At 66.0% G+C, this 121767-nt stretch overlaps 1 protein-coding gene and 2 long non-coding RNA genes across 3 annotated transcripts; 1 reads left to right on the forward strand and 2 right to left on the reverse strand.

The window, feature by feature from the left end:
- Positions 1-18900: 18900 nt before the first annotated feature.
- LOC122235107 lies at positions 18901-20611 on the reverse strand. The gene is made up of 3 exons (XR_006213236.1): positions 20487-20611; positions 19886-19970; positions 18901-19392 (listed from the first exon to the last, which is right to left on the reverse strand). It is a non-coding gene; the product is annotated as an uncharacterized LOC122235107 (long non-coding RNA).
- A 22326-nt stretch (positions 20612-42937) lies between these two features.
- Positions 42938-109391, forward strand: ADGRB1 (adhesion G protein-coupled receptor B1). The gene is made up of 30 exons (XM_042973196.1): positions 42938-43727; positions 53160-53321; positions 54609-54719; positions 55162-55326; positions 55950-56114; positions 56601-56765; positions 57043-57207; positions 57407-57508; positions 58744-58850; positions 59063-59257; positions 59403-59471; positions 60153-60261; positions 61399-61542; positions 62044-62119; positions 62241-62343; positions 63138-63181; positions 78271-78412; positions 85338-85441; positions 87470-87572; positions 88232-88382; positions 89106-89175; positions 90610-90676; positions 92712-92797; positions 98771-98942; positions 101960-102055; positions 103626-103665; positions 105896-106578; positions 107759-107794; positions 107973-108077; positions 108577-109391. The coding sequence occupies exons 1-30, from the start codon at positions 42938-42940 to the stop codon at positions 108772-108774; spliced, it is 4725 nt and encodes a 1574-aa protein (XP_042829130.1). The 3' UTR covers positions 108775-109391.
- On the reverse strand, positions 54171-55205 carry LOC122234963. The gene is made up of 2 exons (XR_006212977.1): positions 54859-55205; positions 54171-54750 (listed from the first exon to the last, which is right to left on the reverse strand). It is a non-coding gene; the product is annotated as an uncharacterized LOC122234963 (long non-coding RNA).
- Positions 109392-121767: the final 12376 nt, after the last annotated feature.

A 121767-nucleotide genomic window follows, 5' to 3' on the forward strand; every position in this document is an offset into this window, starting at 1 on the left:
TCTCCGTCACTCATTCATTCAACAATCTCTGCTTCCAATGTCAAGGCAACATGCCAGGCCCTGGGGATACCCTACGATTAGATTCAGTTGCTAAGGACAGAAAGCCCCAATAACGTCGGCTGAGACAAAATCGGTGTTTGCTTCTAATGTTGCACACTCGAGTCCAGGCAGGCAATAGGGCTGCAGAGGTGACCTCATGGTCACCAGGACCCCAGATTCCTTTAATCTGGTTGCTCCCGTGACCCTCAGATAAGATCTTCTGCCTTGCGGCCGTCATGTCTGCTCTCCAGCCTGCAGGAAGAACGGGACCCTGGAGAGGCGTATAGGCACGCTCCCACCCCGGTCCTGCCCTTGTGAGGACACCTCCCCGATCCCCACCCCCTTGGCCAGAGCCGGGTCCCTTGTAGCGGCACGGGAGGCTAGGAAGTGGCTTCATCCTGGGGCCTCGGTTCCCAGCTGCCCTCGGAGCCCTTGTGCCTAATACGAGGGGGGGGTGGCTTCCCTAGCAGTCGCCGTCAGGACACGGCCTCTGACACGGTGCTCACAGTCTGGCAGCCACAAATGGGCCCTGGGAACCTGAGCGGTGGCCATGCGGGAGCAGAACGGGGGTCTTGGGGAGCAAGAGGCCCCCCCCAACAAAGAGGCTGGCACAGGGAAGCCTTGAGGGGTAGCGATTCCGGGAGGGGGCTGCGGGTATCCTGAGGTAGGCGAGGAGCCTGGGGACGTCCCCGTAGGGCTGTCACACGCTCCTCTGTGCCCACGTCCTGACCCCTGCAGCCACCGCTGACTCCAGAACCCCTGCCCTCCACCACCGCTTCTGCTGCACATCCCCCAGGTGGGAGGGGCACACGGGGCCGCGTCACCCCGGCCACAGCAGACACACGGACTATGGACGAGGCCCTGCCACTCCCTCTCCTCACGGTCGGTGGCACACAGCTCAGCCTTCTCACGCCGGCACCTGTTTGTGCGATAGACCCCGGCCCCCGTAGGGTGGCACCAGGGACCTTGGCCCGACACCCAGGTGGCCAGCGACAGCTCATGGTGAGAAGGAGTGAGCAGGAGGTAAGCACGGGAGGGGGTAGGAGAGGCACCGTGGCCGGGACACTTCTGACGCTCATCTCTGTCCCCCTGGAAGCGGCACAGTTCCCAGCCTCCCTGGCGGTGCGGTGGCTCCCGGTGGCCCCCAGACACGGGACCCTGAGCAGAGGCAGGGCTCAGCCTCTCCGGGCCTCATGCTGACGCACCGGCCACAGGAAGGAGAGGACGGGCAATTGGCTTTCTTAGGGGGTGACTGATTTCGGGGCAACAAAGGTTGGGTTGCAGGAGGTGGACAGAGGCAAGGGCACCGCCCTCTGCAGGACCCGGGCTTTCACCTTTCTGAGCCCAGGCCGCACCCGCGGGTTTGGGGGCAGGTGCATCAGGCCGCCACCATCTCCCAGGGACTCGGTAAGCACAGCAGTTTCATCAGAGAGAGTGGGGGGCTTGAAAATCGGGGGCAAGAGAAGTAGGTGGCAGGGGTGTGCAAGCCTCGGGGGGGAGCCCCCCTCCACTTTGCATGGGGGGCCCTCCCCCAGACTGGGCTTCGGGCTCCTGGGGCGGGGGGGGGGGGCTCAGGGGGAGTTCTCTCAGGGCAAAGCTGGAACGACAGGCCTGGCCGCAAAACTTCCCACGAGTGAGGGGCAGAGGCCCGGGGACCCTCACACCGGAACTAACCTACCTACAGCCTGCAACCCGCTGTGGTTTCTTCCGAGGTGCTCTGCAAACACGACACGTTGTCCTCCTGGTAACGAGTATCCGTTTAGGGGCAGGTGGGGTCCACCTCCCCACCCCCCCCCGCCCCCCCCCCTCCCGCCGCTGCCCTTCTTCTCCCTCCGGCTGAGCCGCCAGCCCACCGGCCACAGCCAACCAGCAGCCCCAGCCTCCCGCCGGCCCCGTGGCGCCTTCCCTGGGGTGTGTGGCTCGACCCCTGGTTCCACCACGTGCCTGCCAGGTGGGCCGCAGTCAGACACCTGCCCCGAGCCGGCCGCCTCCTCACGCGTGCGAGCGGCACAGACCACAGTGTTTCCAACTCTGTGGCGTTAACGGAAGGCTTGAGGGGGTCGGTGCCAGGGAAGCTTTCAGGAGCCCTCAGCCCAGCACCTGGCCCCCTGGCCTTTGGCACATGAGAACATGCGGATGGCACCCTCAGAGCATCTCAGAGGAGCAGAGGGGACAGACAGGACCGGAGAATCCCCTGCTGAGCCATAAGGTCATCGTTAGGTTGTGTGAGGAAACAGCACGCCATTCCCAGGGTGTCGGAAAGGTTTCCCGGAGAAGGGGCATTTGGGCTGGGTGCTGAAGGGTGAGTAGGAGCTTGTCAGGCAGGAACAGCGTGAGTCTAACATGGGTGCTGAAGAAGGCTGCCGCATCCACCTCCCGTGTCCGTTTCTGCCCAAACTCCCATTTCAAACATAGCGCTCGGGGGTTGCCCCAGCCCCCACCTCCCTTCCCCCCTTCCGGGCACCACAAACACAGTCCCAGACACTCACGGAGCAAAGAATTGACTTCGGTATGCTCCCCCCCACCCCACCCCAGGAGCCCGAGCCCCCAGCCCCCACCGTTGTTGCGCAGAAACATGGTAATGAGATGCTAATGAGCGAAGGTGAAAATCACAGAGAATAGCAGTTTGCAAAATCACAACGCTTTGTGCCTCCGGAGGCTCCCCCCCCACCTCCCCGCCACAAGCATGCCACCAAACCTCACGACAGCGCCGTGTGTGTGGGCAGAAAGCACCCACGAGCCCCACTTCTTGGGGTTGTTGACGGGGTCATGCGCCTGGTCTGATCTGGGGGAGGGTGGGGGGTGTGCCTCTCCTGGACCACCCGTCACACCGGGGTCACATCCAAGCTCCCTGCCTGGCGTCCCGGACCCTTCCGGACGCCGCCCCGAGCCCACGACCGCCACCTCTGCCCGCACCCCTGGTCTCCACCCAGCCTGGTTCCTCTGCCTGGAAGGTGACTTCCTCCGGCCTGCGAGGCTACCCTCCCCACACTCTCGCCTCTGCTCCTCGGCCTGCGTGTGGGGCCTCCTCCAAGCTTACCCCTCCCCCGGCACCGACAGCACCGTCTGCCCCCGCGAACCGTCAGCCACTTGTCGGCAGCGACTGGCACATGGCTGCTTTTCTTGGTGTTTGTCGAACGAATAACCAAGTGAGGGAATGAATGATGGGCTTCGTGTGGCTGAGCTGAAGGGGTCTTGGAGATGATCTGGACTATTCCAAGGGAGGCTGAGGCCCAGAGGGAGGATGCGGCCTCCCAAGGCCTTGGCCCTGAGCTCCTGGCCCCCAGGCAAGCTCATCCTCTCCCAGCTGTGGTGGCAGGACAGGTCCTCGGAGCTGGGGACCCTGCCTTCGCCCCACTGTCTCTCCCACACCCCTGGGGCCTCACTGCTGCCCACGCTCCATCAGTGCCCTCCCAGCCAGAGCCCCTAGCTGTCCCTCCTCTGTCCCGGATACCTGCCCCTTGGCCAGGCTGCGGGCTCTGACGAACAGCAGGCCGAGGGGACTTGACGTACCACAAGGGGCTTCTGCTCTGGGGCTGACGGGCCCTGCGCTCCTTCACCTCCAGACCTCGTGGGGCCTGAGTGGGCACCAGGGTGGACAGCATCTCTGACCCCCTGGAGGTCGTGGAGGCCGAGAGAAAGGTGACCTGGGCTGGACCCAGGTGAGCCGCTCCCTCGGCCCCTCCGCAGGGAAAGGGCTGGAGCACACGGGGCTGCAGCCACCTGCCGTTGACCACCAGGGTCCCAAATGGGTCCGTCCAAAGCAAGTGCAGGGGGTCTCTGGGCCCTGCGCAGGCAGGGGTGGGGCCTCGGGAGGAAGGGAGCCTCCATTTTGAAGATCCTAGTGTGGGTTGATGGGGCTCACGGTGGCCGGGAAGGGGGCTGCGGGCAGGACTCCGGGCCGAGGGGCTGGCCGGGCAGAGCCGGGCGGGGCTCCCAGCAGCGGCAGCGCTGTGATGACCACAGCCGGGGGATCCGAGCTCCCCTGGGCCACTGGGCACCACTCTGTTCCACGGCCCAGCCACGCCCCGTGAGATGTGGCTCCCGGAGGCACCCCGGAGCCTTGTCCCGGTTCAGACCTGGCTGCTGCTTTTCCTTGCTCTGTGACTCTGAGAGCAAGTCCCTCCGGTCCCTCTGCCTCTCTGAGCCTCAGTTCCTCCCGGGGCAATGGGTGCCTGGGACCAGCCACGTGGCTGGGACGTACGCAGAGCCCGGCACGCAGCTCTTTGTATTTCGCACCCTAACTGGAAGAAAGGGGAGTGCTGGGCCGTCCAAGACGGAGCGGAGAGGAGGTCTGTCCTCGAGAGCCTCACGCACCTGTCCCCGCCCCGTCCCTGGCCATGCAGTGTACTGCCGCTGGCCTCCCCTGGTGACCGTGGGCCAGTGCCGGGCTGGGAGGTGTTGGGCGCATTGCCCGTGTTCGGTGATCACTGTTGTATTTATAGGGCTTGATGGGGATAAAAATAAAGTGAGCGCAGTCTTGGGAGTTACCGCAGAGCACAGCACAGTGTGGTCTCGCCGTTCCTGCTTGGAGGCGGGGCCTGCAGGGGACAGGCAGGAGCGCAGGGTGACGAGCGGACGTGTTGGTGGATGTCAGTGGGCTCACGTGAACGACTTGAAGCAGGGTTCGCGCCGCTCCTGCCCTCTGCTTCTCCCACCCAGGCCTCCGTGGGGCCAAAGCCTGTGTCAGTGCATATCAGCCTGGGACCAGGGTCTGGGTCAGCCTATGACCAGGGTCAGGGTTCAGGGTGTGACCAGGGTCGTGTCCCAGAGTTTGACCAGGGTCAGGGCTCAGTGTGTGACCAGGGTCAGAATGTGCTAAGGGTTGGGGTTTAGCATGTGTCCTGATCTCCAGGCAGGACCAGTACTCAAGTCCCATCTGGGAACCTATGTATACTTGAAAGTGTCCCCATCAGGCATCCTGTGGTCTGGATCCCTCTGCATCACAGACTGTCCTGAGTGCTTCGTGGCAGGGACAGTGCTCCACAGATGATGGGAATCCTGTGGCCCCTCCCTGTCTAGGTCTCCCCATCCCTGTCCTCCAAAGAGGGCAGTCCCCCCCCCCAGCTACATCCCACCCCCCACTGGAGCCTTCTCACCCGGGAGACCCTCGCCTCACGTGGGGAAGCCTCAGAAGCAGGTGCTTTGCCACCAAGCCTGTCCCCTTCCCTGGCCGTACAGCCTGCGGTGGCCTCCGTGGACACCCCAGATTCCCCTTCAGGCCAAGGGAGCCGGCTCCCCGCCGCTCGTGTGCCGCCTCCGTCTGTGGGACTGACCCTGGCTGACCGGCGTTCACTCGCTCGCCGTCCGTGGGGCAGCCCACACCCAGGACTGGCTGATGTGCGCTGCAGAGGCCCGCACCCTTGTCCCTGCTTGGGACAGCTCCTCAGGGCCATCCCTGCTCCTGTCAGCCAGCTGAGGCCTCGGGGACGCGGCAGCCTCTCCCTCCCTCCCCCCTGCCACATGTTCCCGGCAGCTTTCCCTAGGAAAGTCCCAGCAGGCAAATCTCAGTCTCAGGGTCTGCGTCCTGGCTGAATCGCTCTTTCCTGTGGACCCCGTTCCTGATGCTCGCCGCTCCCAGTCAGGCCCTCCCTCCCAGCCTTTTCTGCTGTGAAGGCACCAGCTTCTGTGCCGTAGGCGGGAGCTCGTCTGAGAGCTGAGGAGCAAGATGGGGTGTGTGTGGGACCCCCCGCGCTCCTAGATCCACCCGGGCCTGAAGCAGTATCCTGCCAGGAACGTATGGGAGTTTATTGGGTTTTCTTTCCCTCTGAGTTCGGAGCCCCACCGGCCTGGCCGTGAAGCTCTGTGAGTCGGGAGACACCTTGCCGGTGGGGAGGCTGGGGACGCTGAAGGGCCGCCAGGTGCGCTGAGGATACTGGACGTGGCCCAGGGCCGTGCGAGCCACCAGAAGCTCAGGACACCAGCTGCTGTGTCCCCGAAGGTCATCTCCGGCCATCACAGCCCACCACCGCTGGCTCCAGGGGGCAGCGCCGGGGTCCCTGTCCCCCGGGGAGGGGCAGGGGTGGCCCCTCCGTCAGCTGACCCGGGCCCCACAACGAGGCCCTGCACAAGGGGCCGTGGCCACTGCAACTTGGGCCCCCCCCCCGCCCCCGCCGGGTGGAGGAGCATCCCAGGAGAAGCCAGGTCGGCTCGGGCAGAGAGCGGCACCAGGCCCGGTGTCATCTGGGCCGTACCCAGCCCACCAGCACGTCAGCTCGCCGTGGAGGGGACTCCTGCCTGCCTCGCTCCCGTGCAGGCCCCCCCCCCCAGCACCACGCCTGCCATCTACCCCCCAAAGCTGCTGGCCAACACAGACATCCCTCTGTTGGCAGAAACCAGGGTGCCCGGTAGCCGACCCCGAGCTCTCCCTCCCTCAGCCCTGCCTGCCCCCCGCTCCCTTGTGGGCCAACGGCTCTCTCTGCCTTGGGTCCCTGGGTGCCCCTTTGCCCAGCCACCCAGGCAGAGTCTTCTGGAACCTGCAGTCCATGAAGTGGATATGAGACACGGGGAGGCGGAGGCTCTGAGAAGGGGAGTGGCTAACAGCCCTAAGACAGAGGGACAGACCTCTCTGCTGCCCCACTGCCGGGGACCTGCCAGGTCTCAGGCCACTGAGGGGCCTGGGCCTGATTCCAGGGGCCAGGCCCCTGCCAGCCCTCGGCGTCCGGCTGCAGGGGGGTGGTGGGGGACGGTGGGAGGGCTGGTGAGGACAGCCCAGCCACCTCGGCTGTGGAGAGGTGTGCCCGCGGCTCTGAGCGGTGTTGGCCACACTCGGGGGTGAGAACAGGTTGGGAGGTGCAGAAGGGGCAGGCCGCCTTGAAACGGGGTCAAGGAGGCGTGGGCGTTTGCGGGCCAGAGGGCAGCGAGGGCGGGGGGCTGGGGCAGCAGAGGCAGGAGGCCTCCCGTGGGCGCCCAGGCAGGGAGGCCGCTCAGGCCGAGCTGTGCGGGTGTGGTGGGCCGGCCACCCCCCGGGCCGTCCCCGGGACACCTCTCTCACGGACACTCTGCTCTCCCGGCCCTGCCCCTGCTCCAGGGGTTCATCTCACCCACTGTCCAGCAGCCTTGTGGGGCCTCTCTGGGCCTCCATTTTGGGGCTGGGAGATCTCAGCAGACCACCTTCCACCCTTCCCCTGGGCACAGGGGCCCCACCCACAGAGCCACACTAGGCCGTCGGAAGGGTCTCTGGGGGGCTGGGCTGCCCCGGAAAACGTCGTGAAATGCCCATGGCTCTGCAGGATGGGCCCTCGGGGTCCTGGACCCGGCCACCCTCCCAGGCCCTCCCCGGTGACCCCCTCCCCAAACCTGGTGGGAGAGTCTGGTGCCCTGACTGGAGCTTTTGATTCCCAGAAATGCTCCACACCAACAGCGGGACCACCTGAAGCTGTGCTGCTTCCGTCCTGAAATCCAAAGTCGCTCCTTCCAAGGGGAGGCCGGCGAGGACTCGCTGTGCCCGCCCCCCACCCCCGCTCGCCCCGCCCCCACCCCAGTCCTGGCTTTGGCAGGTCCTCCCGCCCCCATCCCCACGGCCAGACCCCCCTCCAGTCTTCCAGCGCCCTTCTGTGAGCCCTGACCTCCCCTCCCCCCGCCCTCTCCACTAGCACCCGGGCTCACCTGCTGGGCCCCCCGCGAGGACCCAAGGCAGCCTGGCCTTTCTGGGGCCTGTCGCACTTGTCCCTCGTGCATCCTCCCCCGCGTCCCGGGTCCCCACGAACCCCAGCACAGGTGTGCGCTCCCGCCCTTCACACGGCAGAGGGGACGCGGCCCCTGGCCTCGCTGGTGTCCGGACCCTTCGCACACTGCTTCCCGTCCTGGAGGGGCTCCAGCCGGTCAGCATCCCCCACCCGTCAGAGCGCAAGCTCCCTGCGTAGAGTGGGAGGACGGGCCCCTCCCACTCGTGTCCCCAGGCCCCCACCCGCAGACCCCTCGGAGCTGGCCACTGGCCTCTGCCGGGACGGTCCCGCCCGGCACGTTCTTCCTGTCCGCCTCCCAGACTGACCACGTGGCTGCAGCCCTGCCTTGTGAGGCCCCTGGGCCGGGCTGCCTGGGTCTGCTGCCCACGTGGCCCCTGCCTGGGCTGTGCAGAAACCTTGGCTTCTCTGTGGTTGCGTGTGAGACATCTTCACAGGACGGCTGAGGGATGGCAGGAGTCAGAGCGTAAGGCTCACGGCAGGGCGGCCCCTGGCCAGGACCCCATGCTGGGACCTCAGCTCCCTGCTGCCCTCCTCTGTCACCCCCCCGCGGACAGTGAAGGGGTGTCACTGGCGGGCCCGGGCCCTGGCGGGGTGGCCAGAGTCCAGAGGGGGCTCACAGTTGCCAGGGGACTGGAAGGCTAGCCCGGTGCCCGCGCCCCTGTGGGCTTTGGGCCGGCGTCCCATCCAGTCCCCGCATGCCTGACTCGGCCACTGCCCGATGTCGGGATGGGCTGCACCAGAAGGCAGGTGGTGGCGGGGGGGGGGGGGGGTGCCCGACGTCGGGTGGGTCTGAACGTTCACAGCAAGTTCACATCTCCGCCTGGCCGCCACCCCTGACCCCTGCCATCACCGCGGGGTCACCAGCACCTCCATCGCCACCACCCTCGGTGCCACGGGGCCACCCGTGTCCCTTCTGCTGCACCACGTCACCGTGCAATCCCCGCCCGTTCCACACCCGCTGGGGGGCCCGCCGCCATGTCACGGGCTCCTCGGCCCCCGGAGGCTGCACTTGGTCTCACAGATGCTTGGCTTTCCCGCCCAACTGATGACGGGAAAGGATGAGAAGCTTGGGGACAAACATCTATCGGACCACGGGCCGCATCCAGCGAGAAGATAAAGGTTTTTCTGAAGGGTCAGGGAGGGACGTTTAGTCTGAGCAGTGCAGGGAGAGAACATTTCACTTTATGAGAGAGTCAAAGAATCTTCGGGCCAGACAAGAACCCATACCCATCTGAACTCAGGAATGATCCGGGAGCAGTGCGCAGGCCGCATGGTCAGTGACGGCTTCGGAGGGTGAAGGCCCACCCACGGCCTGCCCTGTCATTAGGCCTGGTTAGCTTTGCCCCCACCTTCCACACACGGGGTGATGCCTTGGCTTGACAGGTCAGGCTTAGACAGGAGGGTCTGTGACTCCTCACTGTTGGAAAGGCAGACGGTGACTCGGGGGAACCCCCACCCCCTTGTGCCTTCTCCTCCCACTTGGAAATAGGTAGGCACCCCCGGGGTTGAGACCGTGGGGAGAAGGGGGTCTGTGTTAAAAGTACCTGGGGTTCAGGTTCTCGGTGGGACAGAGAACTCACTGCCCCCTCCCACCGAACGTGGCTACGACACCCAGACAGAGCGCAGGGAACAGCCGTATCAGCACTCTGGAAAGTCAGCGTCAGCCGGTGACTGCAACTCGAAGGAACCCTCGGGTCACCCCTCTGGTGTCCTCAAGTCCATGGTGGGTGTTGGTGTCCAGCCAGAGCTCAGAGCAAACCCCTCCAGTTCTGGTTCCCAGAACAACAAAGAGGACTCCTATCACGGAGAGTGGGAGACATTCCTTGCTTGATTTTCCTTCTCTGCTGTCCCCACACCCGGCCCCAGGAGCACCTGCGGTGGCTGGCACAGCAGCAGTGGGTCTGCGGGCACCCGGCGTGAATTCAAGAGGAGAAGAGTCCCTCTCGGATCAGGACCTGTGCCCCCAAGAACGTGAGACGGACCCACGCTTTTCCAATCTGTCCTCATCCAACGTGGCCCCAGATGTAGGCACAGCGGCAGGAAGTGAACGCAGAGCGTCCTAATGAGAATCCCCACCTTTTGACCGGAAGACAAAAGGGAGGGTCCCAGGAAAGGGCAGATACCCGGGGAACACAGAGAAGGGGCCGGGGAAAGTAACTGCGTATAGTCCTTTCTGATTGGTGAGGACAAACCCAAGCCGAACATGCGTGGCCCCTAAACGGTGCACCACCCACGGTGAGAGGCGGCCGCGGGGCGGACACAGCCAGTCCCACAGCGGCCACGGAGGCCCGCATGGGGCAGATGGGAACAGCACCGACAGCCTGTCCACACTGACTGGTAGGAGGAACCGCGACCCCTGAAGGCCGGTTGGAGCTTGCAGCCTGCACGCAGCTGGCCTGTTGCCTCCGCGAGTGAAAGTGTCTACACCTTCACACGACTTAGAGCAGAGCCAGAGCCTTCTAATACAATCTTCAGAGTTTCCAGGACATGATCCAAACGGCTTGGCAAATGAAGACATGGGAGAATCACAACTTGCGTTCCGTACGGCACAAAACAACAAACAGAAGCCAACTCAAGATAACACAGATGTGAAGATTAGCAAACAAAGACGGAAAAGCTGCTATCATAAAAAGTATTTCAATAGGTAAGAGCAAACACTCTAGAAACAAGCAGAAATACAGAAAGGCTCACCAAAAAGAAAGAGAGAGAGAGAGAGGGAGAGAGCACATATAAAGAGGAACCAGAAGGAAACATGGGAAGTGAAAGAGACAACCAAAATAAACGTACTCGTGGTTTAAGTTCAAAGCTGAACAGACGGGACGGAACAACCAGGGGCACAAACAGCACAGGAACAGAAACAGAACCTCCGGGACCTAATGTTCACGAACGTGGGGTCCCGGAGGGAGATGGGGAGGAGGATGATGCAGAAAAAAAATGTGAAGAAAGAGTGACTGACATTTTCCCACATTTAGTAAAATGCACACACCTACAGATCCAAGGTCAACAAACCAAAACGTTCATCCTTGGGCGCATCAGATTCAAACGAACAACTAGCGATAGAGGACAAGCCCTCGAAGGGGGACAGAGAAGCATCACAGATCGCTTATGAGAAAAGTCATCCGAAGGCTTTGGATGCCTCGTGGGAAACCGTGGCGTCCAAAGGTGAGTGAGGCAATGCGTTCAGAGCTGGGGTCCAGAGTTCTGTGTCCAGCTAAACTATCCTTCGGGATCAGAGGACAAAAAGAGATGCTCCCAGAGGCAGGAAACCCACGGGACCTGTGCCAGTCCCCATGAGCCTGTCATGGTCCTGAAATAAAGAGTTAAGGAAAAGGGCGAAAGAAGAGACACCCCACCCAAGAGGGCGTTGGGTGATAAGAAAGCACGCGCACAACATCGTCAGTCCCCAGGGAAATGCCGACCCAGACCCTACGGGTTTCCACCTCACACCCTTTAGAGCAGCTGAACTAGAGGTGCCAGTGAGAGAGTGGGCGACAGGGATTCTCGCTGCCGGCCCTGCCGGCGGGAGCATGCACGGACCCCTGCTCTGCACAACAGCTTGGTGGCTGCTGCCCGAGCTGCACACAGGTGTGCACGGGCCCCGACGGCCTTCTGGCAAGAGGGTGTCCGCCCGAGGCATTTACCCACGTGCAACAAACAGCCCACAAGCGTGCACGGCGTCTTTGTCTGTGCGAGCCCCGAGTTGAAAACCGACTAGCAGGCTTCCGTGCAGGACGGCAAAGCCACCTGGGGCAGCCCCACGCCCCGGAAGAGTCCCCAGCCGGAAGGGAAACAAGCTGCTCGTCGACCCAACGACGCAGCTGCATCTCAGGTCCGAGAAGCCAGCCCCCGGGGGCTGTGAGCCTCACGAGCCCACCCACAGGACGTCCTGGAAAGGACGCGACGATTACGACAGAGGTCACAGGAGTGGTGGCCAGAGGCTGGGGTTGCGGTAGGCGCGACGGCAGACACCCGTCTTTTCTCCTCCCTGCCTCTTTGAGCAGGTCCGTACCCGAAGTCAAATGTCTAGAGGGTTGGCAAGTGTGGAGCGAACCAATTCACGCTTGGCCGGGGGGCCCCCTCCCCCCACCCCACGCAGCCGCCTCTGGGGCTGCCCGCCCGCCTGCCCGGGCCGTCTCCTTCTGGCTTGGTTCCCAGCACCGCTGCCCCCTGTGTGCCCAGCGTTGGCGACTCTCGGCCCCGCCAAGTGTGTGTGGTGATGGCGTCGTTCCGTACCCAGACTGTGATGGCAGATTCGCAAATACAGAAACATGTCAAAACTCCTAGAATTCCACGGGTTGATCTATTATCTTTAATTGTTGAGGATAAAGCCTCAACCCCAGGGACACAAGGCTTTGGGACCACTCCTGGTGGGAGCATATGGGGTGCAGGTGGCCGCGCCCTGGCTGGGCCCCCACGTCCTTCTCGAGGTGACATCATGGCCAAGGGTGACGCTTGGCCCCAAGCGTCTCCTCCGCCCCCTCTCTATTTGCACCTGTGGCCTCCCGTCCTCCGCCTCCCTCCTCCTCTCTCTGGGTGTTCTGCCTCCCCCAGGGGCTCTCCAAGGGCGGGGGACCCCCTCCTCGTCAGACTGGCTGCTCTCCAAGCAGACTGGGCTTCCCTGGGCGCCTCGAGTGTTCTGGCCTCTGCCGGTGGAGACGCTGGCCCCACGCGACAGGCACAGACGCCCAGCCCCAGGGCAGCCCAGGTGCAGGAGGGACCAGGATTTGAAAGCAGGACGGGCCGAAGCCAGCAGCCACCCTCCCGGCACACAGCTGACCTCTGTTGCTTCTGCCTCGTCCTCAGGTCGGGTCCGCACCACCTCTGCCCACCGTCAAAGGGCATCGTGGAGCCTGGGCAGCCGCCGTGCTGGGCGGGGGCAGGAAACCCGCGCAGAAAGCCCGAGAGGCCTCCGCGCGGCCCCCAGTGTGGGGGATGCCGGGGTGGGGGCTCGGCACCTGAGGGCCTCTGGGGTGGGGGCCCGGACTTGGGCGCCTGCCTGCCAACCGGCCCTCCGGTAGCCGTCAGAGTCGGCTGTGCTGAGAACCTCCTGCCAAGCAGGGGAGGGCTTGTGAGCTAAGCACATGACACGCGGGCTCCCCGGACGGCCCGGGAGGACAGCCCTCATGGCTCTGAGGATCCGGGTGAGGCGAGGAGGGCAGGAAGCAGGCAGCAGGGGCGGGTGGGGAGGGTGGGGAGGCCGGGAGCCCAGGGCCCTCTCTGCCGGTCACACGCCACCTCCAGCCCGTTGTCACCGGCCGGGCACGGGCACTCGCTTCTCCGCTCTCCGGGCGGCAGGCCCCCCATCTCCTCGGCCGCACAGCGCACCTCCGCGTGGCCGCTGTAGGGCGGCCGCTGGATCGTGTACCCCACTGCCACCCGTGGGGTCCTCTCTGCCTTGGCCTGCCCGGCCCTGCCTTCTCCCTGCCCGAAGCGTTGGAAGGAAGCCCGTCCTCAGCTCTGTCTGGCTCTCTCCCGTGTCCCTTGCTGCCGCTGCCTTGCTCTAAGACTTGTGTCCCCACCAGGGTGTGGGTGACCTAGGGGAAGCACAGTGTCTGACTCGCCCGCTGCCCCGTCTGCTGCCTTGGAGCAAGGCGCCACTCTGCTTGCCCGTGGGCACTGAGTCCCAGCTGCCAGCTGAGCCTGGATGCCAGGCCCTGTGCTGGGATGTCCCGGGGCAGGGGGCTCCCAGGAGGTGGTGTCTGTAGCCATTTGGCCGGGGCCCCATTACCTCCTGCCCCTCTTCCACAAGAATGGAAGCCTGGGTGTCTTGCTGGGTGAGAATCTGCCCGAATAAACGCCTCACTCCCCAGCCTGCCTTGCAGCGTGGTCTGAGTTCTGACCAACAGAATACGTGGGAAGCTGGAGCCCCGATCGCACTTGACCTGAAACCCACAAAGTTCAGACTTCTCGTTTACGTGAACCAATCCATCCCCGTTATGGTTTAGGCAGGCCCGGGTGGCATTTTCTGTCACAGGCCAATGAAGCTTCCCAAAAGCTACTGTGGGGGACACATGTGCCGTGAGAGAGGCATACGGCTCAGTCCTCCTATGCGAGGAGAGTCCTGACGAGGGAAAGAAGCCTGGGGAACACGCAGAAGGCTTCTTGTAGGAGGAGGAGCCCTGGAGGGAGGGGGAAAGAACATTCCATACGGGGGTCGGGGGGTTAGGGCATAGGGACTGGCCACACTCCGGCCAGTCCCACAGACAGGGAGAAGCCACGGCCCCCAGCCGCAGCCATTCTAGGGCCAAGAGCCTGGCCACCCGCGGTTGCCAAGCCCCGGACACTTTGCCAGTCTCCACTTGGCCCAATTTAAAATTCACAGGTAGCTCCCCACACCTTCCTCCGAGCTGTGAAAAGCACAGCATGACCTTTACACAATCTGGGAGGTTTATTTCACACGCCACCCGGATTTTTCGAGGCCACGGGGATTTGCCACTCCATTCTCCGCCGGCCACGGGCACGTGTCAGGCATGCGCACACACGTGTGACAAGCACAGGTACCTGTGCCCTCATACTGTGGGGCCTGCACACCCCTCGTGTGTTCATACGTGTCCACGCGTGCGGGCTAGCCACGTTTGTGCTCTGCCCTCACACCTGCATCCACGCCCAAGCGTGAGTGTGGGGTGCGCACGTGTGTGGTGTGAGTGTGCGTGTGCATGTCCGTGTGCACTCCTGTGTGTACATGATGCGTGTGCGCACACCCATGTGCACACACACACACACGTGTTGCACACAGAGGCACCTGCTAACACACACATTCCCCCTCCAGATTCAGCAGTGACGGAGGCCCTGGGGGCGGGGAGAGCCAGGTGAGCTGGGGCCCAGTCACACCTGAGGGGCGCCCCCACCACTAACTCTCCGGCCCCCACTGTGGCAGAGCTAAGGCTCTCCGATCAGACGGGGACACGGCTACGGCCACGGGCAGAGGCCCGGGAATCCAGCTCTGTGTCCTCTGCTCCGTACGACATCAGAGCTCGGGCCAGAGCCCCCTTTACAGGTAACTCATGTGTGAAATGGGCGTCCCCTTCCCTCCCGGGCCTCTGAGGAAGGCAGAAAGGGACGGGGCTAGGGGGTATGCAGAAAGCCTCGGGTCGGGAGGGCCGCGGTCCCCCCTTGCCTGGTCCTGGGGAACCGCCCGCTCCCTGGATTTCTAAAACGAGGCTCCAGAGGTGCCGAGTTGGTGTGTCAGAGCCCCAGAGTCACCCTGATGTGGCCGCTGCTCCCCAGGTCCCAGGGGACCTCGGCGAGAGCCGGCAGGGGCTGGGGGGTGCCGTGAGCCAAGCCCCTCCCCTGGCAGGAAACCGGCCTCCGCTCCTGGTCCAGACGGTCCGACCCTGGGGCGCTGCGGGGGGGGGGGGGGGGGGGCTGTGCGGCTAAGGGTGAGGGAGAGTCTCCAGCACCGTCTGATCGGCTCTGGGCTCCAAGGGCCTGTCTGTCTGACTCCTGTTCCGACCCGGGGAGGGGGGACGGGGAGAGAAGTCCTTGCGTCTTTGCTCCTTCACGCACTGGGAAGCGGCCTCCCCACCTTCTCGGGGTTTGGGGAACAGCTGTCCTTCACACCCTCTAAATATGGGCCCTAAGGAGGTCAGCCCAGGAGGGACAAGTCCCACAGCCGTGGCCCCGTTTGTGACCCACATCGCCTGCCTGTCCCACCCTGGACTGTGCCGTGCACACTGGCGTGTGGCTCTGGGGGTGTGGGTGGGAGTGGATGTGTGCCAAGGCCATCACCTCCTTATACACACACACACACACACACACACACACACACACACGCTCCCAGCAAGCCGTCTCCATAGACACCATTGGGGGGCGTGCCCCAGGCCCGCGCCCGCCCCCCACTCCCCATCCTAGGAGTGGGACTCTGGGCCAGCCGGGGTGGGAGCTGGACAGGCAGCCCCTTCACGTGGGGACCCGGCCGGCACCCACTCCATTGCCCGCGTTACCCCAACCCCACCAGGGACACTGCCCACCTGCCGTGTTCCCACCCACCTCTGGCCCTTGGGGACTATTCTGTCTGCAGGACATGACCTCAAGGAACACAGGCAGCAGAGCAGTAGGGTGGTGACTCTTGGGGGCCCGGCTGGGCTCTGAGCTGGCCCCACCCGGCAGAAGGTACTAGGTGCCCCCACCACTGGTCTGACATCAGCATCATCCCGGCCCCCCAGAAGCCACCTAAACCATCAGCACCGCCACGTCCCTGTCCCCTTAATGCTGCGTCATCCTCCTCTGACCAGTGCTCCACCCCGCCAGCCCAGCGCCGCCACCAGCGTCCTCAGTGCTGTGATGTCACACATCACGGCAGCAGGGCGGGGGGCACACGGCGCGGGTCTGTGGCCAACCCTGCCTTCTCCAGACACACCCCAGACACCACTGTGGCCCGGCCGCCACCCGCCACGCACCCTCCCTGCACCACCGTGGGCTCTCCCTGTGCCAGGCACCAGGTGACCCCCCCCACCACGGCCGCGGTGCCCCCCAGGCCTGCGCCGCCCCTGGCCCCGGGCCCACCTTGCTGGCCGCCGCTCCCCTCCGCTAACTCCCTGAACCAGCACTGAGGGAACCCTCCGGGCTGCGTTTCGGTTCTGTTGCCTGTTTGTTTTTTCTCCTGCGCGCCTCACTCTTTTTTCTCCTCTAAATTGGCACGGCGTGGGGATTCGCGATTCACCCTCCTGGTTCCCATTCCACACGCTCTCCTCTCCGCTGCCTTAATTATCTAATTTGTAATATTTCGTCTCCCCGCCCTTTCATCTCTCTCCGAACACCCCGACCGGTTAAAATAAATATGTATTTTTAATTTTGAGGCGCCTAATTTAATCTGGCAGGCAACGCTCTGCCACTCGCTGGCACACAGCTCTGGCTGAGTCACACTCCAGGCCACCGGGCGCACCAGCCTCCCGCCCGTCCTGCCAGCGGTGTGCGGGGAGAGCCCCGGGAGGAGGCCCGGCGCGGCCAGGCGCTTCCCCGGCCCCAGCGGCGTCCGTTCCCGCAGAGGGCCCACCGCACGCCACCGCGGAACCCCGCAGGAAGCTCCTGGCTGCGAGCATCGGCATCGGGGGCCCAAACCCTCAGCCGGAGCCGGGGTGGTGGGGGGCTCTCCAGGGGCCCGTCAGGTACTAAGGGAGGGCTTGCCCGCAGGTGAGCGGTGGAGCCCCCCAGCCAGGTGCATGTTGCTCCTTCCTGGTACCGCTTTCCAACCCTTCATCCCCTTTGCCAGGCTCCTCTCAGACCACCCGGAGGCCGTTGTCACCTCCCTGGAGACCCCCGACCGCTCCCACAACCCCATCCTTGCCGCCGAACTAGAATCTGCTGTTCTGCTCTCTCTCCTGCCCGCAGCGCTCCAGGCCGGGCCAGGCCCCAGAGGTAAGGCCTGCACCTGCCAGTCCCCGGGTCCTTGAGCCAAGGGTGCCGGGGCACAGGAGGCAAGAGCCCGCCCGTGTCCCCTGGCCCCACCTGGGGAGACCCCGGGCCTCCACTCGCCCAGAGATCTCCTGCAGCCCATTGACCGGAAGCGACCGTCACGTGCCTAAAGTACTGTGCACCTTGCTCCCAAGTGAAGTCCGGCAGGCTTGTCCATTCATCCGTCCACGCGGCCTCCGGCTCATTCGCTTACCCAAGTGTGTGTCTGGCTGGCCGGGAGGACATTCTGAGTCCAGGGATTCAGAAGGAGGTGTGTTGGGGGATGGGGTTCTGGCGTCCGGAAGGCTCAGTGTTGCTCAGGGCTGGAGACCACGGGAGCGAAGACCGCCGCCAGGCCTCAGGGTCTCTGGTCCGGGCTTGGCTGCCACCCCCACTGGTGCTCACGGCGGAGGCCTGAACCCGGCCTTCCTGCCCCTCCAGGGCCGCTGGGCGGGACATCTGCCAGCACTCCTGCCTGGAATGGGACTCACCGACCTGACCCAGCCTCCCCGCCCCGGGTCCCGGGTCCCTTTCCCCGTCAGTCTCCAAGGCCAGGGGGGATACATGAGGGACGGGGACAGACACCAGGAGACCGCAAGATGCTCATCCTCGGCCCCCAGGCGGGACCAGCACCCCCGACGAGCATCCATGATGGACAGCAAGATGTGCCCGCCCTTTGACCTGTGAGCGTGTTTCCAGGCCCCCCCCCCCCCGCCCCGCACCTAAGAGGTCACCAGGAGGACGTTCCGTGCAGCCTGATGTGGAGGGAGCCCGCGAGCCTTCCTGCACGTGCTGGCCACTGCTCGGGTGTGGTGGACACGACACCTCCTCTACTGTGGGCGATGCCCCGGGGGCTCTGGGCTTGGGGCCGGGACAGGAGAACGGGTGGAAGATTGTGGCCTGTCCCTGACGGGGCATCAGAGTGTGGAAGAGGACGCACGGAGCTGTGCCGTGGGCATGGCTCCGTGTCACAGAGAACGACGCCGGCTCCTGGGGGGGAGGGTCCAGGCGACCCCCACCTGGGGCCCCTGCAGAGGCTCAGGTGGCATTGAAGGCCAAGAGGGGCGGGGCAGGGTGAGCACGATCCAGGGTCCAGGAGGACAGGTGCTCGGACCGGCTCCGCCCTGCCCGGCTGTGTGATCTGGGTCCTGCGTGCTGCTTGTGTGTGTACGGGAGCGTGTGTGATTACGTGGGTGTCAGTGGCTGTCGGTGTCCACAGGTTCTGTGTGTGTGTGTGTGTGTGTGTGCGCGCACGTGCCTGCACACCCGGGACTAGACCAGGTGGTGGGATCCACAGCCCAGCAGGGAACATGGGGCAGACGGGGCCCCGGAGGCCCTGCAGAACCGGGCTCTGGTGCGAGGGCAGACGGGGGCAGTAGCAGGTGCCCGGGACGTGGCGGTGGGCAGGGGCAGGGGCAGGGGCAGGGGCAGGGGCAGGAGGGAGGCAACGGAGCAAGAGGGCTCTTCGGGGTCTGTGGGACTCTTCCCCTTGCCTTCCTATCTTCACATCTGGACTCATTTAGGCCTCCACTCATCAGACACTGGTCAAGTAAGGAAGCCCCTCAGCCCTCCCCTCAGCTCAGCGTGGGATACATGCAGAAATCAGGACGCACCAGGCCACGCCACCCGAGCGCTGGGAGACGGAGGCACAGCCGCAAAGGGGCCGCCTGGGAGAACAGGATGTAGGGAGAGCATTGAGAGGGAGCCCACCCCCTCCCAGTGCTGCACACTGGAAAAGGGGACAGTGGACCAACCAGAGGCAGAGGACACAGGCATTGAATAAGCCGGCCACTGGCGTCGGAGGCATTGAGGAAAGGGCCACACAGATCCTTGCTCTTGGCTCCCTGAGTCCTTCCAAACCGGGCAGACCCATGATCTTCCCCCATTAGGTTCGTGGCAGAGGACTAAATAAGTCAAATGGGGATGGGCGGAGGGTAGAGAAGAGCAGAGGGGATTGGCGCTCTCAGATCCTTGCCAAGTTACTCACTTGCCATGCGACCTTGCACAATTGACTTGCTATCTCTGAGCCTCCGTTTCCCCACCTCTAGGGAGGAAATTATGCCCCCTGCCCTCACTACCTTTCGATGTTGTTTTGACAGCGAAATAACTGGAAATCGTTGAAGGTGTCACGTGACCTCTAAAGTATCACCATGTGAAGTTCAGTCCCGGTCATGCTCCCCTCTCCTCCGGCCACCAGCAACCACACGTTGACGGGTCTCGGGAGAACCACGGTTCCAGACGCCAAGGCCGGGAGCTACACGAATGGCTCCACCTTTGAGTAGAACGCAAACAACATACAAATGAGCACAGAACTGCCTCCGCTCCTTTGGGAGATCCCAGCCTGGCGCGGGGTGGGCTGCTGCCTGCCTCTGTTCAGGATGCGGGGAGGGGCGGGGCTGTGGGAGGCAGAGGAAGGCAGGCCCCAGACACCAGCTCCAGACTGGGCCCTCAGGGGGCACCGCTCTTGCCAAGGGTCCGCTCCACCAAATACGAACGCGTGTTTACAGGCCGCCCCTCACGGCCTCCGGTGCCGGCGTCCGTCCCCCATGGGCCCCGGCCCCTCCTCTCCTCCCCTCCCTTCCTCCAACTTTCCCCGGCACCTGGGCAGGCCTTGGATCCCGTCTCCCCCAATGGCAGTGGAGCTTCAGGGACGGACAAACAAGAGGTGACCCCCCCAAGCTCCACCCCACCGTCCCACCAGTCCCACAACAGCGACTCCATATGCAGAGGGATTTGGGGACACTGAGGCGGCTGGTCACACTCACCTCAGGGAAAGGCAGGAGTCCTCCCCCAGGATGACATGGTCCAAAGGGAGGGGGTGTCCCAGACAGAGGACATATCCGGAAGGGGCTTAGAGAGCAAGGAAGAACCTGGCTCAGAAAGGGAGAGAGGCAGGGCAGGCGGGGTGGAGGGGCGGGGCAGGTGAGGTGGGAGGGGTGGGGCAGGTGGGATGGGGGGGCACGTGGGATGGAGGGGCGGGGCAGGCGGGGTGGAGGGGCGGGGCACGTGGGATGGAGGGGTGGGGCAGGCGGGGTGGAGGGGCGGGGCAGGCGGGGTGGAGGGGCGGGGCAGGGGTGGAGGGGCGGGGCAGGGGATGGAGGGGCGGGGCAGGGGGGATGGAGAGGAGGGGCACGTGGGATGGAGGGGTGGGGCAGGTGGGGTGGAGGGGCGGGGCAGGGGCGATGGAGGGGCGGGGCAGGGGGGATGGAGGGGCGGTGCAGGCGGGGTGGACAGGGACATGCTCAGGATGAGGCTGGAGGGACAGCCAGGTGGACCAGGACAGGCCTCGGCCCGGCCTGGGTTGGGGCTTCTTTGGCAGGAAACAGCCCGTTCAGGCTTCGATGCCCATGACAGACGTGGTCACACCTGCCTTCGGAAGGGTCTCAGCTGCCGGTGGTAACTCCAGAGTCCGGCTTAACAGCCCTGATGTTTGACCCAACTCTCTCTCTCTCTCTCTTTCTCTTGCTTTCTTTTCTTTCTTTCTGTTTTTATTTGAGAGACAGAGAGAGCATGAGAGTGGGGGAGAGGGGCAGAGGAAGAGAGAGGGAGAGAGAGAGAGAGAGAGAGAGAGAGAGTCTCCAGGAGGCTCCAGGCTCAGCACGGAGGCCACGACCCTGGGATCATGACCTGAGCTGAAATCGAGTCAGGTTCCCAACCGACTGAGCCCCCCCAGGCTTCCAAGACCCAACTGCCACTAAACCCACAGGAACAGTGAGGCCCAGGCGGGGAAGGCCCGGCCCACGGCCACGCGTCCCGGCTCAGGTCCCGCCTGTGTGCCCTTTGGCCCGCCCCGGGGCAGAGGGCCCCTCCTGTGCGTGGGCAGGCGGGCTCGTCCTGCACACAGATGGATCCACGGCCCTCCCACGCTGCCTGCGAGCTGGCCCCCAGCCCTGTCCCCTGCTGCGGTACACTTAGGTGCGGGCGCCCCAGGCCCAGGCCCCGCGCTGCGCTCAGGGGCCCTCCCTGCGGCGGCTGACACGGGAGGAAAGAAGCCAGGGCGGCCCCCACGTCATCACCTGAGCCCCAAGCGGGGCTCCCCCCAACCGTCGCCCTGGTGACAGCCTAGCCGGCTGGAAGAGCCTGGACTCTGCCTGTGGGGAGGGAGGCCCGCGGAGGCGGCCTCACCGGCCCCGAGCCAGCGCTGCCCGTCTGCCGGGCGGCCCCAGGCCCTGGAAACCCTGCTCTGGGGTCTAGGTGGGGAGGGATGCGGGGGAGGGGCGGTCTGCATCACATCCTATCTCGTTCTCCTCTTTGCTGTCAGTCTGCTTGGGAGGGGCCGGCTGTCCTGAGGCAGTGCCTGTGTCCTTGCTGGGGCCTGCCCTCAGCCCCGTGTCCGCTCTGGGAGTGTGCGGGGAGGACAAGGTGGAGGGACCCCGTCCCCGCCCCCAGGCGGATGCCAGGCCCATGGCCCACACACGCGCACGCGCACGCGCACACAGACACAGGCTCACGGGTGCCTCCGTGCCCCTCACGCTCCCCGCTCCCTGGCGTGCGCGCCCTGGTCTCCTTCCCCCTCCTTGGGGCGGCTGCATCCCGGGAGGGTCTCTGTCACACGGTCACAAGGGACCCAGGCCCTTCCGTCCGTGGCCTGCCAGCCCCAGATCTTGCCTGGCGTCATCTTTATGAAGCAGGGGGAAAGTCCGGGGGTCCTTGAGGGCCCGACCCCATGGGCTGGCGCTCCATCGGCCGGAGCCCGTCACGTGTCACAGTTCAGGGAGGGGCGCTAGGAAGTAAGGCACCTTATGGGGGTGTTGCCGTTACGCGGTGGGGCACGTCAGTGTCCCCGTCGAGTGTGCACTGCGGGGACCCATCCAGCACACAGGATCGCCCAGCGGAGGCCCTGCTGGGACAGGGCAGGCAGGGAGAAATGACCTCCAGGCTGATGGGGATGGGCTGGGAGGCTCGGGGCAAGAGTGGGGGTCGAGCTTCTGACCTAGGCCCAGCCCGTATTCTCCCCCCGGGCGGATCTCAGACTTCTGGGCTATGAGGACCCACGGGACCCACCCCCGGCATGTCAACCCCATCAACCCCCGAGTGTCCACGGCCACCCTTTGGGAAACCTTGGTGTGGAGTTATGTATCTACTGCCCTCTGTGCTCAGAGCCAGGGCTCAGTCTGCCGTCGGGAATGAGGATCAGTATGTCTGTGCACCCACCTCCCAGGCTGGGCTGCGTCCTGGGGTGCCCGGACCAGACCCCACCCCAGGGACGGCTGGAGACGGTGAGACCTCCCGGTGGGGCCAGGGGTCTGGGACATCGGGGCCTGGAGTGTGGGGTGTGGGGAGGCCCAGGTCACGTCCGCGTCTCTGTGCTGAGTGTGCAGAGGCTGTGAATGTGGGGGAGAGTGCCATCTTAGTGGGGGCCGGGCGGGCACCGGGTGGCCGAGGGAGACCTTGGCCTGCCCCCAAGAGGAGCGAGGCGGCTGGTTCGCAGTCCGTGCCGCCGGGAGCCTGCTGTGTGCTGACTGTGCAGAAGCCACCTGCGGCTCCCTGATCCCGCTGGTCGTCCGTTCGGATGCTCACGGCACTGTTTATTAAACGCTTGGTCTCCACCACTGAAGGTGTCCCAGGGCTTGCCTGGTATCCTGCATTCACCGGGGCTCGCCAGGCCCAGAGAGAGGGCCTGGAGGGGAAGCTGAGGCAGCTGTGTGCTCAGGCCCTAATGTCTACCCAGCCTCTGCTTTGGGGGCCGTCCAGGGGGGTGAGGGATGGGCCTGCTGAGGGTGGGAGCAGGGCACCAGGCCCACAAGAGGGGCTTGATGAAAACGGGGCAATGACTGCAGGTGATGCTTGACCCCAGGATGTGAGCGGGGTATTAGAGGGTCAGGACTCAGTCTGTCATGATGGATCACTGATCAGTGTATGTCTGGGATCCAGGCTCAGTCAGTGATCAGGGATCAGTGTGTGCTCAGAGTCTGGGCTCAGTCTGTGATCAGGGATATGGGCCAGGGCCAGGCCTCAGTCAGGTGGCTGTGAGGGCTGGAAACAGCACTTGGGAAGCACCCAGAGCCGTTCCTAGCTGGGGGCCATTCATTCCCTCTCCCGCCCCTTGTACCCGTCAATCTGAAGACCCCCTTTGAAGAATAAGTCTTTGACTCTGGGCCCCACCCTGGTCAGAGTGAGAGCTTCAGGGTCAGTCCTAGCCCCTGGCTGTGTGATCTGGGGCAGCTCGCATCACCTCTCTGAGCTTCCGTTTTTCCGGCTTTGGAATGGCCCCGTGAGGGCAGAAGGAGACAGCGCAGCTGCTGAGGAAATTCCAGGGGACTGTCTTCCCAGGCGTCACCATTTGCAGGGGCTTCAACGGCCCCAGGGCTTCCCCAGCTGGCCTCCGGCCCCAGGCGCCCCACAGCAGCCCCGCGGGGGCCACCACACCTCTCCCTGACCTGCATTTCCTCTGCCCAGCCCCCCCCTGCCCCCCCCCCGGGGGTGTTAGGAAAACCCGACAATTGCACTCGGTTCTCACTGAGAGTTGTGAGAACCAGTGGTTGAAAATAGCCTGGAACTACCTGGCCTCCCTCCACCCCCACCCCCGGGAGGGCAGGGGCAGGCAAGGGTGCCCAAGGAGTGGGCAGGGCCACTCGGGTTACATAAGCCTGCCCGTGGCACCCCACCCCCACCCCTGCGCTTCTCCAGAGAGGCCCTGGGGACACGGGCACTCGCGAGCAGGGGCGTCCCCGCAGCCAGGCCCCTCGTCCGGGCCTGGACCAGGGAGAGCCGGTTGGCCCAGCAGGCTCTCCAGGGGCTGAGGGCTGTGTGCACAAAGTCCTTCAGAGCACTTGGTCCTGAGTGTCCTCCTCCCTCCTGTCTGTGGGGACTCGCTGTGTGGCCGTGGCCGGAGCCTTCCCCTCTCTGAGGCTTTCCTGTAGAACACAGGGAAATAATGCCGCCCGGCCCAGACAAGAGCAGATGTGGCCACAGACGTGAGCTCAGCAAAGTGGACTGGCCGCTCTCCTCGCTTCCCCAACCCTGCTCTGTCCCTTGTCCCCACCCGGCCTGTGGGGCCAGGTCTCAGGGCACGTGTCTCACTTCTGAGCGCCCACACCACGGTGCCCCGCAGGTCTGACACCGTCCGTGGAAGCGCCTAGCTGACGGGGCCATAGTCTCTCCAGGCCCGGCGTCCCCCCCCGAGTGACCCCGCGGTCTGTGAGGTGAGACACTGCCCCAGGATCTCTGTGTGGGGCAGGCCTGGCCTTCTCCCGGGCCTCACACAGACACGGTGAGAGGGATCGGACGGAGGGCCGGGCACAGGCCGCAGCACGAGGGCTGGAGACCAGCCGTGGGGAGAACTTCCAAGGGGCAGGCACTCTCCCCTCCTGTGTTCCTGCCCTGCCAGCCCTGGGCTCCAGCACGTAGCTGGGCCCACGGGGCCAGGGGCTGTGCTGAGCGTGTGTCCACGGTGGGTCCCCGAATCGCCTCTATGGTGCTGGAGTGGGGCGAGGCCGGGGGCCGTCATCCACAACAGTCACGCCCGCTGACCCAGAGGGGCTGGAACAAGGGGGTCCTGGACTGAGTCAGTGCAGGGGAGGTGGGAGCGGGGCCATAGCGGGGCCCTGGCCCGGAAGTGGGGCACCAAAGAGCGGGAGAAGGGGGGGAACGGGCTCGGTCCTCCACTGGTATCCCGGGCTGTGCCAGGGCTCCTTAAGCAATTTGCTCATTTGAGCCTGACAAAGACCGTGCAGGTGGGTGCTGTTATCACCCCCAATTTACAGACAGGCAGGCACAGAGGGGTAAGTAACTCGCCTGAGGTCACACAGCTAGAAAATGGAGCGGTTGGGACAGAACCCTGCAGTCTGGCGGCAGCGACTACATCGGCTCGCGGAGGATGTACCACGTCAGTCTTCCCAGGACCCACGGATGATTACCTGTCAGCCCAGGTCTGGGCCGGCCCGGGATGTAGAGCCTTTCTGTAGTGGGAGGTCTGGCCACTGTCCTCCTCTGGGCCCAGGCAAGAGGAGGGTCCAGGGAGGGTCCCAGAGTAGTATCTGTCCCGTGCCTGGAACACAGGAAGGGGCCTTGCCTCCTGAGAGGGAGGGAGGGCTTCCAGGAGGAGGGGTCTCCTGAGCCTCATACTTTTTTCTTTTTTTAATGTTTATTTATTTGAGGGAGAGAGAGGGAGGGAGGGGCAGAGAGAAAGGGGTACAGAGAATAACAAAGCGGGGCTCCATGAAAGCCTGATGCGAGGCTCGAACTCACAAACCTGAGATCATGACCCGAAAGCAAGTGGGATATTCAACCGACCGAGCCCCCGGGAACCCCCTGAGCCTCATTCTCGAGAATCTGGGCCTTCCCAGGGAGGTGGGAGCCCCTTTCTCCCCAGCTGCTCCTCTACTTGCCCCCCCCCCCCAATTTGGCAACCTGAAAGGACTGAGGGCCCAGCTGGGAGTGAGAAGGGGCGGGGGTGCCCGAGGGCACAGGGCGGGGCCATTTCTGCGGAGCAGCAGCCCCACAGGCCACGTCTGTCCCGACTGGGAGGCTAATTGGGCCTTGTTGCTTCCACAATTAATTATCGTGCCTGTGAATCAGCTAATTGCTCACCGAGCTCAGCCCCCACCCCTCACCCTCTGCCTCAGGCTCGGGAAGTTCACGAGTAGCTGGAGAGGGACCGAGGGATGCCCTGGGAGGGAAATCCTGTGCTGTCCCCTCCTCCCCTGCCACCAAGTGACCTCACTCCACCTCTGTCCCAGCGGGCAGGGTGGAGGGACCATGGACCAGAGCCAGTGAGCTTCGGTCTAGACCACCCCCTCCCCCCCCCCGCAGAAGGGCCTCAAACAAACCCCCTTCCTGAGCCCTTACTTCTCCCTCTGAGACCAGGATGGTCTCCGGTAAACGCGGTTGGAAATGGACAGGCCCCGAAGATGTGTTTCCTGTGGTTCCACGCTGGTTCCTCCCAGCCCTGCAACAATCCGTTCTCCATCCCTCAGGGATGCCGTACAGGGCAGGCTCAGCCTTGCTGCTCAGGAGCCGGATGCGTAAACCTGACGAGGAAACGGGCCCAGAGAGTGACCAGGGTGAGGGCCCAGAGCGTGCCCAAGGTCAGGGGCCAGTGTGTGCCCAGGGTCAGGGCTCAGAATGTGACAGGGTCAGTGATCAGTGAGTTCAGAGTCATTTAGGAGTCTCAGCTGAGTCAATGGCTGTGGTCAGGGACTGGTTTATGACCGTGAAGAGGGCTTTTTAGGTGCCAAGTGTCATATCCCCCTCGGGCTGTATGAGGAGGTTCTGGAAGCCGGCTTCCAGCTGGATGAGGTAACGCCAGCCGAGGACCATCTATTCAACCTGCCCTGTCCACCCAGGGTTTCGTCCAGCTGTGGCCGGGCCCCCAGTGTTAGGTGCAAGTGGCGAGGGTCGAAGGTCTGGGAAGAGGTTGCTGGATGTAAATTGGTAGCAAATTTCTGGTAACGTGGCCATCAGTTCAGAGCTCTAGAGTCTGGGAGTGTCTGGGCTCTGAGAAAAGACCATTATGCACCAACAGAGAAACTGAGGCTGCCGTGGGTTGAATGTGACCCTGTTTATTTCAGGTCATTGAGCTGACAGCCGGGGGGGGGGGGGGGGGGCGGGGGACGATCGACAATGGGCAGAATTACCTACATCTGATCCTCAGGCTCCAAGCTGACTGTTGTCCCTCCTCGGGGAGGAGCATGAGGGGTACAGGTCCTCTCTGCCTCCAGGTGGGCACACTATCTGGATCCTGGATCGGGAACTGGAACAAGGGGTCAATTTTCTAAAAGGGGCAGGTCAGGGAAGGAGGCAAGGAGTCCCCGTGCGAGGAGGGGGGTTGGCATGGCCCTGCGAAGCCCCCGTCTAAGGGGACACCACCTTGCCCTGGGAGCCGGGACCAGGCCCCGAAGCAGAGGAGTGGGGGACGGCTGCCCCTCCCCCCTCAGCAGGGAGAAGGGCTGGTGGGCACAGCGGCCCCTGAAATCCTGACTCAGAGCCGCCAGCACCCTCGGCTCTGCCTCATGGCCTAATAGCAGAGGCCCCCTGGTGGCCGTGGGCTGCTAGTGCACGAGGACGCGGAGGCCAGGCCGCTGCAGGGGAACTGGCCATGCGAAGGCTGGGCGGGCGCTGCTCTGGGGGGCCCCGGAGGTAGCCCCCCCCCCAGCACCACCTCCATGTCTTCCCCCAGTTCAAGGGTTTGGGGAGTAAGGCTCTCTCCCTCGGGAGGGAAGGCAAGAGACAGACTGCCCGGAGGTTGTACCGGGAAGGGCCCTCCGCTGCCTTGTGCTCTTTGTCTCCGCAGCCCTCCCAACCAGCCCCTTAGAGAGACCAGGGGAGGTTTAGGCCCCAGGCTGGCCTTGCAGGAGGGACTGGTTTGGACAGAGCTCCACCCCTGGAGGGCGCTCCATCTGGGCGCCCAAGCCATCTTGAATTGCCTTCCCCTGCCCCTCCCCACCAAGGGCTGGCGCTTGTGATGGGGGTGCTGACGGTGACCAGTGATGGTGTTGACCGTGACGGTGCTACAGTGGCACTGGCCGGGGGGGTCGTGGTGATGGTCACGAGGAGCACAGTACGGGGCTGGATGCCAACCTACAGGTCGAGAACAGCGAGGACTGTGAGTTAATGTTTGGTGGTGACGATGACGACACCCCGATTCGGTGTCCCGCTGAGTCTGCTGAGAAAAGCAGACAGCTGCACCAGAGAGTGGGCCTGGACGGCAGAAGCACAAGTGGTAAAGTGCTGAGATGGTAAGGTGTGTAAAGTGTTGAGTATTCAAGCAGAGTCAAAGAGGATCTTGCATTCAGAGTGGACCACAAGTTGCGTAAAAAGAGCAAGGAGCTGGGGGGCAGTAGCATCCCAGCAGAGAAGAATCTGGAAGTAGTTTCCCTGAGGTCATTCCTCCAAGACTCTGGATTTCATTCTAGAGAGGCCCCCTGTGGGTAACTGGCTACAGGTCCCCGGAGAAGAGGGGTTACGGGCACTTTAAGGTGGAAGATAAAGCAGCTAAAGGGGCCACTGCCCTCAGTTTGTGGAAAACAGAATCCAAATATAGACCCAGGACGTCCCCACTGTCACCAGGTCCAAGGAGGATGGGCGTGGGGTGAGAACGGCGAGGGGCGAGTGAGGGCAGCCACGCTGGCTCTATGGTGGCCTGCTTCCAGACCCGCCGCCTCTGGCTCTTCTCCAAGGCCCCTCCCTCAGTGTCTCTAGGAGTCCCCTGAGCACACACTGGACAGACCCAACCTGGACGGTACCAGTCGGCCCTCCCCCGCTCTGATGCTCTGGACGGGGCCCAGAGTCCGTGCTTCCGACTTCCACCTTCTGCCCATAACTCCTTTCTCCTTCCGTTCAACCGACCACCCGCTCTCATCCGCCTCCCCATGCGTCCTCCCCGCCAACCCTCACGGGCCACCCACCTCTTCAGCCCTGCACGCACACCACGCCACACCACGCCGTGCTTCTGATTATGCGCCTATCTCTCAGTCCGCACTCTCCTGCCTCTTTCCTCCATGCACCCGCCCTCCACCCTTCCACTCCACATCCTGCCCGCCTCTCCAGGCTTCAGGTCCATCCACCCTCCCACACACCTCCTTCCTCTACACCCCCTTACCTCATCCTTCCTTCCATGTGCCTGTACTGTCTATGCACAAGCCCCTACAGCTTCCCTCCACCTATATGTCCTCTGTCCATCCGCCCATCCACTCACCCATCCAACCGTTGAACCATCCGTCCATCCATCATCCACCCACCCACACGTCCATTCCCTTACCTTACACCCACCCACCCACCCTCTCACCCCTCCATCCACCCACCTACCCAGTCATGCATTCATTCACTTACCCTACCCCCACCCATCCATCCACCCATTCATCCATCCATCCACCCATCCATCTATCCATCCATCCATCCATCCACTTACCCGCCCAGCCATCCACCCACCCATCATCCATCCATCCATCCATCCATCCACCCACCAACCAGGCGGTGACTAGCCACTCCTCGGCTCCTGGAAGAGACAGAGAGCAGAGACCCAACTCTTGGCGTTCCTTCTGCCTGGGGCAGGAGCTGGGCTTTCCTCGGTGTGCGCGCGTGTGTGCATTTTATCCGTACCCCCCCCCTTATCTCTCTCCCCTCCCCCACACCCCGCCCCCCGCTCGCGCTCCCCTCTAATGTGTGATCTGGAAGCTCTATAAAGCCTGATGTAATCCGTAATGCAGTCTCTGGCTCCCGATTCGGGATCCAGTTTCAGAGAGCAGGAGATTGGGGAGCGCCGGCAGCCCGGTGGGGGGAAGCGGCTCGCCTCTCTCCTCCTCCTTCTCCCCGTCCTCGGCCTCCTCCTCCTCCTCCCCTCGCCGCCCCGCCCCCGGCTCGGCTCGGCTCGCCCCCCCCTCAGGAAGGGGAAAAAAGGCGAGAAGAGCGGGGCAGGCGAGAGGAGCGGAGCGGCGGCGGCCGGAGAGGGAGCGGCGGGCGCAGGCGGCGGCGGCGGCGGGCGCGGCGTTGGCGGCGGCCCCGGCGGAGCGAGCGCGGAGCCGGCGAGCCGGGAGCACAGGCGGCCGCGCCGCGTCCTGGCCGGGCCCGGGCCCGCGCGCCCCGCATCGCCTGCAGCCCGGGCATCCGGACCCCCCGGCGCCCGGGGGCTCCAGCAGGCGGGGGGGGAGGGGAGGGGGCCTGCGTGCGCCGGCGGGGGCACCCCGGGGTGCGTCCGGCTAGGCCTGGAGCGGGCCGGGGGCGGCGGCGGCAGGAGGAGCCCCCCCCCCCCTCGGGTCGGGCGCCCGGCTCGGCCGCCGGCGACGCGGGGCGCTCCTGGGGATTTGCAACTCGCCGGATCAAGTCTTCGCCGGCGGTGCCGCTGCTGCTGGGGAAGGTAAGGAAGACTCCGGCCGGGGACCGGGGGCCGGGGGCCGGGGGCCGGGGGCGCGGCGAGGGTGGGAGGGGGTCGGGGGAGGGGCGGGCGCCCGGACTTCCTAACTTCGCCGTTTGGGGCTTCGCAGCTCCGAGGTTTGCGCTCGGAGCTCGGGACTTTGGACGCCCCCCCCCCCCCAGCCCCCTGCCTCCTCCAGCGGCAGCCAGGGAATCTGGCAGGTCTCTGCGTGCCCGCACCCGGCGGGCTGAGGAGGGGGCGACCCTGGACGTAGTAGAGGCTCCTTGGCTTCGCTCACCTCCCCCCAGTCCACACACGCAGCCTGGCCAGCCTGGCAGGCTGGGCTGGGGAAGGCACCCCTCCCCGTCACATGCACAGACCCGGGGCAGGCTGGAGAAGGCGTTCCCGTTGTGTCCCCGACACAGACAGATGCTGGCAGGGGTCTTGGGGACCCAGATGTGACCCCTAAGGCCACACATAGACCCAGGTAGGTTGAGGAGAGACACCCCCGTGTGTCCCTCCTTCCCTTCACCACCCTCAGAGCCCCCTACAGACAGTGTAGGGGCCCGAGGTGTCCTCCCCCCACGCAGAGCCCCCGGGGCTGCCGCGAGAAGCCTCCAGGCTCCCCCTCAGCCCTCACCCTTAGACCGGTACTGGCTTTGGAGACCCCTGGAGGCTCTCTCCCCGCATCCCAAAGCGGCGGAGGACTACCCTAGTGCCCCCCACCACCCCACCACCTCGCCCCCCCCCCAACACACACAAACGACCTGGCTCTTTCCGTTCTCGTCTTCTTTTCCACTCGCTCGGACAGGCCGCGCGGATAAGCCGCTTCGAACTTTGGGTCTGCCCTGCGCCCTCTCCCTGCGAGGCAGCGAGGCGAGGCACCCGGCACTCCTCGGTCGGTCCCCATCCCCAGCGAACAGAGGCCGCCGGCCCTCCGCCGCGGCTGCTCTCTCTGGGAGCCGCGCGTAGCTGCCTCGAGGAATGAGCATTGCCCCCTCCTGGGGAGGTTGGGGGCGCCGGGCCCAGCCAGACACCCTCTCCTGGGTCCCTGTGGCCCCCTGGGCCGGGCAACCCGCGACTCGGGCCTGCCTGGGAGGGGGCGACGAAGATGAGAATCGCCGGGAGCCAGGCGGCCGGGAGGCCGAGTCCGAGGCTGCGGCTCTGAGCCCGGGTCCCTCCGCCGAGCCCCAGCGACTCCTGCTGGGTCACTTCCCAGGCAGCTCAGAGAGAGAGCCCAGCCTGGCAGCCAGGCCCCGGCCCGCTGGGCACCTTACCCTTCCCACTTTTATTTTGGGCTTCCAAGTTTCTTGGAGCGCGAGGACCCGGGCTGGGACCTGACGAGCCCTAACCCACCCCACCCTAGCACCCTTCCCCGCGGCGCGCTCCCCATCACGCCCGGTTCCCCCGGGTCCGGGGCAGGGGTTCCTTAGCTGCAACTCGGGAGGAGTTGAAAGGCGTGAAGGCGCGTGGGAGGGCAGGGGGCGCGCACCCCCGCCCCAGAAGAGCCCCTCGGCGGACGTGTTGGGGAGGTGGCCCGGAGGTCTGCTCTCCCACCCCACCCTCGTGACCCAAGGAGACCGTTGGTGCCCTCCCCCACAGACACAAACACACACCCCCTCTGAGCAGCGGCCGCGCGGGCGGTGGAGTGGGGGGGGGGGGAACCGGAGCCTGGGGTCCCTTGTCGCATCCGGGAGGTGATATATGGTTTTTGGGGTCTGGAGCAGCGGCCATGGCGTCTCCTAGAACCCTGAAGACTTCCATTCCCCGGCGACCCCCGCAGCCGAGGAGGCGGCGAAGGAGGTCGAGGGAGGGAGCCGCTCCCTCCCCGACCGCGGGCGATGGAGAAACTCTGCGCCCGGACGCCGGGTGCCGCCGGGTCCGGCTTTGAGTACCCGAGCAAGGTCACGCCGCCGAAGGAGGGGGCGGGGGCTCTGGGCGCGCCCCCGCCCGCGCAGAGTCGCAGCTCAGGGAGGGGACGTGGGCCGCCCGCCGAGTCACCCGAGCACCCGCCACCCGCGCCCGGTCCCTGGAGGCGGACGTTGCGCGCATTCGGGGATCCCGGAGCGCCCCGCGCCGAGCCCGCCGCCTTCCTCCCCGGCTCGCTCGCTGCTCCTCCGCGCTGCTTTCAGACTTGTTGCGCGTGCATCTGGGGGCGGGGGACGGCCCGCGAGCCGCGGAGCCCGGGCGGCCGGGGGGCCGAGCCCGAGGCCGGCGGGAATGCGCCCCGGCGGCGCGCGGCTCCGCGGGCGGGCACGGCGCTGGGGGCTCGAGCGGGGCGTTCTCTGCCTCGCATCCCGGAGAAGGGCGCTTGTCCCCGCCGCGCTCCCGCGCGGGGGCGGACACCGGGCGGTTCGCTGCCCTCGGCCTCACGCCGCACTCCGCCGACCCCGGGCGGGGAGGGGACACGGCTAAGTTGCCGAGCCCTCCAAGTCCCTTCCCCTGTCCGCGGGCCCCGGCCCGCCGCGGGCCTCGGCGGCCGCGTCCGTGCAATGGGAGCGAGGATTGTGCTCTCGGAGCCTTCCAGCCGAGGCCCCCGGTGCTCGTCCCGCGATCCGACGCGCCGGGCCCCGCAGCGTGCTGGGGCTGCGGCGTCCGGGCCGGCCGGGTCCCGAGGCAGCGGGGCGCCTGCGGACACTCGGCTGCGAGGCCTCGCCGGCAGGCGGCCCCGGCAGGCCCCGGGCGAGCGGCCGCGCGCGGGCCGACTCGCGCGGCGCCTTCGTCCCCTGGCCGGCCCCGCCTCCCGGAGCGGGTCCGGGGACCCGAGCCCGCCCCGTGGGGACAAACTCGCGGCCGGGGCCCGGGCGGCCGGCGCGGGGCTGCGGTGGCGGTGGCAGAGGGCGGCGCGCTGCCCCGGACGGCCGGGAGAGGGCGCCCGCGCCCGCCCGGCGGCCTGCCCGCCCCTTCCGTCTCCTCCGCGCCCGCCCGCGCCCGCCCCATCCTGGGCAGCCCCCGGCCGCCCCGCCCTCCCGCCGGGCGCCCCGCCGCCCGCCCGCCCGCCCGCCGGGGCCGCTCGCTGGCGTCTCGGGCCGGCCCCGTCACCTGGCTCTTCCCGGCTCGCCCGGCCCCCGTGCCCCGGCGCACGGTGCGCGGCCACGGGCGAGCGTGTTTGTGTCCATGTGCGCCGTGCACGCTGCCCGCATGTGTGTGCAGGCATGCAAGCTGTCACATCTGTGTGCGTGGCGCGGTGCGGGTCTGCCGTGAATGTGAGCCCGGATGGCAGTGTTGAAGTGAGCCGCGTTTTACCCTTGGGCGGGCGCCGGGTCGGCTCCGTGCGCAAGAGCTGGGCCGGAGACTAAAGCTCTGTCGTGAAGACCCCGCACCTGGAGGGGTTCGGTAACCCCATTTGTGCCGGCGAACCCACACTCCCATTGTCCTCTGGAACCCTCCCGCCTCCGGCCTCCCTGGCTGCAGCTGCGCCACAGGGCAGAGCCGTGGTTGCTGGGTAAACACGCGTGGCCCGGGGGCCCTCGTGCACACATACACTAAACGTGTGGGTGCCCGCGTGTGTACCCTTGCACTGGGGGTGCAGTGAGGGCCGTGAGGAGGGCACGGTCCCCCCCCCCCTCCGCAGGATGAGGGCTGACGGGAATCTGGGAGTGAAAAGGCTCTGACAAGCTCTGTGAATCAGCTCTAGACGGTGGAGGATAAGGAGAAGCCTGCAGGCGTCCAGATGTGGGGCTCCCACGGAGGCTGCTGCAAGGAAGCGACGGGCTAATGGGGACCCACAGAAGGGGTGGGTGGGTGGTGGTGAAGGGGAGGGAACAGCCACGCAAAGGCCCTGTGGCAGGCGACAGGACAGCTGCGAGGAACGGACGGGACTTGGAAAGGAGGGTGAATGGCAGGACAGGGGCTGCAGGGGGAGGCGGGCCAGACCTGAGCCCTGGAGGCCTTGGGCCGTGTCCCGGGAGCTGGGGGAGTACCGAGGGGATCTTAAATAGGGGTGGTGACTTGGCCCGACCAACGGCGGGGGGCCCCTGCGGGCAGCGGGGTTACAGGAGGCAGAACACGCCTATTCACGCCAGGTGCCCATAGCTGCACTGCAGACCGCAGCCATGGTGACAAAATGCCCACCTCCCTGACCCACCCGAGACCCCCCACGTCATCGTCAGGGTGCACGGATCCCATAAAGACAAGCACACAGAACGCCCTGGACTCTGGGCCCCACTGTGTTGCTCGACTGTGGGGAAAAGGTTTCAGTCGCCGGGGATGGAGCCTGAGTCCCTCCCCGCAGGGGACAGGTCTTGGCAAGGAGCCCCTAAGACCCGCCGAGGGAGCTGAATGCAGACCCCTGGGCTCGGGTCTTCTGACACCAGGTGCTAAGGAGCCTCCCTGCCTCGGTGTGCTCAGCTGGGGGGGGGGCGGGGGGACGCAGTCCTGCTCGCAGGGGGAGGCAGAGACGAGCTCAGGGACAAAGTGTGCTACGGGGGCACATCTGTCCCGCTCCGGCCCCACCTCCCCTGTCCCCCTTCTCCGTAGGGACCCTTGCCTCGTAATTAAAGAAGCACCAAGGGCTAGGGAGCAAATAGGAGTCTCCGTCTTGCCCCCAAACGCAGGTCCTCTGCCCCGAGTGACCCCGTTGGTGACTCCCTGTTGTCTTTCCAGAACGCTCTGTGCTTCGGCAGGACAACTGCATATGTCTTGCATGGGCAAGTGGAAGTGTTCAGTGTACATCATGGGCACCCGGCTCACCCGCCATGCCCCGGCACCCCGCCCCCTACGCCCCCACACCCCCACTCCCAGTTATCACCTTTGGCACCTCCATTATCTTTGTGCTGGTCCTGCCGCCTGTCTTCCAGCCCGTCGATCTCTGTGGCCCCAGCAACCACCAGAAGGCAGGAGAGGCTCCAGGGCAGGCACCGGAGTTGAGCCCCAGCCCAGGCAGTTTTGGGGGGCTGGCTGCCAATTTTGGGGTGCTGTCTCCGGGCTGAAGGTCTCTAAGGCGGAGACGCCGAGGGCTGGTGGGCAGGGCCACCCAGGGATGGCCTGGTCTCATCACTGACCTCCACCCAGATGGGGGGGGCTGTGGAGAGAGCACCAGGCCCCACCCTCTGAAGCCTGTGCCGCCGTCCACCCCCACCCCCACCCCCCTTTAAGGCTTGAGCGTGCAAGGGAGTTGATGGCCCCAACCTCCCTCCTGTGTGGCAAGGTGACTTTGGAGCAGCCGCTTCTCTGAGACTTGGTGACTCAGGGCTGGGAGCCTTGCCGCCATGTGCCCCAGAGAGCCTAGAACTGCAGAAGGCAGGGCAGCCTCGGGGCTGTCGAGGGCAGGACTTGGTACGGACCTGATCCGGCTGGGGGGTGACATCTGGTGCCCCGGGAAAGGCATGTGACCAGGGCTGCAAGACCTGAATGGAAAGGAGAGGGAATCAGCAGGCAGGAGAGCGCGTCTTCCCCCGCCCCTGCCCCTGCTCCCAGCTGGACCCGCCCCTGGGCCCCACCTCACACGTGGCGCCTCCAGAAGCCCTTTGTGGACAGCAGCACGTCCACTCGCACACCCACGCCTGCACACGCACACACACCTGCACGCGGTCCACTCACACCACACGCACACGCTCCCTCACCCGCACCAAGCCCCCCCCCCACTTGTCCTCGGACACGCACTCCCTCCTACACCGTGTGCACACGTAGGTACGCTCCCGCCCTGCACCCACACCCGCTCCTCAGCACCCGGCCTGTCCATCCGTGGGCCCCACCGTCCTGCTCCGGGCCGGGGCGGGGGGGGCACCGCATCTGCTTGCTCCCGCCTCCCTCCAGAGCTGGGGGACCGTGGGCAGAGGTTGTGACCTTGAGCCCCGGCCCCACCCTCGCTGGCCGTCCTTCTCCTCAGCTGCCCCCCACAGAGGGGAGAGGTCACCCCGTGGGTGTCGGGGGAGGCCCCGGGTGCAGCCTCCAGCTGGGGGAGCCTTTGCTCCTCTGAGCACTGGGACGGGACGGTCAGCCTTGCCGCCCCAGCTGTGCTTCTGGAGCAGGTACAGGGACTTTGGGAGCCGGAGGACCTCGATTCCACGAAGCAGGTGCGGGCTAAGTGCCGGTCGCTGCTCGCCCCCTGCCCCCCCCACCCTCGCAAATGGTCAGGAACTCTGCTGACGCCACCCAGTCGGGCCGCCCGCGATGCCCTGGAGCCTCAGCACAGAGTAGCCCCAGGGCCTAGGTGTGCCCCCGGGCCCCTTCCTGACCCCCTCTTCCGACCTTCCTGCTGTCCCCTTGCCCTCTCCCATGCGACCTTGGGCAGGTGACCTCGGACGAGCCCCTCCCTCTGGAGACCCGGGGAGCACAGATCCCGGTGTGGGGTGTGGATCGGGGCATCACTCACGGGCCCGCAGCCCGGTGGCCAGGGCAGCCTCGGGGCTCAGCGGCTCCCCCCGGGGCGCCAAGCCGGCCGACCCTGAGAGGAGAGCACAGTCAGCCACCCCCTCCTCGTGAGAGTCCCCCACCCCCACCCTGGGACCTATGCCGTCGCGTCCCCGCTTAGGGCCGTCTCCGGGAGAGGCTGGCTGTGTGCACGCACATGCTACTGCACGCTTGCGCCTGCGTGCCTGGGTGCGTGCGCGCTCGGGGTGCAGGACACGCCCACTCTGGGGAGGGCCCGGCAGGCGGCAGGCGCCGGTGACGCCCTCGAGGGCAGGCCGCTTAGGAGTCCTGGAGGACCAGTGCTCCCCAGGCCAGGGCCGGGCCAGGAACGGGGGCGGAGCTCCTGGCGCCCGGCGGCGCAGCTTCGAGGCCTGCGAGGGCTTTGGGGTGATGGGATTCTGGGCAAGAGGAGGCGTGACAAGGCCCGTCAGGGAACTGGCCCCCAGCTCCAGGCCCCAGCTCCTGAGCTACCGTCCGTGCGGGGAGTCCGCCAGCCTCCCTTGTGAAATAAGGGTGAAGACCGCCTCGCCCTCGTGGGGCTGCGGGGCGGGGGCTGCGGCCGAGCCACACAGGCCCCCCCCCTCCCAGCCCCCAGCAGCGGCCCTTCGGGTGGCGGGGGGGCCTTTCTCTCTTCTCTTGGACGGACTCCCCGCCATGGCACCTGTGCCCAGGCAGGGGCGCAAGGGAAGGGGGCTTCCCGAGGGGCCGGGCCAGAAGGCGTGGTGATGCGGTGGGCCTCTCGGGGCCGCCCCCCCCCCCCCGCGGCCCTGTGGTGGCGCCTCCCTGCTCTGCCTCTACCTCTCTGCTGCGTGCGGTGTGACCTGGGGGCTCCTCGGGGCAGGCGTGGGACTCCCCGCAGGTGAGCGGAGGGGTTCAGGGGAGCCCGGTCCGCACAGGCTGGGAGCACGAACACAAGGTGACTGTGGGGTGGGGAGCCACGTTCTCACGCCCCACCTGCGTCTGTGCTCACTGACAAAGGCCCCTCGTCCTGGGTTGTCCTGGATCTATGCCCCCCCCCCACTCCCAGAGCCCACGCGGCCCCCTGGGGCCCAGGCTGCCTCCCATAGGGGTCCCTGGGCTCCCTGGGCAGGGAGGGCAGGCTGCGTGGGCAGGGGCGGTTGCGCGTCCCCGGACGGCCTCATCCGCTTGCTCTCCCGGCCCCTGCCCGCCAGCCAGCCCCTGGGCTGTCCTCGGTGCTGAGGGCGCCCACCCCACCCCTCCCCCAGCGCAGCCTTTTCCCAGGACACACAGGCAGGCACTGTTCAGGGGGCCGGGCAGGACAACAGAGTGCCTTTTGTGGCTGGCATCTGGGGATGCCATTGGCGGCCTGGGGTGGGTGGGGAGGGGATGTGGAGGCAGGGCCCGGGGTGGGTCTGCGTGTGTGCACCGGGCCTTGCGGGGGAGGGCGCTGAGCCTGGGGAGGAGGGTCGGACAGACTGGAGTGGGGCTGGAGAATCACAGCGCCTGAGGGAGCGGGGAAACCAAGGCACCCAGGGCATCTGATGTCGGGGCGGGGGCACCCTGGCCTGCACGTCAGGGAGACATCTGGGACGGTGTGGCAGGTGGGCGCAGGATCCTCGGCTGACGGTGACCCTGTGAGCCTCACGGGGGGCTTGGTTCTGCTCCTACCTCATGACGGGGCCGTGACATCCAACAAGGGGTTCCCGTGGAGCTTAGGCCAGTCCCAGCCTGTGGTCGGGACTCAGGAACTGGCGGTCACTCTTAGGGGTCCTCCTCGGCTGACCCCCAGCTTCCCGTCCCCGCCCGGCTCGCTCTCAGTCCCTCACCCACACGGTCACCCACCTCCCGTCCCAGCAGCCTCCACCCTGCGACCCTGCTCAGACACCCACAGGGCTCCCTGGCCCCCATCCCGAGGCCAGCCCCCAGGCCTCTGGGAGGCCTTGCGACGATGGGCCAGGGCTGAGGCGGGCCTCAGGGTGAGGGCTGGACACCGGGAGGAACTTTCTGGCAGCAAGGGCAGTTTGGTTAGTTTCCCCCACGCAGGAACCAGGGGGGCTTGGGCGTGAGTCGTCGCTGTCCCTGGGAGCCCGAGGGGGGCAGTGGGCAACAAAAGCCTCAGTGACCCAGGCCGGGATCGGAGGACAAGTGGCCTGTGTCTGGGGAGGAGACAGTGCCCTGGGAGAGACTGTGAGCGTTCACGGAAAGGAGTGACCTGTGGCCACACGAGAGCCCATCGCTGGGGATGGCCAGAGACCCCCAGCGCCTCACTTTTGGCCAGCAGAGGCCCGGGTGCCAGGTGAGGCTGGGGTGGGGGCCTGAGCCAGCCCGGGGACACACAGTGGGAGGTGCTGCCAGAGACACCGGCCGTCCACCCCACCCGGCCCTCCTTCTCAGAGGCCCTTGGGCCCCCCGGGGCTCTGGCCCGGCCACGGGGCGCTCCCTAAACGGTCCCCTCCGGGCAAGCCCTCCCGTCCCAGCTCTGGTGTCCACCCCACGGCCCCTCACGTCCCAGTGAGCACACACCGAGCCCGGCTCTCTTCTTGCCGTGTGTCCTTGTGCAAGCACACGCGTGCGCACGGTCGCGCGTGTGCTCACAAATACGGGGAAACATCTGCGCGCAGGTGCACGTGTAGCCACGCATGTTCACACATGCACACGTGTGTGCACGCATCCGCCCCTCATCTCAGTGAGGGCCCCACCGCCCATCGCACACTTGCCCAACCTGGAAGTCTGGTCGTCTCTGAAACCCTGGCTCCAACCCCTGCCGCTCCCCCCCCACCCCGCCGCTCCCCCCCCCCTCCCCCCCCCCCCCCCCCCCCCGCCCAGATCCCACACAGGCCACATCCTCCGCTCTCCCTGCCTGCACCCGCCCGCAGCGGTCAGAGGGACCCGGGAATGAAGTCAGATCAGGCCCTGCCCCCACTCGTCCCAGGACCCCTCCCAGACGCTGTCCCCTCCCTCCAGGACCCCACCCCGAGTGCCAGGTCCCCCCCTCCTGCCGTATGCCCCCACCCTGTCTCAGCACCAACTGCCCCGGCCTGGGAGGGACTTGACCTGTCCTCCACCGTGGCTATGTGACCTGGGGCCTGACACCAGCGTGCCCCAAGCCTGCCCGGGTCTCTGCCTGCCTGCGCCTGCCTTGGTGCAAGGAGCCTCGGAGGGGAGGGGCCTCTGAGCCATTTATCCGAGGCCTCGTTGGGGGTCAGGTAGGTAGTTAATGAGGATAAGGGAGCCTCGTCTGGCCAGAAAGGCCTTGTGAGCCGCCTGGGGACGGGGCGTGGAGAGGCAGGGGGACAGCGCGCACTGGCAGGGGCAGGGGCCATCCACAATGGCAGCCCGGGCCTCCTGCCCAGCTCTGCCCTGCGACGCGGCCGGGAGAAGCGAGGCCAGGCCGGTGTCCTCATAGCCGGCACAGCCCTCTGGCTGGCAGGGCCTTTCCCGACGCCCGGGGCGTGGATGGAGCAGTTCGAGTCGGAGATGTTCTAGAAGACGCCTCCTGCTTCCCACCTGGCCCGGGCTCCCTGACGGCCCTGGGGGTCCCCCCCTTTGGAGCCCCAGAGCTCCACAGCAGCCCTGTTCGAGAACCCCATGGGTGAACACTTCCAGGCCATCTTCCAGCCCTGGCAGTCCGTTGAAGGCCCGCTTCGGGGCCTCAGTCTCGGGGCGCCGCCGCCTGAAAGGGCTCTGAGCTCTGCCCTGACCTGCCCTCACCGCACACTCACCCCTGCACTTGCCACCCCAGTGTCCAGGCCGGAAGTGTCCCCTCCACATCCCATACCCCAGCTGGCCACTGGGGCCTCTCTGCCCTATCTCCTGAGCATCTTCCCCCTCCCTCCCCACGACCACCCCCTGCCCCACCGTGCCTCCCCCCGAGGCCCACTCCCCCCACCATGGGCCGCCCGGGCTGCCCTCGTTAGGGACCCTTCTGATTGGAGCGCTGTCCTGCTTCTGACCCAGCTGCCACCTCTGTCCTGCCACGCGGGGCGCTGCAGGGGGGCCTCCGCCCCCAGCAGGTGCTCTGGTTGTGGAGTGAGCCAGTGACCAGGAGGGCTGGCCGGGAGACATGCCAGGAGGACCTCAGCGTGGCCTGGGACGGGAGCAGGCTTAGGTCCAGTTCTGCCCGCCCCAGGGCAGTGCTGGGCGGTGCAGAGGGCACCAGCTCTGACTGGCAGACTTGGGTTTGGATCCTGGCTCTGGCGTTCAGCACCTACCAGCCCCCACCAAGACACGGCTCCTCTGTGGTCCCAAATACGCCATCTGCAAAATGGAGCCCTAACAGGTGCCCCTGGGGTTGCTGCTGTACAGATGCGACGGCCTGGCACAGGACGGGGCTCACCAGAATGCCGAGTCCTCCTGGAGGCGCGGAAGGCGGGGGCCGTGCTCTCCCCCGCAGCCCCACGGCTGACCGTTCTCCAGAGGGGCTGGCTGAGGCCCTGGAGAACTTCTCGTGCCCGGCACAGGCCCTCAGTTGTTGGTGCTTGTGTACGTCACCTCCTGTACCTGCTCCTGGCCCCCCAGGTCCCCCAGAACCAGCCCCTCTTCCGAGCGTCCCCCCTTCCCTCTCCACCACCGTCCCCTGCACCAGCCTGCCTCCCTTACCTCCCCCCGAGGCCCCGAGGGAGTGTCCGGGCTGGAGAGGGGACACAGGTGATGTGGGCCCTCACGTGGGTCATTTCAGACCACGCAGGCCCCCTGGGGGTAGTGATGGGGCGCAGCAAGGTGAGCATTAAGCTGGGATCAGTGCCGACATTGTTCTGGGACTGGGGCTAAGTCCCCTGGACCCTCTGGGCATTAGGGAGAGTCTGTCCCAGGGCCGGGGACTGGCTTCCACATTAGGTCCCAGCCCGGGACTTGGGTGGGGGGGTGCAAGTGGGGCTCAGATGAGGTTTTGGAACACACGGCCTGCTCAGCCCTGCCCACAGGTGCCAGGATGAGAAGTTTGGGAATTCCCTCCTCAGGGCACCTGAATGTCTGCCACTAAAGAGCCCTGGGGGGCCGGGTTTGGCCCAGCTTCCCCCTGGTGACCCAGAACCTCACTCTCGCCTCCTCTCCCCTCCTCCTCCTTGCCTCCTGCCCCAAACATGGGTAAACCCCCAGGTCTAGATCTTACTCTCTTGCTGAGACAGTGAGGCTTCTCCCCCATTATACAGATGAGGAAACTGAGGCTAGGGGGTGAGGACTGCCTGAGGCTACATAGCCATGAAGGGGCTGCCAGTCCTCTCAGGGCCCAAGGCCACCTGTGCCCAGCTCCCTGATCCACCAAGAGCCCACGCAGGAAGGACGCTGGGCAGCAGGAAGTGGCGAGTCCCTGGGGGCAGGCGGCCGTCATGTGCAAGGTCTGCATAGTGGAGGCCACGGGCACCAGGAGGCCCAGCAGCTGGCGGGTGGGGGGGGGGGGGGGTTGGGGGGGGGCTGCTGTCTTCCTCACCCACCGGCTCAGCGGCTGCATGGGGCCGGCGCCTGGCCCAGCTAGGAGCCCAGGGATGGTTGGGGAAAGTGAGGCCCGGAAGCAGAAGGAACCCACCGGGGTCCACATGGTGGCAGGTCCAACAGGGGCATCGTCCTTTTCTGAGCCCTGGGTGGCTCCGCTGTGTCCCTGCTCCAATGGGCTGGCAGCTGCGTCCCCTTCCCCCAGGAGTGAGGGGGCGACACACAGCCGGCACCTTCTCTCCCAGAGCAGGGGAGGGGACCCACCGGCACAAGGCTGGGGCCGTGAAGGGGTTCAGGTGTGGGTTTTCCCGCCTCTCACTGTGACCTCCTGCGAGCCACTTACCCTCTCAGCCCCGGTGTCCTCATCGTGAAGTGGAGGGGTGGGTCACAGTGCCGGCCTCACAAAGAAGGGGTGAGGGAAGGGGTTAGCGTAGGCCGAGGCCTGGATGTGTGCGGTTCTGGGTGACTCCATGCCCAGCCCTGCCTTCCTAGAGCCGCGGGCCCAGGGGCCAGTGGGTCCCAGAGGGGGAGGAAGACTGCCTGAGAGGCGGCAGTGACCCCCATCACACTGTCACAGGGTCTGCACTCCCACTGCCGGGAGATGGCCGGAATGACCTCTCCCCTTCCCCTTCTGTGATGATTGCACTCTCCTCCCTGACTGGCAGGGACTGGGGAGGAGGAAGGGCACAGAGAGAGGAGACCGATGAGGGAGACGGCCAGGAGAGAGCGCCCAGCCCCCCACCACAGGGCCAGGGAGAGACACAGAGGCCCAGGGGCCGAGTGGCCGCCGTGGCCATGATGACGTGAGCAAGCAGGCAGCCCCGGGACCCGCAGGGGCCAGTCTGAGCCGGGCGGGCCCGGCCCAGGCCTCCGGGGCCCCGGGCCCCGGCGGGGGGCTGCCCACCGCTCCCTGCTCAGGCCAGGTGGAGGAGGAGGCCACCGTCCCCCTGCAGGTGGACACGTTGGCGGGTTGCAGGCACGGCCCCCCAGTGCCCAGAGTCCCAGCCTCCCCGGGGCAGGGGACGGGGTGGGGGTGGGGGGGGGGGCTTGGCCTCACACGGTCCCTCTTCTCCTCTTCTTCCAGCTGCTGCTGAGGGCCCCAGGCCAGCGTCGGGGCCCTGAACCTTAGGTCGTCCGGAGCCTTCTCCCGCCCCCGCTCGGAGCCCCCGCCCCCGGCTCCCGCCAGCCCAGCCCCGCCGTCGCCGGACCCTGGCATGTCAAGGCCTGGCCTGCGCCTGCCTGCCCAGCCCGCGGAACCCCGGCGGCCCCGCGAGCTAGGATGAGGGGCCAGGCCGCCGCCCCGGGGCCCCTCCGGACCCTCTGCCCGTCGCTGCTGCTGCTGCTGCTGCTGCTGCTGGGGCGCTGGGCGCGGGCGGCCGCGGGGGCGGACGCGGGGCCCGGGGCCGAGCCGTGCGCCACGCTGGTGCAGGGCAAGTTCTTCGGGTACTTCCAGGCGGCCGCCGTGTTCCCGGCCAACGCCTCGCGCTGCTCCTGGACCCTGCGCAACCCGGACCCGCGGCGCTACACGCTCTACATGAAGGTGGCCAAGGCGCCCGCGCCCTGCGGCGGCCCCGGCCGCGTCCGCACCTACCAGTTCGACTCCTTCCTGGAGTCCACCCGCACCTACCTGGGCGTGGAGAGCTTCGACGAGGTGCTGCAGCTCTGCGACCCCTCGGCGCCCCTGGCCTTCCTGCAGGCCAGCAAGCAGTTCCTGCAGATGCTGCGCCAGCAGCCGCCCCGCGAGCCGGGCCCCGGGCTGCCGGCCGCGCCCCAGAGCCCCGGCGACGACTTCTCCGTGGAGTACCTGGTCGTGGGCAACCGCAGCCCCAGCCGGGCCGCCTGCCAGATGCTGTGCCGCTGGCTGGACGCCTGTCTGGCCGGCAGCCGCAGCTCCCACCCCTGCGGCATCATGCAGACCCCCTGTGCCTGCCTGGCCGGCGACACCGGCGACCCTGCCTCTGGCTCCCTGACCCCCCGAGGGGACGTCTGCCTGAGGGACGGCGTGGCCGGTGGCCCCGAGAACTGCCTCACCAGCCTGACCCAGGATCGGGGCGGGGACGGCGTGCCAGGTGAGTGGCCGGGTGGGAGAGGGCTGGCCCTCTGGGCAGAGGGCGGTGGGAGAGGGTCCTCTCTGCGGGGGGCTGCCCCGGCCACCTGCCCCTGGGCAGCCCCCTCCCCCCCCGGGGAAGCCAAGCGCTGAGGGCAGGCGACCTGAGGTGTTCGCCACGGGCCCCGGAGGCGCGTGCTGAGCGTCAGTGAAGGACCGAACCGAACCGCGGATGAAGGAGCTTTAACTCCTGGCTGGGGGAGGGGCCTCCCGTTGTGGCAGGCAGACGACGCTATTGGGCCAGTAGGCCCGTGGCCGGGGTCTGCGGGGGCCCCTCGGGCTGCGGGCCGCGTGGAGAACTGGGCCGGGTGGGCCCTTTGGAGTTGCGGCCAGGGGACGAGGTTTGGGGATCGCGTGCGTTTCGGCGGCACAGATCATTCACCCAGCAGCTGGTTACCGCGCTCGCAAGGTGTCCAGGCGCCAGGGACACGCCGTGACAAAAAACAACCACAAAGACCCGCTGTTGTGAGGCTGCGGCCGGGGGGAGGGGAAGGTGCCAGGCAGCAACAGGGGAGGGCGTCTTGGGAAACGGCGCAGGGGAAGGGTCCCCGGGGGGGTGGGGCCTCTGTTTCGCCTGGAGGTCAGGGTCACCTGCACCAGGGGACCGTGTTCAAGATTCTGGGAGGGGTGCACGTGAGCGCCGTGGGGGTGGGAAGGGCAGTGAAGGCCCAGGACGGGCAGGGCAGAGGCCGGAAGTGGATGGTGCTGGGGTGCCCGGCACAGCTGTCGGGGCGTCCTGTGTGACTGTCGGCCCTCGGAGAGATGGGGCCCGAGCGGAGGACGTGGCGAGGCGGACGGAGGTGGGTGGGGCTCGGTGGGCAGTGGGCAGGAGGTCAGTCCTGTGTGCGCTTGGTGGTCGAGAACCCCTGGCAGGCTGCCCGGGGTTTCCTGGGCGCCCCTGGGAGGCTGGAGCAGCCGGGGGCAGCCCACCTCAGACCTCGGGGCTGCCAGCGGAATCCAGGTGCTGGGCGTCCAGGGACCAGGCCTGGCTGGGTGTTCCACGCTGGGTGGGTCACTGCGGGGCCGGGTGACGTTCTCTGGGGCTCTTAGCCAACGAGGTCAACGCCCTACTCGGAACAGAGTCTTTAAAGGCAGAAAAGAGGCCCCAAGGGGTTACAGGGGAAGCCAGTTACCCTGGAACACGGTTCCAATCATGGTCCCGGCTGTAGATTCCAGAAACCTCCGTGAAGCCGTGAGCATAACTGGAGAGGAGCAGGGGAAGGGGGCAGGCCAGCGCCTCTCCAGTGGCCTCAGGAGGAGGCAGGCACAGCCCCCGGGGGCAGGGGCAGACGGGGTGTTCAGGAATCCGGCAGAAAGCCGGATAGGGTAGGAGTCTGGAAGGCCTGATCCGTGGGCTGGGCAAATGTAGGTCGCTGTGACCTTGGCTTGGGCAGCTTCTGAGGCGTGGCAGGATGGGAGTGGTCCTCAGGGGACCCGGAGGAGCGGAGCGGCCGGGCAGCGGCTGGTTTGGGAGGTGGGAGGACCAGCGAGGGCCGGGTCACCCCCCGCGGCCATTTCCCCCCTGAAGGACTGCCGTGCCACATGGGGTATGACGGCCCCAGGGCCCGGCACCTGTGCAAAAGAGCTGGTCTCTGTTAGCATCGAGGGGCTTGAAGCAGAAGAGTGACACAGGCTGATGGTCCTAGGCTGTAAATGCAGAAGAGCGTTGGAACTGGGCAGGGGGAGCCGGGGATGGGGAGGCAGCCGGGCTGGCACCCAGGAGGGAGCTGACGCTGGCCTGGGTGGGGCAGGGCAGCAGCAGGGTGGGAGGAGGCCGGTCCGGGGGGGGGGGATTGGAGCAGGATTTGGGGAAGGAGGTGGCTAGATACCCCACCCCCACCCCCCCAGATTCCCAGCTAGGAATGAGGACATCAGCCGGGTTGGGGAAGCACTGGGTGGAGACACAGTGGGGAGGAAGATCCAGAGGTCAGAGTGGACTTCAGCGTGGGATGCCCGGGGGTCTCCCAGGTGGGGCTGCATCTGAGTGGGGCACTCTGGGGCCTGGAGCGCAGGGCCGGGTCAGCCTGACCCGAGCACACTGTGAGTCCTGGGCCACTCCCAGCAGCTGTCAGCCCCTCAGGCCCCTTGTCTTTAAAACGGAAACAGCAAAACTAATCCTTCCTGGATGGCACGAGGAGTGACACCTAGGTGCAAGTGCGTCTGAGCCAAAACGACGGCAGCGATGCGGCCGGGGCCTCGGGTTCATCACGAGGTGGGAGGCAGAGGGCTCGGGGGCAAAGAGGCAGACAGGAGGAGGAGGGCGCTTGGGGCGGGGGCGGGGGGGGGGCTTGCACACAGATTCCGGGAAAGGGAACGTTGGGAGGTGGTGCTCAGAGGACGGTAGGAAGGTGTGAGTGCACGCGTGTGTTTTGCGCCGGGCTCTGCGCAGGGCCCATTTCAGCGCTTTTGACAAAGCTCAGCGCGGGGGGCTGCGTGGCAGGGGCTGGCGGTCTTGTGGAAGGCGATGTGGACTGTGTGTGGGCTGGGACTGCCTGCCACGTGGACGGGGCGGCGGGGGGCTCCTCTGCACTGGGCAAGGTGGGCCAGACGGTGGTCACCCGGGCCCAGAGATAGCTCGGACCCCAGTGCCTGTCCCCGGATCCAGAGGGCCCTGATACTTCTGGGACCTTGGGAGTAAAAATCATCTTAGTAGTGTTAACAGCAGCCACGTCTTGAGGGTTTCCTCTGTGCCGGGAGCATCCACATATTAACGAGGTTGCTCCCTCTAGCAGCCGGTCAGATAGGCCCACCAAAGCACCCTCCTGCCCCAGGGCCTTTGCACTGGCTGTCCCCTCTGCCCGGAACACTCTTCCCCAGATCCCCTCGGGGCTCCCTCCCTCAAGTCCTTGCTCAGACATCACCTTCTCAACAAACCCTGACCGTGCTGTGTAAAATGGCAGCAGCCGGAGACCCCTTTCCGCCCCCATACACTGTGTCCCTTTCTCTGTCCACAGCGCACTGAGAATTTCCTCTATTTGTTAGGTCCGCGCCCCCTTCTCTGTCCCTGCCGGGTTGTAAGCACCACAAGGGCAGGGTGTGTGCCGTGGTCACCCACGTAACCCCCGGCACGTGGAACAGCACCGGGCACGCAGCAGGCACCTGATGAGCGCTGGCGAATTGGAATAAGGCACAGAGATGTTGAGGCAGCAGCCAGGGTCACACGGCTTGGAAGGGGTAGGCTGACGTCAGAGCCGGCTTATGGCTTCCTGGTGGTCCGCCCGGGGGCTTCGCCCACAATAATCTCTTCCGGGAGGGCCGCGTGCGCACGTGTGGGGGCGCTTGGACCAGGAGGTACAGCGATCACTCAAGGCCTGCGGCCGAGCTGGGCAGGTGCCAGACCCCGGATCTCGTCTGCTGAGCCTGGTGCCCAGGGAGCTTCGCCCCCTCACGCTGGCCAGGGGAGGCTGGGACAGGCACGTCCTCTCCATCTGCACCCCAAGAAGGCGGTGCACGGCTGAGCTGCGAGCGAGCAGGCGGCCTGGCCAGCCCGTGGCCCATTTTCAGCCCTCCCCCAGCCTGGCCTGTCCAAACACCACATGGCCACGTCACGCCTCCGACCCAGTGAGCGTTCCTCAGGCCAGAGCGACTGTCCCCTCTCCTCCCTGCCGCCGGCCGGCTGCCCGCCTGGCCACCCCTTTCCGGGGTCTCTCAGGCAGGGCCGGCTCCCGTGTCCCGTGCCCCCGTCTCTTTCCCGTAGTCTCTCTCTGCGCTTTTCCACCTCTGGTGAGATGGGGCCGTTTCTCTCAAGGGCTGTTTTAAATATTCATGTTTTAATTAAAGAATTTTATTGCAGAAGCGACATGTAAGATAATGAAAGAGTGGCATCCTGGGGGCTGGGAGCAAGCGTGTGTGTGTGTGTGTCCGTGTCCCTGTGTGTGTCCCTGTGTTCGCGTGTGTGTGCGCCCCGCCTCCGTGTGCCCGCGCAGGCCGGGGCTGCCGGGCTGGAACGGGAGTGGGGTCCAGGCGTGCAGGTCCGGGGCCGTGTGCGGGCGCCGGAAGACTGAGGAGCCAGACCCGCCCGAGGCCACGCGGCCCTGCCTCCAGGCCTGTCACGCTCAGCTGGGGTGGCCCCTGCCGTGGCACACACGACCCCTGCAGGGCGCGGGAGTTGTCCCAACCCTCAGTTCGGTCCGCCCCAACTTCCCTTGGGAAGAAGCGTCTGGAGCCCCTCTCTGGGGTCCACAGGCTACAGAAGGAGGCTGGGTGTGGGATTCGGGTGCAAGAATGGGGTCTCCAGATGTCTCTGGAGGTCGGGGGGTGGCAGGGACAGTGCACAAGGGCCAGTTGATAAAACTCCGGGAAAACCAGGTTTCAGGCCCCGCCGTAGACAATGCCCATTCCAGATGGAACAGCAGGACGAGCCCCCCTGAGGCCAGAGCCCCCCCCCCATGCTCCCCCCACGCTCCCCAGGCCCAGGATGCCAGGGATGGGATGCCTAGCGGTACGGCCCTGCTTGGGTCCCATGTCCCGGAAAGATGGCGAGACGGGGGTCAGTCGGACTCGGGAGTGTGTCCAGGCCACGCAGCGCCAAAGGGCAGAGCTGGGGCTCGGCCACCAGGCTTTTCACAGGACACCCTCCCCGGGACAGGGGACGCCTGCCTGACCGCGAGAGGGAAGCAACGAGAAAGCATGTAACCCTGCAGCTGCGGCCAAGCCGGCCACCTAGGCAAGCCTCAGCTTCCCTTCTGTGATCCGGGTTGAGACGAACCGGGTCTGTGCGAGGCTAAAGGAGGTGGTGCCTCTAGCGCACGTGCTTGGAGGAGCCCTCCTGTCCTTACCCGGGGAGTGGCCCGTGGGCACGGCTCTCAGCCCCGTCCTGAGGCCTGACGGCACCTGCCGCAGTGCGGTGGGCTGCTGGCCCCTCGGGCCCTCGCAGGGGGAGCTGTGGGCCCCACTGGAGGATCAGTTCAGTGTCGGGCCGTGTGCGGTGAGGGGCCGGTGGACGGGGGTTGGGTTGGGGAGGGGCATCAGAGAGATGTCTTGTCCCCCGTGGTCCCCATTTGCACATCCACGCGAGGGTCGGAGAGGAGGAGCCTGGGTGCCCCTGGATGGGCCCTAACTTGGTGGGGGGGGGGGCAGGGGCCTCCCAGGGAGCTGGACTGCGCGGTGGGCCCCTGGGGAGCCCTGCAGGTGCCATTGCCTGGGGCTGACCCCACGTGCCGGACTGGGGAGCCCTCTGCTGGAGGAGACGGGAAGTACACGGGCCGCCTGCCTGGGGAACCCGGAAGTCGGCGCGGCCCAGCTGGGGGAGCGCCCCCATCCCCAGCCGAGACTGGGGAGACCACAGCCTCCAGGCTGGGGCACCGGGGTGGGAAGGAGGCCGGGAGCCCCCTCGCCGGCCCTCTCTCCTGGGTGGCCAGGCTGCCTGGCGGCCATTAATTGGCCCCATTCATCCTTTAATGAGATGGAAATGAGGCTTTGAGACAGAGGGGCATTGAGTGGGGAAGAATGGGGGCTTCTTTCCGCGCCTGGAGGGGCAGCCCACCCCCCCAGCTTTGCCCACTCCTCCGCTGCCCCTGGAAGCCCACTCAGCCCAGGAACGCCGTGGCCACCCAGCGCTGAGGGGCCAGGAGTGCTTGCACGGGGACTCCTGTCGCGGACGTGTTCGCTCAACAAACATCATCAGCCGTGTGTGGGGACCCACGTTAAAAATAAAAATGACAACAAAAATAGCAGCTTCCATGTCCTGAGTGTTCATTAGCGGTGAGGGTATGGCCAAGGTTGGGGACCAGTGTGTGACGGGGACCAGGTCTCAAACGTGATGGGGGAGCAGGGATCCTGTGCCCGGGATCACAAGTTAATCTGTCATGAGGATCAAGGCTCAGTGTGTGATCAGGGCCAGGAATCAGTGTGGGACCAGGATCAGAGCTAGATCTGGGGCCAGTCTGTCCTCTGAGCCGGTGGCCCCCCCTCCCCAGCCTCTCCCGGTGCACCCCCTCCTCCTCACCCCCTCTCCCCCCATCCTCACCACCTGGGTCACCAAGGTAACCAGCCCTGAAATAGTGGGTGCTTTGGCAGCTGAGGCCTAACCTGAGTCTATCCTGAAAGACTGAGCTCTGCAGCAGTTGCCATGGGAACCGAGTGGCATCCTCCAATTAGCCTGGCTTGGACACCCTCTCTCTCCCACCCACTGCCAGTTTCCACGTCACTCAGGCTTCCTTGTGGGGGCTGGGCTGGGGCAGCCAGGAGGGACAGGCAGGACACGCCCCCTGACCCTGAGACCAGGCCCGGCCCCCTGAACTCCAGCGCTCTCTGTTCCTTTGGGTCCGCGGTTCGGGACGGGATGGCTTCAGCAGGTGACAGCACTGAGGCCTGGAGCCTTGGGTTGGGGCTCGTGGTCAGTCCTGGCAGGCGGCCTTCATCTGGAGGCACAGGGGGGCTTTTGGAGGCTGATTATGGGCTCAGTTCCGGCCCCTCTCCTGGTCCAGGGAGGTAGCTTGGCCTCCTCGTCCGGCCCGCCCAGCGGCGGGGGCGTGAGGCTGCCGAGACCCCCGCGTGCGGGCCAGATGTCCGGTCAGCCTCCGCTGTCCGACCTGAGCCGCTCACCCGCGTGCCTGCGGAGGCCATGCTGGGGGCTCCCCACCCCTCTCCCAGGGCCCCCCAGCCCCACCTCTCTGGAGTCCTCACAGGAGATTTGCAGTTTGAGAGGAAGTGGCATTGAGGTACTATCCTCCGTATTTATGGTTCTTACCCAGCACTTGAGACCCTGGCTCCGTCCACGTTCCGAGGCTCAGGCTCCCTCCAGGCAGACCCTCCGGCGGTGGCCTCGCCCTAGCCCCCCCGGCAGCCCAGACCGTCCCTCTTTGACCCTCAGTTTCCTCCGCCGTAAATGGGCTGCAAGTTGCCTCCCAGCTGGGCTGGGATTCAAGGCTCCTTGTGCTGAGGCACCTGTCATAGACAGAGCCCACGGGGCAGGGGAGGGGCAGAGGCAGGGGCAGAGTTCCCCACCCAGGAGGTCCGTCCCCTGGGGGGAACTGGCCACAGTAGCTGGGGGAAGAGCAACCTTTCTTGCAGGGTCCAACAGCCTGGCTCAATTCCCATTTGTCTCTTCCTCGCTGGGGGGGTTGCTGGGGGCGCGGGCACCTCTCCACTTCTGCCGGGCCTTGGTTTTCGCATATGAACAATGAGACCCACGAAGTGTCCCTTGTGGGAATTCAGTGACCGATGAGAGCATCTGTCCCAGACCCCAAGAAGGGGCTCAAACCAGGCCCCTCTGCCCCCTAGGGCAAGGCACCACGAAAAACGCAGCCCTGCACCCACCGTGTGGCCCTGGAGAGCGACTTCCTAGGCCCCCCCCCCCCACAGCACATCTGGGAGCCCCGTGTTACGGTGTATAAGCCCCAGCGAGCAGGGTCCGTGCCTGCCCGCTGAGGGGCAGTGGCTAAGGTCTGAGCCAGCCCCTCGGGCTCGGTCCCTGTGGTCTGGATGCATTAGCTGACCTGCTTTCCCCTTCCATCCAGCACCGACATGCCCGCGTGCCCTGGAGGACAAGAGGCTTAACCGCTGTGTGCCCTTGGCAGGTGTGGCCTGCCTCTCTGGGCCCAGGGGGACGCGGTGCCCTCGGCCTGTGCCTCCCATGTGTTTGCCCCTGGCTCCCCCTGCTGGTCGGTTCCCATTCCAGGCACACAGACCACGAGGAGGTGGCCGGCACCTTAAAAGTGGCCGTCTAGGGAACGGATCGGCACCCGACAAGTTTGCTACAAATCAAAGTGGGTTCTCAGTCAACTCTGACCCCAGCGTCTGCCCACTCCCTCCCTCTCTGAGCCCTTGTGGGCCATTTAGCCCCCCTACTGTCCTCAGATGAGATGCATGAGGCCAGGGTGGGATGGACTGGACCATCCCGGGGTCAGCCGGGAGGGGGGCGGCGGGGCACCGCATAAACCTGGTCTTTCCACTCCCGCCCCGCCCTGAGCCCCTGTTCTGGGGCCCGTCCTCTGGGGTCTCCCGCAGGCCTCATTCTCTCCCCATGTGGCAGGGCCTACTTCCCTAAGCCACAGATAAAACCAGACTCCAAGAGGCACCTGGGGCCCTTCTGACAGGCCAAGTGTGACCTGCCCTTGGCCAGCCCGACTGCCCTGCTCTAGCCTCAGGCAAGCAGGCAGGGTGGGGTGGGGTGGGGCAGCGGCCCAGCCCGAGTGCAGGTTCCGGTGCTGGGCTTTGGCAATGTCCTCTCCCTGGCCACTTCGTAAGTGGGTGTGAGGTCAGGGTGCCCGCCCACAGGAGGTGCTTGGGGAAGCTGGTTACCCTTATTGAGCGTGCTCTGATCCTGCTTCGCTGAGGGTGAGGGGGCCCTGGCGCCCCTGAAGACAAACGAGATGGCGGTGGCCACAGTCCAGTGCAGTGGGGGCGTCTGGGCCCCTTAAGCATGGCCTTTGGACAGAAGCAGCCCCCTCCTCAGCCCATCAATGCAGCCTCCACACTCCGCCCGCCCCTCGGCGGCCCCCAGTGCTTGGAGGCTCTCCTGCCCAGTGCCCTTAGCGCACTAGGGCCACCAGGGGGCTCAGCCCCGCAGGGAAATGAGGTCCTGAGTTTTGTGGGGGACAGGGCGAAGACGAAGGAGGCTCATGACAGAGGCTGAAAGGGGGCGGCTGGGGTCGGAGCAGGGGGTAGCTGGAGGGGTGTGGAGGGCTTTGTCCCCAGGGTCCCTCAGCAGCCAGAGGCCAGCCAGGTCAGGTCTGGGGGAGCCTTGCCCCAGTGCGGCCACCAGCTATGGGACATTGGTCTCCTCTGGTGTCCCTGCGCGGGGTGAGGGAAAGAGCACACAGGTCGTGGCCAGGGGTGGGGGCCTCAGGGAACACTGTACTAAGGACCATGGGGAGGGATCCAACAGGGCTTGAAGGTGTGTGTCCAGGAAGGAGGGCCCCTGCTGCCCTAGGGCCTATCACCAGAAGCTTATAAGGCAGCCATTGGGGTGGCAGGGGTGTCATTCATTCATTCATTCATTCTTCAGACACCCCTGGGGCTCCAGCTCTGTGTCCAGCCCCTACATTGGGGACCTGGGTTCAAAGCCAGTAGAGACCCTGGCACAGGTACCTGAACACAGAGAGCTGGAGAGCAGAGGCCTGGCACCCCAGAGGGACACCAGGCCCCCAAGGCCATCCCCCCAGAGCAGACCCTTACCCCAGCACCTCTGCCCCTCCTTGTCCCTGCCTGCCTCTGCTTCACAGGCCATGATGGCCTGTCTAGGCCTGGACTCGCCTCCTAGCCCTGCCTCCACAGCCGGGGACTTGCTGGCTTCATACCTGCGGGTGGTCCGTGCTGGGGGAGGGCAGGGGGTGGTGGCCTGTGCCCAAGGTTCCCGCCCAGCAGACACTCCCAGAGGTCACTCCCTGAAAGACACCCCAGCCCTTTGTCCCACCCCTGGCCCTGACCCCCGCCCTCTGATTCCTCCCAGGTGGTTGGAAGCTGTGGTCCCTTTGGGGCGAGTGCACGCGGGACTGCGGGGGAGGCCTGCAGACGCGGACGCGCACCTGCCTGCCGGCTCCCGGCACCGAGGGCGGTGGCTGCGAGGGGGTGCTGGAGGAGGGCCGTCTGTGCAACCGCAAGGCCTGCGGCCGTGAGTGCGCGGACGCGCGGGCGGGTTGGGCTGGGTAGGCCGGGTGGAGGGAGGGGGCCCGCGGGGGGAGCAGGTGAGGGAGGAGACCGGGGCGGGGCCAGGTGAGAGAAGGGAGGGCCCCGGGGCGGGGCCCGGGGAGGGAGGGAGCCGGGGGCGGGGCTAGGAGAGAGGAAGGTGGGGGGCCGGGGCGGGGCCAGGGCAGGGGAGGGGGGGACTCGGGGCGTGGCCAGGGGAGAAACCCGTGGAGGAGGGAGGAGCCCGGGGCGGGGCCAGGAGTAGGGAGGGAGTGGGTCCGGGGCGGGGCCAGGGGACGGACGCGCGGGGTGGGGGGTGCCTGGGGAGGATCCCGGGAAGGAGGGAGGAGTCCGGGGCGGGGCCAAGGGAGGGGAGGGTGGAGACCGGGGCGGGGTGGGACCAGGTAGCGGAAACCCCCAGGGCAAGGTCGGGTGGGGGTGGGGCCTTGGCCTGAAAGAGGAGGGGCGGGGCCAGGAAGGTGGAGCCTAGCCAGGGGCGGGGCCGAGGCCCGGAGCAGGCAGGGCCAGGACCAGGGAGCTAAAGGCCCAGGAGGAGGGGTGGGACCTGCCCCGCCCCACCCCGCCCCACCCCGCCCGGAGTTAGGAGGGAACTGGGTGGAGATTTCTTCGGATCCGAGCGGATTGGGAATTTTGGGGTGTTCCGGGAGGGCTGATTGTGGGGTTGCCCCTTTCTCCCCCACCCGAGGAGCCCTGGCCAGACCTGCTGGCCCCAGCCTTATCCTGACTCCAGAATGAATTTCTGTAATAAGGCTCTAATGTCTTTATGCATATTTTAGTCGCTTCCATAACGTTAAATCAAGTTATAATGAGACTGTCATTTTTCGGGTGGTTTATTCCCTGACGAAACTTTCCTGGAGAGAGGAGCTCATCTCAAGAACCTGGGGAGGGCTCTGGGGTGTCGGGAGGCCAGGCCACGGGAGACAGGGGCGCTGGTGGGACGCTGAGCAGGAGAGGGCAGCAGCCGCTGGGACTAGCAGTCCTGCAGGTGGACCCCAGGGGGAAGAGAGGGACGGGGTACAGGAAGGGGGAGAGGGGAGCCACAGGAAGGGGTCTCATGGTGACCAAACAGGGGCTGGTGTCAGGCCGGGGTTTCCTGGCTCTAGCTTTCCCAGCTGTCCAGTGGAGCCAAATAGCCCTGGTGTGGCAAGCCTGGCCAGGGACTGAAGGCCACAGGGCCCAGGGCGCCTCTCTCGCATTCTGGGGTCGGTGCTGCAGGCTGTGGCCTGGACACTGACCCGAGCCGCTCCTGCAGCAGCGGGTGGCACCAGCTCCCGGAGCCAGTCCCTGCGGTCCACGGATGCCCGGCGGCGCGAGGAGCTGGGGGATGAGCTGCAGCACTTCGGGTTCCCGTCCCCACAGACAGGTGAGCCGCGGGATGGGCCGTTTTAGTTGGACTAAGACACCGTAAAGTGGGGAAGGTTGGTTTCGGGGACTGGGTCTTTGGGCAGATACTGTACGTTATTAGTTGCTGCTAATTCTAAGTAATAACGTTGACAACTGACCATTAGGCCAACCTCTTGGGTGCCAGGCCCTTGTCGGCTTTCGGAGATTGGTGTGAGGCGAAGGGGTCTGTTTGGGGCTGGATCCCGCGGACCCAGAGAGGGCACGAGCCGCCCCCAGGGGTTTTCAGCCTTTTAGGGGACACGGCGAGTCCCGCAGGTCAGCCCGGGTTGGAATCCCAGGGCCTTAGGAGCCTGGCTGCGGTGCCCGCTGCCCAGCGCGGCGGCCCTGCTCCTGGGGGTCTGAGCGCAGCCTCAGCACAGAGGCAGCCGCAGGCCTGCGAGGATGTCGGTCTGGGCCCGCAGGCGACCCCGCGGCCGAGGAGTGGTCCCCGTGGAGCGTGTGCTCCAGCACCTGCGGCGAGGGCTGGCAGACCCGCACGCGCTTCTGCGTGTCCTCCTCCTACAGCACGCAGTGCAGCGGGCCTCTCCGCGAGCAGCGGCTGTGCAACAACTCGGCGGTGTGTCCAGGTGGGCCAGGGAGGGGGCGGGGCGGCGGGGGGGTGGAGCAGCTGGGAGGGGGCGGGGCGGAGGGGGAGGAGCAGCTGGGAGGGGGCGGGGCGGAGGAGGAGCTGGGAGGGGGCGGGGCGGCTGGGGGAGGAGCAGCTGGGAGGGGGCGGGGCGGCGGGGGAGGAGCAGCTGGGAGGAGGCGGGGCGGGGGGGAGGAGCAGCTGGGAAGGGGCGGGGAGGAGGCGGGGCGGGGGGGAGGAGCAGCTGGGAAGGGGCGGGGAGGGGGTGGAGCAGCTGGGAGGGGGCGGGGCGGCGGGGGGAGGAGCAGCTGGGAGGGGGCGGGGAGGAGGCGGGGCGCGGGGAGGAGCAGCTGGGAAGGGGCGGGGAGGGGGTGGAGCAGCTGGGAGGGGGCGGGGCGGCGGGGGGAGGAGCAGCGGGGAGGAGGCGGGGCGCGGGGAGGAGCAGCTGGGAAGGGGCGGGGAGGGGGTGGAGCAGCTGGGAGGGGGCGGGGCGGGATGGAGCAGCTGGGAGGGGGCGGGGCGGGTGGGGGAGGAGCAGCTGGGAGGGGGCGGGGCGGCGGGGCAGCCGCGTCCCTCCTGGGGCTGCTGAGCCCAGCGGCGGGCGCCCTCCGGTCCCCTCCGCAGTGCACGGCGCCTGGGATGAGTGGTCGCCTTGGAGCCTCTGCTCCAGCACCTGCGGCCGCGGCTTCCGGGACCGGACGCGCACCTGCCGGCCCCCCCAGTTTGGAGGCAACCCCTGTGAGGGCCCTGAGAAGCAAACCAAGTTCTGCAACATTGCCCTGTGTCCTGGTAGGTGAGAGAAGGGGGAGCTGGGCGGGGGGCTGGGCAGCGGGGAAGGGCCCATTGGACCACTGGCGCAGGTCACAGGGCCGGGTCACGGGAGTCCAAGGCCAGCTTGCTGGGTTGCTTAGAGGTTGGAGACCCTAGGGGATTCTCACTCACGTGTCATGGGCGTTGGGATGGTGTCCCCCCACCCCCACCCCGTGTGGTCACGCTCATGCTCCAGGCTTCATGACGGTGTGGTGGGCCCCAGAGGTGTTCACACCTATGACCCAGAATGCATGGTGGAGTGGTAGGCCCCTAGGGGTGTTCACACTTGTGCCCCAGGCTTGGTGTGGGGTGAGACCACGGGGGCATTCTTACCCGTGGCCCAGGCTGGGCGGGGGGGGGGGGTGGCGGGCGGGCCCCCGGAGTCACACCTGCGGCCCAGGCTGGACGTGGGGCCCTGGGTATTCACGCTGGCTTCCTGTCCCCTTCCTCCCCCGGGCCGGGCAGTGGACGGAAACTGGAACGAGTGGTCAAGCTGGAGCACCTGCTCTGCCAGCTGCTCGCAGGGCCGGCAGCAGCGCACCCGGGAGTGCAACGGGCCTTCCTACGGGGGCGCCGAGTGCCAGGGCCACTGGGTGGAGACTCGAGACTGCTTCCTGCAGCAGTGCCCAGGTCGGGGTCCCGCCCCGGGGCCTGCGGGTGGGGGGCCTGAAGGGCGTGAGCCACGGGGGTGTGGGGGTCCGTGGGACACGGGGGTGGCCGTGGGGACTGGTACACGGGAGGCGCTTGTGTTCCTCTGCGCCAAGCTGAGCTCCGGTTCCGCTCCCTCGGTCTCCATTTCTCTTCTCCTCATGGCTTCCTGCTCTGGACCCCTGGTTCCCCGTGACTCCTGGACCTGTCCCCGCCTGGTCGCCATCCGTGTGCCCTCATGCCTGGCCGTGCCCTGCAGTGGATGGGAAGTGGCAGACCTGGGCATCGTGGGGCGGCTGCAGCGTGACGTGTGGGGGCGGCACGCAGCGAAGGGAGCGCCTCTGCTCCGGTCCGTTCTTCGGGGGAGCAGCGTGCCAGGGCCCGCAGGATGAGTACCGGCAGTGCAGTGCCCAGCGGTGCCCTGGTGAGGGTCCTCCTGCCCTGCGGCGGGGCTCTGGGGGAGGGGCACCCCGGCGACTGGGTGGGCTTGGGGCTTCGCTTTGCCGGGAACAACCCCGGACGGCAGATGTTCCGGAGGGGTCTTGACCTCCGTGAGCCTGCCGCCCCGCTCACGGCCCCGCTCCCCGCGCCCTCCCGCACCCACTGCCTCCGGCCCCTGGCAGAACCCCACGAGATCTGCGACGAGGACAACTTCGGCACCGTGATCTGGAAGGAGACTCCGGCAGGAGAGGTGGCCGCGGTCCGGTGTCCCCGCAATGCCACAGGTGAGGGACTCCCGTCCCACCCTCAGAGATAACACGCGAGGCCCTGAGGGGCCCCTGCAGGCCGTGCCCAGGCAGCTCCATTGGCACACGGAAGCCAGGATGGCCCGGCCAGGAGCCACGCCGCCGGCTGTGGTGTCCAGAGCGCTCACCCAGAGACGGCACCCGCACCCACTGCACATCGTGCCCCTCGCCGGTGCCCGGTTACGGGTGGGAAACTGAGGCGCAGAGAAGTTACCGCACTTGCCCTGGGCTTGCTGGGCCAATACGTGGGAAGCCAGCAGCCTTAACCCCATGCGTTCTTGTGGAGGGTTTGGGGGGGTGTGTGGAAAAGCGGGGCGTGCTCCCAGGGGAAGGGGCTTAGCGCCCTGAGGGGTTGGCGGTCTTTCCCCTCTTGTTTGAAGGAGCGCGGCACTTTGCGTACCCTTGTGTGCCGTGTGACGGTTAGGAAGTGCCGTGACCTCTCTGAGCCTCCCTCTTCTCTCTACAAAAGGAGGGTGTTTGGGGCTCTCCCTACAGGGCTGTCATAAGCGAGCGGTAGAGGGGTCCACACGGGGCGGGGGCAGCGGTGGAGGCGACGGTGGGGTCCCCTTCCCGCTTCGTGTGCATGTTCCTGGTAGCCTATTCAAATTCACAGAAGCAAAGAAAACACAGGTCCCGGGGGCGTGACCTCTGGCCTTTTGCCTGCCCCCATGACCTTGTTCCCCCTCGTGATCCCGCACCACGCTGTGGGACAGGGGTCCCTTCCCACCCAGTGAGTGGCTCCTGCCAGGTGACAGGGTCATGACAGTTCTTTGGGGCCATCACTATTGGACACGCAGCCATGCCCAGGTCCCTGGCCACTTCCTGGGAGTAAGTTCTGGGTCACAACTGATGCCAGGTGCCCCCTCAGTGTCGACGGGCCATCAGGGCCTTCCGAGGCCTCTAGCGCTCTGCGGGTGACGCTGGGCAGGGACCCAGGCCGTTGGCTCTCCGGGGTCTCTGGGTTGGGGGGGGGGCTGCAGGAGAGGCCCCGCCCCCGCTCTGCCCCCGTGCACGTGGGGTCCCGGGCACCTGACTTCAGGAGCCGCTGCTACCTGTGTGGAAGGAAAGGAACAGGGAGGCCGGGCCGCGTGCTGGCCCTGCTCTCCGTGGAAGGCCGTGGGCGAGTCCCTGCTTCCGGGGCGGGAGGGGCGTGTGCCGGGGGGCCGCGGATGGGCCCCCTGCGCTGGAGGCAGAGATGACCCACTTCTCTCCAGGCCTCATCCTGCGACGCTGTGAGCTGGACGAGGAAGGCATCGCCTACTGGGAGCCCCCCACCTACATCCGCTGCGTCTCCATCGACTACCGGAACATCCAGATGATGGTGAGGGTGGCCGCTGGGGTCTCCTGCCCTGGCCGGCACTCCGCTGCCCTTTAACCCCAGACGTGGCCCCGTGGCCCCCGTGGCTTGCCCCGCGGACGCGAGTCAGCTGGGGCCACGGGCTGGGGGCTGCAGAGGGCCCGGGCGTGGGGGTCCTCGGTACCTGCCCCGGGCGGATCCTGCAGACTCGTGGCACCCGCCCTCCATCTCCCCAGACCCGGGAGCACCTGGCGAAGGCTCAGCGTGGGCTGCCCGGGGAGGGGGTCTCCGAGGTCATCCAGACACTGGTGGAGATCTCCCAGGACGGGACCAGCTACAGCGGGGACCTCCTCTCCACCATCGACGTCCTGAGGAACATGACGGAGATCTTCCGGAGGGCGTACTATAGCCCCACCCCCGGGGACGCGCAGGTGGGGCCCCCGAGGGCAGCCCCGGGGAGGACGAAGGGGGAGCGCCCCGACCTGGCCCCCTGCAGAGCCCCGACCCCACTCACGCTCTGAGCCACATTCCGGCGCTTTTTCTCGGCTCACTGGCCCTTCTTCCTCTTCTTTCCAGAACTTTGTGCAGATCATCAGCAACCTGCTGGCAGAGGAGAACCGGGACAAGTGGGAGGAGGCCCAGCTGGTACGGATGCCAGTCTGGGCCCCACGGTCACGGCAGCAGGGTGGGCACGGGCGTGTCTCCTCCCTCCCTGGGGCCCGGGCTAGCGGGGCGGAGAGTGGTGGCCTGGGTTCCCGTCCCAGCACGGCCTCTGCACCGGCATGACTTTGAGGAAGCTGATTCCCGCCCAGCTTCCGTCTCCCCATCCGCCAGGGGACGGTAGCTCACCTCGTGGGCTCGGTGGCGGGCGTGGGAAAACGTGTGGGCCACGTGGCGCAAGTCAGGGCCACCGGGACAGGGTCAGCCTCCCTTCCTCCTGGACTGACCCCGGGACAGTAGTCAGCGCGGGGGGCGTGAGTGTCCGGGGACCCCTCCGGTTTCCCTGGGCTGGACCCCTGCCTGCCAGCACGGCAGCCCCCTCCCCCGGGCTCAAGGTTCCACTCCACAGAACGGTGCCGGTGCTCAGAAGTGCTGGGTGCTCAGAGGTGCTGGTGCAGAGGTGCTGGGTGCTCGGACGCCCCGCTCTGCTTCCAGAGTCGGGTCCGGAGCGTCCGGGCACCGGGAAAGGAGCACCGGGACCCCGGAGAGGGGGCCACCGATGCGGGAGCGAATGGACGGGAGGGTGTGACCCGGGCCGGGCGCGGGGTGTTCCGGGACACCCTCATTTTGCTCTGGGCCCCCCGCCACCCCCCCCCCGGTCCCCAGATGGGCCCCAACGCCAAGGAGCTCTTCCGGCTGGTGGAGGACTTTGTGGACGTCATCGGCTTCCGCATGAAGGACTTGCGGGACGCGTACCAGGTCACAGACAACCTGGGTGAGCCCCGGCCCTCCCGCCTGCGTCCCCTCGTCTACGGGGACGGGCCCGGCAGCCTCCCTGCGGCCCTCACGCAGGCGGCCCCGCGCCCCTGACCGCCTGAGGGGTATCGGGAGCTGTGCTCGCAGCCGCAGCCGTGCCCGTCGTCACCCCTCACGCCTCACACCTGCACACCCCTACGCGCCTCACACCCCACACGCCTCACACGCACGCGCCTCGTATCCACATGCCCACATACCTTATGCACCCCAACCCCCACGCACCTCGTATACCTACACACCCCATACTCCATGGACTGCGCACTCAGAGAGTGGGCCCCATCTGTCCCCACGTCCTCATGGAGGGAAGACGCCCTGGTCCCCAGAGTTGGCCCCACAGGCGAAGGAGGGCCCAGGCAGGTAGCCAGGCCTGGAGGGGCACGGGCGCGCGGGCAGGGGGCCCCATGTGAACAAAGGCACGGACGGAGGTGTGAACTGGCCGCGGGGGTGGGTGTCTGTCGGGGGACGGGCCCGGAGGTGGGCGAAGGCCCAGGCGTCCGGGCGCCGTGGCGGAGGCCGTTGGCCCCGGAGGCCCTCCCCCTTCACCCCACACCCGCCGAAGGCAGCTCCGCGCGGGCCCGACCCGGCCCCGGGGTGCGGGGTGAGGGGAGCGGGAGTCCACCCGACACCAGTGGGCCGGGGTGAAGGGGACTTGGAGACACCGGGACCCCCCCACCCCCGTCCCGGGTGTGCCATGCGGCCCCCAGGGATGCCCTGTGAGGTGGGGTCTCTTCCTACCCCTCCTGTAGAGCCCGTAGGGAGGGGACCCGGGCTCCAGCCTCCCAGGGAAGAAGGGGGGCCCCTAGGGGACCCGGCCCCCCGGGCACCCCTTCGTGGCTGCAGGCCTGACTGCAGAAGCCGCCTTCGACCCCTCCCGGGGCCCTGGGGGCCACATCCAAGCCTGGGTCCTCACAGTGGCGGGGGGCTCCCGCTGGGGCGGGAGGTGGGGGCTGTGTGAGGGCTCGGACAAGGCGGGAAAGCTGCCCCTGTTGGTGCCCGCTCTGAGCCGGGAGCTCCCCAGGGCCAAGGCCCCTGTCGTGTAACTGCCCTCCGCCTCTGTCCGTCCGTCCCCATGTCTCTGGCCGTCCCCTCCGCCCAGTCCTCAGCATCCACAAGCTCCCGGCCAGCGGAGCCACAGACATCAGCTTCCCCATGAAGGGCTGGCGGGCCACGGGCGACTGGGCCAAGGTGCCGGAGGACAGGGTCACCGTGTCCAAGAGTGTCTTCTCCACGGGGCTGGCAGGTGAGGGGCCCCAGGCTGCGGGAGGGGCCCTTACGGGAGACTCACCTCCCCCCCCCCCACCCCGGGAGGTTCCTTCTGGAGTCTGGCCTGCCACCTCAAGGACCAGGCCAGTGGTCGTTTCCTCTCCGTGTTCCTGAGGTCGCACCTCCTCCGGGAAGCCCTCCCTGCCCTTCCTGCATTTGGAGGCTCCCAGACAACCTTTGCTGAATGGACCAGGGACCTTCACCGCAGGGAGGGGAGGGGTCCGCCTGGAGGCGCACAGCTGCCACTCTGGCTCCTGGGACGGGAGGCCCGCCCTGCCCGCCCCCCCCCCCAGCCCTCGGGGGTCACTTAGAGGGACCTAGGCAGCCACCCCAGCTCTCCGACTGCAGCGCTGTGCGCGTGATGGGGGTGGACATGACCCAGGAGCCCGGGCCTCCGCCTGGGGACACACGCTTCCCTCGCCGGAGCAAGGTCCAGGCGGGGGCGGCCGGGAGAGGTGACCGCGGCGCCCTCTTCCAGAGGCCGACGACTCATCTGTGTTCGTGGTGGGCACCGTGCTCTACAGAAACCTGGGCAGCTTCCTGGCCCTGCAGAGGTGGGGGGCCCAGCCTGGGAGGGATGGGCCGAGAGAGGGGTGCGGGCCTGCGGGGGGCGTTCCGGGGTGGGCCTGGGTCTCGGGGAAGGCTCGCTGACGCGGCCTGCTGGCTCTGCCCCAGGAACACGACTGTGTTGAACTCCAAGGTCATCTCGGTGACCGTGAAGCCCCCGCCTCGCTCCCTGCTCACGCCCTTGGAGATCGAGTTTGCCCACGTGTATAACGTGAGTGCCCTTGACGCGTGTACATCTGTGTACGCGTGCCTGATTCCTCCCACCTGATCCCAGGGGGATCCCACGGCCTCCTTGGGTCTCCTGTCTGCCTCGCGGGAGAGCCGCTTTGATCCCCGAACGAGGGAGGAGAAATTGCAGCTCAGAGACGTATAGCGATTTGCCCAGGCTCACACAGCGAGCTTGTGTGGGAGACAGGTTTCAGTCCTCTCCTGCAGCCCTGCTCTTTCCCACTGTGTGGCCTTGGGCAAGTTGCTCAACCTCTCTGTGCCTGGGCTCTCTCCCTTATCAGATGTGAGCTAGAGGCTTGGCTGAGAACCGAGCAATTACCACCAGTGCTTAGAGCACACCACCCCTCACGAGGGCCCCGGACCCTGCCGCTCTCACCTCCGTGGTCCCAGTGCTGGCACGCCAGGCCCGCAGGACAGGCGCGTTTGCTCGTTCCTGCTCGCTTACCCCTCAGGGCCCCTGGGAAGGGGTCTCCCTCTTCCACCATTTGTATTAAGCTGGGCTGGCCGCCTGGGCACCCAGAGACGGGCCGCAGCCATTGCTGCCGGGAGCTGCTCAGAGAGGGGACAAGAGCTGCTCAAGGCCATGCAGCTGGGCTTGGGGGCTGGGCCAGTCCCTTCCCCACTCTGGGCCTCAGTGTCCTCCTCCTCAAACTCCGCCTCTTGGGGCAATCGCACAGTCCCAGCACCCGCCTACCATGCCTGGGGTGGGTCCCAGCCGTGACCTTGGGTGGGGCCTGGAGGGTGGGCACATGACCCTGACTCCTCTCTCTCCCCCAGGGCACCACCAACCAGACCTGTATCCTGTGGGACGAGACAGATGTGTAAGTTCACGTGGACGTTGTGGCCTGGGGGGGCCTCCAGGGTGGACCGGGGCCGGGGGGGGGGGGCGCTGACCCGCAGGGGAGGGCTGCGGTTTCAGGTTGGAGGCCGTGTCCTCCCGTCCGTCTGTCTTGAATGATCCCCCACTGCCCAGGTCTGGCTCTGAGGCAGCTTGGAGCCCCCCACCCCAGCCTGCCTCCCAGCCCTCCCAGGGAAGAGTTTGTGCAAAGGCCCCAGAGAGGGAGCAGCCTCCAGAGGAGGGTCAGAACTGGGGGCACATGGTGCGGGAGAGAGCTTGGTGGCTGGATCCCGGTGGGCCAGGTGAGCCTGGGGGCAGCTAGGCCTCCCCTGCTGGGGAGGGTATGGTCAGGAAGTTGGATGACACCGCCACCACCCGCCTCTCTCAGCCCTGGCACCACCTTCTCTTAGGCTCCCCTGCACCCCTGCCCTAGGCCGGCCAGGAGCATGAGTGTGTGCAGCCTGGTCCCCTGCGCCTGGGGGTATGTGCGGTGATCCCTTGTGCTCTGGGCGGTGTGGTGATAAATGTGTGTCCTGGGAGGTCAGGAAGCCTCCCGGAGGAGCTGACACTAAAGTAAGACAGGTTTGCCTGGCAGAGGAGGGGACGCAGAAGCATAACTTGAGCAAAAACATGGAATTTGGAAGGTACAGGTGGCACGTGAGGTGTGGCCAGGAAGAGCAGGTGGCTGGAAAACAGACAGGGTGGTGCCAGTTTGTGGCAGTGGTTGTGTCAGGAACTATGGAAGTCGTCGAGATGGTATCACCATCCATCCATCCATCCATCCACTGCCATCTATCTATCCATCCACCCACCCACCCATCTATCCCCATCCATCCATCCACCATCCATCTATCCACCCCATCCATCCATCCATCCATCCACCCACCCACACATCCACCCATCCACCTATCCATCCATCCATCCATCCATCCATCCCAATCTATCCATCCATCCATCCATCCATCCATCGCCATCTATCTATCCATCCACCCACCCACCCATCTATCCCCATCCATCCATCCATCAATCCACCCCTATCAATCCATCCATCCATCTATCCATCCAGCATCCATCCATCCACCCCATCCATCCATCCATCCATCCAGCCCCATCCATCTGTCCACCCATCCATCCATCCGAATCTATCTATCCATCCATCCATCCATCCACTGCCATCTATCTATCCATCCACCCACCCACCCATCTATCCCCATCCATCCAGCCAGCCATCCACCCTATCAATCCATCCATCCATCTATCCATCCACCATCCATCCATCCATCCATCCATCCCTCCATCCAACTATCCCCATCTATCTATCCCTAGCCATCCACCTATCCACCCATCCATCCTCCAGTGATTACTGACCATGGAAAAGACACTGCTGTATCCTCAGCCTTGTCCTCTTGTCCTGTCTCCAATGAGGACGGACAGCAAAGCAGGAATGTATGGATTCCTATGAAAATGTCAGGTCATGCCACATGCCAAGGAGCAAAGCCAGACGGATCTGGTGGCAGGTGGGGAAGCCTCTCTGAGGAGATGATGTTTGAGCAGAGGCCTGACACAGCATGTGCATGTGGGTGCCTGGAGAGAGGCATTTTGGCAAAAGGGACAGGCCGCGCAAGGTCTCTGCTCTGGGGGCGTGCAGGGCCACTCCACAGACGTCACCGGCCTTTCCTGCCCTGGGCCTGGGGCGTAGGGACAGGCCTGAGTGGGGGCTGGGTCACCTGTAGCCCTGGCGAGTTGGCACTCTGGCTCTGGTCGTTGTCCCACTGCTTTTCTCGAGTTTTACAAGCAGCACAGCCTCTTGTGTCTGACTGGACTGAGGTGGGGCCCACAGGCCTGCGCACCCCCCCCCCCGCAGCCCCCAGAGCCTTACGTCTGCAGGCGGCGGGGTTGTGCTGTGACTTCAAGTCCATGGCGCCTGGCCCCTGCCCACAGCTAGAAGCCTGCTCCCCGGGGGCTGTTGAGAGGCCACCTGCAGCCCCCGGGGCACCTGACTGACCCCCGCTGGAGGGGCCTCCCGCTTTCTCTGGACAAACACCGCACCCTCTCGGACAGCTGCACCCACACTTCTGATTGTTTCCTTGGCGTCCAGTCCCTGGACAGTTTTAAGCTCTGGGAAGTAAATTACTTTCCAGACTGGTGGGATTCATCCCCTTCGCCCTTCCTGGACTGCAGGCTGTGGGAGGTCAGGCCAGCCCAGAGTATGTCCAGTTCACTGTCCCGGGGGCCCTCGTGCAGCCAAGGAGGACCGTGTGGCTGTGCGGCCTGGGGCAGACCCCCCCCCTCCCGGAGCCCCGGCTTCCCATCCTGTGGCCAGAGTCCGCCCGCTCACGGGTAGGAGGTGGGTGGGAGCAGGGAGAGCACTGTGGCCAGGTCCCCACTTCTCACTCTGGCCGTGAACTCCACCTGCCCGTCCTCCTTCAGCTGTGGGGGTGCCTGCCCACTGCTCCAACATGCCCCACCCATCCCTGGTCACCTCTGGATGCTTGGGATCACATCTGTGCCCGGGGGCCCAGGGCCCCAAGGACAGCATTTGCACACGGCTCCCTGTTTGGTCCTGGGCACGGCCCTGGGAGCCCTGGGTGACGGTGCCTGTCACCTCTGAGGAAGCCGAGCCTCCTAGAGGCCCGTGACTCAGCTGAAGGCTCGGGGTGGGGAGCTGAGGCGTCTGATCCAGGACTGGGCAGCCGGGGCCCACGGGGGAGGGTCAGAGGCTGGGGGGTGGGGGTTGGAGGGAGCTGGCTCTGTCCCCCGGGTCCCCCTCTGCTCTGCCCCGGACACCTTCTCCTTCCATGTCGGGTGGGCGGCTCCTCACCACGTGAGTGGGCTCGCGAGAGCCCAGGTTTTCCTAGGTGACCTGAAACAGGGTCCAGGGGCAGGGGCCCCGGTCCGCTTCCACCCGTGTGCCCAGGAATTGAGTCTGTGCCGGCGTGGACCTGTGTGTGCAGGCGGGATGAGAAAGAGTGCCAGGCATCTGCAGGATTGTGGGTGGGGGCCTGGGGGAGAGGGAGCCAGTGGCCACAGCTGAGAGAGAGTGATTTCTCGATCCAAGACTGAGCCCGGCCCTGATCACAGATGGAGCCTTAACACGGGTCACCTGCTGAGCCCTGACTTTCATCAAACACTGAGCCTTGACCCTGGTCACACTCTGAGCCCTGACCCTGGTCACTCTGAGCCTTGACTCTGGTCACACTCCGAGCCCTGACCCTGCTCACGTGCTGAGCCCTGACCCTGGTCGCTCTGAGCCCTAACCCTGGTCATTCTGAACCCTGACCCCTGGTCACCCTCTGAGCCCTGACCCTGGTCACACTCTGAGCCCTGAGCCCTGGTCACACTCCGGGCCCTGATTCCGGTCACCCTGTGAGCCCTGACCCTGCTCGTGTGCTGAGCCCTGACCCTGGTCGCTCTGAGCCCTGCCCCTGTGTCTTATCTGAAATCACTCATGCCTGTGCACATATAACAAAACGTGTGTCATGTGCTTGCAGGGCCACCGCCTCCTCCAGGCACATGCGACAGTTGACCATGTGACTCGCTTGTCTTAGAAAAAATGAGTCAGAGGGTTCCACCCACAGTACAGACGCTCCACCTGCCTCGCCCCCAGCTACACACACTTCCACACGAAGGCTCGACGCCCACGCCTGACGTCTCTGTAAACATGGGCCCTGACCGACCCCTGGAGTCCCCCTTGCCCCAGCAGCCCCAGTCATGTGGCCGAATCCCGCCCTCCCCGCCAAAGACCCCGATCGCCCACTCCGGGACCTCAGCCGGCAGCGTGGCTCGGGGCCGTCCCCCGCAGCCCTCCGCCGGCCCGGCCCCGGCAGCAGCGAGGGCCTGCGGAGTGGGGGTGTTAGGGAGAGAGAGGGGTTCTCGCAGAGCTCCGTTCAGGACTCTGATGAGCGCGGGATGGGCGGGCCGGGGGGTGATGGGGGCTCGCGAAGGCCCGGAGCACCTCCTGGGACCTGGGGCCTGTGCTCCTGAGCCAGCTGCCGCTGTCCTCCTCGGCCGTCGCTGACTTAGAGCGGGAGAGTCAGAGCTGGTGGGATCCTCGGAGAACGTGGGCTTTGCCCCGACCTGCTTGTGGTACGCTGAGGCCCAGCGTGCCGGCCGGGGGCAGGGGCTCTCCGAGAGGGCTCCTCCTGCGACGCCAGCGTTTGGGGGTGTCTGCTGGGGGCCTGCCACGCAGGGGCCTCGGGAAGGGCCGGGGGCCACCCCCACCGCGCCCCCAGCTCCGGGACTCACGCTCACATCGGCCGTGGAGGCTCTGGGAATCCCACCGGGTTGGGGGTTCCCTCGTGCGGTGGCTCTTGGCACCCTTACTCTCTGCCACCTGAGCCGGCACGGTGGACACTGGGACAGGCTGGCCGAGAGGCCGGCGTCCTGCACGCTCCGTGGGGCTCCTGTCTTAAAGCCTGACCCCACTGCAGGCTCTTCCGATGTGCCTCGTTTGCGCACACAAGCTCTCGGTCTGCCGGGGAGGCAGACCCAGGGTGCTGTCTGACAAGCGAGGGCCCCCCCTCGGCCCATGCCGGTCTGTGCTGCAGCCCCAGCCCCTGCCCCTCCCCGGCCCTGCCACACAGGGATACTCAGGCCCCGGGGCCCGGCCCCTTCCCTGGGGTCCCTGCACCTGTGTGTGTCCTGGTCCCTTTAAGAGCCTTGCGCCCATCCTTGGTTTCCTTGGAGAGAGCAGTGAGGGGCAGGCCGCGGGGGGGGGGGGGGGGGTGGGGGGGGGCGAGCGGAAGGGAGAGTTGGCAGGGCCCCCGGGTCGTTGTCAGCGGCTGGTTCCCAGATGGATTCCTCCCACGAAGGCTGGTTTCTGATGGGAGCAGAGGAGGCAGGCAGGGGGGAGATGGGAGGGGATGGCGAAACCACCCACCCTCCGCAGCCCTGGACTCTGCCCAGCCCCTTCCCCAGTGCCCTTCCCTCCTCTGAGTCTCCCCCGACTTTGTTCTTGGGGGGTAGGCGGCTGGCGGGGCCCTCCTGTGGGCCTGCCCTCTCCCGAAGGGGCTGCTGAGTCTCCTTGCAGGGCCGGGAGCTGGAGGGGGCGGACAGGTCCCCAGGTCGTGGCCCACCGACAGCTCCAGTGTCCTGCACCCCAGCTTACAGCCCGGCTGCCCCAGCCACTGCTCTGCACCCCACGGGCCCCCTCACGGCCCCCCCCTCGGGGCAGCCGGGACTCTCAGCCCATCTGTGCCCAGCTCTGCTTTTGCCTCAAACGCCGCCTGCTCTGAGAGGCTCAGAGACCTTCCCGCCCATTTTCCTACACCCGCACTCCTGTCCACCACTTCCCAGCTCAGACCCCAGTTGGCAGCAAGTCCGAGGGTCCCCGAGCTCCCGCTTCCTGGTTGCCTCTCCCCCTGCAGGATGTGGGCCCCGCCCCAGGGCAGGGTCTCCTCTGCTGCCCAAGAGTTTCCCCTGCCAGGGATCCTCAGGAGGTGAACAGAGGAGGCTGCTGGCATGTGCCCCATTGAAGGGGGTCCCCTCATCCTCAGGGGACTGGAAATTTGTCCATTCATTCATTCATTCATTCACTCATTCATTCCCTGAACACATCTTTCCTGCATCCAATCTGCCCAGCGTGGTCTGACTTCGGTGACAATGTCCTGCCATCAAGGTGCCCCCGTAGCACCCACCCAATAGGATATCCACCCGGGTGAGCCCACCCCCATCCCACTCTCACATATGGGGTGAGAGGGGCCCTCCCGGGAGGGCAGGGTCAAAGGACCTGAGCTTGCCCTTGACACGGCTCCAAGTTGTCCCCACTGGGGGTCCTCTTGGACCTGCTTGTCCCAACGACTGGGGGTCTGTGGGGGTCCAATAGCCACGGCTGGCTGGTCAGGATGGCCCCTCCCTCCAGCTCAGGAATCCCTGGCTCTGCTCACACTGGCCACGCAAGCCCCGGCCTCAGTTGCCTTGACCGTGCGATGGACAAGATGAGCGCCCACCAGCCCCCAGCCCCCACCAGGCGCCTCCCAGGCGACGGCAGAGGGTGGAAACTGCCAGTGGAGGCCCAGAGCTGGCCCTGGCCCCAGCCCTCCCCTGGCCCGCCCCCTCCCCCAGCCCCCTCCCCTGCTCTCCTTTCTTTCTCTGTGAGGAAAAGCACTGCCAGCTGCTGCTCGGCCTGTGACAGTGCTGGTGAGGCGTGTCTGGAGAGGGGCTTCCGCAGGGGAAGGGGCGGAACCTGCCGGGGGCACCGTGGGGGTGGCAGACACGTGCTCGAGGACCCGCGGGCGTTGGCGTGGAGGGGGCATCTGGGGGTGGGGGCCTTTCCTGGAAGAAGGGTCAGGGCCCGTGAGCCTCCTGCCGGGCTGTGTCCAGCTGTGACCGGGTCCCCCTTTGTCCGTCGTCTAGCGTCTCCACACCCGCAGGCGGCCCGGTGAGCGTAGCGAAGGGGAGGGGGGCCAAGGTGGCAAGTCAGGGAGGGCAGGCCCCGGGGCTCACGGGATCTGCCTGGTAGAGTGGGGTCACACTGGGTGGCACGTGGCTGGCTGGGGTGGGAGGCCTGTAGGGGTGGGAGATAGGGCGGCTGTGGGTGCAGATTGAGTCAACCACCTTGCCTGTCCCTGGTCACGTGACCGAGCAGCCAGAGGCCTTGGAAGAGGGGCCCGGGACCAGGCGGGGCCGTTTCCCTCAGCACCCCCACCCCACAGGCCCTGCTCCGTGAGCCCGTGCCAGGCCCTGCCTTGGGGGCAGGTGGGGAGTGAGGAAAAGGGGCCCGGAGTCACCCTCGGGGAGGAGGGGGTGGGCCCACAGGAAGCCGTGCTGGCGCTAGGACCCTGGGCTGGAGGGGTGGGTGCCTCGGGGTGAAAGGGGAGCTGCCTTGTGGGGCCATGCTGGCGCAGGAAGGGGTGCGTGTGGGTACAGAGCAGGGGGCTCTGGGGAGGGCCTGGGCCTGACGAGCACACAGTTGCTCTAGGGTGCTCCTAGCGGGGCTCCGTTCATCCGTCCCTCTGTCCCTCCACGCGTGCCCTGCCGAGACTGCATTCACAGTGAGGCTCACCCCACTAGCCCTGTGGCCCCACATCATCCTCCCCGGAGGAGGGGTCAGGGTTGGGGGCTGCCCGCTGCCCAGACCCCATCCTGCCGCCTCCCGCTGGAGCCCAGTCTCCTTCCTCCTCCTGGGAGCCCCGCTCTCCACGGCCTCCCAGGCCCACCCACACCACCGGCTGCCCTGCGTGGGCATCCATCCCTGCCCACGCCCACGTGTCTGGGGTGCCCACCAGGGTCCTACCACGACACAGCAGCTAACGGGGGGCAGGGGGCAGGCGTCTGATCTGCCGCAGCTTGGACTCAAATCTCGGCCCCATTTCTTACTAATGGGGTCGCCGTGGACGAGCCTTTCGTCTCCTTGAGCCTCAGTTTCCACATCTGTAAACGGGTTGCTACAGCTCTGAAGCGAGGTGATGTGTGTCGAGCACAGATTGTGGGGCCGGGAAATAACCGGTGAGTAGGTGCCATCCTTAGCCTACTCCAGCGGGCTTGTGTCACTAGCTGGCACGGTGCCCTGTGGGGACAGCACGTGCCCTCGGGGGGGGCCGGGGCGAGGGGCCAAACCGGTGGGGGACAGGCTTCCCGGTAGGGGGCTCCTGGGCTGGGCGCAAAACCCGGAGGCGGGTGGCAGAGGCTCTCTGGGCCCCGGTGCAGCACGTGCAAAGGAACTGAGGCAGGCGTCCGTGCCATGGGGTGGACTTGGGAGGTGACCTTCCTCCCGTGAGACACTTGCTTCCCTCTTCCGGGGCGCAACTGTTCATTTTCTGTGGCAGAAAGGTCTTAGTCCCACTTCCCGGGGGGCCCCGGCCTCATGCCCCTGCTGGTGGCCCTGGGGGGCGGTGACTGCCTGCTCGCCTGCCCGTGGGCCGGCCACATGTGGAGCAGGCCCGGGAAGGACTCCCAGGTGGTCGGCCAGGGGCCGTGGCTGTCCGGCCTCCTTTCTACGCCTCGCTGCAGAGGCCCTTAGAAGTGGGGGTGGTGGGATGGCCGTGAGGTGGCCTGAATCACAGGCCTTTGGGAGTCAGGTGATTCCCTGGAAGGTGGGGTCAGGGGCAGGCCACAGCGACGGCGTGGGGCCCGGGGTTGGCCGCCTTCGCACGCTCTGTCCTGGCTGGCGGGACGTGAGGTTTCCGCCTCCGCAGCGCCCCGGATGCGGCGGGTGCCGAGGAGACGCCGTTGCGTGTCGGTGACGGGGGTGGCGAGCCAGCGTCCCTCTTGGTGCTAGTCGTGCGGCTGGTTCTGAGGCGGTGATGGCGGGCGTGATGGTGATGCTAACGGTGGAGGTGACACCGGGGACCGTGCAGGCACAGCCGCGCGGTGACCGTGGTGGTGACGAGTGCGCTCTTGGTGGTGCGGCTGTGGGCGGCGGGCGGTGACGGTGGCCGCGGGGGCTGCACGGCCGGCGGTCGTGGGTGTGGCGGGACTGACGCTGTCGCGGAGGGGACAGATACGGTGGCATCCACGGCTTCGATGCTGCTGCTGGCGGTGGCAATGGCCCCGGTGGCCGTGTGATGGCGTCATTCTTGTGCCCCACGGCGGTGGCAGCCCCATGCACGTGGACGGCGTGGCTGGAAATAGCGTGGCAGCAACGTGGCGGTGACGTGGCGATGTTGCTGGTAGGGTGGGGGCAGCGGTGAGGGCATCTTGAAGGTGACTGGGGCTGGCTGCGGCGGGTGGCCGGGTTTGGGATCTGTCGCAGTCAGGGGACACTCAGCTCAGGGCCCGCACACACAGGCCGGGGAGACGCTTCCCGAATGACCAGCGAAGGAGCCCGTGGTTGGAGCATGAGCGGGGCTGGGTGTCAGGGCAGTGGCCCCTCGGTTGGCAGGGGCAGGTGACACGATGGACGGCTTGGCTGGATGAGCACCAGGGAAAGTTCTGAGGGAAGCGACAGGCTCAGGTAGGACCTCTAGGGTGGCGGTCTCTGACCTGGGAGGGGCCAGGGAGGGGAACGGGGTCGGCGGGAGCCTGGCCTCTGAGGCCCGATCACTTTCTTGCAGGGCTGGGGACCCCGGCCTCTCCAGGGACCCTGGTCGCCTGGGTGGGTGGAGGGGGTGAGGACGAGAGTCCAGACCGTGGGGAGAGCCGCGTTTCCGGGGCAGGCGGGCCCGCTGCGCCAGGAGGGAGCGGGGAGGCCGGCACCAGGCGTCGTGAGGAACCAGAGCGGCCACGGGTGCTGTAGCCACGAGGCCCAGACGCTGTCAGCACCAGGAGAGGCGGCCCCACAGGCAGGAGCACGGGCCTGAGGGCCTGGCGGCTCACTTAGCAAGACCCAGGTCAGGCGGGTGTCCATCCCCCTGGGTCTACGGGTCACAGACACCGGGGTCCCCTCAGGACCACGGGTGTCGTTCCCAGGCCCTGAACCAAGACAGGATGGGGCTGATGTGGGCCAAGCCCCGGGGCAGCAGATTCAGCCAACCCTGCTGGTTCCCACAAGCTGGCAGCAGACAGGGGCTGGGCACGGAAGGGGCGGGGGCGCTCATGGAGACCTCCCAGAGGCAGCAGGGGCTCTGGGGACTCCTGGAGGACCAAGTGAGTCAGCCAGGGGACGGGAGGACATGTGATCAGAGGCACCGGCCACAACCAAGGCCTGGGAGCAGGAGAGGGCAGCTGTGTTCTCTGTGTTCTGGGTCATCAGCGGTTCCTGCCGGGCCCAGGGGGCTTGGGAGTCATGATGAGCTCTGGTTGCTGGGTGAGGTAGGACCCAGGAGGGGAGTCTCAGCACAGAAGCAGGGCAGGACCCGAAGGAGGGGTCAGGCACAATGCTCAGGAATTCATAGGCTATCCCAGCAGGCTCCCTGGAGGAGGAGACTCAGCAAGAGCCTTGATCTATGGCTCAAAAGTCAAGAGGCAGAGGTGGGAGGTGGGCCTCCTGCTGGGTGAGGCGTCCTTTAGCAGGGCCTGGGCCTGGCATAGTCGGTTTGGGGAGCACAAGTCGAGGCCTGGCTGCTGAGGACCTCCGAGGCCAGGCTGAGAAGCCTTGAGGAGCCCCTAGGAGCCCCCACCTGCAGAGACACTTTGCCCGCTCCCTGTTGCCCCATCCGGCTGCGCTGTGCCACTCTGGCTCCTTCCCTTCTTCCTGTTGTGTGGGAGGACACCCGTGAGTCATTTACACTCTGGTGCGAATTAGCCCATCAGACCCCAGGGGACCCTGCTGGGCACAGTCCTGTAACAGAGCTGCTTCGTGGGCTGGCAGGAGGCATCATGAACCAGCAGTGGACGGGGGTGGGGGTGGGGGCTCTCGGCACACCCTCCCCATCACCGTCCCCTGATACACCATGAGAGCGCCAGGCCTGTGGGCCGTGTGTCCCTGTGTCTCCCCGAACAGGGTGCTGGGTGAGGATCTGTGCCCACTTCACAGGAGGGGCACCTCAGCTCCGAGTGGCCGGGATGGGATCTGCCCAAGGGGGGACCGGCCTTGGCTGCCCCATTCCCCCCTCGTGGGCTGGGCGCTGGCCAGGGGCCACAGGCTGAGCCTCCTCCCCGGGTCTCTGACACCCCTTGGGCTCCCACCCACCCTGGGGCCCCGGGGAGGTGCCTTGGGGGTGCTGCCTGAGCCAGGCTGGGGACCAGGCCTGTGGCGGATGGGAGACAGCCTGTCTTCTCTGAGGCGCTCTGGCGTGGGACGCAGGGACGAGGTGGTGGCCCCCCACCGAACTAAGCATGAAACGAGGTGGGGGTTTGCACTGGGAGCTGGGGTCCAGCGCCCAGAAGTGGCCAGAGGGGAGCCCTGGAGGGTCAGGGTGCTGGGTCAGCTCTGGGAGGGTGGGGGTCCTTGAGGGACGAGGGGGTTGGGGGAGCTGGAGCAGAGGACGGCGTGGCGCTGGCACTGTGGGGGGGCAGCGGCCACAGTGGCCGGGAGATTCAGTGGGGGTCCACCAGGTGGTGCCTCGGGGGGCGGCGAGCAGCGGTCAGACTTTGGTGCCTCTTACAAGCAGGCCAGTGGGGTCTGCTGAGTGGCCGGCTGCAGGTGTGGGAGGGAGGCGGCGGGGCCTGGAGGCTGACCTCGGGCAGCGGGAGCTTAGAGGGGCAGAGGGCCGTCCCACCCCCACTGCGTGCCGACGCCGAGCGGCTGGGCCCGGGCCTGCCCTCCCAGAGGAGGAGGCCGAACAGGACCCCGAAGCCGTGAGCAGTGTGGAGTGTGTGATGGGAGAAGGTCCCCGAAGACGGAAGCTGTGGGTCAGGGACGGCCTGGCTGCGGGGGCTGGGAGCTGGCCGTGGCCACGGTGGCCATGGTAGCCGTGGTGGCCGTGGGGGCCATAGGGGCAGAACCGGCCTGGCCTCGCAGCACGTCGGTGGTGCGACGAGGGAGGCGTGGCTCTGCCCTGGGAGCCCTGGTCTGATGGAGGAGACAGAGCCGTTTTAGGGGAGCCCCGATCCGAGGGGCCCAGCGACCCCCTCGAGCCAGGCAGGGAGGGGCTCCTGCTCTAACCCCTGGACCCCCCCGCCCTCCTGGTCCTGGGAGGTGCCACTGCCCCAGCTCCTTCTGTCACCCTGGGCCTGGTGAGGGGAGGGGCAGGTGTCAGTGACCCAGATTCCTCAGGCCTGGGCTCAGGGAGGTGGGGGGTTGGCTCCATGACCCAGTATTCCGAGTTTCTGAAGCTCAGACAAGAGGCAGCAAACGGTCTCCCAGTGCGGTCGCTGTGTGCAGGAGGAGGCAATGACCTGCCCGTGTTGCAGAGATGGGAGCAGGTGTCCCCGAGGCAGGAAGGATTCCGGTCACGTGTGGCAAGAGCTCCCAGATGTTGAGGTATAAGAAGATGCCTCCTAGAGGTTTTGCCGCCAGAAGCGCCGAGAACTCCCTGGCCTTTCCCAGGTCAGGGGGTGCCTAGGATGCCGATGGGGTGCTCGGGTCAGGGGCCACCCAGCCACCTGTCTTGCTCGATGTCAGTCCTTGGCTGGTGTGAAGGGCAGCACGGCAGGCTTGGCTGACCATCGGAGCAACCTCTTTCCCTGGCCTGGGCTGGGGCCTTGGGCGGGCCAGCTCTCTCTCTACTCTGGGCTTCAGCTTCTATATCTACACAGCGGAGCTGAGGGTTACTGCAAAGCTTAAAATAAAACGCACAGGGCGCGGTTATTATCCATGTGTGAGAGGGAGCCGGAAGACGGTCCCTGTCCCTGTGCTGCATGTCAGGAGCCCAAGCCTGATACAGGCCACGGGGGCCTGCCGGAGCCGGGGAGAGGCGCAGCCGAGGGAGCGTGCCCCGTGGCCCTGCGGGGTCTGGATGAGCCCCGGCCCCCTGGTTCCAGGTCCGGCGCCTTCCGGATCCGCCACCAGCTGCCGGCCTCCTGGACTGGCAGCCCGAAGGGAGGCTCTCTGAAGCGGGCGTGGGTGTTTTCTTGTGCCCTCCGTGGCCCGAGGCTGCCGGGCAGGCAAAGTGGGCAGCGGCCCCTCACCCCCTCCTCTGAGAGGCTGATAAGCTAATTAGCGTCCTCATCAGGAGCCCTTCGAGGCCATTCTCCCAGGAGGTGGCCTGCAGCTATCATCAGCCTGGCGCCCTGCAGACTCTCCAGCACCGGCTGGGAACCTGCCAGGCTGCCGGCCCCAGCCAGCCCGACTCCTCTCACCCCAGGCCTCAGGGAGCTGTCCCCGCCTGGTCCTCCCAGGCAGAGAGCCGGGTTCCAGGTCTCTCCCCCACCCCCACGCCCCTGCCCGACTCTGCTCAGTGCACGAGAGCAGAGGCCGTGTCCGGGCCTGAATCGTGAGAAGCACAGCCGTGACCCGAGCTCGGGAGGCCGGCCACAGACGCCTGCTCTTCCGAACAGCTGCCGGGCTAATGTCACGGACAAGCAGTCGGGCTCCGTCTCCAGACAGGAACGGCCTGCAGGACTCTCTCTCGGAGCGCGTTGCCTGTGCCGTCGGCCGTCTCGGGGTCTGGTCAGTGGCTGGCGCTTGCAAGGCTGTAGCTACGCACGCAGCCCCGGGCGTGAGAACAGGCCGCTCCTGCTAGGAGCGGGGACAGACGGCAGGAACAGAGGCTGGGGTCAGCCAGGGCCTCGCGCCCCGCAGCCCTGGTCCTGCGCCGTGCTGGGGGATGCAGGGGGGGCGTGGGGTGCACCAGGGCACCCCAGCGAGGCCCTGACAAACCTCTGGCCAATGGTGTGGGGAGGACCAGGCTGGACCTGGGGTGTCACTGGGAGCCCCGGGACTCCCTTGGCATTCCTTCCATCGTTCGTCGTCGGTTCTCGTTTGCGGTGAGGGGTCTTTCCCTCTCGGGAGGAAGGAAGAGGAGAGGTGTCTGCCGTAGCCTCAGTAGGCTTTGATTTTTGCTCCCGCCCCACGCTCCCCGGGGCTAATGGCTACTCCTGCGTTTATCTTATGGAGGGCCCCAACCCTTGGGGGCATCCTCTTTTCTCACTGAACTCAGAGACTGAGCAGCCTGGCTGGAGCACAGGGTTGGGGGTGGGGGGCACTCCCGGGGCAATGCAGCCCGCAGAGCCTAGGGCTGGCTCCTGGGCCTAGCCCCCTCCGGCCTCAGTTTTCCTCCGGGGTACAAAGGGGGCGTGTCCTCCCCGACCCCCCAGGGAGGAGAACGGACAAAGGCCCAGGCCCTGGCTTCCGGCCCAGCTCCGAGTATATATCCCTTCTCCCCTGGGCCTGAAGCTCTGGAAGGGGGTTGTGTAACATCTCCAATTCCACAGACTCTGGGCTCTCCGGTACCTGCAGCTCCGGAGCCTGAGCACCCCTGCAGACGCCAGCCCTGTGCCGGGCGCCTCAAGAGTGTTCACCCTCTGGGTTGTCCTGCCCCCCGGTTTTAGAGCTGAGGGAGCGAGCTAGGGCTGAGGACGGGAACCTTCCCGAGGTGACACAGCTAGGACACAGCTAGCAGAGTGGCACTCGGGGGGTGTGTGTGAGTGTCTGTGCGTGCACGCGCGCGTGGTCAGGGTTCCTGTGGGGAGCACTGGGCAGGGAGCGGCTCGGCCCCCAGCCTGCCCCGCACACAGGAGAGCTGGCTGGTGGGGGGGAAGCAGGCGAGCGGAAGGTTCTGGAGGCATTCGGTGGCTCTTTTCCGGCTCCGAGGAAGTGAAGCTGAAGCGGGACTCCGGGGCGGGCCTTGGGAAGACCCTCGCTGCGGAGACCTAGAATGTTCCCCGAAAGTCCTGGGGGCAGGCACGGGGCCCCAGTTACTTGGGGAGAGGGCAGGCCTTTTGCGGCTCCGGCTTCAGAGGCAGGGCACGCGCAGCTTTGTGGGGCCTCAAGTGCCGAGTTGCAGTCTGGCCCCCTCAGGCCTCCCGGAGCCCCCTTCCCCAACCCGGGGCCCGCGCCCCATGGGCGCCTTCTGCCGGGCGGCCGGCAGGCAGAGGGAAGGCAGGCCCAGCCCAGGACCAGGTGTGCCGGCCGGAGGCTCCTAAGTTCCCGGACCCGCGGGCCGGCCTTGAAGGGTGGGGGACTCGCATCCACAGCGACCGGTGCGCAGAGCGCCGGAGTCCTTCAGTCTCCGTGTTTAAATGGCAAGGCGCGACGAGGGGCCTCTAGACAGCCGGGAAGGCTGTTCTGTCCCAGGCCTCGGGCGGCGCACACCGGGGGGCGACCAGCCCGGCGGAGGTGGATGCGGGGGCGGGGGCGGTCCCAAGGTCACCAGCGCCGCGCCGGGCTCCGGGGGCGGAGTAGCGGGGGCGGCCCCGGCACCCCTCCCGGCGCGCCCCCGCCCCGCCCGCCGCCCCCGGCTCGGCTCGGGCTCGGCTCGGGCTCGGCTCCGGCTCGGGCTCCGGCTCCGGCTCGGGCTCCGGTTCCGGCTCGGGCTCCGGGTCCGGCTCGGGCTCGGCTCCGGCTCCGGCTCCGGCTCCGGCTCCGGCTCCGGCTCCGGCTCGGCTCGGCTCCGGCGCTGGGGGCGCGGCGGGCGGGGCGCTCTCCGGGCGCGGGGCCAGGGCCCGGCGCCCCGCGCTCCCGCGACTCGCTCTCCCGTGGCTCGGCGGCGGCCATGGGGCGCGGGGCTCCGGGGGCCGGCGGCGGGGCGGGCGCGCGGCTGCGGGCGCAGGTGCGGGCGCGGGCCGGCGGGGACAGGGGGCCGGGCCGCCGGCCGCCCGCCGCTCACGCCGCCCCTGTCCCCCCCTCCCGTGTGTCCCGCCCCCCCCCAGGCCCTCCTCCCCCGCCCCCCCGCAGCTCGGGCCCTGGTCGTGGCGCGGCTGCCGCACGGTGCCCCTCGACGCCCTCCGGACGCGCTGCCTCTGTGACCGGCTCTCCACCTTCGCCATCTTAGCCCAGCTCAGCGCCGACGCGGTGAGACCCCGGCCGGGCCGCGCGGGGGCGACGGGCGCGGGGGGCGCGGGGGGCGCGGGGCGGGCGCTTCCGGCGCAGGACTGGCGCGGGAGGGGCCGGACTCATCCCTGCCCGGGGCCGTGCGCCCGGCCGCCCCCCGCGGCCTGGCCGGGGGGCCGGCCTCTGGAGACGGCGGGTGGGTGGGAGCCGGGTGGGTGGCGGTGTGGAGTTGGGGACTGGCCGGGGAGGGGCTGGGCACCCCTCCCCTCCCCCCCCCCCCAGTGACTGATGGGTGAGTCTCCCCCACTCTCCTTGGGGGCTTGGGACCTTGGAGGGAACCGACCCTTCGGGGAGCCGGGCAGGCTGGGCCCAGGCTTTTAGGGGCCGGGCGGGTGGGGGAAGGCTTGGCCTGGCGGAGCTGGCGTCCCCCTTCACCTGGTCGGCGTCCTCCTCAGCTGGGGGGCAGGGTCCTGGCCCGCCTGGGAGAGGGAGGAGCTGCCACCTAAATGGGAGACCTTCCCCAACCTCCCCAAGTAGACCCTGGCCTCTGGAGGCAGCCGTGTCCCCAGGTAGGAGTCCTGGAGTGCCTGAGGGTGCTGGGTCTGGCCCCGGTCCCCAGCCCTCCTGGGGAAGGCCCCATCATCTCAGGGGCCTCCCTTTTGTTCCCATGATTCTTGTGGGGGCTGCCGGTTTCTATGGCGACGGCATCTGGGGCCAGCTCCCAGGCTGGAGCCCTGGGTGCTGGGCTTGGCCCACTGGAGCTGATGGGCCGTCTTGCCCAGTGCCGGGCTCCATTCACGGGGTCCCAGGAAGCCCCCCCATCCACTGGGTCCCCCGAGGAGGGAAGGGGCTGGGGTCTTTGCCCACAGAGACCCTGGGTCCAGGCCCGGTGGGGAAGGATCACTGAGCAGCAGATGTGGAGGACGGACCGTGGGGAGGGGGGACCGGGCTTTCCTGGGTGTTTGGGGTAGCAGGCCCTCGTCGGATGGGGGTATCACAGATCTGCCCTCAGGAACCCCTGGGTTCCGTGTGGAAAATAGCTCCAGGCCTTTCTGGGAATGTTCTGCCCACCACCCCCTTTGTCCAGTGGGACGTGGGTACAGAGAGTGATGTTGTCAGCCAAGGGTCCCTGATGGGGATGGAGCTGGACAGGACCTTAGAGGTCATTGCCGTAAACCTTCCATTAACAGGCAGGGAAACTGAGGCCTGGGGAGAGTGCCCTCAGGGTCTACAGCCTTTCTGGGGAAGGCCCTAGGTCCTGGGGCAAGTCTAGCTGGACGGGGGGGTCTCTGCTTTTGGGCCTGACCTCAGTGTACCCTCCCCCATCCGGCTGTCCCTGTGACGGGGCTGTTGGTGTTGCTGGTTCTGGGCCAGGGTCCTGAGGGCAGGAGCCAGGGCCACCCTGGGGGCTCCCTGGAAGAGGTGACTGTCTGCATAGGTAGTCGTCAGCGCTAAAGCATCCGGCCTCTTCTGTCACCAGTGGGGCTGGGGGCTTTCTGAGTCCCCTGCGAGGCCAGAGCAAACAGGACCCCCGGGTGGCTGCTCGTTCTCCGGAGCATGAGGAGGAAGGCACGGGGCAGGGGAGGGTTCCGGAGTGGGATGCGTGCCTGGAGTTAGTGTTGAAACCCTGGCTTGGCCCTGACACACAGTGACTCTGGCCTGGCCTTCCACCCCTCGGAGCCGCTGTTTCCCCTCCTATAGAACGGAGGTGGCCGTGTGTTACTCAGGGTGACTGTGAGGGGGCGACCGGTTGACGGGGGGGGGGGGGGTGTCTCCTCCACCAGGGTCTGCAGTGTGGGAGGGCCCCCGTGTGCTGCAGACAGAGCCTCCCACAGAAAGGCGGTGTCCGGGCCGGGGGCCGAGCTCCAGTGAGGGGTGGGCGGTGGTGCCGTGAAACCAGGAGCGGAGGGCTTGGTGTCCCGGACTTGTCCCGGAACACCGACCTGCGCCGGGTGCCTCCAGGGGCAAGCGTCTGGAGGCCTCTGTGCCGGGGCGGGCAGACAGGAGCACAGAGTCTCGGTCTGTGAACAGTTTGAGGTTTCGTTTGCCAGGGGGGTCGGCAGCTGCGGACCCAGCGTGTCCGTGTGCTTGTAAAGGTGGGACCCCGTCCCCGTCCCCCTGAAAGGAGTTGAGGCGGAAGGTACAGGAGCTCTCCCCCACTGGCCGCGGGACCGAGGGCAAGCTGCCTGGCCACGGCGAGCCTCGGTTTCCTCATCTGTAAGACGGTGCCAGAGTTGGCTCTGCCTGATCGTGTGACCCCCTCAAGGGCATGGGGTGAGCTCCGAGTCAGAGCGCCAGAAGAGCTGAGGTGGGCTCTACCCCCACCCCGTGCTCGCCTGCCAGCGTCTCCCTCTCCTTTCCCGGCCGGCTCTGGCCCCAGCGAGGGGTGACCCCAGAGATCCCGAGCGGGAGGGACTGAGCTGCCGTGCACCCCATCAGCCCGTCCGAGCCCTGTGAGTGCCTGGGGTGCGGCCCGTGCCAGGTCTAGTCCCGTCCTGGAGGAGCACGGGGTCCGATGCGGGGGACGGATGTGTGTTCAGACAGGCGGGGGACACGGCAGCAGCCTCCTTCCCTCCTGGGGGAGGGGGGTGGTTCGGGAGGCGCACATGAAGAGGAGGTTTGGAGTGGGGCCCTGAGGGGTGAGCAGGAGTTCAGCAGCTGACCTTAGAGGAGAGGAGTGACAGTCGTCCCGGGCAAAGTGAGGACGGCAGAAAGCAAGCGGGAGACAAGGTGGGGCTCAGAGGGCAGGGGTGCGGGCGCCGTGGCAAGGCCGGGGCTGGGGCGAGCTGGGGCTGCGTCCTGAGGGCAGTGGGGAGCGGGGGGGGGGGGGGGTCTGGGGGGGGGGGCTGGAGAACGGTGTGGGATTGGTGTCTTGGAGGGATCCCAGCAGGAGTGGCGGCACAAGAGCCCAGCTGGCAGGTGGGGTGGTGGCAGAGGTGGGCTGGGCTGGGCTGGGGCGGGATGGGGTTGGGCAGGCGTGGGGATCCGGGTCTGAGCAGGTGGACGCGCCGGGAATCCTGCGGTATGGAGTGGCCACAAGGGACCGGAGTCCAGAGCCGGGGCCGAGAGATGATGGTATGGATGGGGTGCTGTGATCACACCCCAGGAGCCAGGGACAGATGAGATCCCGGGCCAGGGCAAGGAGGGAAGGGAGACAGGGCCCAGGTGTGCCCCACTCCCGCCCGAGCTCTGCGTGGAAGCAGAATGTCAGATGCCAGCCGTGCCGCTGACCGCTGGAAGGTTGAGTAACTGCCCTGAGTCACATCTGTGAGGGGGCGGTGCTGTCTGCCTCCGAGCTGCAGCGGGGACCGAGCTCCGTGAAATATTCACAGCACTCAGCGTGGCCTGGCAAGTACGGGCTTCTAGAAAGCACGGTTGTTGCCGGTGGTGTTTCTGTGATGTGCCTGAAACCGTGTTCCTAGCCTCGCCAGGGTCAGGGCTCAGCCTGTGGCTGGGGTCGAGCCTCAGTGGGGCAGGAATTAGGCTGTGGTGGCACAAGGACTCATTTACGTGGGAGCTGTGAGCCCTGGTGGTGCCGGAAGGAGGAAATCTGTGTTTAGGATGCATCAGATGTGCACACGGTCGGGGAGAAGATTGAAAGCAGGGAGCTGGTGTGGTAGAGATCAACGTAACCACACAGACGACAAAAGAGAGAGCCCCTGGGTAGGGGGAGGGCCGGGACCCTGGAAAGTCTCAAAAGGAGATGAGGGGGCAGAGAGATAAGGGGCTGGCTCAGACTCAGTGTTCAGTGAGGGTCTCTGTGAGGTGGTGACATCTAAGCTGAGGGAAGAGCCAGCCCTGTGAAGGTCAGGGGAAGAGCACTGGGCAGTGAGAGGAGCATGTGCAAAGGCCCTGGGGTGGCACCGAACTTGGCTAGGGAGCCTGTCTCCAGCAGGAGGCCGGCTGGCTTCTACCTTTTGTCTCTCTGTGTGTGGGTCGGAGCCAATCTCTTGCCCTGGAGATTTCTAATCTGGCCCCCCAACCCCCAACAAGAGCTAGAGTTCCCTGGGACCCCTGCCCACTCACCCTGTCCCCTTCTCTTCCCCACGTCGTGTAGAACCTGCGGGGCCGGGGCTGTCAGGAGTGACGGATGAGCCAGGTGGAGGGGGAGGGAGTGGGCGGGCACGTGGCTGCCAGGCCTAATGAGGGCAGATGGAGGCAGATGGCCACGGAGGTCGGGGCCGCAGCCGGCCACGGAGCGGGTGCGAGCCACTTGCTTGGCCACCCGTGACTTGCGTGGCCAGCCGGCCTTCGGGGTTACCTGGCAAGTTCAAGGGTGCGGGCCGTGGCCTCGAGCCCCCGCCTCCCTGGGGTTCTCCACCTCCCTGTGTGGACACACGAGTTTGTGTGGGAGCTGCACCCTGGGTCATGCCTCCAGGGACTGCTGGCCGCTTGGCTGACCTTGGACGACTTTCCTCATCTTCCTGGAGCCTCCCTTCCCATGTCCGTTCACCCAGCCGGCCTCATCGACTGAGCGTCCGGGCCGGGCCTGGCCCAAGGGGGCTCAGGAACATGAGGACACCGGCTGCAGGGACAGCCAGCCTCCCCCAGCAGTGGGACCCAGGCCGGAACTGAAGGGCCTGGGGGGCGGGAAGTGGTGTTTCCAGTGTGGGGAAGGGCCGTCCAGGCCGCAGGAACAGCACGCACGTGGGCGGACCCCACGCTGTCGGGTGGGTGTGGGTGCCCTGTCCGGGGGCTCCGACTCTAGGTGCCTGAGGAAGGTGGGAGGCACCATCTGAGGGCAAAACTGCGGGGCTGGGCCTTCAGGAGCCAGCGGAGTGGGAGAGGCCCGGTGCAGGGCGCCGGGCTCAGCCGGGGTCTGAGAGCTGCCCTGAACGGTGTCGGCCGAGTCAGACTGGAGCAGGGATAGGAGTGTCCCCCTTAGGGTGGGGGCCCCTAAGCAGCCCCTTGCCCCCCAGCCATGCTTTCCTGATCATGTCCCCAGCACACCCGCTCCCCCTCAAGCCCAGAGGCAGCGGGCCGGGGAGGGCCGCAGAGACCATCCTCTTGGGTCCCTCCCGCCGAGGAGCCGCGGTCAGTGCTCAACAAGCGTGCCGTCCCCCTGCCACGTGCCAGCATGCCGCTTAGCAGGGTGCCCTGCCCGCTGGGGCTCGGCGTGGCCCTTGACGTGGACGTGTGGGTCGGCAGTCACGCGGGGGGCGGGGCGAACACGTGGTGCGTGCGTAAGCACGGACCGGCTAGGCGCTCAGGGCTGCGCTGAGCTACGTGGGGGGGAGAAACTGGTCTGTTTTCCAGCCTGAGGCCCCTCTGAGAGGCACCAGAGGCACCACCCCCGACATACTGGCAAGGGTGTTCTGGGCAGAGGGACCGTCTGGTGCAGAAGCTCTGAGGTGGGAACAAGGAGGCAGCCAGGTGACGGGGCAGTCTCATGAGGCGGAGGCAGAAGGTGGGCAGGGCTAGGCCCAATGGCCTTGGGAGCATTCACAGTTTGGGGGTGGGGCGTGGGTAGGGAGCACTCTGAGCGGGGCAGGGGAGCATTCTGAGCGGGGCAGGGGAGCACTCTAAGTGGGGCAGGGGAGCATTCTGAGCAAGGCAGGAGAGCACTCTGAGCGGGGCAGGGGAGCACTCTGAGCAGGGCAGGGGAGCACTCTGAGCGGGGCGGGGGAGCACTCTGAGCGGGGCGGGGGAGCACTCTGAGCGGGGCGGGGGAGCACTCTGAGTGGGGCAGGGGGTACTCTGAGTGGGGCAGGGAGCACTGTGATCAGGGCAGGGGAGCACTCTGAGTGGGGGAGGGGAGCATTCTGAGTGGGGCAGGGAGCATTCTGAGTGGGGCAGGGGGTACTCTGAGTGGGGCAGGGAACACTGTGATCAGGGCAGGGGAGCACTCTGAGTGGGGGAGGGAAGCATTCTGAGGGGGGCAGGGAGCATTCTGAGGGGGGCAGGGGGCACTCCAAGTGGGGCACAGAGTGCTGTAAGCAGTGCAGGGGAGCACTCTGAGTGGGGCAGGGGAGCAGTCTGAGCGGGGCAGGGGAGCATTCTCAGTGGGGCAGGGGGCACTCCAAGGGGGGTAGGGAGCCCTGTGAGCAGGGCAGGGGAGCACTATGAGCGGGGCAGGGAGCACTGTGAGCACGACAGGAGAGCACTCTAAGTGGGGCAGGGAGCACTTCCAGCGGGGCAGGGGAGCACTGTGAGCAAGGCAGGGAGCACTTCCAGCGGGGCAGGGGAGCACTGTGAGCAAGGCAGGGAGCACTTCCAGCGGGGCAGGGGGCATTCTGAGCGGGGCAGGGACGTGGCCTCTAATGGCATTTTACAAAATTCTCTGGCTACCACTTGGAGAAGAGCTGTGGGGGCCAGGCCAGGGCAGGGGTGGGGGTGCAGATCAGCGGGCCAAGCACGGTAGGTGAAACACAGGGACCTGGCAGAGCAGAAGGGACGTCGAGGGAAGAGCGTAAAGCCGGGGCGCCTGGAGGGGCTGCGGGGCAGCGGTGTCGGCGGAGGGAACGGGGTCCGAGGCAGTGGAGGCTGGAGGTGCCAGTCGGATGCCGGTCGGATGCAGCGGGAGCCAAGGGGCCGGCGCAGGGAGCCCCGCGTTCTGCTGTCGGCTGGCCTTCCAGAGGCATGCAGGCTGGGAGAGCTGTCTGGGGCGGGGCGGGGGTGGGGGGGGCCTGTGACCTGCCTGTGACACGGGGAGAGCCCCCTCTGGAATCGGGTGGGGGCGGGAGGTCTGTGAAGTGTAGGCAAAGGCTTCATCAGCAGGTGACTGTACCTACGCCAGCGAAGGCCCCGCCTCCAGCAAGAGAGGAGAAGCCCCTCACGGGACTGCCCAGGCCAGGGGTAGGGGCAGCACGGGGGTGGGGGGGTGGGGAGTGCTGGGGGTGCAGAGGGAAGGCTCCACCCTGGCACCCCCGCCCCCCAGCCTTCAGGGCCACAGAGCGCCCACGAGGCCGGGCCCTCACTCCGCTTTCTCCCGCCCTGGAACCCTCAGAACATGGACAAGGGGACCGTGCCATCGGTGACGCTCATCGTGGGCTGTGGCGTGTCGTCCCTCACCCTGCTCATGCTGATCATCATCTACGTCTCCGTGTGGAGGTGCTGCCTGAGCGCGGGCAGGGGCCGGGGTGGGGGGCCGGCCCCCGTGGGCCCCAGGAACCCCGCGGCCGGGGTCAAGTCTTGTCCCTTCTTCTTGGAGGGCGGCCACGGGGACAGGCTGGTCCAGAGCCCCCTTCCCAGTCGGCGGTACCGTCCCCTCTGTCGTCACCACCCCGCCCCTGTCTCCCCCTGCCCACTGCCATCACAGATGGACCGCACCCCAACCGCACCTCTGCCACCACCCTCCTCCCTCTGTCCCCCTCCCTCCCCGACAGTCCCCACGGGCTCCCTGAGGGCCGCTGCCTGGATGCCGGGTAGCACTGGAGAGGTGGGGCAGGTGTCGGTCGGGGATCGACCGGTCACCCTTTTCTCCTGCCTTCTGCTGTGCCCACGCTGCTGCACACAGAAGGTGGCCACGCGTCCTCCTGCCCTCGGAATGCCCCCCCCTGGCAGATGCCAGCCAGCCTACTCCCCAGCCAAGCGCCCTGCCCTGGGACCCCGCAGCCCCCAAACTCTGTGTCCTGCCGCACGGGCGTGCGAGGTCTTCTCTGAGCCCGGGGTCAGGTCTCAGGGCAAGAGCCTCCACTGGCCTCTCTGCCCCTCACTCCCTTTGCCCGGGCCGCGGGGCCTCGTCACAGGACCCCTGGACTGCTCCCCCTGCCAGGCAGGGTGGGGGAAAGGCAGCAGTCCCTAGCCGTCCCCAGCCCTGGGATAAGGGACATGTATGCGCAGGCGCGGGCCACAGACGAGCATGAGTGTGTGCGGGCACGGGGGCGCCTGCGGGCAGCTCTCACCTCCCTGCCCCCAGAGCCCTGCTGTGAGCCCCACTGAGGTTTCAGACTGGGAGTATGAGTCAAGGTCACCCACCCCATAGCCCTGCAGCTGCCTCTTGGTGTCTGGCTCCATGGGCAGCAGAACTGATGTCGAACCCTGAGGCCAACAAGGAGAGATCGATGTGTCGTGTAGGCGGGGGAGGGTGGGCCTGTTTCCCCGTACCCCCCCCCCACCCTCCCCTAGGGCAGGAGCACTGAACCACCAAACCCCCGGCATCTAACCAGCACCCAGTGCTCCTCCCACTCAGCCCCTCCTCAGACCATCTGTCCCAATCCCCGTGGGCGTGCTTGGCCCACTGGGCCAGCCCCTCCCCTGAGGCCTTGGTTTCCAGAGACTTCTGGGAAAGGAGGCTTGGGACAGCTCCCGCCCTCCGTCCCTGCCTGCTGCAGTTCTGAGGGTTTTGCTGAAGGTTTTCAAAGCGCCTCCTTTCTGAGCTCTGCTGGCTGAGTCACTGCCCCTGTGAGCCGCAGTCAGGACCCCAACCCCTTGGAAAGTGACCCCCCCCAAGGTCACACACCACATCAGACCGCATCATGGCCCCTGAGGGGCAGCCCTGTACCCTCTGCTCACCACCTGCCTGGATCTCAGCCCCCAAGGCCACTGGGAGGCTGGCTGCCCTGGAAAATGGGAGAAAAAGTGATGGGGGCTAATGCTTTCTGTATCCTGCCCCTTGAATCTCAGTCACCGTCCTGGGCAGCAGATCCCGTTCCCTCCACCAGTCTCACGGATGGAAAGACGGAGGCACAGAGGGGTTGGGCCACTTGCCCAGTGTTGCACAGCTGGAGTATAGCTAAGCCACTGCAGCCCCCGCTCGGGGGCTTTTTGTGGGACAGGGGGAAAGCTAGGTTGAAAACCAGGAGCAGGCAGAGACTGAGAGCCCAGAAATGATCTGTGTCCAAGGGATCCGGTGACAGGGAGAAGATCTGACGCAAAAAGGGGAAGCAACTCTAAGGATAAGCCGTCCCCAGCGGGAACGGTCAACTGCGCTCAGGGTCTCCCCACAACCCTCCCTGGCACCTGACTGCATGCTGGACTTTAGCGTGCAGTCGGCAGGAAGGGGAGGGCGGTGGTGGTGACAGTGGCCGCAGCAAGGTCTGCAGGGAGGAGGCGGTGCCCTGGTCTTGGTACATCCACAGGACCCCAGTTCCTGTGAAGATGAGGCCCCGTGGGGCACTGACACACTGTCTCCCGTAGGTACATCCGCTCAGAGCGGTCTGTGATCCTCATCAACTTCTGCTTCTCCATCATCTCCTCCAACGCCCTCATCCTCATCGGGCAGACCCAGACCCGCAATAAGGTAGGTGACCTCTGCCCTACCGTGCACACCCCAGCGTGCCCAGGTGGGACGGGGTGACGGTGATGCCCCCCAAAAGGATCCCAAGGAAGCTCGGGGAGGAGAGCGTAGGGCCACACACAGTGCCCCGTTCTCATCGGACTGCAGCTGTCATCTGGCCGGGACCCGATGTCTGGAGTCTCCAGCCGGACTGGCGCTCTGAGATGAGCCGGTTCAAGGACCCTGGCCCTGGCCCACCACTGGGGCCCAGACCGTCTGATCTTGTCTGTGCCATGTGGGCTTGAGGGTGACTTGTCCTCCCTGGGTGTCGGGTTCACCACCTGCTGAACAGGTGGACTGAACCCAGAGCCCTTGAGCGGGTTCCCGCCGGCGCTGGGTGTATCTCTGGGTAGTCGGGAAAGATGGAGGGAGAGGGGGCTCTGTCCCCGGCAGTTTGTGGCCCGGGTGACACAAGCACTCCTGGGGGGCGGGGGGGGGGCGGCTAGCCGATCAGCAGCCCTCCTACAGGCAGTGGACCGGGGGACCCCTCGGTGGCTTCGTGCCTGGGGATTTGACCTCATTGCTGCTGCAGACGCTGAGCTTCTGTCAGCCTCACTCGGGGCGGGCAGGGAACAGGTGAGTGGGCACCTGCCCGGCCTAACCTGCCCGCCTGCCCCGCCCAGGTGGTGTGCACTCTGGTGGCCGCTTTCCTCCACTTCTTCTTCCTGTCCTCCTTCTGCTGGGTGCTCACCGAGGCCTGGCAGTCCTACATGGCCGTGACCGGCCGCCTCCGGAACCGCCTCATCCGCAAGCGTTTCCTCTGCCTGGGCTGGGGTGAGCGGTGCCGGGGCAGGTGGGCGGTGGGGCTGCCCCTCCCTGGGCCTGCCCTGCTGCAGCCCCTCCCCCTCCCCCCTTGCCCTGCCCTCGTCCTCCTGGGCCTCCACAGGGTTGCCAGATAAAATGTGACACCGAGTTCATTTGAATTTCAGGTAATGACTGATTTTTAAAGTACATCCCATTCAATATTTGGGATGCGCTCGTACTAAACGTGTTTTCTTTTTGGAAAATTTTTTGACGCTTATTCATTTATTTTGAGAAAGGGAGTGTGTGTGCACATGACTGGGGCAGGGCAGAGGGGGGGGTGTGGAGAGAGAGAATCCCAAGCAGGCTCCACGCTGTCGGCACAGAGCCTGATGCGGGGCTCGACCCCACGAACCGTGAGATCGTGACCTGAGCTGAAATCAAGAATCAGGTGCTTAACCAACTGAGTCCCTCGGTGCCTCCAAAATATTTCCTTCTTTATTTGAAATTCAAGTGTGATTCGGTGTCCTGTATGTCGTTTGCTGACCTGGCTGTCACGACCACGGTTCCATAGGCCCTCATCCCCGTCCACCTCCTGTCCCCTTCTCTTATGCTAGGTGTCACCCCCCCGTTCAGGGGCTTCAGAGGCACATTGTGCCCCACCTCACCCCACCCGTGGGGCCGGAAGGAGGCAGAGGGTGGACGGGGCTCGGATGGTGGGGGGACCGACTCCCTTTCTTTCTGGTCCTTCCCCAGGGCTCCCTGCGCTGGTCGTGGCCATTTCTGTGGGATTCACCAAGGCCAAAGGGTACAGCACCATGAACTAGTGAGTCGGGGCAGGGTGGGGATGGGGTGGAGGCCGCTCGGCTCCCCCAGACCCTCCCACTGCCCTAGAAGGTGACAGCTGGCTGGGTGCCCGTCTCACAGAGGAGAGACCTAAGGCTGGGAGAGGGTGGGGGCCCCGGGGCTGGAGGCTGGGCTCTTCGAGGGGCTGCTTCCCCTAATCAGCCAGCTCCTCCCGGACTGGGCAGCAGGATGGAGAAACATGAGGCTCAGGGCCACTGGAGCTTTGCGCCTCCTCCTTAGGTACCTCGGACAGCTCCGGTGGCCTGTTTTCCCCTCTGTACCCACGTATGCACCTCTGCATGACTGTGGTGACAGGGGTGGCGCATAGCTCCAGGGCAAGGCAGGTGGTAGGGGGCCTGTTTTGCAGATGAAGTCAGGGAGGCCCTGAAGGGTCAGCTGGGCGAGGTCCAGGGGCCTTGAATGCCAAGCCAGGAAGCTTGGGGTTATCCTAAAAGCAGTGTGATGATTCCCAGGGTTGGGGTAGAGGAACCAAGGCCGGGAGCTGTGGCTACAGGCCACAGGGGAGGAACAGGGAGCCAGAGGCAAGGGGAGGGACTGATGCAGGCTGCATGGGCTTGGCTGTCTGTGGAGCCCCAGAGGAACAGGCCACGGCTGGGCCCTGAAGCAGTGCCCCACGTGGGCAGCAGGGACAGTGGACATGAAAACCCGTTTACCGGAAACCCCAGTAGCGTGAGTGCCGGGAGGTAAATATGGACACTGTCCCCAGCGCTGAGAGGGTCAGGGGTGGATCAGGGGAGGGTGAGGCCATTAAAGTGGGGGTTCTGAAGGATGAAGAGGAGTTTGTCTGACAGCATGGGGTGGAATGCTCAGGGCAGAGGCCACGGCGCAGAAGAATAGTGTCTTCGCTGGGCTCGGGGCTCCCGTGGGCCACTGTGGGTGGCGGGGCTGGCGACCATGTGTGCGATGAGGCAGGACCAGGCCAGATGTGTGAGCAGAGCACCGGGTGCCCCCAGCTGTGGGGCCTGGGCTGAGTGGGCAGGTGGAGGGCCAGACCAGGGGCCCGACCCAGAATGTTGGAATTCTGTCCGGAAGAAGGGTCTGTGTGTGAGGCTGGCGTGGGGCGGGGCGGGGTGGGGGGAGAGGATCCAGGAGGAGAGTGGGGGGCAGCCTGGGGCGGTCAGGGCTCCCTTACCTGGCCAGCCCGGCTCTGTGCCGTGTGGGTCCGAGCGGCCGTGCCGCTGCCCTGCGCCCGCTTCTCCGTCTGTGAGCCGGGCCCGCCAGTGCCGCCCGGGGCCCCGAGGGCTGGGAAGCCAGCGTGAGTGCGCGGCGTGCACACGGGAGGGCTTGCTAAGCGCCCGGCTCCTTCTGCCGCTCCCCTGCGTCTCACCTGCCTTCCCGGGGGGCGGGGGCTGGGCCCACGCCTGGCCACTGACCAGCCCGTCTCCCTCCCCAGCTGCTGGCTCTCCCTGGAGGGGGGACTGCTGTATGCCTTCGTGGGACCGGCCGCCGCTGTCGTGCTGGTACTGAACCCTCCCCGCCGTCCCAGGTGGCCGTGGGCTGTATGCGTTGCCCTTTCTGGGTCGCCTTGATCACCAAGGGGTGGATGGCGTTCACGGTCCCCCTGCCCTGCCCTCGGGGTGCAGGAGTACAGAGGCTGGGCTGCACGAGTGGCCGTTTATTTCTGTGAGCACAGCATGTGTGATTATCGGGCACCGGCCGTGTACCTGCCAGGAGATCGGTGTGAGTTCACCGGGTGGGCGACTGGCCGAGTGGGGACAGTGGGCAGGTGGCTGATGGGGTAGCAGGGAGGGCCAGCTAGGCCTGGGTGAGGAGCAGAGGAGCCGGCAGAGCCTGAGGCTGGGGGGCCAGGGGCCTGTCCCTTGCTGCCACCAGCTGTCACCCTCTCGAGAAGGAAGCACCTCCTTGTTTTCCCTCGCCCCTACTTCCCACACTCCTTTGGGGACGGATGTGAAACCATGCCATGTGGCACACAGGGTTATTGTCCCCAAGTTAGGGCTGAGCAGGGGGAGCTGGGCACGGCTGGGGGCCTCCGCCCGCCCTGCCCGAGCCCAGCCCTCTCCACGCAGGGCCACACCGCCTTGGTGGGGGCACCTGGGCACAGGCCCGGGGGAGGCCCCGCGTGTGAGGGTGGAGGCGGTGGGCAGCGGGCCTAGCCTGAGGGTCCCGGCGCCTTTATTCCTTGAAGGGAGAGGGCTGCGTGCTGTGCATGTCAATGCCGCTCTTCAGAGGCCAGGCCGGCTCGCCGTTTTACAAACAGGCGACCCGGGACGGATGGGAGGCTCAGCTGGTGGAGGCAGGAGCCCCCATCCCCCACGCCCCCTCCCAGGGTGCGTCCGGAGGGCACGGCTGGACCCCAGCCCAGGGCCCCTTCAGTGACACGGGGACACACAGGTAGAGACAGCACAGAGCCCGCTACAGGCAGGGTGGTGGCGGCGGCTGTCCTGCCCCTTCTGCCCCTGGCCTTGTCAGAAAATGAGGTCACCCGGGAAACATGCCTCCAGCCCCGGTGCCGGAGCCCGGGAACTTTCCGTTCAGACGGGGATGAAAGGCAGGGCCTGGCCGCTGCTGTGTGTGGAGTCATGAGCGCTCAGATCGAGGGGCTGCGGGGCGTCGGGGCGCCCCATATCCAGATCCGAGCAGTCTGGGGCCAGTCCTCGCAGCTGTCAGGCAGCTGTGTGGGAGCCAAGGGGAGGGCCTTCAGGGGAGCACAGAAATGAGCTGGGAGCCTCCCCACCCAGGAGAAGGGGCCAAGGTCTCCAGGGTCGTGGCTGGGCCACGGGCGCACCCTGGGGACAGCTTCTCTTTTGCATAGGTGGTAGCTCACGCGACGATAACAGTAGGAAGCACTTCGTAGGGTGCGGGTGGCTGGCGGGAGGGGGTCAGGAAGGGCACCATGGCAGCGCAGGAGCAGTGTGGCCCCAGCACGGGGAGGATGTCCCCGAGACGGCCCTCCAGTTGGGCCCTAGCGAGGGTTGAGCTCCCTGTTGTGGGAGGAATCCAAGGAGCGGGGGGGTGAGCGGCTGCGGGGGCACAGGGTACGCCCAAGCATGATGGCGGCTGGATCACACGAGGTCCCTTCTGTGGTCTGAGCAGGGCAGGCACCCTGTGTGTAGAGCCAGCCTGATCCCTGACCTGCGACCTCTGGACAGATGGCATCCCAGCTCGGCAAACGCTGCCCACCACGGTGGGGACAGCAGATGGGCCTCCGGGCTGCCCAGTGCAGGCCAGCCCGGGGTCCAGCCTCTGGAGGGAGCCCCGCACGTCACCCTCTGAGCCCCAGCTGGGTCAGCCCGGCCCCTTCTCATGTCCACCCCTGCCGGCAGGGCTCCCAAATCCTTGGGGAGCAGGTCACGTGGGAGGGTCACGTGGGGGACTTGAGCAGCAGCACCTCGCCCTGGGTGGAGCCCTGTGGCGGGAGAACCCCACCTGACGGCTGCTCCGGGGGGAGGTGGCCAGGCCGGCGGGGCTGGCGAGCCTGCTGGGTGGCGCTCTCTCCCCTGGAGCCCCGCCCCCACGCCCTGCTCCTCTCTGCAGGTGAACATGGTCATCGGGATCCTCGTGTTCAACAAGCTCGTGTCCAAAGACGGCATCACGGACAAGAAGCTGAAGGAGCGGGCAGGGTAGGGCTGGCCCCGGGCGCCTCACCCGCCTTGAGTCAAAGACCCAGAGCCCACCCGCTGCCCCCGGGCCCTAGAGCAGGTGGACCAAGGAGGCTCAGAGGCCTGTGCAAGGCTCACGGCCAGCCCCTGCCCTGCCCTGTGCCTCAGTTTCTCCGTCTAGTCCTCAGAAACAGTGAAGCCCCTTGTTTTTGGAGACCTTACCCCCGCGGGGACCACAGGGACGGTGGAAGGGTGCACCTGGCCCCCCGCTTCCCTACCCTGGGGTTGGGTGACCCCGAGCGAGGATACAACCTGCCCATCCTCATGGTGGCTTCAGTGACGGGAGGAGGGGACAGGTAGGATGCTCCTCCTACTTGGGGAGCCGGAGCCCAGAGGGCAGCGTCTGGCCACAGGGCACGTGGCTCTGCAGGAGGCTGGTCCCGAGTGTGTCCCGGCCGCCCCCCAGGGGATGGGAGCCCTGAGGTCACGGACGGGGGCAGCTACTGGCTGAGACTGACCCCCTCACTCCATCCTGCCCCAGCCCTCTGAGCCCTCCGCACCTCACCTCTGCCTGCCGCTCTGCGCATCCCTCTGCCCTCGCCGGTGCCTACTCCCCTCCCTCCGTGCCAGTCGTCCGTCTCTGTCTCTGTCTCTGTCTCTGTCTCCGTCTCCCTCCTCCTCTTCCTGCTCCTCCTGCTAACCCTAGTGAACAGAAGCTTCAGGAAACCATCCTCTCTGGTCCTGGTTAGAAAGCCGCTAACGCTGCTTTAGGGGAAGTGGACGACGAGCCCGGAGTGCCCGCGGTGGCTGGGAGTCTGGGTCCCCCATTCCCTGGGCCTCATCCCCTGGAAGTGGGGATTGGCACGCCCCACCCCGCCCGCCCTCAGGACACACCGTCCCCCACGCGCATCCCTGGCCGGCCGAGGGCCGCACACCCGTCGGAGCACTGCAGCAATGGGTGCGCGGCGCTGACTTGGCTCCCGGCTTCTGCAGTCGCCCCTGGGCGGGCTCCCTCGTTCCGCTCCGTTCCCTGCAGCCGAGTGGGGCGAGTGGCGGGGAGAGCGGGTTTGAGCCGCCAGAGCCCAGGGCGTCTGTCCGTGGGGCTACCTGCCTCCTGGGGCCCCTTCCTGGGCGTGCAGCCGGTGCCCTGGCGCGGACGCGCTCCCGGCTGTGCCCGCACGGCTGCGCGGAGACCTCCCCCCCGCAGCAGGAGTCCTCCCCACGCTCACACACTCGTGTGCACACGCACGCGTACGCACGCACACCTGCGCACACACAGGGCCTGTGGGAGGGTGCCGCCCAGGTAGCTGACTGGTGGGGGTCCGGTGCAGCACGTGCTCCCCGGCTGGGGCAGCCGCCTGGGGTAGTGCACGGTCCGAGCAGATACGGGGGACCGGAGAGAAGTGGCCGTGGCCTCACTCCGGGAGTTCTTCGTGCGAACGTGGGCACATCGTTTCAACCTATGCTTAACACGGGCGTGTACGAGGACCGGCCCTGCCGTCCCCCAGGACCCTGTGTTATCTATCTCGTGGATCCCAAACCCTCTGACCCCAGGACCTAGTCTGCACCCACTTCCTGTGGCAACCCTCCTTCCCCTCGGAGCCATCCGGACCCATCCCACACCCGACTCAGACCCAGTCCCCCACCCCAGCCCCCACCCCCTACCCCGGTCCCCACCCCCCGCTCAGACCTGGTGCCCTCCCCCCACCCTTAACCACCTCCCAGACCTGGTCCCCCCCACAACCCTTCAGAACCGGTCCCCCCGCCAGCCTCCCAACCCCAACCCTGGACTCAGCCCACCCCACCACCCGCCAGACCCGGTCCCCCCACACCCCCAGCCCCTCCCGGACTGGGCCCCCCCCCCACCATTCCCCTCCAGGACCCGGTCCCCCACCACTAGCCAGCCCACTCCTGGGACCGGGTCCCACCCCTCCCCCCCCCAGCCAGCCCACTTCTGGGACCTGGTACCCACTCCAATCAGCTCATTTCTGGGACCCGGTGCCCCCTCCCCCCGACCAGCCAGCCCACTCCCAGGACCTGGTCCCCACACCCCCAGCCCCTCCTGGCACCAGGGCCCCCCCCCACCATTCTCCTCCAGGACCCGGTCCCCCACCACCAGCCAGCCCACTCCTGGGACCAGGTCCCCCCCCCCCCTCCACCACCAGCCCATTTCTGGGATCCGGTTCCCCCTCCCCCTGACAAGCCAGCCCACTCCCGGGACCCGGGACCCGGGACCCGGTCCCCCGACCCCCAGCCCACTCCTGGGACCCTGGCCAGCCTAGGAAGGCTCAGGCAGGACTGCTCTGGTCCGTGTGCCTGCTTTGCCCCGCCCCGGTTCCGTGAGAACAGTGTCTGCTCTCGTCTCGGCCTTTGCATTTCACTTGCAGTCGGCCGCCCGGGGCCCCCCTTGGGCGCGCCCTCAAACGTGCTGAGTGGGGAGTCCCCTCTGCGGCCGAAGCCGCCAGTAACGCCATGTTAGTGCCTCTCCTCGCCAGTGCCCCCCGCCCCCGGCTCTGCTCTCTGAGTCACATTTTGCTTGTTTTAAGCTTTTTCTGTCACCTCTGCCATCCACTCTGGGGATCCTCCCCACTAGGCCCTTCGCCAGCAGGCTCCCCTCCTCCGTGCGGCCAGGGACGGGATGGGGCCGGGTCAGCGTCGGAACACTGTGCACCGGCCTGCCATCGGCGTGTGGCTGTGCCGGGGTCTGGGTTGTGCGCTGAGTGTTGTAAACGCACGTGTGCGTGAGTGGGTGGGTGCGGGGGGTGGGGGAATGTCCCGTGAGCGAGCACGGGGGAGTGTGCGGGGCACTCCTGGCCGTGGGGGGACCCGGGTTCAGGTCGGGACGGATCCGTTGAGGCAGAAACCAAGTTGGGAGGCCCAGGCAGGGACGAGGCTCCGGGAATACGCGCTGTTTGCTTCACACGCCAGTCTCTTCGGGGTGGAGGGTGCCATCCTGGGCCTGTCACAAGAGCCCTGGGGTACATTCCCTGCTAGGTCACGCAGCAGGTTCCGGTCAGTGGCCCGGCCCACCCTGAGCCAGGCTCACGCCCCTCCTCCGCATCAGGGGCATCTGACCTTCTGAAGGGTCAGACGGTACCACTGCCCGCGGGCCTCCCCGCCAGCCCCTCTCCTGCCCACTGATCGCACCCGGGCCCGCACGGGCTCCTCCTCGCGGCCCCGGCAGAACTCGGGGCTGCGGGGATGCCACTAAGGCAGGTCCCCAAGCCCGGGCCATCTGCCAGCCACCTCGGGCTGTAGATGTCAGGGCTCCGGCCCGAGGGAAGATGGCTCACAGCAGGATGAGACTGCCCCTCTGCCCGCCCCAGGGGCTCTGCCCTGCCTTCCTGCTCCGAAGGTGGCCAGAGAGGGTCCGCTTTGGGAGGGAGGAGAGAGACGAGGGAGCCCTGCCGGCCACGGTGGAGACACAGAGGTTCAGAGCCGGGAAGGGAAAAGGACAGCCGGGCAGTGTGTGCACAGTCCTGCAGGGCCCACTTTTTCAGGTTGTGCCCCTCGTGCAGGCAGAGCACCCCTCGTGGGCACGGGCACCGCGGCTGGGGGCCTCAGCACCCGGGGGTGGAGGGGGGCCGGGGATCGGCAGGTCCCCCACCCTGGGAGGGGAGGGGAGGCGGGTCTGTGAGGTCTAGGTCTGAAGCCCACGCAGTGGTCAGGAGAGAAGCGTGGGGGCTTCGGGGTGATTCCTGGCTCGGGCTCGAGCCACTGGGCAGCTGGCCGGGGGGCTGTCCTGGAGAAGAAATGGGGCTGCGGCTGGGGCTGCCATGGGGACCTGGGTCCTGGAGCAGGGAGGGGGAGGAGGGGGAGGGGAAAGGAGGAGGAAGAAGACAGGGAGGGGACAGGCCTGTCCTCTGTGCAGGCCACCCAGACGGGTCTGGAGAGAGGAGGACGATGGCTCGGGCAGGGCCTGTGGCAGGCTCCCCACCGCAGGGCAGAGAGGGTGCACCTCTGGGGAGAGCTCCTGCCCCCGCCCGGTGAGCAAGGTCCAGCCCCGACCCCAGGTCCTCCCAGCCTCTCTCCCAACAGCCCCCGTGCCCCCAGCTGCTTCCTGGTGGCCCTGGCCCCTGCCTGATGGTCCTCGTGCCCCTCACCCCTGCGGCCCCTCCTCGTGCCCCTCACCCCTGCCTCCCCTCCTCGTGCCCCTCACCCCTGTCTCCCCTCCTCGTGCCCCTCACCCCTGCCTCCCCTCCTCGTGCCCCTCACCCCTCGCTTCCCTCCTCGTGCCCCCTCACCCCTGCGGCCCCTCCTCGTGCCCCTCACCCCTGCGGCCCCTCCTCGTGCCCCTCACCCCTGCCTCCCCTCCTCGTGCCCCCTCACCCCTGTCTCCCCTCCTCGTGCCCCTCACCCCTGCGGCCCCTCCTCGTGCCCCTCACCCCTCGCTTCCCTCCTCGTGCCCCCTCACCCCTGCGGCCCCTCCTCGTGCCCCTCAACCCTGCGGCCCCTCCTCGTGCCCCTCACCCCTGCCTCCCCTCCTCGTGCCCCCTCACCCCTGCAGCCCCTCCTCATGCCCCTCACCCCTGCCTCCCCTCCTCGTGCCCCTCACCCCTGCGGCCCCTCCTCGTGCCCCTCACCCCTCCCTTCCCTCCTCGTGCCCCTCACCCCTGCGGCCCCTCCTCGTGCCCCTCACCCCTGCGGCCCCTCCTTGTGCCCCTCAACCCTGCGGCCCCTCCTCGTGCCCCTCACCCCTGCCTCCCCTCCTCGTGCCCCTCACCCCTCCCTTCCCTCCTCGTGCCCCTCACCCCTGCGGCCCCTCCTCGTGCCCCTCACCCCTGCCTCCTCTCCTCGTGCCCCCTCACCCCTGCGGCCCCTCCTCGTGCCCCTCACCCCTGCGGCCCCTCCTCGTGCCCCTCACCCCTGCCTCCCCTCCTCGTGCCCCCTCACCCCTGCAGCCCCTCCTCGTGCCCCTCACCCCTGCCTCCCCTCCTCGTGCCCCTCACCCCTGCCTCCCCTCCTCGTGCCCCCTCACCCCTGCGGCCCCTCCTCGTGCCCCTCACCCCTGCGGCCCCTCCTCGTGCCCCCTCACCCCTGTCTCCCCTCCTCATGCCCCTCACTCCTGCGGCCCCTGCACTTCTCCTGCCCCACCTGCACCTGCCTCATCCTTTTGATGAGGGTGTCCTGTAAGGAGGGGAGCGGGTGGCCTGGACCCCAGCCCCCACCCCTGGTGGGAATGACCATGGCCCCAGAGGCTCCTTGGAGCTCCTGCAAGGCAGTCACCTGCCCATGGGGGCAGAGCCCCGGAAGTTGTAACAGTGGTGAGGGTGGGGTCGGGCACAATTCCCAGACACGGATTCGAGCCAGCCCCACTGCTGGTGCCCTCACGACAGGCCCCGAGGCTACGAAAGAGTGACTGCGCCGTTCGGAAGACGCGACAGGCTCAGAGCGGCCACAGCGTGGCCCATAGTGGTACCAGGAGGTGCCAGGCTGCAGAGGGCAGTGCCGCCGTGGGGGGCTCCTGGGGGCACCAGCGGAGCGGGGCCTGCCGAGACGATGAGGTGCCTGTGGGTCTCTGTTCTCGTCTCTGTCCCCACCCCTACCCCTGTGTGGCCCTGTCTGTCTGTCATCTCCTCCTGGAGTAGTTCTCTTGTTCTCTTTCTCTCTGTCCAGAGCTCAGAGGCCTGGCCAAACACCGCCCCCCAGTGGCCACCCTGTAGCCCCCCAGCTCCTGCCTCCAGTGCACCTCCCCTCCTGTGGCCTACTGGACAGTTAGGAACCCGGGTCTTCCAGAGAGTTCCTCTCTCACCACTGCCCAGCCCCCACCCCCGCAGACCACCCTCCCGAGTCTCTGGGAGCCCTTGGACTCCGGGCGGGTTGCCGGGCAGAACTCTGCTCCCCAGGAGGGCCCGGGCCTCCTCAAGGACCAGGACCGGAGCGGGTGGAGAGCCCCGGGAGAGGGGCGCCGAGCGGGACCCCCCAGGAACGCGCCCCCTGGCGGGAGGGCGGCCGGGGCAGCCCTGACGCGGCGCCCCGCTGCGCTGTCCGCAGGGCGTCGCTGTGGAGCTCCTGCGTGGTGCTGCCGCTGCTGGCGCTGACCTGGATGTCGGCCGTGCTCGCCGTCACCGACCGTCGCTCCGCCCTCTTCCAGATCCTGTTCGCCGTCTTCGACTCGCTGGAGGGCTTCGTCATAGTGATGGTGCACTGCATCCTGCGCCGAGAGGTGCGCGGCCTGCGGGAGGGGCGGGGGGCGGGGGGCGCGGCTTCGGGACCCCCGCTCGCTCCATAAGGCGGGGATGCGCGGCACAGCTGGGGCGGCCGAGGGCCGTCGTCTGCGTAAGGCCCCCTCCTGGAAGCGCCCCTGCGCCCCTCGCCGGCTCAGACCGGAGGGGTCCTGTCCTCCTGGGCTCGGTGGGACCAAGAGCCACCGGAAACGTCAGCAGCTTTCACGACGGCGGAGACCCCTGGCCCGGTGTCTCTGGGCCTCTCCAGAGGGAGCAGGAGGAGGCTTTCACCAAACTCTCCCGACGGCCACCTGCCCGGTGGCCACAGCTCCGGTGACGCGCTCTCGCGTCGGGAAGGCGGACACGCGGAGAACGTGCGTCCGGACGTGGGCGGAAGAGTGCCCTCATGAGGCCAGAGGAAGCCAGGATGTCCACAGAGGCTGAAGGGGCCGGAGCGGGTGGGCAGACACGCAGAATTACCTCCCCTTCCTAGAACCTCCTAGAAAGATGGCAAAGCGATTTTAAAGCGCAGATTGCAAAGAAAGCGGGAGAAGGGCTTCGCAGTGAAGCCTGGGAGTTCGGGGAGAAGGACGGGGGTCAGGAACTCAGCCCGCCTGAGGAAGCCGGGTCTACAGCCGGCGGTGGGGCGGGCCCGGCGCACTGAGCCCAGAGAGCTTCCAGAAGTGGCGCTGCAGGGGCCCTGGATGCCCAGGGAAGGTCTGCGGTGGATGACTGGTTGTCCGCTTAGGTAGCAGCCTGGACGCCCCCGCCCCGGGCTGGCAGCGCAGCCCCCACCCCACCTCCCCCACATGCAGCTCCACCGCCCCGGGTGGGGCTCTGGGGCCCTGGTCTGGGGGCACCCTGGGGTGCCCTGGCGAGACAGGGGTGCGTAAGCCTGCGTGCTGGCCCTTGGTCACCCTGACAGCTGGGGCCCCCAGCCTCAGACCGCCTGGGAGAGAGGTGAGCACCCCCCTCCAGGGGCTCCGACCACAGGGAAAGACCGGATGGCAAAGACCCGAAGCTTCTGATGTTGGAACAGCCCTGTCGGCCAGCCGCCGCCACAGTCTCCACCACACGTCCACGTCTGGCCGGTCCCGCGTGTCCACTCTGCAATCCTGAGGACCCGAGGGGAGCCTGTGCTGGACGAGTCTCAGATCCAGGCAGCCGCGGGCCCCAGAGACAGCCCAGGAAGAAGCCGTTCCACAGCCCAGAGGCGACGTCCTCAGAGAGAGCGCTCACGCCCCCAGCCTGGCAGCCACGCATGCCTGGCTCCGGCCTGACTGATCCGTGCTACCAATTCTCACTGCTAGTTACTCCATCTTCTATGGATGGGGTGGCCCAAGGCCAGCACAGGGGTGGTTGCCTCGGTGGGGTGTGAGCACATGTCACTGACCAGGCTCTAAGCTCATGCCCTTGGCGCTCAGCTGCCCGGCTTCTGTGAAACAAGAACAGCAGGCTACCAAAAAGGAACAGAAAGGGAGCTTGTGGGAATTCAAAGCATGAGAACAGAAGCGGAGAAGCTCAGTAACCGGATAAAACAGAGGCTGTGTCCTGCAAAGGAGAGAAGGTGGAAACTGGAAAACAGAAGGCGCGTTCTGCAGGCCCACCTGACCCAAATAGGAGGTTCTCCAGGGACCCGGCACAGGCTGCCAGGGTGGAGAGCAGGGATGTCTGCCTCAGGGGCCTGCTCTGGGGGACAGTCAGGCACCCCTGAAGACGCATGATTTCCTAGGATGGTTGGACTTCCCCATAAGCTCTCTGTGACCTCCTGGGTCCCACCTGCAGGGCCCATGCTACAGGGACCCTGCCACCAGGGGAAAGTCGGGCCTCTGTGGGGAGGGCGTGGAACATTTGGCAGGTGGATGAGCAACGTGGTCGTCTGAGTCTCCTGAGGGCAGCAGAGGGGATGAGGCTGGCCGGATGGCCTTCCTGGAGGAGGGGCCACGAGGCTCTCTGGGAGAACATCTGCTCTCTGTGCCAACGGAGACATTGCTTTCCCATCTGCTGTCTCCTGGCCCGTGGCCTGCCTGCGCTGGGCGCACAGTAGGTGCTTAGAGATGTCTGCTAGGTGGCTCAGTGAGTCACAAGGATGGAAGGAAGGTGCACCTGCCAGGGGAGGCCCAGGCAGTGGCCCTGAGGCCGGCGAGACCCCAGCACCACCTCCGATCAGCCGTGGAGCGTCGGGCGCCCTGGGCTCAGCACCTGGAGTGAGTGGGGGCAGGTCCGCGGGTCTGTGCTGGGTCTGGGAGCCAGGAGCCCCAGCCTCAGCGCCCCCTCCTCCCAGAGCTGCCCACCCCACTCCAGATACCTCCTCCAGGAAGCCCTCTGTGCTTTCACTGTTCCCGTGCCTTCACTTACTCCCTTTGCGCATCATGGCCCCACAGCGTCCGCTCCCCGAGGGGGGCTCTGCTGGCTGCTGCCCCAGCCGCGGGTGAAGGTGCGGCCTTTGCTCCTCACGCTCACGGACCAGCACCTCCCTGCAGAAGCAGGTCTCCTCTAGCGCTCTGTGCCGGATGCCTGGGTGGCCTCTGGCCCAGAGCCGCCGTCCCCGCCCTTCTGAAGAGTCCACGGCCATAATGGGTGAGATCCCCTTCAGTGGAGCGTGCTGTTAGTGACGCAGCTTGGGACCCGCCGCCACCACAGACGCGCTGTCCCAGGGCCCTCGTGGAGCCCGGGCGGAGCGCCTCCAGGGCAGTGGGGGCAGCGGAGGCCGTGGTCACTCGGCACAGGGTGTGGACTCCAGGCCCCTCCTCAGCCTAACGGCCGGATCTCACGGACACACTCCGGCCCGGAGGGCTGCAGCGCGTCCTCAGCAGGCCTGGAACTCCCTGAGTTTGGAATTTCCATGCCCCAAAGGGCACGGAGAGCATCTCAGAGACGGGAAGGGAGGCGGGGCCCTGGCACGCAGGCCGCCCTCACGGAGGGGCCGCCCCGCGGTCCTCGCCCTTGCCTTCCCGCCACCCTGCCGGGCGAGCGGTCTAGGGCTGCCGCTGACCGCTCTGCTCTCTCTCGCCAGGTCCAGGACGCCGTGAAGTGTCGCGTGGTGGACCGCCAGGAGGAGGGCAACGGGGACTCGGGGGGCTCCTTCCAGAACGGCCATGCCCAGCTCATGGTAGGGCTCAGCGCGCGGTGCCCCCGGCGGTGTCTCCTCGCCCTGCTCGGAGCTGCTCTGGGCTCCAGCGGCCCCTGAGGAAGAGCTCCGAGCCCAGTCCAACACTGGGGAGACTGGGGCTCACCAAGGTGAAATCCCTGGTCCGGGGTCTGGGGACGGGCAGGGCCCAGATGATGCGTCTGGGCGAGGCTGCCACCGGCCCGTGCCCACCCCCGGTGCCACAGTGCCCTCGGGCCCTCGCCTCAGCTGCGGCGCCCCCATCTCTGCACCTCCCGTGCCCCCTTCGTTGTCCTCCGGCTCAGCCGGGGTGGGACGTGGCTCACTCAGCCTCCATCGGGCGGACCAGCCCTGGCCTGTCCACTCACCCTCTACCCCGCGTGGCCTTGTCCCCAGCCGGGTCCATGCAGGCCCTCCGGCATCACACGTGCCGTTCGGGTCCAGGTACTGCCCACCCCGCCTGCCCACCTCACGGGTGTCTGCTAAGACGTCACCTCCAGGGAGCCCTCCCTGACCCCCGCCCCCACCCGTGCCATCAGGCCTCCTGTTCAGGTCCTGGCAGCGCCCTGGGTGAATTCTCCACGCTGTCACTCGCCGCCTGCCGCCCGCTGGGTGCCCCCCGGTATGCAGTGAGCCTGGCAGCTGGGAGCTGCTCACTCAGTCCTCGGGGTGCCGAGCCTCCTCGTGGCAGCTGTGAGGCTCGCAGCCGGGACCTCAGCAGATGCCAGCGGCCGGCACCGGGAGGAGGCTTGTGCCCTCACGGTCGTGGGCAGGGGCCCCCGATACCGCTCCGGGCCCCACTTCTCCCCTCAGATTCTGTAGTCTTCCCACCGACCCGACCTCTGGTTTGCAGAGAAGGAGCCTCCAGGTTTGGGATTAGGACCCAGCCCTACGGCCCCTGGAGAAGGCCGCACCACAGCCTGGGGTGGCCCGAGCTGGGTTTCCCAGTCCACCGAGCTCCTGGGCTGGGGTGGGGCAGGTGCCGCAGCGGGGATCTCAGCCACCGCTCAGGGGACAGCTGGCCTCACCCTGGCACCGGACATCTGTGCCTGAACCCGTTCCACCTCTCTGGTCGGCTGGCCTCTGTTTCCTCATCCCCGGGGCTGTGGGGAGGACCACGCAGGTGACGGGGGCGGGCCCCCCACGCCCTGCACATCAGCAGGCGGCGGCCCCGGGGGCTCTGGCGTGACACCCTTTGCGTGCCCTGCCCCCCGGAAGGGACATGAGGCCCTGGCAGAGGGGTCTTTGTGCTGGAGTCCCAGGGGCCGGGGGCCGGGGGAGACAGAGCCGGGGGGAACAGGAGCACGATTGAGCCGCAGTGGGACCGGCCTTCCCAGCTCATCCACAAACGCCCTGGCAGGCGCGCGCACGCACGCACGCACGCGCGCGTGCACACGGAGTACGCAGGGGCGGGGCCGCCCGTCGGGGGTTCTCTGAGCACCGGAGCCCCCGGCCGTGAGCTGTAACCCTCCTGGCGCTCCGTGGCTGGCATGCGCGTGCGCACACGCACACCCCTCGAGGTGCGGCTCCCGCTCGGCCCGGGGCCTCACCCCGCCCCGCCTCTGTCTTGCAGACCGACTTCGAGAAGGACGTGGATCTGGCCTGTAGATCAGGTGAGCGCCTGCCAGGTGAGAGCGACAGGTGGCCCTCGCCCGGGCCACTTGCTTCTTTTTCTTTTCTCTGTGTGTGCGTCTGTCTGTCCATCCGTCTGCCCTCATCCCACCGCTGCCCGCCACAGCCCGTGCCGTGAGGCTGGGTCACATCCGCCCAGATGGAGGGGCCGCTGCCGGGAGGCCTGGTCTGTACAGGCAGACACGGGGCCTGGCCCGCCCCAACCTTGGCGGCACAGCCACTTCTGCGCCTCCCCACCCACTGCCCTGAGGCTGCAGCAGGCAGGGCCCGTGGGTTAAGGGCAGAAGAAACTGCCAGAAAGCTGTCCGGGAGCTTGGGCTCACCAGGCTGATGCGGTGCTGGCGGAATTCTTAGCACTGGAGCGAACCCCTGGGGCCCGCTGCCCTGGGCCTGGCCCTGTCCGCTCCCCGCCGAGCCCCTGAACAAGAAGCCCTGTGCCCCCCGCCCCCCGCCACCTCCGACACTTCTGGTCTTCGGTCTCCGCTCTCTCTGTAGGGGCGGGGAGGCTGCACCAGCCGTGAGACACTGGAGCCGCCCCGCTTCCACCTGTCACCCACCTCGTCACCCGCCCCTGCCTGCGTCCCTCCAGGGCCCGCGTTCTGTGTTGTCCTCGCGTCTTCATCTTCCACCCAGCCATGGCGGAGGGTTGGCCGGGCCTTCTGGGGGGACATCAGTGGGAGCAGGAGGAAAGCAGGGCAGAGGAGCCAACCCTGGGCCCTAGAGTAATGCTGAGTTTCCTGGAAGCAAGGGGAAAAGGGGAATCGGCTGCCCAATGAAAGGAAACCGCTTTAACGTCGTCGTTCTGAGAGCCGGGCGTCCCGGCAGTGGCAGGCAATGCCGTTCAGAGCGGTGGAGAAGCAGCCGGTCGCACTGCCTTGGTCTGTCAGATACTTTTGAGGAGCATCTTCTCCAGAGATAGCCATGGGGGCGGGGGTCGAGACAGCCCCAGATTGGGAGTGTCAGCTGCGGCCGGGCGTCCCCCGGGAGAGCTTCCTGGAGGAGGTGACCTCTGGTTGGGCTGAGTGGGAACTGGACAGGATGGTCTTTCACTTCCCACCTTGCTCTCATGCAGTCTAGGCAGCCTCCCTGAGAGGTGACCCCAAGACTTGAGGGCTTTTGGAGGCTCGGGCCCAGCCCCCTTTGGGTGGTACTGGCCTCTGAGGCCCCCACTTCTTCCTCGTCGGTAAGATGGTGCAGCCTGGCCCTTGATCTCTCGGGCAGCTAGCGACCGGAGGCGTGGCGGAGGGCGGCGGGGGGGAGGGGGGCTGGTGTCACAAACACAGGGCGAGGTGGGCACACGGGCTGGGGGGCTGGGGGCCTAGAAGGAGTCTGGATTTGGGGCCGAGCACGCAGGGGACCCGCAGCCGGATTTCTGCAGGAGAGGTGCCCAGCTCTGTCCGGGCGGCGGCCCGCTGTGAGGTGGACGGGGCGACCTCTGCAGGGGGGACCCCGGAGGGGCACAGGTTCGGCGGGCGAGACGGCAGGTCCCCTGTTGGTCGACCTGGAGCGGGGGACGGTTGCAGACATGGGTGCAGGGGGCCGGCGTCCGGAGGCCGGAGAAGAGAAGGGGCCGGGGAAGCTCTGCCAGAGAGGAGGGAGAGTACCGGGGACTGGCGAGTGACCGTCCGCTCGGAGGGCGGGTGCCGGTGGGGTGGCACAGGAAGCCGCTGACAGGAGCTGTGGGCGTTTGGGGGCTGGACGAGGGTGTGGCTGGGTGCCTGCCAGCCAGCAGGGAAAGCGCTCCGCGCTCACAGCGGGCTTCCCGTGGACGGGCCCCGAGTGGGCCTGGCTGCTTCGGGCTCTCCACGGGCCAGTGAGGCTGGATTGACGGGTAAGAGCAAGGCAGGTGGTGGGCAAGCTGGAGCCCGGGTCGGAGGTCGTGGTGGCCTGCCCCCACCCACTGCAGCTGAACAGAAGCGGGCGAGGCGTGCAGGGCCCCGCGCCGCAGGAGTGATGAGGAGTGCGTCCCTGAACTTCGGAGAAGTGCGGGCTGGCTCCAGGGCCGACGGGGGCCCCGCTCAGCCGCTGGGAGGGGCTGTGTGCGGGTGGCGGCCATTTGTCCTCTTGTCCGCGGGGGGCAGACAGGAGCACCCCGTGTTCCAGCCTGGCTTGAAGAGGCCGAGGACACCAAACACAAGTCAGGGGCGCGCCGGACCGAGACCGTCCGAGGCATCCCCGAGGCCGCGCTGACCCCCTCACCTGTCCCCACAGTGCTGAACAAGGACATCGCTGCCTGCCGCACGGCCACGATCACGGGCGCGCTCAAGCGGCCGTCGCTGCCCGAGGAGGAGAAGCTGAAGCTGGCCCACGCCAAGGCGGTCCCCGCCAACTTCAACAGCCTGCCGGCCAACGTGTCCAAACTGCACCGGCACGGCTCGCCCCGCTGCCCGGGCGGCCCCCTGCCCGACTTCCCCAACCACTCACTGACCCTCAAGAAGGACAGGGCGCCCAAGTCCTCCTTCGCCGCGGACGGGGACATCTTCAAGAAGCTGGACTCGGAGCTGAGCCGGGCCCAGGAGAAGGCCCTGGACACCAGCTACGTAATCCTGCCAACGGCCACAGCCACGCTGCGGCCCAAGCCCCAGGAGGAGCCCAAGCACAGCATCCACATCGATCAGATGCCCCAGACCCGCCTCATCCACCTCAACATGGCACCTGACACGGGCCTCCCCGCCCGCAGCCCACCCTCCCGCCAGCCCCCAGGGGGTGGGCCCCCGGAGGCACCCCCCGCCCAGCCCCCACCGCCCCCGCCCCCGCCACCCCCGCCGCCCACCCTGGAGCCAGCGCCCCCCAGCCTGGGGGAGCCCGGGGAGCCCGCCGCCCACCCAGGGCCCAGCTCGGGGACCGGGACCAGGAACGAGAATGTCTCCACCTTGTCCGTGAGCTCCCTGGAGGTGAGGGCAGCCCAAGGGTCCTGGGGGCGGGGGGGGGGGGGGGGCAGGGGTGCTGTGGGCGCTGCTGGTTTGGGCTGCAGCCGGCGTTAGGCAGGCCAGGCCTGGGAAGGCTGGAGGCCGGCATCCTGGCCTCACTCCTGCCGGAAGGGGTCCCCTGGCAAGAGTGGGGACAGGCCTACGCCGGAGAGCTGGTTCCTGGCAGGGCCTGCCCTCACCCTGTTCTCCGGCCACGCTGCCCCTGGCCCTGCTGGGCCCTGGCGACGGGGGGCCGGTGGCCTGTGCCATTGCAGCGGGGCCCAGCTGGACTTGGGCTGGCTGCAGTCTAGCCCATTCCGTGGTCGGGCGGTCACGGCAGCAAGTCCCTCCTTAGGTCAGCCTGAAGCCTGGAAGTGACCACACTCAGCCTGTCTGGCATGGGGCTCAGAGTGCGTTGGGGGGGAGCGTTGCCTAGCACCCCCAGGGACCCCCGCCCTCCCCGGGCCACGCCCCCACCTCCTGGCTCACTGCCTCTGGTGAAGCAGCCCCAGGCCCCGGTTCTCTGTGGTGCCCCAGCCGTGCCACCCGCCCTGCGTCCAGTTCTCGTCTCCTCGTCACTGGCCAGTGCCGGAGGACAATCTAAGACGGTGAAGAAAGGCAGGGGCAGAGAATGTGGGGGCATTGCCCCGCTCTTCCGTCTGGCCTTGGTGTGCCCACCGTCTCCTCCAGGACCCCTGCCCTCTGCATCACCCTTGTCCTCTGTCTCTCGAAGCGGGAGATGGCCCTGGGGACAGTCTGGGACAGAACGTGATGGAAAGCATCTGCAGGCTTACCCCCATTCTGGAGCCGCGATACCGGAGCCCCAGGCGGTCGTGTGACTGTCACTGCTGTCTGGGGCCTTGGGCTTCTATTCCCCTTGGCTCAGCGGGCGCCCCCTCTGCCCACCCTCTTCCCCCAGAGCCCTCGGGCTGGGCCCCCTGCTGTCCCCGGGCAGGGGCGGGGCCTACAAGCGGCCTGGGCGCTGCCAACTATAGGGCAGTCAGAGGCATGTTCCCCAGCTTGGTGGAGAACCCGAGAGTAGCCATGGGGTGAGGGGGTCCCCAGTCTCCCCCCCCCCGTCTCAGGCGAGGAGAGGCCTGGACTTGTGGTCTGGGAGGTTTGGGGCGACTGCTTGCAAATGCGCACAACCCCCTTCTCCCCACAGCGGCGGAAATCGCGGTATGCAGAACTGGACTTTGAGGTGGGTCCCACCTCCTGGTGTCCCCTTCCCCAAACACCCGGAGCCCCGGGAGGGAGCGGGGTGGGGACAGGCAGCTGGAGTCCAACCAGGGGCAAGGGAGGGGCTGGGGGGGAGGAGCCCGGCCAGGCAGGGCGGCTCCTTTCCAGGCTCAGGATGCCCGGCCCCTCCCGCCCCGCAGAAAATCATGCACACCCGGAAGCGGCACCAGGACATGTTCCAGGACCTGAACCGGAAGCTGCAGCACGCGGAGAAGGACAAGGAGGTGCTGGGCCCAGAGAGCAAGGTCTGGGGGACGGGGCGGGGCCTTGGGGCAGCGGGCGGGGTGGTGGGGCGGGGCCCTGGGGCGGGGCCGGCAGAGGGAGAGCCCTTGGTTGAAGTCCCTACGCGCTCCTTCCCCTCGCTTCAACTTTTCCCGAAGACCGGCCCGACGCAGCCCTCGCCAGAGCCCCGCACACCGGCCTTCCCGGGGACCCACCCCACGCCCAGCCCCGTCCGGAGGGGTGCACGGGGCGGTGCACGGGGCGGGGATCTGGCTTCTGCCAAGGAAGGCAACGGCCGAGGGAGGGGTGCCGGGCCGGCGGGGCCCCCACGGCGGCGGGAAGCGCTCCGCTCCCGCTCGACCCCGGGGGGGGGGGGGGGGGGGCCTGCAGCCCGCCTCTCCGCCCGCTCAGGTCCCTTCCTCTCTGTTTGATTCCCGTGTGCGTTCTCTCCTCCCCGCCTCCGCTCCTGCCCCGTGGCCTCCCTCTCGGCCCCTGCCGCCCTCCCCGCCCGCCGGCCAGCAGCCGGAAAAGCAGCAGACACCGAACAAGCGGCCCTGGGAGAGCCTTCGGAAGGCCCACGGGACGCCCGCGTGGGTGAAGAAGGAGCTGGAGCCGCTGGCGCCCTCACCGCTGGAGCTGCGGAGCGTCGAGTGGGAGAAGTCGGGCGCCACGATCCCGCTGGTGGGCCAGGACATCATCGACCTCCAGACCGAGGTCTGAGCGGGTGGGCGGCGGCCACGCACCGGGCCCCGAGGAGGACATCCTGCTCCGCCCGCTCCCGCCGCAGGACGGGCACAGACACGCTCCCGGGCTGCGGGCCAGGCCCGCGCCCCGGCCTCAGGGCGCTCGGACGGCGGGCCGGGCGGAGGCCCGCGGCGCTGGGACCAGAGCCGGAGGGGACAGGAGGCCCCGGCGGCCCCGGGTGGGCACAGGGCTCCAGAGGCCGGAAGGTGCCTCAGACTCTGCCCTCCTCGAGCCCGGCGCCGGCGGGCGGGCGGGCGGGCGGGCGGCAGCGCGGCCGCGGACAGTGGCGGGGCGGGTGCGGCCAGCATCCCCAGGACACCTGCCTGAGCTGCCGCGGCAGAGGACCAGCCTGCTTGGCCCAGCTGGCCTGGCACCATTTTTTAGACACCCCTACCCCTCGGGAAGCAGCCAGCCCCCCCCCCCTCACCTTTCCAGGGCCCGGGGCCCCTCCCCAGACCCAGGTGGAGAGCCCTCTCTCCCACCTGTGCTGACCCCAGGGGCAGGACTAGAAGCCCACTCCGGGAAGAAGCAGGGGTGGGGAATCTATTTTTTCTCTCCTTTTCTTTTCTTCAATAAAAAGAATTAAAAACCCACATCCCCTCTGTGTGGGCCTTCTCTGTGCGGCACGAGCCCCGCGGCCGCCTTGGTCCCTCCATCCGGGTCAGAAGGGCGGGGCAGGCCTGGTGGGCACCTGGCCTCCACTCCCGCCTCCTACCCTGCCTGGGTGTCAGGAGTTCACCCTGTGTGGGCGTCGGTCCCCAGGCCAGCAGTCACGTGGTTCCCGGGGATGCCGTGAGGGAACCGAGGGGGACCCTCGGATGCTGGGCTCCCTTGCTCCCCTGCCCGCAGACTTTTAGACCCACGGGGCTTGGCGTGTGACTTCCCTGCGCCCTGAGTCATGGCTGGAGGGACAATCCAAGACAGCAAAGAAATGCAGAGGCAGAGGATGTGGGGGGGGGGGGGGGTGGGGGAGGAGGAAGGCCCCTCCCGCCTGGCCTTGGTGTGCCCACTGTCTCTTCCAGGACCCCTGCCCTCTGCATCACCTGTGTCCCCCAACCTTCCCCTTTGTCCTGGGGCAGGTGTGAGGAACAAGTGTGGACACGCCCAGAGCCACGCCCCCTTCTCCATCCTGCCCCGCCCTCTGCCACCCCCCACCTAGGCCTGGGGCACACAGTTTGAGAAGCTTGTCTCTCCAGGAGAAATGCCGGGTCCCGCCTCTCCTCTGTATTTCCAGCAGGGGGCAGCCTGCGCCTCCACTGGGAGCCAGGCTGGCAGGTGCGAGGCTGGGAGGGGCGGTGAGCCAGGCTCCCCCCACCAGGCTGCGCTTCCCACCCTGGGGGCAGACCCCCAGACCCCGCTGGACCCCGGGAGGCGGCAGTGACCACTGGCCCAAACAAGGGGTGTGCAAGTGGTCTGTTTGCGGGTCCCAGCGCCCCTGATTATGGCCCCCCAACCGCGTCATTCAAGATGAAAAAATGCCAACCCCCCCCCCCCGAAAAGTGGGGGAGCTGCCTGGCACGGGTCTCACGGCACCCCACCCACCACTTGTCACGACCCCCTCGGATCACGGCCACAAGTGGCTGAGGAGGGAGAGGGACCGGTGGTGACCAGGCATGGCTGGGGACTGCGTGGCCACAAGCGCCCTGGCACGGGCCCGCACGTCCCCGGGAACCAGCCTCTCAGCCACGGTCTGGACACTTCAAAAAGCCAACTCTTGTGGGTGCGATGTGGCAGCCAAACCTCCCCCGGCTGAGGCTTAAGGTTTTTTCGAACACTGGGTGCGCCCAGGCTCTCCCCACACAGAGAAGCCTCCAACTCCGAGCGCATCTGGCCTGGGGCGGTTCGGACGAGGGCGGCCACTGGCTGCCTTCTCATCCTTCCCCAGAAGGAGGCCGGAGCGCCCCCAGGAAGGGGGTCCTGGTGCAGAAAGCCCTGAGCCCCCCCGCCACGCTCCTGGGGGACGGCGCACGGAGCACAGGGTTTACCACTGCCCTCGTGGTGTGACCCGGGCAGGGTCTGGCCGGTGACCTGCCCTCCCCTGTGCTGCTCGCTTGTGCAACAGAAAAGCTGGGAAAAACAGCAAACCAACATGGACCCGAGCCACACGCTCCCTGCATGCGATGGCAGTAACCCGGGGGCTCGGGGTCAGCGGACCCAGGTCCCCCTGTCCCGGCTCCCTCCAGGAAGGCTGTGTCCTTCCAGGAGAAGCCCGGTTCCCTGTTCTGCCCCGGGCCCCACGTTCACGGCTGTTCCGTGCTGCATGGCCACCTGGCACGGTGACTGGTCGCAGAAATGGCTGTCCTCTCTCCGGGCCTCGGTGCAGGAAGCCCGCCGGGGACGTTTCCCCCCCCCCCCCGCCCCCCCCCGCCAGACTCATGGAAACCCCTGGGCCTTGCGTGGGTCCTCCTCCGTCACCTTCCGTGGGGGGCCTGCCGCAGCTGCTGCGCTCTTGCCTCGGGGACCGGGGAGGGGTCCGGGTGCCGGGACCCCAGCTCTCCCAGCCCTCATCCCTGTGGGGAGGTCACCCAGTGGCAGCCGGGAGGCGCCCCGTGCTGTTCCCACTGCCAGAAGCCACTCCTTTCCAGAGGTGGTCGGGCCACCAGAGAGATGTTTTTTTCACTGTCCGGGCGCCTCTGTCCAAGTGCCATCCCGCCACGGGCGCTCGGAGAATGCCTCCGCTGCCCCCTTTTGCCTGCCACCGGCAGTGCATCGTGGCCTAGGGGTGGCGCCCAGGATGGCAGTGGTCACCCTCAGGGGCGGGAGCACGTGCGGCCAGAGCTCCTCTGGCGGTGCTGGCGGTGGCTCTGATGGTGGCGATGATCCGTGTGGCTGGTGGTGGTGCCGGGGTGGGGGTGGGGGGACGGGGGCATCTGGCAGATGGAGGGACAGAAGGGTAGGAAGGAGGCTGCCCGAGGACAGAGACCAGAGCCTGAGTCCCCCGGGGGGAAGGGGGGGAGGGCAAACTGGAGGCAGCCTCCTCCAGGCCACACACTCCTGACACCCAGGTCCTCCTCACCCGACGTCCTCCTGTCACCAAGGCCAACAGGGCCGGGCCGAGCCCGGAGGGAAGGCCAAGCAGTCCCTGCTCGCCCAGTGGAGACGCCCTGCCCCTGGGCAGGGGGAGACCCTCCCTGGAAAAGCCTTCACAACCACCCCCGGGCCCAGCCCCCAGCTGGCCCCCACCAGCAGCGAGCCCCCCACTATCTGGAAGGCCCTCTTCCAGGCCAGCCTCCCACTGCCGTGCCGGCCGCCGCGCAACACCCTCCGGCCCCTCCTGGCCTCAGCCAAGATGAAGGGCCCGCCTCCAGGCTCCCGTCACCTCCCCTGGCCCCGCACCCGACAAGGGCTTTTGCCTCCACAGAGGAGCAAATCCACGGTGGGCCTCATGCCCCGGGACTGTTCCAGAACCTTCCACCAGCGGGGAGTGCCCTTCCTGGGCCTGCTCCACCCACCCCCAGTTCCTCCTGGAGCCTCCGGGCTATGTCTGGGCAACACGGGACCTGTGTGGCTCCCCTGGGGTGACAAGGCAGCTGGTGTCTCACCTCAAAAGTCCAGAAACCGCCACCCACCCCTGGTGGCCATCCTACTGCCCTGAGAGGTTACCGGCAGCCCTTTCTGACAGATGTAAAATCTGGGGTCCCTTGCTACCCCTGCAGGTGTCTGGGCTCATCCTGAGGAGTGTCCGCCCCCTGGGGAGGATGCCGGGGCCCTGGACAGAAGGGCTGGCACACCGGTCAGGGCCGGGAGGGGTCACACGGGCCTCTGCCTGTGTCACTAGTGTGCCCACTACTGCCAGTGACCAAGGGAGTTCCCAGACCTCCTGTGGAGTGGGGGTCCCCACCTGGTGCACCTCTCCGCAGGGGGGTGTCCCACGGTCCTGGCCAGGTCTGCTCAGAACGGTCCACAGAGGGGCCCAAAGGTGGGCCGGCTAGGGGCAGAAGGCCTTGACCTTGGACGAGCCCCGCCCCTCTGGGCCTCGGTTTCCCCTCTGGCACTGTGGCAGCAGCATCGGGTGACAGATCCCTTCCAAGGCCAGCAGTCTGTGGCCCTGTAACCTCTTGAGGCGGGGAGCAGCGGGCTCCCCCAGTACTTGTCTTAGGGCCTAAAAATAACCAGGAGGGGAAGGGTGTCTCTGAATAGCTCGGGAATGTGCCAGTCACTCCGGCGGAACCACCTCCAAATAAGGATCTGGCAGAGCCGGAAGCCCTGAGACAGTCACTGCTCACGTCAGCCTCCCAGCTGTGCTGCTCCAGAACTTTCCCTCCCACCGCAGCCAGCCCTCAGCCCGGGGCCCCAGGGGTCTCCCCCCAGAGCGGTCAGGGCACGGGGCAGGGGTCCTGGGGCCCCCTGTAGACCACAGCTCCTTGGACAAAGAGTACTGGGGTCTGAGCAGTCACAATCACGGAATCGAAGATTTGCTCATCCAGAAACTTCCCTTTACGTGCGTGGGATCTTAGGACAATCACCTTCAGACCCCTCCCCCAAATCTCCGAAGACGGCAGTGCAGGGCCCCCTGAGGAAGGTAGGGTGGGCTGTCAGCCGGCTCTCCCCTTGGCGTCCCAGCCAGCGGGTACCCCGACTGGAGACGGTGGCGGGGGGCAGCCTAGAGCCCTGCTTGGGCCAGTTGCAGGGCGCAGGCGTCCCCAGCTGTCCCAGGAAGGCAGAGGAGGTGTTGCTGGACTCAATATGGCTCTCTGGGAACACCATATGGATCCTGCCCAGGAAGCGGAGTCGGGAGGAGGCAGGAGGCAGCACCCCCCCAGTGGCACCCCTCTCTCTCTCCATCACGGGGAGCTCCTTGGGAGGCAGCGGTGGGTGCAGTGGCCTGGTTCCGGGACACTTCGGCTGCCTGTGACCTCAGGGAGCCTGTCCCCTCGCTGGTGTGCCTCCTTCACCAGCCTGTGCCCCACCTGTCCTCTCCTGTCCTTTCCAGGCTCAGGGTTCCCGGATCCTCAGAGGGGAGGCAGCTGACAGGCTCCAGCCCGGTCCCTCTAAAAGGGACTTAACCTTCCAGATGGATGGGGGGGGGGGGGGGGGAGCGGCGAGGGGGGCCAGGACAGGAAAGAGGGGGGATGGAGTTGTGGTGGAGGAGAGGAGGGGACACGCCCCGGTGACGGTGCCCTGAGAGCCAGAGCAGGGACACCATCCCCCAAGGCTTCTGGCGGTGGGGAGGAGGGTGGGGAGCTAGGCTGAGCCTGGAGGTCATCGGGGTGGGAGGTGGGCACCCGGGGAGGCAGACAGACCCCAGGCTGGAGGCTGCAGACGGCTTGAGAGCCGGGCAGGGGCCTCTCTGCTGGGGAGGGACACTCTGCTCTCAGGCCCTACCCCTGGGGAATCCCAGGGGCCACAATGGACTCTGGCCTTCCCCGGGACACCAGCAAGTCACTAGGGGGCAGGTGTGGCCAGGGTCACACGGCTGAGGCCTGCACCGCTGCCTGGGTCGCACTGGAAGCTCCCCCGCCCCTCACCATCCTGCCCCCCGCAGTCTCTGCCCATGGCTGCCATGTCCTCTCCTGGCCTCACCTTGCTGGAGCCACCCGCCCCCACCCCACCCGTGGCTCCCTGTCTCTCTAGAGCCACCGTGCGTCTTGCCTCAGGTTTTGGTGTGGGGGTCCGGTCCCCCTTCCCTCCGGCATGCACATGAGATCTTGTCCTCTGACAGCGGGGAGGGCCGCCGGGGAAGGAGCCCCCCCAGGACCACGCTGGGGAGGGTGTGCAGACCACTTTCACCCACGCCCCGGGATATGACAAGGTGTGTGTGTGGGGGGGGGGGGGGTGGGCAGTGGAGTAAGCCAAGTGGGCAGGATAGGGAGAGGGGACGGTGGAGGCCAGGCCGAGGGCCAGGCTGAGGAGCGGAAGCATACCGCCAGGGCGGGGAGCCGCGGAGCTTGCAGGGGCGGCAGGAGAGGGGGCTCCTGCCGGAGGCTCACAGAGCAGGTGGACCTCAGGGAGGACCAGAGCATCACAGAACGACGCATCAAGCTGCTGGCATCGGGTAAGGGCAGACCCCCGTGGGGCAGGTGCTACTATTCCCATCCCCCCTCGCAGAAGAGCAACGGAGGCACAGAGAGGGTGAGCGCCTTGCCGGAGGCTGCAGAGGCGCGTCCGTGGTGAGCTCTGAAACCAGGCGCTCAGGCTACGGTCGCTGTGGGCTTAAGAGAGGTCACACTGGCCCCCTAGGTTTGTGAGAGCCGAGGATCGATCGTCAGGAAGAAAAGGAGTCATTTCCGTTGCATAACTTAAAGCAAAGCAAGACGTGACGCCCACGTACTCGTCGCCGTGGCCTGGCCTACTTTAAAGCGCCTACCGGGCTGCACACCTGCCAGGCCCTGATGCTGTCTCGGGCAGGAGGGCGACGTGCCCTCCTCTCTGCACCCATCTACCCCTGCCTTCCCCGGGAACGCCGGGCAGAGACACCCGCCCCTCCCCCACCGTGAGACTCCCGCCCCGCCCCCTGTCCCTCCCTCCTTCCGGGGCCCCTTAAATCAGGGACTCCCCTCTCGCCACACGCCTCCACGGCTCCCCTAATTAGGCCTTCTCACTGCATTTAATTACACAACCATTCAGGCTTTCTACTTCTTGAGTCACTTCTAGGACGCCATATATTTTTAGAAATCCGTCCGTTTCAACTTAAGTCTCCAAATGTATTGGAATGAAATGGCTCCTAATAGTCTCATCGCCTTTTTTGGTTTCTAATGTGTCTGTAGCTGGGTCCCCTTTTCATCTGGCCTTTGTTTGAATCGTGCCTTCTCTTCTCTCTTGCGTGCCATCTTACCGGCTGTTGCAAAGAACAAATGTTTAGCTCTGTGGGCCTGCTGTATTCATTTTCTTTCATTAATTCCTGCTCTTATCTTTATCTCCTTTCTTCTCGGGTTTACTGTGAACAAAAATAACTAATTCCTTAAGCTGGATGCTTATCACATCAAACTTTTAGCTTTCGATATGCATCTGATGTAAGCCTTTAGGCTACAAATTTCCCTCAAGGTGTTGCTTTGGCTCCACCTTTTTCCATTATCGTTGTGTTAATGGTTACTTTCTTTGATATTTCATGTGCTTTAAAGTCCTGAATCATGGAAATTTTTAAATCTGCTTTTTTTGTGATTTCCATTTTAATTATAACGCTGTCATAGGAGCACAGGAGCTATGCTAGCTATAATGCCAGCATAGGAACTAGTCCGTAGGAGACCTGCTTTGTCGCATAGCAGGTACCCATTAAAAAAAAAAAAAAAATACTCCCGGTGTATTTTCTAACTGCTAAGCACACAATAGTTAATATGGTTGTAAAGTGCAAAGCCTGTGAGTCTCAGTGCTCGTCTTCCATGCAGCCAATGGTTTTCTTTCTCTGTGACCTGCCAATGTTCAAAAAGGTATGTTGAAAATCCCCACCAGGATAGAGTTTTTTGTAGTTCTACCAAAGTTTGCCTTGTTTATACGTCTAAACACAGTTTAGAACTGTCGCATCTTCCCAGGAAATCAAATCTTTTATTCTTTTGAAGGGACCACCGCTCTACATAATAATGTTTTTATCCTTTGACTTACAGTCCCTTGTGTTGGATATTAATGTAAATACCCTATCTTTTGTTAAATAGTATTTAAAATCCAACCAGAGAATCTCTGTTTTTGAACTGGTTTTGGCACTTTAAAAATCCGCTTTCTTAAAAAAACAAAATCATCTTTCTTGGGGCGCCTGGGGGCTTAGTCGGTTGAGCAGCCGACTTTGGCTCAGGTCATGACCTTGCAGTTTGTGGGTTCGAGCCCCACGTCAGGCTCTGTGCTGACAGCTCGGAGCTTGGAGCCTGCTTCGGATTCTGTGTTTCCCCCTCTCGTCACCCCTCCCCTGCTCATGGTCTGTGTCTGTCTCTCTCTCACTCTCTCAAAACTAAGTAAACATTAAAAAAAATAAAAATCCTCTTTCTTGGATATTGAAACAATTGCACTTTTTAAATACCTATTTTTAACCCACTTTTACCTTGTATTTGGTCCAGAAACCAGAGATTCTTTCTACTCCTTTTCAGCTTACCTTTGACATTTTACCAGTTGTTTAACTTTATAAGGTCTGAAATGTATCAAAATAGTAAATCCTTTTCAAACAATACAAGGACCTCAGCACATTTTAATCATTCTCTTTGGACTTACGTGGTCTACTATTTTAGCTCTGTATTTTTGAAACTGCATAACCGAGATATTATTTTTAAAAAGTAGACAATATTTGGTTGTACTTACTTATGTGTTTCACGGTTACTTTGCTCACCACTCAATTGGGCTCTGTGCCCAATTCCGATCTGTGGGTGTGCGTGTTGGCGGTGTTGGAGGGGGGAGGTCCCACCAACAAGCAACGCTCCACACACCAGCAGGTGTCCTACAATTCAACTCAACTCCGACACGACCCGCACGCGGCTGCAGCGCCCCCAGGCCGAGGGCTCCGTCCCACAAGGCCGCCCCCACTTGAGGCTCCAGCTGCGAGCCCAGCTTGTCGCCACTGCTTCTGACCAACCAGCCTACGCGGCAGGTCCCCACGACCCCCGCCACGGGTTTGGTTAACTTGTTAGAGCGGCTCCCGGAACTCAAACACTGTACTCATTCGATCACTGGTCCGTTGTACAAGGATGTAACTCAGAACAGTCGGACAGAAGTGGTGCGCAGGGCGAGGTGTGGGGAAGGGGCACAGCCATCCTCCCCGTGTCACCAGTGTTCACCGACCAGGACGCTTCCTGAACCCCTTCCTTGGGGGGCATTAATGGGGCTTCGTTACGTAGGCATGACCGATGAGCTCACTGGCTATTGGTGATCGATTCAACTGCCAGCCCTTCCCCTCTCCCCAGATGTCAGGGGTGAGACTGAAAATTCCAAACGTCTAATCCCACCGTGGGTCCCCCCCCCCACCATCTTGAGGTGAGGCCCAAAGGTCGTCTCATTTACACAACAAAAGATACCTTTCGGGGGGGTTTCTTCACTTATGAACCCCAGGGTTTTAGGAGCCGCCGTCTCAGAAAGGAGGCCCGAGACCTAATGATGCTCGTTACAAATCACAATGTTTCGTCAAGTCCCCTTAAATTTCATGCCTTCCCTCTTGAGCATATTCTTCCAAAGTCCTTGCAGCCTGTCCATGGTAATGGTCTCTCTTCGCACAAGCAGAAGACTGAGCTGCCCCCACTCCGGGCCCACCGGCCCACTGCCCCTGCCGTGTGGTCACCACTGCCCCCTGCAGTCCCGGTCTTGGGTGTTTATTTATCCCTTTTCTCCCCATAACCCTCCCCAACCCATAAACAACTACTCTAGTTTAGTTAATGTGTCTATTTCCTTTGTAATTGCTCTCAGGAAAAAAAAAAAAAAAAAAAGGAAAAAGGTTTTTTTAACTTTTGGAACTAATTTTAGGCATACAGAAGAGTTACGAAAATAGTACCGAGGCTCTGTATGCCCCTCACAAGCTTCCTCTAACGTTAACGTCTTACAAAACCGTGAGACAGGGGCGCCTGGGTCGCTCTGCCGGTTGAGCGTCTGACTCTTGATCTCGGCTCAGGTCATGATCCCAGGGTCGTGGGACTGAGTCCTGCATCGGGCTCCGTGCTGACCATGGAGGCTGCTTGGGATTCTCCCTCTGCCCTGCCCCACCCCTGCCACCGTCTCGCACGCTGTCTAAAATAAAAATAAACTGTGAGACAGTTATCAAAGTGTACGGATTTTAAATTTATTTAAATTATATTATATACCTCATTCTGTTTTGACTTGTTTCCACTAAGCATTTTTTAAAAATTTTCGTTTAATGTTTATTCATTTCTGAGAGGCAGAGAGAAAGAGAGAGAGCATGAGCAAGGGAGGGGCAGAGAGAGAGAGGGAGACACAGAATCTGAAGCAGGCTCCAGGGTCCGAGCTGTCAGCACAGAACTCACAAACCTGTGAGATCATGATCTGAGCGGAAGTTGGACACTTAACCAGCCGAGCCACCCGGGCACCCCCAACCACTAAGCACTTTTTAAAAAAAATTTTTTAAAAAGATCTGGGTTGCTCTGTGTGTACTTGATCCGTTATTTTTCTTTTTTTTTTCCTTTTTCTTCACATGATTTAATAAAAAAAATACTGCCCGACGTACATCCTAGATGAAGCTACATGTAACGACACACTCCGTGCATGCTGACGCCGATGTGCCTGCCGGAACTTTCCATGCTTTACCCCCACTTTCCTGGGGCACACATTATGTACAGTTAAGCCCCACCCACCTCAAGTGCTTGAGGAGTATGGGCAAACGCACACACGTGCAGAGCCAGCCCCGCGGTCAAGGGTGCGCCGGCTGCCGGGAGACACCCACACCCGCACGCGCAGGGGGACGGGGCGCCGGCTGCTCTCCTGCGGGGCTCGGGGCTGTCTCGTGGGCGGCCGTCCCCCGTCAGCCTGCGGGCTCCTATCCTTCCAGAGGAAGCCGTGGCAAAACACAAGTTGTTAAGAAGTCTAACATCCACTCTTCTCCCTTGTGGATCGTGCTTTCGGTGTTAAATCTATAAACTCACGGTCACACAACGACGCCATGCAGGTTTTCTCCTGTGGGACCTTCTAGAGGTTTTACAGATCTGTATTTTACGTTTCACGCTCAGATCCACTGGAATTCACGTCTGTGACCAGCGTGTGGGCTCCGTCTGGATTCTCTTCTTTTTTCAACGTGGAGGTCCAATTATTCCAGCATACTTGTTGGAAAGACTATCATTTCCCCCACTGAATGGACTTTTTCTCTTTGCCAGACATCAGCTGGCTGTAATTGGGGGGGAGGGGAGGGGTCTATTTTGTTCCACTGACCACCGCGTGTCTTCTCGTGCCAAAACCACACTGCCTTGACATTTCATTCTTTTTCTGTCTCCTGTTTCTCTGTTGAGACGTTCTAATTTTCCATTTATTGTACGAGCTCTTTAGGGCTTGGTTAAGTTGTTGATTCAAGGTCTGTGATAATTTCAACACGTGTTATCTCTTAGTTGGTATCTATTGAATGCCTTTGCCCTTGCACTTGAGATATTCCTGTCCTGTCACATGGAAGCAATTTTGGATCGCATCCCGGACACTGTGGTATTTATTTGGTTGTGACGCCCGGTCCCACTTGAATTCTGAGAGGAATATTGATTTGGGGGAGGGGACGTTTTTGCAGGCAATCAGATAGGCTAGGTTCCTGCTGCCAGCCCCACTTTCCATGAGCTGTGGTCCTAAGACCAGGTGGGTTTTCAAATCGTTCCCCAATCTCTTGAGACCTGCTTTGTTTGTGCACGGGGCAAGCCCGGGACCTGGGCAGGTCTGCCCTTTAGATCAGCTCTAAAAACCTCTATATGCTGTTTCTGGTTGGCCCAGAGCACGGTGAGCCCAGGGTACGCGCATGACTTCATGTGGTCGCTCCCCCAGACCCCTCCTCGTGGAACTTCCCAATACTTCTTGGCTCTTAGGGGGCCCCCACCCCCACCCTAGCCTTCTGGCTAGAGAGTTGGGACTTTAGCTCGCCCCTCAGCGGTGCACCTGCTCTAACTGGTTCTGTCTCCCAAGCCAAGACCACAGAAGGAGAGACACAAAAAAGCAACCCCCTCCCCGCAACCCCCTTGGGTTCAGGTGTCTGTACCGCCTCCTTTTCAGAGTTGCTGGGGACTGGGGCAGAGACAGAAAGCAAACAGGAAAACAAGGGCACGGCCTCTCCTTTCCCTGTCACGTTAGGACCCCCCTCTTCCGGCTCCCTGTGCAGAACAGGGGGCCTTCTCTCGAAGCTCCTTCTGTCTACACCTGCTGCACACACCCAGGCTTGGGGCGGGCTGAGTGCAGTCCAGGAAGTACCAGGGGAAAAACAGGGAACATACCGCCAGCTCAGTGGTGCTCTGAGGTCTACACTCCACGTGCTGCTATTTACGAAGCCCTCAGAGAGCCCTCCGTGCACGGCGCCCGCGAGTTTCAGCCACGTTCACCAGAGAGGCGATGTGGAGCGTGCGGGCTCCCACCCTGCCGAGAACCGGAACTTCCCACCGTTCCGTGGCTCCCCGTGGCCTACGTTCCCTGTACTTCATCTGTCCACTTTTCAAACTGTCGTCACAAGCACCACGATGGTGTATGTCCCCCCACAGGCCCCCTTTTGTATGAGGATTGCCCGACACGGGGCTCAAGCTCACAAACTGCGAGATCGTGACCTGAGCTGAAGTCGGACGCTTAACTGGCTGAGCTCCCCAGGCACCCCGAGAATCGCTCTCCTTCGTCAATGCAGGTGTGGACTGCCGGCTTACCGGGTAGGTGCATTCTTAACCCGGTGTGAGGCCGTCAGAATGTGCCAGGCCCCTCATAACCGCAAGTTCTCGCCAGCACCGGGCATCGGCCGACTCCCTAGCTGTTGTCACCCAAAAAGGCATAAAGTGAAGCATCATTTGTGGAACGTGCACCTTCCCAAATCGTTAATGAGTTTCTGCACCTTTCCGAGTGAATGCCTGTTGGCTTTGGGGGCCCCTCCCATGTGACTCGCCTGCTCATACCTGGGACAAGTTTTCTGTGGGACTGCCTCCTCATCGACCGCTCTGCCTGCCCCAGATGTCGGCTCCCGCCGCCGCAGGTTTCTTCGTGCTGTCACCGGTGTCTGCTCTTTACCTGCGCCGTCTGTCGCCGCACAGGCCCGGCTGTGGTGCCGCTGTGGGGAACGCCGCCCCAGCGTCGCGGTGACGGCCTTCTCTCTTTCTGCAGCTGTAGTTATCGGGTCTTTCGGGCTCGTGTTGGTGGAATCGCATACACCCGTTTTTGCCTTACGGTTTATTCTTCCGAAGCTTGTTTTTGAGGCCCTTCGTTGTCCATATTTTATTCTGGTAACTGCCAAGCCTGTCCTTGCACGTTTCACTCTGGAGCCGCCTCCTGCGTGGCGTTGGTCGGGGACCAGCTTACTTTTGGTCCACCCAGCGAAACGGTTACTCCCGACGTGACCACTGAAATAACCCACCCTTTCCCTATTGACTCGTTCTGCGGTCTTTC

Source organism: Panthera tigris, chromosome F2 (assembly GCF_018350195.1).
Source record: "Panthera tigris isolate Pti1 chromosome F2, P.tigris_Pti1_mat1.1, whole genome shotgun sequence".
Classification (NCBI taxonomy): domain Eukaryota; kingdom Metazoa; phylum Chordata; class Mammalia; order Carnivora; family Felidae; genus Panthera; species Panthera tigris.

Excerpts from the sequence above, each read along its gene's own strand:
- ADGRB1 (XM_042973196.1), top strand. The coding sequence starts at position 42,938 with ATGAGGGGCCAGGCCGCCGCCCCGGGGCCCCTCCGGACCCTCTGCCCG. Across the intron at positions 53,322-54,608 it reads CAACCGCAAGGCCTGCGGCC|CAGCGGGTGGCACCAGCTCC; the intron begins GTGAGTGCGCGG and ends CCGCTCCTGCAG. Across the intron at positions 90,677-92,711 it reads CGGCCGCCGCTGTCGTGCTG|GTGAACATGGTCATCGGGAT; the intron begins GTACTGAACCCT and ends TCCTCTCTGCAG.